Consider the following 142,726-nt stretch of genomic DNA (forward strand, 5'->3'; position numbering starts at 1 on the left):
TTAACACACATATAATATATACAAGCAAGGGTGCACAAGTAGTTCACATAGTCACAACATGATGAGTTTGCAACCTAACCATGGCTCTAGTTCTCTAAAGTTCGAGGATATGGGTTAAGTCAAAAAGGTCCATGGTTAAGAATCCATATGCATTGCACACAAGCCTACCGTGAGGGTTGGAGCGAATGGACAGGATTCCGCGAGTTCGTGATGAAATCGAACTCAACTCCATGGTTTGGTGGATTCACAAACATTACACGTACCCAAATCTGAACTTTGCACATGATAGTGGAATATTCCATTGGGCAGGTGAAGCAGGAACCCTCAGAGGGTTATATCCATATGTAGAACACATATGGGTTCAGAAAAGTGAGAAAATGACTCAATCAATAAGCAAAATCAAGCCAACAACGCTAGAAATGGTCAAAGCAAGAAGGCAGACCCCTGGCTCGGTATTGGAAGAACTTGGCGCCAGACTAAAGGGACTGTCGCCGCAAAAAAGCTCCTGTCGCCAAGCGACAGAACTGTCGCCAGGCGACAGAAACTTTTTACGGGCGACAAGCCTTGTTTTCTAGACGCTAGTTCCTACATGCCTTTCTTCGAATTTTCAGATTTCGCATCATCTTTTCGATTCTAGTCATGAAAGATATTTATCAAATTTCCTACATGTAAAATTCCTATGGATTGACTCATGGGGTACTCCCATGAGGACCTTTTAATGCATATGACAATTATGTTAATCAAATCACGCACATGAAATACTTAGAATTTTTCGAGTCTCATCCGCTCATTCTAAATAATTGCCAAAATTAAATAAATTTCAGGAATATAAATAGAAATCCTCCCCAGCGGAGTCGCCAAAAACTGTAGGGAATATTTCAAGCATTATGATAACCCCAAACTTGAACCCCACTGTGATCATACACTAAAGTACGGTGGCGTTCCAAAGGGAAAGACAAAGAGCAAAAAGAGTCGCCAACAAGTTTTAAGGAACTTGTAAACCCAAAAGACAATCCAAAAGGACCATCAACTACTCCATAAGGTCTTGAATCAAACAGGGTCCGGGGATGAGGGTACGAATCCAATCTACAAAAGAAAGGACCCGCCCTATAAAATAGGCCTCTACTTTGTTCTGCTCGTATTCATGCGCGCTTTTCGAATAACATACAAACATTATATTAAACCTACCCTGTTTATCTATGTTGGTTGAATATTAATGCACAAATAAATCTATTATTGGCGATCACTTGAGTTAAAATCACATTATCCTAAACCAAATTATTAATTATCTTATTAAGCGTGATTTCAAGTACAAATTTCCTTTAACCTGCATAAAAGGCGTGATCAAGCAATAACAATAAAAAATATCAAGCAACATGATAATAAACAATAAATAACAATAATGATGATAATAGCATGATAAGGCATAATAAAGCTTAATAATAATAGCAAGATCCTAGGCATGATACTAACAAGATTAATAACAAATCCTAGCATGTCACTAAACCATAAAGATCAAAGCTTTAACCTAACATGGTACTAACATGATATTAGAAAGGATTAAAGGCACCCTAAACATGATACTAGAAAGCATTAAAAACATCCTAACATGATACTAGAAAGCATTAAAAACATCCTAACATGATACTAGAAAGCATTAAAAGAATCCTAACATGATACTAGGAATTAAACATTAATAAACATGCTTTCTACATTGTGAAAGAAATAGGAAGTAAGCTAATCTACTTACTTTGAAGCCTCGTACCTCTTTCTAATAACAAAATACACAAGTTAGTAAACTTCAATGAAAATAATAAGTAACAATTAAAGAATTAAATTGAAATCAAATTAAATAAAGTTTTGACTAGTTTTGGACCAAACCCTCAGAAATTATCAAACCTTACACGTCTAGGGCGAATGCAACTTTGAACTTGGCTAAGAGTTTCTAGATCTTGTGAATGCGGAATATTGTATGTAAAAAGCTAGTTTAGAGAAAGAGGGAGAAAGAAAGCATATATTGCTCAAGAGAGAAAAGAGATAATTAAGGAAGAATTGATTGTGAATTGATGATTCTGAAAACAGGGATTCGGACGCTATTTATAATGAAAATAGTCCGGAAAAATCATAGAATTTGATAAAGAATAAAACTCCACGCTGTCGCCAGGAATCAACTCTGTCGCGCGGCGACAGATTTGTCGTTTGGCGACAACCTGTATTAGCGCGTTTTTCTTCACGCGGAATCCGATCTTTAATCAACTTGATCTACGGAATCCGTACAGAAGATAAAATATATATTTTTAAGATAACAAAACAATATTTTACTCCAAATAAAAATCTGTTAAAGATAATTAATTATTAAATCTAATAATATTAGAATTAAAAAGAACTTTCTAGAAACTTCTAGAAAACTATAATTAATCCTAATAATTTTAGGAATAATAATTAATATTGGGCCCTCCTCTAGATCATTGGGCCGTATTTATATAATTAACCAGGCCCACTTTAGTATTTTGGCCATAACTTCCTCAATATTCATCGGATCGGAATTGGTCTTATAATATATCGTTGGAAAGGTCTCTTCGAGCCCCATCCATCTACACTATTATTGGACCTTAATTATGGACCAAACTAAACTGGTTCGGCTATTTTTAAATAAATAAAGTCATTTTCAAAAACAGAGAGAAGAGAACTTTGATTAAATCTAAACCGCAACACTTGACTTTCAATCACTTTCACCTAATTCGATAATAATACAACGTGAAAGGCGTTCATCACTGGGTTTGGTTTTTGGGGAGACACAAATGGGTGTCTACACTCCCCAATAGAATGAACTTATTATCTCCATAATAGTGATCCTTGATATATCTAGTAATTGCACTTATCGAAGACACAATTCCTTCAGTGAGGTGTGTAATGGAGGAATTAAGTCGATAATGGGAGATTGAGTAATACGTTTGATAATGGGCTATTGAGGAATTAGTTTGATAATTGGTAATTTTGGAATTGGTTTGATAATGGGTAATTGAGGAATTAGCTTGATGATAAGTAATTGTGGAGCTAGTTTGATGATGGGTAACTGGGGAACTAATTTAATAATGGTTAATTATTAATTAATTGTTGTTATTAGGTTTTTGATTTTATACAATGAGTTATGTAATCAATGGAATTTGATAAGAATGTTATAGTGTGTATTGAGTATGTACCAAGGGCCAAATACACACGCCCCTCCTTCGTAGCAAGGGCCTTAGCACCATCAGGAAGTCCAACAGGGCAAGGTTGAATAAAGTGTACATCAAATAAGCAAGAATCATCACCGGTGACATGATGTGATGCGCCGGTGTCGATAATCCAAGACAAAGAAATATACTTACCACTCATCTTATCTTGGTTTTGATTATTAACCATAGTCACTAAAGCACGAACATGTTCAGGTTGTAAAGCAAACAAAGCAGAGAGAGTATTTGACAGGCTAAAGTCATATCACCTAATCAAAAGTAATTACCTAAGTCCTCTAACTAATGTAGATAGGGAAGTAGGGTCGAATCCACAGGGAAACAAGTCTTTCTATTCCTAATTAATTATTATAATCTAAATTATTAAAGTAACCAAGAGTTGTTGTTTAAGGGACTATACTACGAAGAATATGAATAGGGAGAAATAAAAGTAGGAGGAAAAACAATGAATAAAAGACCTAGGGCATAGGTTCACCAATAAATAATATTCCAGGGTAAAACATAATAATCAATCATCAATGTATCAAGTAATCAGATCATAAAGGGCTTTCGCTACGTATAACAATCACAGAGTTAATTTACCAGTATTAAATCTCATCTCTCGAATCTCGACTTAACCATTTATAAATTAACCTGCCTATTGAAACTAAGCCTAAACATCAATTCTCATCTCTTGAATCTCGAATCAATATTGCAAAACTCATACATAAAAGACCAACGCTAATCTAGTTGCAGAGTATAAATCAATCAATAGGAAATTAATCTAGCATTGACAATTAACAACAATAATTACCCCTTCATATTATTTATGGATCCCCACAAACCCTAGATTGAAAACTACTCGTGCATAATTAAAACTAAACTAATCAAAACAATTAAAGAAAGCATGATTAAAAGCAAGAATTAAGAGTAGAGAATAATAGTATTAAATTAATAAGAAAACAAAATAATAAATCTTGAAGTGAACAAAGAAAAGTCGGAAAGAAAACAAAACAAAACTAAAACTAGAACTAAACTACGTAAAAGTTGAAACTAAGAAAAGAAATTAACAAACTTAAAACTAAACTAATAAAACTTGCCTCACTAACCAACGTAACTACTCCTCCTTTTATAAGGAAAGTAAGAAGAAAAGGAAGTTTAATTAAAAACAACTAGGAAAAATAATCCTAACTTAATTAGAACTAGGATAAATATAAAGCTGCCAACTAATATCTAGTAATCTTCAAAGGCCAAAGCCACATCATCATCCCACCAAAGCAGCAGCTACACACGCATTCTCGCGGCCCAAATTGATGCTCACTTAATTGGGCCCGGCAAACATCACGCTTAGCAGGATCGTGGCTTGGGCTGCTCTTTTGGGATTGGAAGCTTGGAACCAAATCCCTTCCTTGGTTGGTCTTCAATAATAACTTGTAATACCTTGGACCTTGTAGACACCTAAAAATGTCTCCCCAAAACCAAACCCGATGATGAATAACCTTTCACCGCCATTATTGGTCGGGTTGAGTATTTAATCTTTGGAGTTCTTAAATCCATGTTCAATCTCAATACATTTCATAAACCAACCCGATTTCTAACCCATTTCACCAAACCATAACTTATGTTCCTCTTTTTCGTGCCTTTAAACCCAAAATAATTCATTTCGTGTCCATTAAAATCATTCATTTCGTGTTCTTTTCATAAAAACGTTTAATCTAGTTTATTTTGGTCCATAATCTGGGTCCAATTGTTAAATGGTTGGATGGGGCTTTAAAATAGCTTTCCAACGATGTATTATAAGCCCAAATCCGAGTTATAACGAATAAGTCATGGCTAAAATACTAAACTGAATCTAAACCGAACTTAAGCCCACCTTACCTACGACCCAATGATCATGTGGAGGGTCCAAAGGATTTAATCTCATTCCTAATCCAATTAGGATTAATTATAAGCTTCTATAAGTTTCTAAAAGATCTTAATTATCCTTTTTGAAAAGATATGATTAAAGCATTTGAAATTGATTAAAACTTTTCTTTTTGAAAGTCCTAATTCTATTCGAATTGAAAGACGTTCAAAGATAGTCAGATATTGTTTTCGTTCCTTACTGTTTTTATCTGATTCTTATATGGTTGGATAGCTCTTGAAATTATCTTTCCAATGATATATTATAATATTAATTCCGAGGTATAACGAAAAAGATATAAAAGAAATACGAAACTCTATCCAAAACTGACACCGTCCCACTATTTCGGCTATATCTTTTATTCTAAAACATATTTTAATCTGATTCTAATTGGGTTAGAAAGTAGACTTCAAGATCTTTCCAACGACATCTTATTCATCTTATTCCAATTTCTGGATCAAAAGATATGATAAAAACAAAAACCGTAAAAACTGTTGTCTATCGCAAAGTTTTATCCGGTTCGAATTCTTATCTTTTCTTGATTCGACCCCTCTTTTTTCCCTATAAATAGAGGTCATATCTCCCCTTTTTCAATCATCAACAAGCTTGATCACCTATCCTTCTCTCTTTCTCTCTTCTACACCAAAAATTATTCTCTCTCCCTACACCAAAAATCATTCTCTTGCTCTAGCCTAAATTCTAGCCACCCTACTCTCTCATTTTATATCCCTAAAGCACTCTAAGGAGTCCATACAATACCCGAAGTTCTATACTTAAACCAAGGCGTGAAAGGTAGAATTAACTGAGGGTTTGGACCTGTAGGGAATATTTCAAGCATTATGATAACCCCAAACTTGAACCCCACTGTGATCATACACTAAAGTACGGTGGCGTTCCAAAGGGAAAGACAAAGAGCAAAAAGAGTCGCCAACAAGTTTTAAGGAACTTGTACCCAAAAGACAATCCAAAAGGACCATCAACTACTCCATAAGGTCTTGAACCAAACAGGGTCTGGGGATGAGGGTACGAATCCAATCTACAAAAGAAAGGACCCGCCCTATAAAATAGGCCTCTACTTTGTTCTGCTCGTATTCATGCGCGCTTTTCGAATAACATACAAACATTATATTAATCCTACCCTGTTTATCTATGTTGGTTGAATATTAATGCACAAATAATACTATTATTGGCGATCACTTGAGTTAAAATCACATTAGCCTAAACCAAATTATTAATTATCTTATTAAGCGTGATTTCAAGTACAAATTCCCTTTAAACCTGCATAAAAGGTGTGATCAAGCAATAACAATATAAGTATATCAAGCAACATAATAATAAACAATAAATAATAATAACGATGATAGCATGATAAGGCATAATAAAGCTTAAATATAATAGCAAGACCCTAGGCATGATACTAACAAGATTAATAACAAATCCTAGCATGTCACTAAACAATAAAGATCAAATCTTTAACCCTAACATGGTACTAACATGATATTAGAAAGGATAAAGGCACTCTAAACATGATTCTAGAAAGCATAAAATAACATCCTAACATGATACTAGGAATTGAACACATCCTAACATGATACTAGGAATCATAAAACAATAATAAACGTGCTTTCTACATTGAAAGAGAGTAATAAGATTACATACTTTGAAGCCTCGTACCTCTTTCTAATAACAAAATACACAAGTTAGTAAACTTCAATGAAAATAAATAAAGAACGATAATAATTAAATAATTAAATTGGAATCAAATTAAACAAAGTTTAGACTAGTTTTGGACCAAACCCTCAGAAATATCGAACCTTGCACGTCTAGGACGAAGGCAACTTCGAACTTGGCTAGATGACTCTAAGTCTAATGTATGCGGAATATTGTATGAAAAAACTAGCTTAGAAAAAAGAGAGAGAAAGCATATATTGCTCAAGAGAGAAAAGAATAAGAATTGATAGTGATTGATGATGAGAGTTGATTCTGAAAACAGGAGTTCGGACGCTATTTATAATGAAAATAATCCGGAAAATCACGGAATTTGATAAGGAATAAAACTCCACGCTGTCGCCAGAAATTAACTCTGTCGCGACGCCTGTCGCGAGGCGACAGACTTGTCGTTTGGCGACAGCCTGTATTAGCGCGTTTTTCTTCACGCGGAATCCGATCTTTAATCAACTTGATCTACGGAATCCGTACAGAAGATAAAATACATATTTTTAAGATAACAAAACAATATTTTATTCCAACTAAAAAAACCTTTAAAAGATAATTAATTATTAAACCTATCAATATTAGAATTAAAAAGAACTTTCTAGAAACTTCTAGAAAACTATAATTAATCCTAATAATTTTAGGAATAATAATTAATATTGGGCCCTCCTCTAGATCATTGGGCCGTATTAAAATAAAACACCGGGCCCAGTTTAGTATTTTGGCCATAACTTCCTCAATATTCATCGGAATTGGGCTTATAATATATCGTTGGAAAGGTCTCTTCGAGCCCCATCCCACTACACCATTATTGGACCCTTATCATGGACCAAAATAAACTGAAATGGGCATTTTCAAATAAATAAAGTCATTTTCAAAAACAGAGAGAAAAGAAATTAATTAAAACTAAACCACAACATTTGACCTTCGAATCACTTTCACCTCATTCGATAATAACACAACGCGCAAGGCATTTATCACTGGGTTTGGTTTTGGGGAGACACGAATGGGTGTCTACAGAAGCCCCCACTTTGACTGAGTTTGAAGAAACTTATGTTTCGAAAAACGAGAGTCAAAGTATCGATAGGGACGGAGAATGATTCAAGATGTTCTGCAATTCCAAATCATTCTTATAACGCCGATACCTGCAAACTAATCATTAGTTAAAACAGATAAAAGAGTTAAGAAACGCGTATCTTGCACCGTCGAGCACACGTCTCTAGAGTAACCGTTTTATTGTTGCTTCTTATATTGTTTATGACAACCTCCACTGTGCCTCGTGAACGCCATCGTTGAAGATAACCATATGTCGTCGCCTTCAGTATTCTTGGTGATAATCCTCCACAGTATTTCGGGAACATCATCGAAAATAACTGTATGTCGTCATCTCCTGGGTGTGGCCATATGTCGCCACAGCAGTATGTCGCCGCTATAGACAATCTCTTCTTTACCTTGAGGGACCGCCGAAGGTGGCCTTGCTTCGCCATCTCCATCATTTGTGACACTACCTCGTCACGACCGTACTTCGCCGCTAAACAATTTCTCTTTATGTTGAGACATTGCCAAAGAATCACTTTACCTATTGACCCTTAATATCATCATCATTTATCATTGTTTTTATATTTGTGCCGGTACTTTGGTGCTTTTGCCTTTGTGAACCATTACTTCGGTGCGTTTATTGAACCAATATTTCGGTGCCTTATTTGTTGAACCATTATTTCAGTGCCTTATTATGAGCCAATACTTAGGCGCTTTAAGCTAAAGTGAGACGATCTTTTATCAAGTCGATCACTCAGTGCATTTTGATCAAGCTGACTAAATCATGTTAATTACTTAAAGGGCTAACTAGCGTACCAAGGAACCCAAATTACTACACTGGACCCACAAAACCATAAGGAAAGGCCCAACACTCTATCGCCGCTCCAGCGCTGGCCAGAAGTGCCTGTCGCGAGTTTTGGCCTCTGTCGCCGTGCGACAGAGTCTGTTGCCTCGCGACAATTCTGTCGTTTGGCGACAGAATCGGGGTTTTAAAAACCCGTCATCTTCTTCATTTTCGCTGCTGCTCTGCTTCTCATTTTTTCACAAAAAACTCAATTCACTCGTTCTTGCTCGTTTCTCAACCAAATTCGCTCAAACTTGTTGCAAATCGAAGCTTTTCTCATCTATTTTCCAAATCTATGTAAGTTTTGCTCAAACTCTACTCGGTTTTTGACGAATTATCCATTCTTGTTCGCGTATTTTTCGAAAATTCGAAGATGCTTTTGCTTAATTTGCTTTGTTCGTTGAATTTTATGCCTTGAATTTGTTTAATTATGCTTGTACATTACTTTGGGAGTATTTTGAGACTTGTTTGACTCAATTTGGTGAAGAAATGAACAATTCACCATTGTTGGACCTCTTAAGGTCGTGAAGAACAATGTGGGTCGTTCTTGGTATTTTGACTGCTTTACTTGTACAATTTGTCACAAATATTCATCATATGTTTGCAAGAAATTGTTTATTTGCTCAAAGAATACTTCCATGCTTGTTTGAGATTTTTGCCCTGTTTTAGTACTACGTACTCTGTTTTTTTTTTTTTTTTTTTTGAACATAGTATCATGTGGCTTAGGCAAACTTTAGATACTGTAGAAACTTAAGTTTAATTACTTTTACATACTTTAGCATGGCTAGACGACGTGGTTCCAGTTCTCGGTCGAGGGACACACGTCGAGAGGACGAGCCCACCAGTGAGGGTGAGGACGTACCTTCTACTTCCGGGCTGGGCGTCATGCCTGATTGGGACGAGCGCACCCTGTTTCACGCGCCGGTTCATCATCTGTCGGAGAGAATCCGACGAGGTCTAGCGAGTGGGAGGACCCGTAGCCATGGCTCGGGTAATTCTACTATCATCTCTTTGTACGACAACTTCATCTGTCGCGATGAGGGGCTTCGTCGTCTTTGGGAGTCATGTGGGTTGACTCCTCTGCTGCAGGCGACTCGGGCCATGTTTTCATACGATGGGGGTAACCTCGTCGTTCGGTCTTTGGTGGAGTTCTTTTGGGACACCACCAACACTTTTCACTTTCCCTGGGGTGAGATGACAGTCACTCCAGCTGACTTTAGTCTCATTACGGGGCTAGAGTTCCAGTCTACTCCGCTGCCTTTCGATGCTGGCGTTACTGTTTATTCGCCGGAGGTTTTAGAGTTATTGGGGCCGATCGTCATTCGGGCCCAGGCTGAGGCTCAGTCGGGACAGCTGAGTTCCCGATGTATCCGTCGCTGCACGTTGGCTGCAGCTTTCGAGGATGATGCGACTACCCGAGAGCAGCGGGTGCGCATCTTTGTGCTGATTCTGTTATCAGGGACGTTTTCCCCTGATCAAGGTAGTAGAGTACTACTGTACTACCTGTCTGCCGTTCGCGACCTCCAGTTGGTCGGGACATATGACTGGGCCAGCATGGCCTATGCTGATTTTCTACTGGGCTTACGGCGCTCCTGTCGTCACAAGGCCCTGTCTGGAGAGGTTGCCCTTTCCAGTTTCTGGAGGGTCGTAGAGGTATATCTCTTTTTCGTTATTCAGATTTTAACTCTAGATTTTAGGAACACAATTTTTACTGATTTTTGCTTTTGTATAGATTTGGTTCTACGAGTATTTCCCCTCTCTTGCGCCTGCGAGGCCTTCTCCTCGCGTGCTCCCCATTGCTGCTAGTTGGGGAGGCCGCAGAGGTCCGCCGGAGGTGTTACGCCTTCGAGAGATGATCCTCACGGTGGGTTTTTCTTTAATTCTTACTTCCTCTTTTATCACCTTTAGCATTAGTATCTTACTTAGTGATGTTTCAGGAGCCTAGCCCGGTATATCGACCTTGGGCTGCTTTCCTTATCCCTGCGCTGGCGGCGCAGTATACAGCTGAGCGTCGCTACTTTCTAGGGACGTATGACTCGGTGGTCTACCTAGGGGAGAGGGTAGCCATCCAGCACTCCTTAGATTCCTTCGTTGTTCCTGCTCCCCCGCCTCGGCATATGTTCCACGATGCCTTGCAGCGGGATCGTGCTGGTGGGCCTTCGCGAGGTACTCCCTGGAGGTCCTACATTCACCTTGAGCAGAGCTATGAGGAGGACCTGCTACCGTTGCTGGCGCCGGCTCCTGTCCCTTCAGAGGAGGCAGCGGTATGCTTTTATTTGTTTAGTTTTATTTGCCTTAGGTAGCCCCCAAGTATCTTTCTAACTTTTACTTTTGGCAGGCTGGTCCTAGGGAGTTCATTCCTCCGAGGATGTCTATACGCTACCAGGGTACGTATGGACCGATCGAGGAGCTCATTCTGCCCGCTCCAGATGGAGAGCAGTTTGTGGAGCGGTCTATTCCTCGTCACTAGACTCGAGTAAGTAGTTTGGCTATTTTACATCATCCTCATATTGGCTTTATATTCGTTATTGACTCTGATTATTTTGGCAGTTCTCTCGTGAGGTGGTGACGGCTATGGCCAGGTGCATCGACGCCTTTCGCAGCCAGCTTGTGAGGTTGCGGAACCGTGCTACCTGTCGTAGCAACGACGCTGAGAAGGTACTATTTTACTTTTACTGCTTTTGGCCTTATTTTCGTTGTATTTGCTAACTTTGATTTACTTTTGCAGGGGCAGCCTATTCCTTCTCCACGCACTCGATCGAGGCCCGAGCCTAGGAGGGAGACTACTAGGTCCGACTCGAGGCGTCGCCGGACTACTTCTAGTGGCCGAGGTGGTCGTTCTGAGGCCGCCGCTGTAGAGGATTCGGCGTCATCACTTGAGGATGTTCCGACCGGGCCGACCGTTCGAGGTGGGATGGGTGGTGGGACATACGAGTTTGGCTCGTCGTCGCAGCAGCCTTTGCAGCCCCAGCCTCTTTCTGTCGGGTTTCAGGGTGAGGTTAGGTGGCCTGGTCCTGAGCTGCAGTTTGCGCCGCCTGGTGGTCCAGGGGACGATGATGGACATACTCCGTGGATTAGGGCATTTTTCGATACATTTGGCATTCCTCGCGACCTGCGACCTCCGGCGCCATAGTTGTACCTGTGTTTGTTTTATGTTTGACTTTTGTAGGACTTTGCCTATTGTATTTATGTGACTCATGTACCAGACACTTGTATATATGCACTTTATTTTATTATTTATTGAACATTTTACTTAGTTTGTTATTTTATAATGTATGCATTGTGTATGTAAGTGTGTGGAAAAGTGTAATTTTTGCGCAAAATTTTTCCGTCATTTCTAATATTAATGGAGGGTACCGACTCTCTCCCCCAAAAAAAGAAAAAAGAAAATGATGGCAAGCTTAATAATTAATTAAGCTTTATTATGATAATAATAATAATAACAATAATAATAATAATAATAATAATAGTAATATTGAGGTTATGAGAAAAGGAATAGAACAGTAAGTCAAGTCAAATTCGAAATCAGATACGTAAAAACACGGTTTCCTACGCGCAATAGGTGACGCTATTAAGGAAAGTACTGGCGCTGCGTAAACCATTCTGTCGCCACGCGACAATTTTGTCGCCAGGCGACAGACGCGCTTTCCTGTTTCCTACAGGAATTGAAGTCTGTCGTGCAAAAAAGTTATAAATAGCCCCCGAATAATCCGTTTACTGCATAATTCGATCAGCTTATCAAATAGTTAATTAACTAGTAATTATGTCTCTAGCTAAAAGAACCTTTTGTGGGTACATGGATGAATGGTGTCGTCACTTAACTGCTAAAGATAAAAAAAGCATTAGATCTTTCTCATATGGGGGGTATGTTTGGAGTCAAGGGGATGATTCTTGATATTGATTTTATATATTCTGCCATAGATTATTGGAACATTGATACTCATTGTTTTAGATTTTTTCATGATGAAATATGTCCTTTACCGGAAGAATTTGGAGCCATCATAGGTTATTATTCCACAGACCTTGCGGTAATGCCTAGAGTCAATGAATATTACTATAAGGATTTTGAGCACTTCTTTGATTTGAGGGGGACGGCTTTAAAACACATAGTGCATGGGAATATAGTTAATTTGACAGAATTTGCACATTATTTTTACGATAATCCCAATCCCGATTTCCGTATCTATAAAAGAAGGGCTTTCCTTTATTGTTTATTTAATCAATTGCTCTTAGTGAGTGGTAAAGACAATGAAGGGCAATCAATAATTGTATCTGTTATAGAACAAGTTGAATCTGGGAGAAATCCAATGCCATTAATTGTTGGAGAGACCATGCTATGGTTGGATGCACTAAGAAAGAATTCAAGAGCACCTTTTAGAGGTTCTCCAATTTTATTACAGGTATAAAATAATATTATTATTAATTATCAAGAACTAAAGCATATTATTTTTACACTGTAATATTAATTTAAACATATATTTTGCAGATATGGCTCATGGAGAGATTGAAGCTTATTAATCCCCCTGATGACATTCATACATATGTTTCAAATTGCATAATCCGCCGAAAGAAGCGATTTTTGAAAATCGGTCGCCGTGAGTGGAGCAAGGTGTTCGCTGCCGGTGACTTTACCATAAACTGGGTTGTTCCTTGGTGGAAGATCGAGGCGATGATTGGTTGTAGTAACCAAGCATATTGTCGTCTCCCGAGCTTGTCAAGACTAACCTTTTATTTCCCTTGTAGAGTCATGAGACAATATGGTCTTGCACAAACCATCCCTACAGGAGATCTTCGCCGCCCTTGTGAATTTCCTGTGTCACAAGAGATTGAGCGTTTTGATGGATACTGGAGTGGTAGGCCCTTATGGGAGGTGATTACCCAAAAGGAACCACCTTGTTTATCAAATAAAGTGAAGCAGTGGCTTGATGGAAGATTTCAAAAGCCTCAAGTTACAGTTGAAAAGACCAACGTGAAGGACCGTCTAGGTGACAAGAAGGTTCCTGCTAAAGATCGCCTAGGGGAAAGAATTGAATTCAAGACTCCTATTATGCCTAGAAAGAAGAGTACCGAGAAGAATCAAGGAAAAAGAAAAGTCGATTTTACTAAGAAGGAAATTTTGGTAGAGAAGAAACATGGGGTCCTAGCGGAAGGAGAAACTATCCATACTAAAATAGAGTGTAGATCTTCTAACGGTTGTCTCCTAGCGAAGGTTATGGATCAAGAGGAAGAGAATGAAGAGACAAATTGGAAAAGAATGAAGAAAGAGAAAAAAGATTAGAACATTGCTTTTCTTTTGATTTATTAGACAAAGTTAATTTGTTTTAGTTAATTTTTCAGCTTTTATTTTATCAATAATGTACTTTCTTTATTAATCAATAAAATTTTAGCTTTTATTTTAATTAACTTTCAAATAGAGCAATGAAAACAATTACAACATTTATTTTTCGGAGAATTAATTCGAGTGCGAGAGTCGAAAAAATTTCCAGAATACATGAAACTTGTCTAGACACTCGCAGAAGACTGGCGCTGCTATCTGAGGCACTGTCGCTGACGATTTAGCTCTGTCGCCTGGCGACAAAATTGTCGTCTGGCGACAGAGTCTGTTTTCTGGCGCCAGTCTTGAAACTTTGCAGACGTGCTTTTTTACTTCGGGGATACAGAATTTGAAGGAATTAAAGTGGCCGCACCCTATACGGGTTGCCTACGTATCCTTTATTTCAGGAATCAGGCCAAACGTAGCTCTCTTGAGTGTTTCACTCAAGTATTTATGGGTAGTATTTCTTAAGTTGGTCAAGGTTTGTCATGTTTGAAAATTCATTGCCATCCATATCAGTTAATTTAGCTGCGCCTCCTGACAGGATTGTTTTGACAATATATGGTCCAGACCAATTAGGCCGGAATTTGCCTCTTGGGTCTAAAACATTTTTCCTTAACGCTTTTAATACCAAGTCCCCAACCTTGATATTTCTAGTCTTGACCTTTTTGTTGAAATGCCTAGCCATGCGGGTTTGATAACATTGGGTATGATGTAGAGCTTCTAGTCGTTTTTCATCGAGTAGGATTAGCTCTTCATATCGTGCTCTAGTCCACTCAACTTCATCAAGTTTACTTTCTAACGTAATGCGTAAAGAAGGTATTTCTAATTCTACAGGTTGTACGGCATCCATCCCGTATACTAAATTGAATGGCGTATTTCCTGTTGATGTTCGGATTGACGTGCGATAACCCCACAGTGCGAAGTGGAGTTTGTCAGGCCAATCTTTATAATTTTCAGTCATTTTCTCAATGATTGTTTTCAGATTCTTATTAGCGGCCTCAACTGCTCCATTTGCTTGAGGTCTATACGGGGAAGAATGGTGATGTTGAATACCATACTTTTGTAGCAATTCTTCGCATTCTGCTTGAAAGTGAGTTCCATTGTCACTTATCATTTCATGTGGGACTCCGTATCGACAAATTATGTTTCTTTCGATAAAGAGTGCTACATGTTTGGCGGTGAGTTTAGCATATGATTGTGCTTCCACCCACTTTGTGAAGTAATCTATTGTAACCAAGATGTATTCGTGACCTCCTATTCCTGGGGGTGTAATCTTTCCAATTATGTCTATTCCCCATGTAGAGAAAGGCCATGGTGAAGTGTAGGTGTAGAGAAGAGATGGCGGGATATGTTGCAAATTTGCGTAAATTTGACACTTTGGGCATCTCTTTACATATTGATGACAATCTTTGTTCATGGTAGTCCAGTAATATCCTTCTCGCATTATCTTTTGGACTAGCATTTTGCCGTTAACATGTGTTCCGCATATACCCTCATGGATAACTCTCATAGCCCTTTGAGCATCTTTTTTACCTACACATAATAGAGCTCGTCCCTTAGGTACCCTTTTGTGTAGTTCATTTCCTATGAGTACAAACTGGGAAGCTAAGAGTCTTAAGGCTCTTTTCGCTCTTTTGTCAGCATGAGGAGGATATTCTCCTTTGGTGACATAATTCAATATATCTACGAAGCATGGTTCCTCCTCTGGTTCTTCTTCTTGAATTACTTCATCATCCTCTATGGCTTGGATGTACGCTGGTTTATGCCTTTTTTCTATGGTTAAAGGCATTTGCTCAATTTCTTTAGGTATTCTAACCATTGAGGCTAACCTTGCCAAGGCGTCGGCGAATTGGTTTTCCTCTCTAGGTAGGTAAGTGTATTCTACCTTTTCCAATTGATCGGTGAGAGTTTCCAAATATGTCTGGTAAGGAGCTAAACTTTCACTCCTAACCTTCCATCTTTTGGTAATTTGATTAATGATTAGGGATGAATCTCCAAATATCCAGAGTTTCTTTACGCCCAGGGCTAGAGCGGTTTCGAGGCCTACCACGCATGCTTCATATTCAACTGCGTTGTTGGTGACGCCGAAATCTAATTTGATGGATATAGGGACATGTTCTTCCTTAGGTGATACTAATAAGACTCCTACGCCGCACCCCTTTTGGTTTGAGGCTCCATCAAAATATAGAGTCCATGTGTCATCCTCTGTCATCATTAAATTTTCGTCCGGGAATTCATTCTCTTCTAAAGGTGTTGAATCTTCTATTGGGAAATCTGCTAGAAAATCCGAGACCACTGATCCTTTAATTGCTTTTTGAGGCATAAACCTTATGTCAAATTGAGCCAAATTTACTATCCATCTTGAGATTCGTCCATTAAGTGTAGATCTTTCGAATAGGTATTTTAAGGGATCCATTCGTGAGACTACATAGACGGTATGCACGAGCATGTAATGTCTTAATTTAGTTGTGGCCCACACCAATGCGAGGCACAGCTTTTCCAACGGTGTGTAGCGTGTTTCATACTCGAGCATTTTCTTACTTAGGTAGTAAATAGCATTTTCTTTGCTTTCTACCTCTTGTGCGAGCATAGCCCCCATTGTTTCCTTTGTGACGGTTAAGTATAGTCTTAAGGGTATTTCGGGGAGTGCTGGGGCTAATACGGGAGGATTCGCGAGATAGGCTTTGATCTTCTCAAAGGCTTTTTGACACTCATCGTCCCATATGATTGGTACATTTTTCTTAAGCTTTTTGAATTTTGGCTCGCATATCGTGGTTAACTTGGATATGAACCTACTTATATATTGTAACCGACCAATAAATCCTCGAATTTGTTTTTCGGTTTTGGGCGGTGGCATAGACATGATTGCTTTAATTTTTGTGGGATCTATTTCTATTACTCTAGAACTTATGACATAACCCAAAAGTTTCCCTGAAGTAACCCCAAAAGCACATTTAGAGGGGTTTAACCTCATGTTGTATTTTCTTAATCTTTCAAAGAATTTCTTTAAAGCTATTGGGTGTCCTTGGCGGTCTTTTGATTTTACAATCATGTCATCCACATAGACTTCCACTTCTTTATGCATCATATCATGGAGTAGGGCAGTCGCTGCTCGTTGGTAAGTGGCACCTGCGTTTTTCAACCCGAATGGCATTACCGTATAGCAATAAGTACCCCAAGGTGTTATGAATGTTGTTTTCTCCATATCTTCTTCGGCCATGAGGATTTGATTGTATCCTGCGTATCCATCCATAAACGAGAGAAGTGCATGGTTTGCTGTGTTATCTACCAAAATATCAATGTGTGGCAAAGAAGTCGTCATTTGGACTTGCCTTGTTTAAATCTCGATAGTCGACACACATTCGAACTCTACCATCTTTTTTCGGAACCGGGACAACATTGGCGACCCATTCGGGGTATTTGGATACCCGGATAAAACCTGCAGTTATTTGTTTTTGTACTTCTTCTTTTATTTTAAGGGCTACGTCGGGTTTCATTCGACGTAACTTTTGTTTTACAGGTTTCATTCCTGGAATTAATGGTATAGTGTGTTGAGCTATTTCTCTATTAATGCCTGGCATATCTTCGTATGACCAAGCAAATACATCGATAAATTCTTTAAGTAGATTTATTAAATCGGTTCTTTCTTCTTTGTTTAGTGTTAGTCCGATTTTAACTTCTCTCTTAATGGTTGGATCTTTTGAGATATCAACCGTTTCTGTATCCTCAATTACTGGTGTCTTATTTTCAAGTGTTTCCATTGCTTTAATAATTTCTTTGTCATTTTCATCATTAGTTAAGCAATGTTCGTCATCTTTAGATAAAGAAAAACAAGAGGAATAAGGGGAAGAAGACATATTATTAAACTCGGAAATCATTACATCGAATAAGGAAATGTCCGTCGGGACTTGATTGCTAACTATCCTATGAGTAGAAAAAGAAGATGAGGATGCCACAACTAAAGACTTGGAAGACTCGATAGGGGAAGACTCTAACTCGGATTCTGACTCAGACGACTCTTCAAATATTGGTCCTTGACCTGTAGTTATTGAAATCTTCTTTCCACTTGTAGTAATTATCTTCACTGTTTTGCGCCATCCACGCTCTTGATCTTCTATTGGAGTGATAAGTTCGGAAGGATCGAAATTTTTGCTTTGGAGGACTGCTTGGATGAGTGAAGAATTATCTTCCACATGTTTTGGTTCATTCTTTTCCCTTCCAAAGAGGAGTCCCATGACATTAAAGTCGAAACAAGGAGGTGCCTTTTCCTTATATGTTGGAGCTGGGATCTCGTCTAGGAAACAACAATCCAAAAAGATTTCGAATCCAGGCTGCCTTATACCATTCACAACAAAGGGTTCGGGAAATTCATGACAAGGGTAATCCTCTCCTTCTCTTATAAATTGCCCATTTAAAGTAAGAGGATATTGATCCATGGGTATTTCCCTTTTTTGTATGCGGGCATTTCTTCGTGCTTTTGATTTTTCCTGGGCTCGTTTAAGGTCTTCGCGAGTTGGTTCGAAACCAAGTCCGAAAGTATCCAATTTAGGAAGGCCAGGTAAACCCATATGTTTAGCTATTCCTTTCTTCTTTCCTAGAGTCATTCCGGGAAAGTGTCCTTGTTTTCTTAGGATAGCATTTGTTACCATGTTCGAGTGGAGGTCATAATGAAGAGGGGTCCTTTCATCTTCCTCTATTAAGGAGACCTCTTCGCTAAAGCCCCACAAATCTTTGTCGTTTTCATCGTGTTCCACATTAATTAGTGGATTTTCTACTGTTTTAATCCGCATAGATGAAGCATCAATGGTGATTGGAATGCCTCCAACTATAGCTTTTACTTGTTGATGGAGAGACGACGGGACGGCCCTTAGATCATGAAGCCAAGGACGTCCTAATAGCAGGTTGAAAGAGGCTTTGATATCTACTACTTGAAATGTAGTGGCATGTTCAATTGCGCCTGCTGTTACATTCATAGTGATTGTCCCTAATGCTTGTCGACGTGAATTATCATAGGCTCTTATTCCTTGGGTTGACGGGGATAAATCCTCATCTCTTATTCCCAACATTCTTGCAGTTCTAAGTGGGCATACGTTAATTGCTGAACTGTTATCAACAAGAGTCATAGGGATATTCATTCTTTTGCATATGACTGTGAGGTTTAGAGCTTTATTGTGTTTGTCACCTTCCGGGGGTAGATCTTTATCCGAAAAAGTGACTAAATTAATTGGACTTGGGAGATCACTCGTGAGGAAGTTTGCAAGTCCCTCAGGAGTGGTGTCCGAATCTATGCCTACCTTAGCCAGTGCATCCATAACTGCAATTCTATGTTCTCGAGACGTGGCTAAGAGTTTCCATACATTCATTTTTACTTTAGTCTTTTTTAGCTGTTTAACGACATCGTTGTCTTCTATAATAGGCATATGAATTTGCAGGATAGAAGGTATGGGTTGTGTTGAAATGGGAGGTTGTATTCTCCCGGACCTAGTGAGGACATCTATGGGCAAATCCTCCTCATCCCAAATGTCACTTACTGGGTATATTGTTGATAGAGGAGTTTCTTCAATGTCTTTAAGGTAAACATCCTCATCGTCACTGTCCCATACTCCATTGATCATGGCATCTTGTGGAAGTTGAACTAACTTTTTCTCATCAATCAAACGTTGAACCAAGTCCTTAAAATTGAAGCATTTCTCTATTGTATGTCCTCCTGATTGATGATATGCACAATAATATTTGTCTGTCCTTTTCAGCGATTCAAATGGTCTTGGCTCGAGGGGTTGGATTTTTCCATTCTCGAAGAGCATTTTGAATATGTTTGTGTATGACGTCCCAATTGGAGTATATTTCCTATTGTTCTTTTTGGGAGTGTCAATTACTTGGAAAGAAAATGGTTTCTTTTGCTTAAGTGGAGGTTTATTTTTAAGCAACTCATTTTTCTCCTTTATAGCTTCGAAGGTTTGTGAAATTAATTCTTTCAGTTCCGAAAGCATTAATGTTAATGCCAATACTTCTTGCTTAGTCGCGGGTTCCTGACCGGAGAATTCGAGAGCATCTTCAAAGATTTCTTCTTCAATGGTCTCGATAGGCTCTATGAGACTAGATGGATCCTCTTGGTTTTCTTCGTCGGAAATAACCAAAGAATCCGATAGCGGTGCAGTATTAATACTTGGCTTCTTACTTGCAGGAGGTAATGGGAGCTTGTTACTATCAATCAAATCTTGAATGGCTTCCTTTAATATCCAACAATTTTCTGTAGGATGACCTCTACCTTGGTGATATTTGCAATGTGCATTTGGGTTCCAGTTAGCCGTTCTCCTTTCGACAGGTGGATCTCCAAATGGTCCAATGGGAGTTATAAGACCTTTTGCATGTAAACGATCAAACGCGGTGTCATAACTCATACCAATAGGAGTATAGTTCTTCCTAAATGGTTTCTTTTGTCCTTGATTATTATTCATTGCTAATACCTCATTAAGAGGAAAAGTGCTAACATTATTTGAGTGGGTAGATTTGGATGAAGAAGGATTGTCGTTCTTCTTATTTTTCCAGCCACTATTTGAGTTGTTACTAGCAATTTTCTGTTTAGTGAGGTCATCCTCAATGTTAATTCCAATATCATATACTGCTTTGAAAGTATTTAGGTTGCTTTGGTATTTGAGATGCTTGGAATATTTTTCTTGGAGGTTCTTAATGAACATCCTAAAGGATTCCTTTTCACTAGGCACTTCAACCATTTTTGCAGTGGTTTCCCTCCATTTATTGAAGAAGGAGGTGAAACCCTCGTTTTCTTTTTGTTTCAGCATTTCTAATTCTCTGTGATCGGTTTTAACTTGTATATTGCATTTATACCTTTCAATGAAAGCGCTCACAATAGATTCCCAACTAGAGGTCTTTTCTTTATCAAGTGAAAAGTACCACTGTTGACATACAGCTTCTAAGGATAATGAAAATACAGAATGAAAAGCTTTTCTATCTATCCCCTTAATGCTCATTACAGTTTCAAAAGCTCTTAAATGAAAATAGGGGTTATCCATAGCCTTGAACTTAGGGATGTCGTTGGGATTGAATTTTTGTGGAAGAAGATCCTTATCCACCGAGACCCCTTGGGAGCTAATCTCTTGAAATCTGAAATCGTTGGACAGCTTGCCCAAGCTTTCCTGGATTAGGTCCATTTGTTTTTGTTTTTCCGGGTTACTTATTTGCAGTGATAAGTTTTGCAACATCTCAGCCAAGTTGGCTACCTGTCCCTTGACTTCATTAAGTTCTTCTTGACTAGCCATTGCCTTCTTAGCTTTCCTTTTCCTACCGATTGGTTTGTCGAAAAGTAAAACTTGAACAAAAGTGTTTTCTTTGATTAAACGCCCTTCCTTTCTTGACCACGCGCTGTAATTTAAACCATATTTGTTTTAATATTTGACTCTAATTGACTTGACTTTATGCTTAAAAGATTAAAAGCAAAAATAAAAAAAACGATGGGGTATATATTGTATATATATTAAGGGAAGTTAAATTGGAGGATTAATATCCGACTTACCCCCCCCCCCCCAAAAAAAAATGACGGAAAACACGCATTCAAGACTCTCTAGACATGGTTATAATGTGACAAACATGTTATGTGTGTGCTTTATGTGTATGTGAGTGACATGCTTTGACTACTAGTGTGTGACCATGGGACTTTTAAATGCTCAAACTCAATTAAAGACTTGAACATGATTTGAGATATTAACAAACTGATTAATCCGATTAGTAGACTGTTAATTAGACTCGTCGTGGTGACTCAAGTAAGAAAACTGGACTGTCGCTAAAACAACAGAACTGTTGCCACTGTTTAGAGCCTGTCGCTAGACGACAAAATTGTCGCTAGGCGACAGACACTAGACTGCAGCGCCACAATCCAAATTCCTGCGCCATTGCTGGAACATTAATCTGGACTGTTTCCAGTAATTTTACTCTAAATGGACATGCCTAAAGTCGTACTAAGTCGAATTGATTAAATTATTAGCCTTTAATTAATTCAAAATTAATTAATTGATTGATTAGACAAAGTCCTTTTAGTCATTAGTCAATTTATTAGTCTTTAACACAAGTCAAACAAACAGTTAACATACATATAATATATACAAACAAAGGCACAAGTAGTTCACATAGTCACAACATGATGAGTTTGCAACCTAACCATGGCTCTAGTTCTCTAAAGTTCGAGGATATGGGTTAAGTCAAAAAGGTCCATGGTTAAGAATCCATATGCATTGCACACAAGCCTACCGGGAGGGTTGGAGCGAATGGACAAGATTCCGCGAGTTCGTGATGAAATCGAACTCGACGCCATGGTTTGGTGGATTCACAAAACTTACACATCCCCAAATCTGAACTTTGCACAAGATAGTGGAATATTCCATTGGGCAGGCGAAGCAGGAACCCCCAGAGGGTTATATCCATATGTAGAACACATATGGGTTCAGAAAAGTGAGAAAATGACTCAATCAATAAGCAAAATCAAGCCAACAACACTAGAAATGGTCAAAGCAAGAAGACAGACCCCTGGCTCGGTATTGGAAGAACTTGGCGCCAGACTACAGGGACTGTCGCCGCAAAAAATCTCCTGTCGCTGAACTGTCGCCAGGCGACAGAAACTTTTTACGGGCGACAAGCCCTGTTTTCTAGACGCTAGTTCCTACATGCCTTGGCAAGTTTCTGTGTTCTTCGAATTTTCCAGACTTCGTATTATCTTTTCGATTCTAGTCATGAAAGATATTTCTCAAATTTCCTACGTGTAAAATTCCTATGGATTGACTCATGGGGTACTCCCATGAGGACCTTTTAATGCATATGACAATAATGTTAATCAAATCACGCACATGAAATACTTAGAATTTTTCGAGTCTCATTCGCTCATTCTAAATAATTGCCAAAATTTAATAAATTTCAGGAATATAAATAGAAATCGTCCCCAGTGGAGTCGCCAAAAACTGTAGGGAATATTTCAAGCATTATGATAACCCCAAACTTGAACCCCACTGTGATCATACACTAAAGTACGGTGGCGTTCCAAAGGGAAAGACAAAGAGCAAAAAGAGTCGCCAACAAGTTTTAAGGAACTTGTACCCAAAAGACAATCCAAAAGGACCATCAACTACTCCATAAGGTCTTAAACCAAACAGGGTCCGGGGATGAGGGTACGAATCCAATCTACAAAAGAAAGGACCCGCCCTATAAAATAGGCCTCTACTTTGTTCTGCTCGTATTCATGCGCGCTTTTCAAATAACATACAAACATTATATTAATCCTACCCTGTTTATCTATGTTGGTTGAATATTAATGCACAAATAATACTATTATTGGCGATCACTTGAGTTAAAATCACATTAGCCTAAACTAAATTATTAATTATCTTATTAAGCGTGATTTCAAGTACAAATTCCCTTTAAACCTGCATAAAAGGTGTGATCAAGCAATAACAATATAAGTATATCAAGCAACATAATAATAAACAATAAATAATAATAACGATGATAGCATGATAAGGCATAATAAAGCTTAAATATAATAGCAAGACCCTAGGCATGATACTAACAAGATTAATAACAAATCCTAGCATGTCACTAAACAATAAAGATCAAAGCTTTAACCCTAACATGGTACTAACATGATATTAGAAAGGATAAAGGCACTCTAAACATGATTCTAGAAAGCATAAAATAACATCCTAACATGATACTAGGAATTGAACACATCCTAACATGATACTAGGAATCATAAAACAATAATAAACGTGCTTTCTACATTGAAAGAGAGTAATAAGATTACATACTTTGAAGCCTCGTACCTCTTTCTAATAACAAAATACACAAGTTAGTAAACTTCAATGAAAATAAATAAAGAACGATAATAATTAAATAATTAAATTGGAATCAAATTAAACAAAGTTTAGACTAGTTTTGGACCAAACCCTCAGAAATATCGAACCTTGCACGTCTAGGACGAAGGCAACTTCGAACTTGGCTAGATGACTCTAAGTCTAATGTATGCGGAATATTGTATAAAAAAACTAGCTTAGAAAAAAGAGAGAGAAAGCATATATTGCTCAAGAGAGAAAAGAATAAGAATTGATAGTGATTGATGATGAGAGTTGATTCTGAAAACAGGAGTTCGGACGCTATTTATAATGAAAATAATCCGGAAAATCACGGAATTTGATAAGGAATAAAACTCACGCTGTCGCCAGAAATTAACTCTGTCGCGACGCGACAATGTCTGTCGCGAGGCGACAGGGTCTGTCGCGCGGCAACAGAGTTTGTCGCGTGGCGACAGACTTGTCGTTTGGCGACAGCCTGTATTAGCGCGTTTTTCTTCACGCGGAATCCGATCTTTAATCAACTTGATCTACGGAATCCGTACAGAAGATAAAATACATATTTTTAAGATAACAAAACAATATTTTATTCCAACTAAAAAAACCTTTAAAAGATAATTAATTATTAAACCTATCAATATTAGAATTAAAAAGAACTTTCTAGAAACTTCTAGAAAACTATAATTAATCCTAATAATTTTAGGAATAATAATTAATATTGGGCCCTCCTCTAGATCATTGGGCCGTATTAAAATAAAACACCGGGCCCAGTTTAGTATTTTGGCCATAACTTCCTCAATATTCATCGGAATTGGGCTTATAATATATCGTTGGAAAGGTCTCTTCGAGCCCCATCCCACTACACCATTATTGGACCCTTATCATGGACCAAAATAAACTGAAATGGGCATTTTCAAATAAATAAAGTCATTTTCAAAAACAGAGAGAAAAGAAATTAATTAAAACTAAACCACAACATTTGACCTTCGAATCACTTTCACCTCATTCGATAATAACACAACGCGCAAGGCATTCATCACTGGGTTTGGTTTTGGGGAGACACAAATGGGTGTCTACAGGACCAAATCAACTCAACCTTTTATTTAATTTAATTTCCATTTGATTTATTATTTATTGAAGTTACTAACAGTTTATTCATGATGTAGCAATTCAAGGAAACGTGGAAAGTGAGTAATTAATCACTTAATTACTCTTGTTATTATTTCTTGTTGCTATTATCATGATTAGGGTTTATTATTATTTGATTTGATTAACGATATTATTGTTAGATTGCTTCCAATATTAATGTTTGTTCTTTTATTATTATGATCACCATATTGCATGTTAAAGAGAATATGTAATTGAAAATCACGACTTATAAGATAATTTGGACAACCGGTTTAGGTTCCTTTTTAATCTTGTTGTTTAATTAAGTGGTCACGATATTTTAGAATTATATGTTGCATTAATATTAAACCAATTTAGCATAATAATAGTTTGGAGCAAATTGAATATTTTGTTTGTATGCCTTTGAGATCACAGGAATACTTTTTAATATAAGAATCGAGTAGAGGCCAATACGGGCGAATGTGACTCCATGACTCACTTCGTACCATCATCCCCGATCCTCCTTTCGTGGTTCCGAACCATATGGAGTTAGTAATCTCATGGATTATGAATGGGGTGTAACCTTCACGGGTCAATCGTTGATGCCTATCGTTGTCCCTTAATCGTGGTTGCCTTTTATGATCCGTGAACGGTTTACAAGTTCCTTAAAAACTTGTTGGCGGCTCCCTACTTTCCTTGTCCCTAATCGTGTCCCTAATCGTATATGTCAATTCCCACTTCCTATGAGTGCCAAGCATATTCACAACATGCTTACGTAGGCGCACTTCGAACGACGCCTACAGACCTCTTCATATATCGAGCCCTTAATTACCGAACCAAATTTCTTTAGCTCGGTCTTGGGCTTAAAATAATTGGTCATAAAATACGATCAAACTCCACAATCTTTGTAGTGGTTCAATAAGCTCGGGAATCGTCATAATTCTTCAAATTCCTACAAAATAATACCAACTCTACAAAAACACTAGAAAACGTATATTAGTAATAAAAATAGCTCCGTAGAGCTCAAATAAGCACAAATATGACCGTGGGACAGGTATATATATATATATATATATATATATATATATATATATATATATATATATATATATATATATATATATATATATATATATATATATATATATATATATATATATATATATATATATATATATATATATAATAGACTTATTAAACTCCCCCAAGCCAAACCTTTGCTTGTCCCTAAGCAAAGCAATGAATAAATAAATCAATACTTCACCCCAAATACAATTAAAATCAATAATATAATTCAAGGTAAATCTGACAAACAAGTATCAAAGTCAACCAATCAAATCCATCTAACTACCAATCTTCCCTAACAATTGTCAAATAATGCAAACTATAAGAGCATATAGAATTCAAGACTAGTGCTCACACAATCAACTCTCATTTATGTGGCGAGTAAAAGATGTACTCGTTCGCTCTCCAACCCAACCCCTTTATGTGAACAATGCTCTCCAAACTCACACATTCGTGTGTTTAAAAAAACATACACTCAACCTAATAGTCGACTCGGAATATGTCAAGTCATAACTTGCATTGATAAACAACATTTTCATATCTACACAACTCTATGCACAAGGTCGGAAGTTCTTAAAGCTTGTAATGTAAGGTTAAGGAAAAGGGTAGGATAAATTTGGGAATATGTGATAGAAAAGCTATGCTTAAAGGGAGCCAAATCCTAATAAACCCATGATAAAAAATAATTGATGATCATACATCTCCAACATAACCAACTCCAACAAGAATCCACCAAATACTACTTCAAACAATATAAACAATCCCAATACTTACAAAATTCACTCATAAGAATATAATAATATGGAACTCGAGTGAATAACAAACTTTGAACTCATAACTTGAAATTTCTCATTGAAACTCAACTTTTTTTTTTCTTTTGATCAACCTTCACTTAGAACATTTGAACATCAAACACTTTTTTTCTTTTGCTCTTTTTTCTTTTTTTTCATTAGAAGTTCACTTTCTTTTTTTTTCAACAAATTTCTCACAAATATATACAACTTTTAAACTCATCCAAACAAAAATATGATCAAGAACAAATTACTTCTCAAAACCCACCCAAATTGTGCAAATAATAAGCACACCACAAACTCCCTCACCTCACTAATAGCTCCCCAAGCCAAGCTTTTTGGGACTAGTAACCAATGGGGCGAAATAAGGCTTGTAATGTGGCTAATAAACAACAAAAAGTCAAGGCAACAACATGGGTAGCAAGAAGGGAACAAATGTATCTAAATAAATCTGAAGGCTACCTAAAAGAATAAATGCTTTCATCCTCCACATGTGCATAATAGTGAGTCATGAAACACTACTCATAGTTGCAAACCAATACTCAAATTCATTGACATACCAAGAACTAATCACATATTTCTAACCAAATCAACTAGTCAAGCACTATATTCACAAGTAGTTAGACAAAATTGACGCATGTTAAGGAATCCAAGCAATCAAACTTCAAATCATGACCAACAAATCTACAATACTTATCATCAATAACCAAGAATCAAAATAATTTTGAAAAATTTTAATCAAGGGGCACAGGGAAGCATGATTCATAATTCATTGGAACGTTTTTTTTGTAGTTTTTTATTTTTCCATTTTTTTTGAATTTTTTCATATAGGAAAGCAATAAAACTATACTAGAAAGAAATAAATATATGCTAAGAAAGCATTAAAATCTAAACTAAGCACACCAAAGAAAATAAAAAGAAAGAGTACCTATATATACAAGAAATCCCCTCCCCCCCCCCCCAAGCTAAATTGGACAATGTCCTCATTGGCTCAAAGGGAAGCTAGTAATCCAAGTGAGTACCCCTCATCATCAAACTCGTATCCACCACCATCCCAAACATTTCAATGCATCACCTTGGTACAATTTTGGACAAAAAAGAAACAAAGTGTTAGTAAGAGAAGAGGCAAAAACGAGTCAGGTTCACTATTTTGCTCATAACTTTTTTTATACAAATGATAATGAAGTGATTCCACTTGGAAAGTAGACTTGAAGATCTTTCCAATGATATAGGTCACATGAAAAATTTCGTTAAGAAACGTAAAAGTTATAGCGTTTTGAAGTTGGCCAGTTTTGCTGCCGTGATCTCGCGCTCGATCGGGCCTGCCTCCCAAGTCCGATCAGCTGGTGTTTTACGACTTGCTGCACGAGAATTCTTCTTGGCCTTAAATTTTCTTCATATTTTTCCTTGTTTGAGCAAATGCCACCCGATCGGGTGGGACTTTCACTACGGCCTCAAACTCTACAACTTGCTTCTCTTTCTCCACTTGTTCATCCTCAAACCCAGGTCCTACACAATTTAGAGCTCTTTCTATAGCATCCACATCATCTTTCCAAGTATTAGTTTTTCCTGCGGAAGATGCAACACAAATACCGCCTCCAAGGGATCTCTAACAAGAGCTTGGGGCTTATTAGAAAAATTATTTACATCAGCCACATCAATACTATAGCACTTTTCCTCTAAAAATGGGCTTTTAGGGACATTATTCAGATTAAAAGTAATATTATCATCCCCTACACATAATGTAAGTTTACCACTTTTCACATCTATTATTGCCCCTGCAGTATGAAGGAATGGTCTATCCAAAATAATCGAAATTTGCAAATCTTCCTTCATATCAAGAACAACAAAATCAACAGGTATATAAAATTTACCTACTCTAACAGGAACATCCTCTAAAATACCTAAAAGGTATTTAAATTAACAGAACGGTCGGCCATTTGCAGAATAATATTGGTAGATTTTAATTTACCTATATTTAATTTAGAACTCATAGATAATGGCATAACACTTACACTAGCACCCAAATCACATAAAGCTTTATCAATCATCAGATTACCAATATGACATGGAATAGAAAAACTACCCGGATATTTTACTTTAGGTGGAGATTTATTCTGTAATATAGCACTACATTCTGCAGTAAAAGCAACTGTCTCTACCTCACTAATTAATAGATCTTTTTCTAGTTAAAATTTCTTTCATAAATTTAGAATATGCAGTAACTTGAGTAATTAATTCTGTAAAAGGAACCGTTACCTGCAAAATCTTCACAATCTCCAGAAACTTAATAAATTGCTTATCCAACTTACTCTTTAAATGCCTATTAGGGGATGGAAGTTTGATAACTGGTTTCTGTACATCTCCTCTCTTGTCCTGGAGTTTACCCTGCAAAGAATTATCAGAAATATTAGTACTACCCTGGAGCCCTGCATCCGATTTTGATAAAAAAAAAAAAAGGTAGTATTTTCCATGTGGAAACGATGTTTTAAGAAAGACGGTAGTGAGCACCACCCTTTCGTGGCCAAATTCAGCCTCTAAATATGATTTTCGGGCAGTTTTTGATTTTTAACGAAGTTTTTTTATGCTTAAAATTTTATTCTTGAGTTTGGTTAATAAAATTAATTATGTTTTAAGTTAATTAATCATAAAAATATGTTTTGTTGAAGTTTTAAGAGGTTTTTCATCATATTATATTGTTGGAAATTACTTGGGTTAGTAATATTAATTGTTGGTTGTTTTTTTAAGAAGTGATTATTTCCTTAGAAACTTTTGATTGAGTATTAAAGTGATGTTTTGATAAAGTTTTGAAGGGTTTTTATTTAATCTAAAGTGCTGAAAATAGTTTATAAGTACTACTTTTAATGTTTTATAAAAAGGGTTTAATCACCCATTAAAAAGGGAGATTATTAGGGGTTTTTAAATAATTTTCAGATTTTTATAAAACTTTAAACTTGCTGTAATTTCATGTATACGAGTGTATTTTAAGGTTTTTATGAAGAAAATTGAAAGAACTATATATAAGCCTTTAATTTTAATTAAAGGGAAGGTTTTAAAGTGTTGTTTAATTGGATTTTGAAGGTTTAAAAGTAAGTTAGTATTGCTGTAAATTTGGTTGTTTGAGTATTGATTGAAACCTTATTGTTTGGTTTAGGAGAGGTCTTTATAGGAGGTGATTTCTAGTTGGTTAATTAAGTGGCCATCCAATTCGTTTACTCAAGGTACGTATGAGTTACAAAACCTTGCCTTTAGAAGCATGTTTAGGAACGAAACGAGAACCAAGTCTAAACCTGTAAATCACGTAAAGTGCAAGATGGATGAGCAATAAAACTCTGGATTGGTGCACTTATGGAGTAATGACAATCAGGGTTGGGTACATGGGGTATTAGCCGTGTACTTTTTCGAGGCCGTCTGATCTACGAGTCTCTTATTTCTAATATATTTTCTTAAAATTAAGAGTTAGGTGAGATCTCATACTAACTACGGTCACGGAGTCGCGCCCGTGGTCGTTGGATGTTTATTGATGTTTCCGAAAGGAGGCATGGGGTTTTTCTTGTATTGATGTTCCAAATGGAACATGGGTTGGACAGCCTTGTCTATTGCTAAATCTAATGAAATAAATAAATGAATTAGTTAATATCAACTAGTGAAGTCTTAATAAATTTGATAGTTGAGTCATGTGTTGAGTCTATAATTTAATGATGCTTATGTTTGATTATTAGTAGCATGTTAGGGATTTCTTAATTTATTTCGCAGCTTGTATGTACTCAGCTTTGCTGATTGCGTGCTTTTGTGTGTGTCTTTCTTTAATCATGGCCATCGCCTTTCAATGACCCTGTGACACTTGTAATATTGGGGAGCAGATTAACTACAGGTTCTTACACATTCAGCAATCGCATCAAGGTTGTGGGATTTTGAGTGGAGTGTTGATTACTTTTCACTACTTATTTTGCTACTTACTTTTAAATTCATTAAACTCAATTTCATTTTACAATATTTTAACTAATTTGGGTTTTGAATAAGGGCCTTAAAGGTTCCAAGTTGTAAGATTTAATTTGTTTTGGTTATTGGTTTTGAAACTTATTTTTAAATGAGTTAGTTTTTCCGCTGCTAATTTCTGATATAGCCTTAACGTTTGAACACGTAGTGGTAGCACGTCAGTAATTCTCTTGGATTTTGTTCAGGGTACTCACAAGTTTAAAGAGAGAATTATTGGGGTGTTACAATGTGGAAGGTGATTCTGGTTCATCCATAGGACGTGCTTGATTAGCTTGTTTAACAGCTATATTTCTTCTCCTAAACTCAGACACTAAGTCATTCATGTAACTAGATCTCAATGGGTTTGTTTCAACTATAATCTCAAACACATTAGCAGTAGGAAATGTCCTAAACATCCTCTATATACCCCCATCATCATCAATAGGCCAATGCTTACCCCTATATGCATATGCAAAAATAGGGTTCACTATCACTACACCTTTCTTTTGCAGCCTATCTTCAAACTCAATGATTAAATCCATCAAATTACAAAGACCAGGATCAACTTCAATATCAATAATATGAACCTTATACCTAAATTTAAACACAACCTTGTCATCCATTCTGCAAAATTAGGTCAAAACACCACATTTCAATACTCCAACTTTAATTCAACAAGCCATGCAACAACAAATAACAAAGAATCTGACTTAGGGTTACCTATCACACACAAAAATACATATATGTACTCAAAACACACCCAAATCGAATTATTTGTGCAAAAAATTCAACAATAAAACAACTAATAATAATCAGAGGAATTTTGTGCATAATTTAAACCATAATTCGCAAACAATTGTACATGAAAACCATAATTCAACCATTTAACCAAAACATTCATACACTACCAAAACAAAGCGAGATTCATAAAATCAAAGGCTAAAATAAAAACTAACCTTAAGATTTCAACAATGCAGTGCAGATTATGCTGCAATTTTCTTCAAATCGCCCGTCGTTTACCCACCTCAGAAATACCAAAAACAGGGGAGAGGGTGAGAGGAAGAAGATGAACGAGTTTCAGAATTGGGAGTGTTTAATATTAGGTAGTTGTGATTTGAAAGGGGGGATTTAATGTATGTGGGGTAGGGGGGCAAATTAGACATTTTATTTTCAGTGGGTTAACCTAAAAATAACCCTTAATTAACGTTTAGTTAACGTTTTAGTTACTATAGTAATTACTTGTTAATTATGAGTGTACCGATGATAATGAAAATTTAATGAGGTGTACCAAAGATAAAAGCCAAAACCTTGAGTGTACCAGTGATAATTTCCCTTTTTAATATTTCATATTTACTTTGCTTTTTGTTTTTTTAATGTATTTAATCGAACAATTTCAGAAATATTATTATTAATCATGCCTACTACATAGATTAAATCGTCACAAAACACATCAATTCCTAACTAATTTTGTATCAAAAAATATTTTAAAATTTAACCTATAGTTTTGTATCAAAAAATATTTTAAAAATTTATCATAAAATTCAATAAACTACCCGGATATCGTACGAGGTGGAGTTTTTTCTAGAGTTATTAGAGAGCCACTGATTTAATTTTCTTAACGCGACATGTAAGATTATAAATTTTAGTGGTAGACAATTAAATAAGATATTACTAATTTCTTTTAGAATTATTAATTCAAATGTCACGCAAGCAAATTGGCGATTGATATTTTTAAGTTTAAATTAATTAAATATAAATATTATCTTTGATATTAGGAATTTTTATCTAAATATGCAATAAATTTTTAGCATATAACTACAAAAAAAAATATTTTAAAAAATTCAAATATTGCACGGACTTCATCTAGTGAAGTTTAGTTTTGGTAGGAGAAACGGCTAAGATTTATTGCAAACATCAATAATCTAGATTTAATAATGTTACTAGTGTGTATCTCGGGCGATGCCCTGAGTTGTTAATTTGTGTACTTCTTGCTATTTAACAATTATGTTGGACAATTTGTGTAATTAGTGTATGTAATGGTTTGGGCATTGCCTTGTATGTCACTTTTTTTTTTTACATCATACGAAGGATGTATTTATATTTTAATCTTGTGAAAAATAAATAAATTATATTACCTTTAATTTAATTAATAAATGAAAGGAATGTCATAATATTATGTGAAACATGAAACATTAATAATAGTTGGTTGAATTGGTAAAAGTATTACCTATATATATTGGAGGTTATGGGTTCGAATCTTGTAGAAAGTATATTTTATTTTGTTAAATGAAATGGTTAACTTACATTGCGCACATACGTTGGATGATGACGTGGCATTGTGACATAGGCACACATACTTTGAAAAGTGCCACGTGGTACCTTAAATGATCGTTTTTTAATATATAGTATAGATTACCGAAGATTATAGGCTCGCTTCAATTTTGTTGTTATGGCATGAGTGAATGAGTGATGTAACGCATGTAAGTAAGCGGTAATTGACTGTTTTGTACTGATAGGGCCCAAATTTGTTGTTATGGCATGAGTGAATGAGTGATGTAACGCATGTAAGTAAGCGGTAATTAACTGTTTTGTACTGATAGGGCCCAAAATGGAGAAAGGTAGTTGTGCAGTGTGCATTAGATTAACATGGTCGTAATTGTAGGATTGCCCTTCATGTGGATACCTCAAAAATAAAGGAAACAAATAGGCGAATCTCTATTTATAACACAAAATCATTTACTAAATTTAGGATTCCGTTAATAGAGGGTTGGCTCTCCTTGTAACTCTCCCTCCATATCTTTCCAATGTTTTTCCATTCCTTGCAAAAAAAAAAAAGATAAATAAATAAAAAAACAAAGGAAAAAAAAAACAATTATCAACATATTCATTAATTGAATTCAATTCAAAACAAAATATTAAGGAGCCAATCAAAATTTGATTTACAAGCCCGGGTAAGTAGCAAGGGGGATTAAATGAAGATAATGTCTAAAGCTATAGCGCCATGGATGGCAATATTGGTGGCGTTGGTTTGTGGGTTAAACAAGAAGGCGGTAGGACAAGGAGGATTCAACTACAAAGAAGCATTAAGCAAGTCCATCATTTTCTTAGAATGTCAAAGATCAGGAAAGCTGCCTCCTACTAACAGGGTCCCCTGGCGCGGTGATTCTGGCCTCGAAGATGGCAAGCTTGCCAATGTCTGTATATCATTATCCTCATATGTTCTCTTTCTAACCGTCCTCCTCCCCTAGCCCTTAAACAATAGCATTCACGCGCTCAAAATATCAACTCTTGAATCATGAGACTCTCATAAACAATGAAAGATATATGCAAATGCAACAATTTAAAATATAAGCAACAATGAAATTCAATAGCTATGTATACTTCCCTAAAAATGACGGAGTAAAAGGATGGGTTTATCAAGAAGATGGTTTTCATAATTTCATTAGACTATAATTTTCTTAAGTTATTCTTTTTTCATACTAAATTCAGTGATTTATGTTTAACATTACATCAATAAATGTAGGTGGACCTGGCAGGGGGATACTATGATGCAGGAGACAATGTAAAGTATGGGTTACCAATGGCATTCACAGTGACAACACTGGCATGGGGAGCCATCTTTTATGAATCTCAGCTGCAGGCTGCAGGGGAGCTCCAACATGTCCGAGATGCCATCAGATGGGGAACTGATTATTTCCTGAAATGTAGCTCCAGACGCAACCGCTTGTACGTGCAAGTTGGAGATCCCCTGGTGGATCACCAGTGTTGGATTCGCCCTGAGAATATGCAATCTGAACGTCCAGTATTGCAGATTGACGAACATAAACCTGGCACTGAGATTGCTGCTGAAACTGCTGCTGCCATGGCTGCTGCTTCCATTGTCTTTTGCAAAACCGATCAGCCATATTCTCACCGACTCCTCAACAAGGCCAAATCAGTAATTTTCCTGCTTCTCTGATGCATAGCAATATGGCATGAAAATGTCACATATTCCCTAAGTCACCAAAATCATCAATTCCTACCCCATGATAATATAGCGAGTAATGCATGCATGATATCAAATATTAATAATCAACCCAGTGTATCAATGTCTCATACACCACTGGTCCCTGTGTGCAGCTCTTTAGATTTGCCGGAAGCTATAAAGGAACCTTCGATGGAGAATGCCCCTTCTATTGCTCGTTCTCCGGCTCTAATGTAAATTCTTATCTCTCTTACTAGACTACGCATTTCTCTATTCTAGATAATCAGGCTATGTAAAGCAGCCAACTTTGTACATGCAGGACGAGATGCAATGGGCAGCAACATGGCTGTACAAGGCCACCAAGAACCAAACCTACTACCATTATATTGAGGATCAGTCTATTGATGCTACCATAAGCGAATTTAATTGGGACCTCAAATATGCCGGAAGCCAGATTCTTCTCACAGAAGTAAGTTCTCACTGCAGATAAAAGGCTGTCTGGCAATTTTCCTAAGCTTTATAGGACACAAAGCAACATACATCTATATAGAATCATTAATTGCATTATAATTAAAATATCAGCTTGACTGTTTTTCAATAAAATCATCGTCATGTTGATCCTCTGTTGGCAGCTGTATTTTCAAGGGCAGCAGACCTTGGATGAGTACAAGAAGATGGCTGATAGTTACATATGTTCAGTACTCCCCGGAAGTCCTTATGCCCAAGCTCCCTTCACTCCTGGTACCCATAATTACTACTATATTCACTAATACATAGCTCATATCCTGTCAATCCTTGCATAACAACATATGTATCATGTAATGTACCCAACATTAATCAGCATTCTCATGTTAGTCCTTGCTGCTGTTTTTCATAATTGGTGGTGACGATGATCATCAGGAGGACTGCTTTACATGAGAGATGGAGCCAACTTGCAATATGCTACAGCTGCCGCTTTCGCATTCAGTGTCTATGGTGACTTGCTTGCAAGATACAACCAACAGGTTATCTGTGGTAGCAAGCAATTTGGTTCTGCTGACCTCCTCGCTTTTGCTAAGAAACAGGTACTCAACAATTATCTCGTGTCTAAAATTGACTACCTTTCATTATAAGCCCAAGAGTTACTGTCATACTAACATATCAAGTGATGGGTGGAGCATGCAGATGGATTATATACTGGGAGCAAATCCACAGCAGAGGTCATATATGGTGGGATTTGGAAAGAATTTTCCACAACAGCCACATCACAGGGGAGCATCAAATCCTATTCTGTCAAAGTCTGATGTGGTTACTTGTGCTAAAACTTTTATGGACTATTTCACCAAAAATGCTCCAAACCCAAATGAGCTCACTGGTGCCATTGTCGGTGGTCCAGACAAGAGTGATAATTTTGAAGACCGGCGTCACATTGGGAACATGGAAGAACCCTGTACCTATATTAACTCTCTTGCTATTGGCGCCTTGGCTAGATTAACATCCTCATCCTAAGATAACAAGTACATTACCTAGCTCACATTTCTCATTACATAATGCATTTCTATCAGTCTGTTGATATCTAACTTAGTCGACACGTGTGATCTGTGCAGCACTTACATGGTCCAGTAGAACTTAATGGCATGCAACACAGTCTCCACATCATATGAAGACCAGGGATAAGATGATTCCGTGATGTCATCTCTTAGGTGGATGTTAAGTAATTATGGTTATGACTAATAAGCACAGAGTTCTATTTTGCATGTAAACAAACTCTGCAAAAGACTATAACCAGCTCAAATATCTATATACAGAGAGTAATATATTTATATGTATATGCGGACATGCCAAACAATTGTGTGCAATTAACTTGATTCAATTTTTGTCACTTGACCTTACTCCTCTATTCAGTGGATTTGTAAAACCTCAAGAAATGTGATTTATAAATCTTAATAAGCCAAGCAATTGTTTGCAATAAGCCAAGTACTCATACTCGTAGCTAGAAATTGTATGAGTCAAAGTTAAGCCCAGAAGACGTAACCATATCCTATAAGATTAACAACAATCACTTACAAAGTTTTAACTTTCTAAAAAAAGGCAATACCAAGGATTTAGGATATGGCTTAGTGGCTAGGCATGTTGGATAATTCTCAGGCTGCTCGATCCATAGTTTGTGTAAAATCCCAGCAGTCTTGAGCTTTTCTGAAAGATTGACAATTTGAGTCTCCCCTTTAACTTCCAGTGTAACCTGTTCTCCAAGTATGCCATTCATTAATATTCCCTCCTCGTAAATCTTATTACACCAACACTAAGCTAATGTAAACATTAACCAAAAAAAAGACCCTACACGATAGATCATAGATTCAAATCTCCTTATGTTGATCTTAAGTTTTGATGATGACTCGAGGAACCTAAGCAAACCCATAAGAGCTTTAACCTTTGTCTATTAGCTTTGATGTACTTGACAGGTTCTTATATGCAACGAGATTCTAGAGTAAGAATGGAGCATGGAACAAGGTCTAAGGAAGAGCTTTGGATGAGCATATAAGACAATCAGAAGTCAAGAGGAACTGAAGCTTCACTGAGTTCCAAGGAGTCTATTGTATATCTTTAATGTTTAATTTAGGCTTCTTGTATTTTTGCTAAGTACATTGTTAGTTGATAGGATTTAAGTGGATTAAATTTTATAAAAGATCATATTTTCCATACTTTAACTGATTTTAGTTTTATTTCGGAAAATTATCTTTTTTAATCAAAAATATCTTATTTATTAAAAGGATTTTCTGTTTTGATTTTATCCTATTATTTTGGAAAATCTGACTTGGTAAAAACTCTTTTGAAAACTCTTTTAAACGGATCTTTTACTTGGTCAAGGAGGTTGAGAAATTTAAGGGAGCAGTAAACCACTTCCTTTTGTATACTTCAGCTTGTTGCCCAAGCATCCACGAACTGCACTTCCTTATTTCATGGAAGTTGTGGTGTAGTGGGAGTTAAGGCAGACGTGAGGTTCTTCAACTGATTCTCTCTTATATAAATAGGATTAGTTTTCTGTTTTGAAAAGTACACTTGAGCATTACAATCCTCTAAGCTTTTCGTAAAGAGTCAAAAATCCACTTAAGTCCTTGAGTGTCTTTGTACTTAGCATCTTAGAGTTTTAATTCGAGTTGTATTGGGGTAGAGTTTGGGTAAACTCTAGAGTGTTTAGATTGCTTTGAGTGAAGCAAAGAGAAAGAAAGGGATTTGAGAGCTGAAGTGATTGAGGGATCACTTGAAGGGGAACTGAAGTTCGTAGAGGAACTTGAGTTTAGAGTCTTAATTTGTAATAGGTTGTTTGCCCTATTATTATTAAGAATTGTGTTTAAAATTCCTTGTGGTCGTGGTTTTTCTTCTTGATTAGGGCCAAGAAGTTTTCCACGTAAAATCTCTCTTGCACTTTAAAGTTTTTGTTTAAGTTTTATTACGAATTCCGCAAAAATTACCCTACTTCCTCAACAATACAATTCACCCCCCTGTTGTATTGTTCATTCGAATCAACACCTTACCTCGTTTGTAATTTGTATTGCCCTTGCGACTCATTCGGACCAAAACATTTTAATATAAAATATGATGAAGCAATTCGTAATAAAGTAGTGATAATTGAGAAATACCTTGTGCATAGAATCGATACAAGGAGGGGAGCAATAGAGGAGAGTAGAAGAGTCGTCTTTGTGCTCCCAAATAGCAGCAACAGAAGCATGGCATCCTTGGGTAACCACACTCCCAAGAGGCCACGTGTCAATCAGGTCTCTCCTTAACACCACGTATTGGACCACCACATCTTCCGCCGCCGCCGTCCCCGACGAATCTACAGTTGCATCGGCGCTCATCCTCCGCCGTCTTGCGGTGCCGGTCAATTGACTGTTTTGTAAACCAGATTTGCAGAACCACTGAGCTTTTTCTCCCTCGGACAAATCCAATCGTGCTGGTAATGGTATTGATGCCTTTAACCTTACCAACGAGGCCAATGTCAATATTCCCATTTTTCTTTTTTTCTTTTCTTTGATGCTTTTTTTTTTTTTTTTTTTTGACAATTTTATCCTCAAGGCTTGTGGTTTTTCATTAGTTGGGTTCGGTTCATATGTTGGGCCTTTGCTTTGATCCACTCAAATTGTAAATGATTTGCCATAGGACAAATAGTATATCATACAAGTAGTTTGTGGACTATCATCAATATCAATCAATCAATATACCTATACTAAAGGCGAAACCAAAAAACCTAGTTAAAAATTTTCCCTCCAAAAGGTTTTTTTTTTTTTTTTTTCAAAACTTCTTAGAGAAGTATTTAATTTAATACTTACTTTACAATATTACTTCTTTTGTAATCCATGGTTATTTTTGTTAGTCGTGCATGCATTTTTTCCTCTGTTTTCTTTAAAGATTCAAAAAAATGGTAATTACAGAACTTTAATTTCATCCTATTTTGCAATTTGATATTATTTTTTATAGTAAAATAATTATATTAAACTAATGATAAATATTGAAATTACCGTGCATGGCACGAGATCTGACCTAGTTTATACAAAACAAAACAATCAAAAAATTTTATAATTGTGATAAGAATCTTAGGATAATTGATAATAGTGTATAACAATAGGATAATTTGAGGAATATGTCATTATAGTTATAGTTTAAGAGTTCACAACATCTTATATGTGGCCGGCCACACGGTGTGGCAAACCATAATAAGGGTTCCTTCATTACTGTCATAGGGGTTACCCAGTTAGTGTGTTCAGGGTTACTTCGTCGGTGTAATAAGTATTAATTTACCAAAGTTTTCAAAAAAAAATAAAAAAATTACTTTAACAGTGTCATAGGGGTTACTTGGTCAATGTTACAAAGGTTACACGAATAATGTTTTAGGGGTTACTTTATTCTTTTACAAGCGGCCACATGGTGTGGTCAGCCGCACACAAGACACTCTATTATGGGTTTATAAGTTACTTAAGTATTAAAATTTGAATAACTGTATAATGTTTCTAAAATTATTGTTTTAGAATTTCAATAACAATAAACTAATATCAGTATATCACAATAAACAACCAACATTAATATTGGTGACCTGGTGGGCGCAACAATATTATAAATCATCAATAGCGACAATGGTGGATTGGTGAGAATCATGAAACCGGACAACTTATTGAAACCTTAGAATGTCTATAATGAAAAGAGCTAACGAACACCCTGAGGACAAGAAAATTGAAAATAAAATATTGAATTGAAATGAACATTAAGTATACATATCAGACTGACACATGATTTTGCCCATTTTGGCATATATTTTCAACTTAATTCTTCCTCCATTTAAAATTAGACAACAAGTTTAAACTTTTGATACTATTTACACACTAGAGGTGATCATTGGGCGGCCCGGGGTGGGCCAAAGCCAAAAAAATAAGCCAACTTCTCGAGTCGTGCCAAGCTTCGAGCTGAAAATTTTGTTCCCAAACCCATCCAAAATGGTCCGGGTGTGTAGGCTTTTCGGCCATTTTCGGGTCGGGCCTATGCATAAAAATGCATTCCTAAACCCACTCAAAAGTAATAAATTTTCGGGCGGGGCCAAACCTGACCCGATTTCAGGTCGAAAAATTCTATCCAAAACCCATACAAAATTGGGTCGCGCTAACTTTGATCACCTCTATTACTAACTCTACATAATTTAAGAAATAATTTAACTAGCTTTTACAATTTATAAAAAAATAAAACAGTTACGTGAAACCTTTTTGGAATCTTCTAAATCTATATTTCTAAAATATTAACGCTTTATAATTTGAACTTACTGATGATTAGAGATATTTACGATTGAATTTACGCATTGGAAAATATGATTAAAGAAACGTGTCATCTCATTTGAAACATAAAAACCTTTTTTAGAAAATATTTTAAATGGTTATTTAACGCTTCGAGTTAGTCTATGTTATGGAGTATATTTGTTAATTTGTATATGTAGTAAAACTTTTGTTTTATTGTAGTACTCCATCCATATGTAAATAAGTGAAATGTTTTGATTGTTTACATTATTTATCTAATTTAGTTTGACTAATGATTGTGATTCATTAATATAATCTTATGAGTACTTGTTGGAATTGTCTCGGTAAATTATTTATCAATATTCAATTGTTATAATTTTTGTTTACTGATAATTAAAGATATTATTAGTAGTTTTAAATTGGCATATGAATACGAGAGTAACATTTTACTAATTTCATTTGTTTTGTCTTTTTTAATTGCATCGCTATCCAAATTGTAGACTCCTAGGTTATTTTTGGAGTGAGAGAAATAAAGAGAATAAAAAAGAACTCGTTTGATAACAGAGAAATAGAGAAATTGTACTTCCTCCGTTTTCTTTTACTTGCAACACTTCCCTAAAAAGGAAATGTCACAATAGTTGCAACACACTATAAAAGGACAATTACTTTAGGGGAAAACTATACTATGGGCCTGTTCTCATTGACTGGACTCAACTGAACTGAACTAAACTGAACTGAACTGAAATGAATATTTTATAAAAGAAGGAAATTATGAGCTGAAGTGAACTGAATTGAATTTAATTGAACCGAACTGAACTGAATTGAGCTGAACTGAACTCAGCTGAACTGAATAGAATTTCAACGTAAGAGAACAGGCCATATATCCCTTATTTAAAGCACATGACCCACTAAATTACACTCCTAACAACCACCCATCTTATTTTAAAGTTTATTATATCATGTAAACCCACATTTCTTAATTACCGCGTTAAAGGATGTGTTGCATCTAAAAGAAAAACGGAGAAAGTATAAACTAAAGAAAAGTGATACAATTAATTTAAAACTTAGGGCTTGTTTGGTATTATTTTTGGTTTTTAGTTTTTTGTTTTTTTCAAAACTAAAAACCAAAAACATGAAACAAGAAAAAGGTGTTTCCACTTTTTTGTTGCCAGTTTTCAAAAATATTATGATTTTAATAAGTTTATATAATTTTTGATTCATTATGTGGCATATATCATGTATTTTCATATAACAAAAAACCAAAAAACTGAAAACCACAGTAATGCCAAACGAAGCCTTAAAAGTTCTGTTTTAAATACAAGGGAGTACAACATTGCGAATTTGCAATAATGGTTGGAAAATAGTTTAGGTCTACCCTTTGAAGTCATCAACCACCACATGTGATATTGACTTTGCAAAAGGCCAATAAATATCAATATCATTAGAGTTGAGTCGAAGGATTGATGTCCATTCATTTCGTGAATTGGCGTATTCCACGGGCTACGAATCTTGTCTTTATATCAAAGAAAAATCCACCCCCATTATAAATAATATCTACCATCTCAAAATAAAAAAAATTACTCATTTAATTTTAAAATATGAAAATAATTAATTATTTTTTATTAATTTTTTACTACCTCCGTTTCACATTTTTTACAACTTTGAAGAGTGCATGGACTTTTAGGCAAAATTTGTTTGTGAGTGTAAGATAGAGAGAGAAAATTAAGAATGCATGTGATGAGGAGAGAGAAAGAGAGAAATGACAACCTAAAAAGGAAAGAAAAGATTAGTTGCAAATAATGTGTAGCATCCATTTTTGGCAAAAGTTGCAAAAAGTATAAAACGGAGGTAGTATATTAAATTGTTACAAATAATATAGTTGATATTTAGAAAAATTAAGCACATATTCAAAGATATCAATAATTTAAGACACAAATTAAAGAAGGTGAAAAGTCAAATGGACTAGTTGATTCCATAAGTGGACGAAGGTTATAAAAATAAAAAACAGTGACAATTCAACGCATATGGCACATGGAATAATGAGATGGAGATGAGAACAAAAAAGTCAAACTTAGCATTTAATAACATCCCCCACCATTACAATTACAATTACTGAGAATCAATTGACCAATTTCCACCTACTAACCTAACCCCACCACACTCCTCATTTCACGTCTCTTTTTTTTGTCTTTAACCAAATTTACATCGATACCCTCACTTTGCCCTTTTCCCATTTTACCCCTACACTAAGTCTATCACAGAAACCTAACGTCATTGAGTCATTGGTCATAGCAGTAATTTACACATCCACCACTACAACAAATTTAAAATGAATAAAATTCCTTTTTAATCAGACAAAGTCAAAATAGGGTGATGAGCCTGAAACCATGCCGGTGCAGCGGTGGTGGGGACCACTTGCAAGTTGTGATGATGTGAGCTATTATCTTGTGTTGCGGGTGCAGGAGAATGACGGTGTTCTCCTTCGTAAGTTACAATCAACATCGTCGGATCATCTGTTGCCCTTTCTACATGCTTCCTCGCCGGACATCCTCTTACTGTACTGCACTTGTAATATCCCCTGTTCATAAATTTCCCATTAGTAACTAATAATTTGACATCAAATTAAAATAAAAAATCTAAAATTTGATTATTTAATTAATCAATAGCATTGATTAAGAAATAATACCGTGGGTAAGGAGATCCTTTGATGGGTTTCTGGCCGTATTTTCTCCAAGAGTAATCATCGGAAGGAATATCGGCGGTTTTAGAACTGATCGCCGGAACTCTCATTGTCTTCTTGACCCTCAACTTCTTACGCTTAGACGAGCAGTGACAGCGAGTTGACCCGCATGCTTTACCGGAAATATCATCGGAAAATTCATTTTGTTGGTGGCGATGATGATTGCAGCTCTTGTTATGGTGAGAAGACGATGACGTCGAAAGCGGAGGTTTTCCAGATGACGAAGGTGGTACAAACATAGATCGAGCACCGCTTCCGAACTGCTTACCATTAGACACAGTTTCTTCTCCGGTTATAGAAGACAAAAACGACGACGAATTCGCCGATGATGATATGCTAAACGATCCAGACTGTTTGGGGTTGGGGTTGGGGTTAGGGTTAGGTTTGGAGAAATCTAGAGTGACAGGGTGGTGACGAATGACCCTCAAGGGAATGGGTTTTTCTGGTTGCTGTTGTTGTTGTAGTTGACAAACAGGTGGTGTAGGAGTAGGAGTAGGAGCAGGAGTAGGTGTTGGAGTAGAAGGTTTGGTGAATTGGAAGGTAGAAGGAGAAGGAGAGTCAGAGGAGTTGGAAGAGTCAGAGGAGAGAGAAAGAGTAGGAGCGCGGCGAAAACGAGCATGACCAGTGCGATTAAGGACAGAGATGAGTCTCTTAAACTTACCAACGGTGGCTTCGGTAGCTTCTCTACACTCCAATTCCTGTTGTTGTTGTTGTTGTTGTTGAGGTTGTGATAAGAGGCGCAAGAAATGCTCCATGGATTTGACCCCAGCTGATGCCGCCTCTTCGATTGCTACTTCTTCTTCCATCTTCCTAGATCTATAATTGTAGCCTTCCATTTTTTGATGATTTACTAGTACAACCAATTTGGGGTTTTCGTATCTAATTTCAAGGAAGGAAATTTAGGAGCGAGAGTAAGGAATGAAGAAGAAGGGGAAAGGAGGAGAAATTACAGATATAGAGGGAGGAACAAAGGGTGTGACCGGGTGACCCGGTAATACACACACCCCGACATATGATAAAAAGCCGTGTACTGGGTGGGACCCACATTGCTATTACTCTACTTTATTTCTTTTCTAAGTCAAATTGTTGAGATTGCTATTTTGATTTTTTTCTCTTTTTTTAAAGTAGATGCCACTCTGCTTCGCCATTTTCACTTATTGACTATTCTATATTTTTTAAATTCCACTATTTTTCAATATGCTTATTTAGTCCAACAGTTAATTTGACAAATTACACCGTCTTCTCGAACCTTTATTTTTTCCTTAATCAAAGTGCTTTCCAAAAAAAAAATATTTTCCTTAATCAAAGTCTTCTCCGAGTTTTGATGCATTTGTTCCATTCAATTTGTTTTTATTTTTATTCAATTACTGAACTGTTACGAAATTTGAGTTTAAAGGTAGTGTTTAATCATGTAGAATAGTGTAATTCTCCTTGGAGGAGGCTTTCTCATTAAATCAATATATATAGGGTTTACAACCTAGTCATGAGAATAACCTAAAATACACAAGATATATTTTACAGAATATTTACGGGATAATATTGACATATTATCTAACACACCCCCGCAGTCGAAGCGGGAGGAGGTCGAATGCTGAGACTGTCTCTGAAATCCAGGAATAGTTGGCGAGGTAACCCCTTTGTGAAAATATCCGCATATTGAGATGAGGACGGAACATGTAACACCTTGATCTCACCAAGGGCAACTTTATCACGCACAAAATGAATGTCCATCTCAATGTGTTTGGTACGTTGGTGTTGTACCGGATTAGAAGATAAGTAGACGGCGGATATATTGTCACAATAAACCAAGGATGCCCGTCGAATAGGGCAATGTAACTCAAGAAGTAGATTCCGGAGCCAATATAATTCAGAAACAACATTAGCGACACCTCTATATTCTGCTTCGGCACTTGATTTGGACAATGTAGCTTGTCGTTTTGCGGACCAAGAGACCAGATTATCACCCAAATAAACACAATACCCTGAAGTGGACCGTCGAGTGTCCGGGCAGCCTGCCCAATCGACATCTGTGTATGCAACAAGTCTCGTAGGTGCAGAACGGTACAAATGAAGGCCATGATCAAAAGTGCCTTTAATATATCTAATAATACGCTTAAGAGTGTTGAAATGCGGTTCCCTGGGAGCATGCATAAAAAGACAGATCTGCTGAACAGCATAAGCAATATCAGGTCTAGTAAAAGTAAGGTACTGAAGAGCACCTACAAGACTCCTGTAAAGAGAGGGATCCTTCATTGGCTCACCATCATGAGCACTAAGTTTCGACTTAGTGTCGACTGGAGTGACAACCGGTTTGCAATTATCCATATGTGCCCTGTGAATAATTTCCTCTGCATACTTACTCTGACAAAGGATCATGGAGTCCTTCGTTCTAGTGACAGATACCCCCAAAAAATAACTCAACTTCCCCAGATCAGTCATGGAGAATTCGGACTTGAGAAGAGCAATAATATCACACTTGAGTTGTTCGGAGGAAGCTGTAAGAACAATGTCATCAACATATAGCAAGAGATATGCAACATTAGCACCATGTCGCAAAATAAAGAGGGAATTATCACTTTTGCTGCAAACAAAACCAATCTGCAAGAGATAATTAGCAAAACGTTGATACCAAGCCCGAGGGGCTTGTTTGAGTCCATAGAGAGATCTGTTAAGCCGACAAACGTGTGTTGGAGCTTTGGGATCTACAAATCCCGGTGGTTGATGCATATAAACGGTCTCTTTTAAATCACCATGAAGAAACGCATTTTTAACATCCAATTGATGAATAGGCCAGTCCCTACCCAAAGCAATGCTCAAAACAGTACGAATAGTCGACGGTTTTACCACAGGACTGAAAGTCTCATCACAATCCACACCAACCTGTTGAGACTTGCCATTCACTACAAGTCTTGCTTTATGTCTCTCCAAGTCACCATTTTCCCTGTATTTATGTTTAAATAACCACATACAACGAATAACATTGACCCCTTCCGATCTTGGAACAAGGTCCCAAGTATGCTGTTTAGTAAGAGCATTAAATTCCTCATTCATGGCGGCATTCCAATTATGGTCAAGCATGGCTATTTTCGGGTTTTTAGGCAGTGGGGAAATAGCGGGAAGAGTAATATTTGCTTGATATTTTGGATTAGGCTTAAAGATACCACTCTTGGCACGAGTATCCATGGTGTGAGTGGGTTGATTAATTTGCCGTGAGGGAGGAACTTGAACGGGGCTAGGATGTGGCAGTGACCCGAATTGGATCGTGGGAGAAGAGTGCAAGGGAGTTGAGGGAGATTGGGCTGGAATTTGTGGACTTGGCAGCCTAGTCCGCAATGGGGTTGCGGCTTGGCCAAGAGTTCCGCGGCCCACCTGCGGACTCTCCTGGTTTGGCGTGTTTGTGGCTGGAGTAAGAGGAGGGGCGTGTGTTTGGGTTGGGCCGGCAGTTTGTGGTGTTGGGCCAGCTGGTAAGTAAGGTTGGGTAAGCATGGGGTTAATAATGGTAGTGTTAATTGAATCAAAAAATTCATAATCTTGTTTTTGAAATTGTCGAAGGTTGGAGAAAGGGAAAATGTCTTCAACAAAGGACACATGGCGTGAGATTAGAATTTTATTTGATGATAAGTCATAACACAAATAACCCCTATGATTTGATGGAAAACCCAAAAAGACACACGGCTTTGATCTAGGTGCAAGCTTGTTGGGAGCAATGGCACTAAGATTTGGGTAACAAAGACATCCAAAAGTACGAAGGTGATCATAAGTGGGTACTCTACGAAATAAAATTTCGGTTGGTGTCTTGTTTTGTATGGTTGTAGAAGGCAAGATGTTGAGAATGTAAGCAACCATAGTTATGGAGTAAACCCAAAATGAAGGGGGAAGAGAAGCATGAAAGAGAATAGTACGAGACATATTATTAATGGTGCGAATTATCCTTTCGGCTTTGCCATTTTGTGAAGATGTGTTTGGGCAAGAGAGACGGAAAACAATACCCTTAGTAGCACAAAGATTGCGGAAAGGAGTGTTATCAAATTCACGACCATTATCACTTTGAAAAGTTTTAATATCTTTTTCAAATTGTGTTTTAACATATGCTCGAAAATTGACTAGGATATCGAAGACTTGAGACTTATATTTGATAGGAAAAACCCAAACAAAGTGAGAGAAATCATCAAGCAACACAAGATAGTATTTGTGACCCATTTTGCTAGCAATAAGAGAAGTCCAAAGATCCGCATGAATAATATCGAAAGCTGAAAAAGTAATAGAAGTGGATGGCTTAAAAGGAAGCCGTACATGTTTACCCAATGGACAAGAATATCAAAAATGAGAACTATTTCTCTTATTACAACGAATTAAATTGTTTTTCCTAAGAAAATCAAAAACAGGTTCGCCGGGGTGCCCAAGTCTATGATGCCAAGTTGAAGGAGAAATTGCAGCTAAAGAGAGATGACTATTGCCATAAGTAGCGGAAGAAGTAGAGAAAGGATAGAGGTCCCCCACACTATTGCACCTCGCTAGAGTTGTCCCCGAATGAAGGTCCTTCACAGAAAAACCGAGAGGGTCAAACTCAACAGACACAGAATTATCACAAGCAAATTGTCTAACAGAAATTAAATTTTTAATTATGTTAGGCACATAAAGGACATTCTTGAGATGGAAAGGTGGGTTAGGTGAGGGGGTGGTGGAATTGTCATAGCCATTAATAGGAATACGTTTGCCATCACCAACTAAAATAAATTGAGGAATGCTCAAATTAAACAGTTTAGATAATTTACCCGAATCACGAGTCATGTGAGAGGTGGCCCCGGTGTCCATGTACCATCCGTTGTCGGGAGGTTGTAAACTCATGGAGCTATATGCTTGGCCCAAATCCGTTGGAGACATAAGTTGACCATAACCGGACTGCTGAGGAGTGGCATAGTATGCTTGTTGAGGTGGACGGCCCAAGATAGAAGGAGCAGGGCCCCGTTGTTGTTACTGTTGGGCTGTAGGAAACGGGCAGGGTGGTGAGGCCCACTGCCCGTTTTGCTGTCACTGAGGTTGGGCTCCCCATTGTGGGGCTTGCTACCACTGTTGGGCCGACCATTGCTGAGGCCCAGAACCACTTTGTTGTTGTTGCTGATTGTTGTTGTTCGCTCCCCGGCCTTTACCACGGCCCTTAGGTTTGGTGCTGCCACGACCCCGTCCACGGCCACGGCTGCCAGTACCGCCACCGCGCTGGTCCCCCGCCGGCGGCTGGTTCGACGGTGGTGCAGTTTGGGCTTGAGAAGACTGAGCCACCAAGGCTTGTTGACCCGATTCTTCTTGTTTCTTTTGGCGAGTTTCCTCGAGGAGAAACATGGATCGTGCTTTGTTGAAGCTTGGAGTGGGTTCAGTTTGGGAGATGATGGCTGCCACGGTGTCGTATTCGCCTTTGGTGAGACCCGAAATAAGTTGCATAACCATCTTTCGATCGGAGACCGGGCAATCAACGTTAGCAAGTTGATCCGCAAGAACTTTAATTTGTTGACAATACTCCGACATGTTAGCAAATTGTTCAAGCTTTGTGGTTGAAAGTTGTTCCTCCAAATATACTGCCCTAGTATGCTTATTGTCATGAAACAATTCCTCGAGTCGGGTCCATAATTCTAGAGCCGTGGCACCCGGTTTCATGATAGTGTTAACAAGGTCTTTGGAAATAGTACTATAGATCCATTGTTTAACAATTGCATCCAATCTCTTCCACGTTGTATCATCAACATCCGAAGGACGCGTAACCGTTGCATCAATATGATCAGTAACATTGTAGGCACAAGCATGGATTTGAAAAAGTTCAACCCACGTAGCATATTGGGCGTCTGCGTGATCAAGAGTCACGGGCATAAGAGCTTTGATGTTGTTGACTGCGAACGCTGGATGGAGGGGGCTGGTTTTGGGAGGTGGAGGAGAAGGGGGAGGAGGAGTGAGATCGTCATTAGCCATGAGGGGCAGGAGATACGGGAAGGTGAAAAGGGACGGCTATGGAGGTCCGAGAGATCGATTAGGGTGTTGGAAAGAAAACCCTAAGAGGAATCTGATACCATGTAGAATAGTGTAATTCTCCTTGGAGGAGGCATTCTCATTAAATCAATATATATAGGGTTTACAACCTAGTCATGAGAATAACCTAAAATACACAGGATATATTTTACAGAATATTTACGGGATAATATTGACATATTATCTAACAAATCATGTAAAAAGTTAGAAACTACACATTAAATATTTTGAGAGCAAGGGATAACTTAAATGGTTAGAGTTTCCCTTTCGATTTCAGGAGATCCCGAGATCGATTCTCATACCCGTCCTTATTGCTCTCTTAACACCCCCAAAAAAAACACATTAATTAGTTTATATTTATCTACTACTATAGTAACACACTCCGATGAATGTAAAGAGTAATGGAGTACTTGACACACACATTGGGTATTAGGCATAACTTTAACCATTAATATTTGCTTTTATCTATTGACTATTGTAATAAAGATGTAATAGAAAATTAACTTATGAAAATTGACATTATAACCAATTCAATGTCATATTACATAATATGAGTAACATTTATTTATTTCATAATAGTAAAAAAACTAATTCAACAAAAGTATGTAAATATATAAATTTTCCCGCAGGTTAGAAATGTAAATAAAAAAATAATGCATGTTAGAGTGTTAGACTAGTGCAAATTTTAAAACGGAGAAATTACTAAAATTTAAGGTTTAAGGGTTAACACAATTCTTACTTTCTTAGGGCTTGCTTTTTCGGCTTAAGTTAAGTTAAGTTTCTAATTTTTTCCTCTCATAAAATATTCAGTTCAGTTTAATTTATTTCAACTTAATTTAGTAAATTAGAACAGGCCGTAGGGCTAGACCTTGAAAGATCTTTCACTCACCGAAACTATTAAACTATATGCACAAAATTAAAATACTCCGGAGTAAAATAAATAAAAGGCTAAATGAATAAAGTCAGTAAATAAATAAAGTAAGCTGACCAGAAAAAAGTGGCGTTCACGTTGAGTCATTAATTTTCTATTCTCCAAAACTGTTGACCAACTTTAAAAAACTTTGGGTCATGGCTTCAGGAAACCTGTATAATCGGTAGCTCTTCATTCAATCGTTGGATCACCCCAATATAATCCTACGGTGATTATGTAGTGGACATGGTTGACTATGCTTTTTATTTTTTATGCAGAATCTCAATGTGGTAGGGCCCACGTATTCGCTGCCACTCTTGGCATGACCTGGTTCCCAATATTAATTAGCCATTAATTAATAAGTAATCAATCACTAACTCTTCTCTCTTTGGGAACTTTATAAAAAGACAGTATTAACAAGATGATTCTTATAATTTTAAAATACGAAGCGAAATATACACAATAGTAGTATGAGTTAGTATTATCTCTTGTTTTATTTTTTTAAATTTTTTTTATACCACCTTTATTTTGTAAGTTGACATCATATTATTATAATGCTTGTCAATGTACTATTTTAACGATTAATATATCTAATTATCGATATTGTAAAGTCATACAAAGTTGATATTAATAAAATATGCATTGAAACGATTCAAACAAGATAACACATGATTATATTTTATTATAATTATAAATCACAAAAACTAATCAAAATCGAAACCAAACCAAACAAACCAAACCATATTACACAAAACTAGTATTACACAAGATTTAAAAGTCAACTAGTGCTAACTAAAAAAAAGAAAGGGAGTATTACACAAGATTTCGCATGATGAGGTCAAATGCTTGACCCTTCTCCGTGCCTATTGTCTAAACTGTGTTATACGAAGTATTGAATAATGTTATTGGGCCTTCAGCATTCATCCATTACTCAAACTTTTGCATACTTTAATGGACTTAAAAGTGTTAAGATCTTATTTCAAATTCATGTTAAAAACTTATGTAGGTCCACAGTATATAAAGCTAGTTGCTTTCATTGTTATGAGTAAAGCATTTAGCAACATGTGAAATCTAGTGATAAGGTTTGCATTTTACAATGTTGAGGTTGTAGGATCAAACCTTAATAGAGGTATTTTAGGGTGGGAATTCTCTTATCTTTCCCGGCTATTCCCAAAGTGCTTAGCCCATTAACTTGTGACGAGAAAATTTGTGGGATGTTTCGGTCCGATAAGACAATTCTCCTCAACAAAAAAAAAACATGTAAAATTATAATTATCGGTAAATTTACATGTGTTATCTTCACTTTATAAGTGAAAACTAAATGGATACTCTTAAAGCTGCCCTTTGAGAAATAGATTTAGAAATCTAGATGGACAAATTCATTAAAATGATTTGCACACATAGTACCTAACTCTTCCTATTTTTTCAATTTTAAAATTATTTTCATAAAGTTAAGTGTGTATGTTCTTCAAGCACATTCTAAAATTACATGCCTAGAAGGTTTTCAAAACCCGAATATATTAATTTTAATTAGTTACCTAGCGTCCATTAAAAAAATAATTTTGTAAGGTTTGGAAAAATAGAATATGGTAGAGTAAACCATATTAGTATAATCAGGGTAAAATATACATTAATAATTAACCATACAATATTTACAATAATAATAAAGATTTGTAACCCACATATTTAGAAACTAGTACACTACTTTCACAATAAAAAACAATTACTGCCTTTTTGCATTCTCGACCCAACTTATTATTGTGAAACTAGTTTTAGGCCCGGCAATGCCCAAGTTACTGAATTAATTCAATAATTGAAATTCTTTTAATAAATTATATAGAATTAGTTAAAATGACATGCAATATGGTGATAGCTTAGTGGCCAATACTTTAGTTTTTAAACTTAAGGTTATGCAATATGGTAATGGCTTAGTGACTAATACTGTAACTTAAGATTATGGGTCTAAATCTTGTACAATCACATATTCACATGACATCTAAGCTTGTTTAAAGACACTTTTTAATATATCCCTACCTTATAAAAAGGTAGAAAATAACTCTTAGGAATAGTGTGCTACCAATTATACCCTCAAAAATGTGTACCAAATTGTGTGCAAAATGTGTATTTACTTTTTTACCCTCATTAATATGTTTACTATCATTAATATATTTAATGCTTTTTTTCTTTATTCATATATCATCAATTAATACAGTTTTTTTAAACAAAAAACATGTAATGTTTTTTTTTAAATAAAAAAATTCTAATGTTTTACACTTCATATGATATTAATATTATTTAAAAAGAAAAAAAATTGTATATACAAAGAGACGATTTATAATTAACCAAGATACTGTTTATTTTTACTCATTTGTAATTGCTCTTCTTATTTACTATCTTGTTATCCTTTAATTACAACTAACGTTAAGGCTTATTAGCTTTTGAATTGTACATATAAAAAACATAATAGAATTTGAATGCGATTCATATTAAATAGTACAGTGATATTAGAGCAGACGAATGTTATCAAGAGGTATAAAGAACTTAAAATTTCTAAAATCAAGGGAAATCAATCGATAGTAGGAAAAAAAAAAATAGCTAGTATTAATTATTGAGAGAATTTAAGATAGAGGAAAAATTATATATTATTAAGTTTTTAGCTGCAACATTTTACATACTATTACTCCATAGTCCATATGACCACAGGTCCACAGCTCACAAAAAAACCATTTGAAGAAAAACACGCTAAAAGTATTACACTAAAGGCCTGTTCATATTTACTAAACTGAGCTGAACTGAACTGATTGGAGCTGAGCTGAACTGAACTGAACTGAATTGAGCTGAAATGAATTTTTTATGAGAGAAGGAAATTAGGAGCTGAACTGAACTAAACTAATTGAAGCTGAACTGAACTGAACTGAAATTAAGTAAATGTGAACGAACCCTAAGTATTATTGAAACATGCACATCAATTAAGCTAAGAGTTCTAAACTAACACTCGACGCTTAAAATATGAAGGGATGCAAATCAATTAAATATTATTTAATAATAATTTTGAAATAACACTATCAAACTTTTTAGGGTTCTAAAAAATAATTGTCTTAAAATATTTTTGTGGCTTTCTTATACTATTCTACAAATATACCACATAGACACATAAACTAGATGGTGAACGTATTAAAATTACCAGGTCTACCACCTAAACCAACGGTATAAATACATGTCAATAAAAATTATCCGCAAGAGCTAGCCGCTCCGCGCGCACGTAGGATACCCTAGTAGTATAATTAAATAGATTGAACATCGATATATTTGTACTCTTGCACACGGTAGAAAATGAACATCTTAAAACGGTTGACATGGAGTTGGGCTAGTGTTGCATATATCCCCATAAATAATGTTGTGATTTTACATTAGTATTAGCCCAATACATGTGGGCCAAAACAAGCAAGTAATCCAAACTCGTTTTTCATGTTGAGCAACCAACAACATAATTTTATACTCCGTACGTAATTTTGGTTGCATCTTTCGTCTTCGTCTTGTTGTTTGTTGGTTGTGGATGTATTCCAGAATTTCTTCATTTGCGTCAGATCTAAGACACTCACCATAAGCAACCGACATCCAGCACCAACCTTACAACTCATTCATCTTTAGATCTCCTTTTGGTTTCCTTCAATTCAATCCAGGTTTTTTTCTACTTTCTCTGTCTTCGATTTCCTTGCAATTTTAGGTTTTCAATCTTCAAAATTTTCACTTTCCCCAATTCAATTACTTACTATGTACATTTCGTTTATAGTTCGATTAATTTGTTGAATTAGATTGCAAGGAATTATTCAACGATTAATTACGTTTGAATTTGACTATTCAATTGAAATTGATTTTGAATTTGTGATTGCTAGTGATTGGATGTTGCTGATTGAGCCCTGTTCTTAGACCTAAGCCCGGTTCGGAATGGACAAAAAGCCGAACCGGACCGATCTTCTTACTGCTGGCCGCAAAAAGGTTCCATTTCCTTTGCTTTCTCTCTTTTTACTTGAGCTTATTTAAGCAATTTGGCTGGGAATGGGATTTCTATGTAATTTTCGAATCTCAATATTTGTTGTTTCTAATATTTGATAGCATAGCCCTAGAATTAAATCAACTATACTGCTTAAACCAAATCAAACAACTTGGAAGACCAGATGCGAAATCGAGAACCAACTACCTCAGCTCATGGAATTCTACGATTTAAGAAAATATCAATATCGAAAATGTTAGCATTTGAAGCTTAATCACCATAATAAGCTTGTCTAAGAATGTGATTATATGCTAATTGATTCTAGTTATGGGAGGGAGATCTCGTTCTATTTTTAGGACTCTATTTTTTTTTTAAGAAAATAATTGTTATCTTTGAAATTCATCCAACTATTAGAGATATTTATTCTTAGACAATGGTTGAATTAATGTCCAATTCCAAGGATCATGAGTTAACCATCATATTGACTGTTATATCAAAAACTATACAGGAATTTCTGACTTTTATTTATTTTTAATGAATTTCAATAATATCAACAGAAACAGAATAATATGGTTATCTTGGATATTTTATTCCTTAATTATTTTTAATATACATCAGCTAAGCTGTTTGATAACAAAATTTGGCACGTAGCTGAGTTTACCGGTGTGAGAACACATAAATTGAGGATGACTTGAACGTTTATTTCTCTCTGCGTAGTTTCTTAAATTTGATTCGTGACATCCCTTAAACGATCTAAGGTGTTGTTTGGTTGCACATAAAAAATAGAGGAATTGAATATTCTCATGAATTTGGAAATAGGAGGCTTGTTTGGTAGACCACAAAAAGTGATAATGTGGAAAGTGCAAAATTATGGGAATTTCCAATTCCCACAATATATGGGAATTTAATTACCAAGGTCCATATAACAACCAAACTAGTTTTGTAAATTCCTAGGAAATTAGATGTGGGATTTTAATTCCCATGAAATACAAATGCCTATAGGAAATAAATTCCTTTGTCAACCAAACAAGCCCTAAGTGTATATTCTTATTACTCAGTAGTGGTATTTTAGGTTTACTTCCTCTGCACTTTCCTGGAAACCTAACAGTTTTCTATTTTTTGTGGAAACTAATGCTCCTGTCATCTTAACAAGTATACTTAAGCACGTGCTACTTAACTTTTGTCTTGGGGATATTAATTGGATTTAAATTTTGTATGTATTTTTCCAGCTACAACAATATCGTCAGAAAAAGGATAATAAAGGGAAGGATGGGAAAGGAAAAGATGGAAAAACCAGTAGTATGTCCACCAGTAAAGCTGATAAATCTGATCAAAATGATGTTGATGCCAACTTGAACTCTGTTGCTAATACGACAGAAGCAGAATCATCACAAGTTCCTGGAGCGGAAGTGGAATCTTCAGCACGTTCTTTAGATTCTACCATTGATACGCAGAAGCCTTTGGAGAATTCACAGGGTACATCTACTGATTCCCAGAATTATGCAGACTCACCAGGCTTGTTGTCAGCAGAGACTGCATTAAATCATGAACTTGGATTTAATACTCCAAATGAAGGAGAGGTAGAGATAGCTTGTGGGGCTGAAGGGTCTGGGACATCAGTTTCTTCTGAATCCAACACTGTGCATGTTGATGTTTTGGCTCCCAGTTCTGATTCTGCCATTGAAGCAGCATCTGATGCTAAAATGGTTGCTGTAGGTTCTGTTGAAGTGAAGGACATGCATGAGGGAGATCAGGTATCAGTTTTAGGTTGTGCCTTCTCTCTTATTTTTCCTGTTGGATTTCATTATTCCCATCTTCATTATTCTATCATAGTTTTATTATGATCATTGCTGTCATCATCATTATCATTGTGCCCCTTCACTTTTCTGATAATTTATTAACACATTGATATCTTCCAAATTTGATATATAATTTTATGCTCGTTTGTTCCTGGGCAGGGGCAATGCAGGATGCTGAGAATTTTGATCTGAAGTATTCTGATAGAAATGTTGAGCTGAAGCCAGATGAGTTTCCACCAGCATCAAATGCCATCACAGAAAAGTTGATTACTCCAAATCCCGAAGCGGAGCTTGGTATTTCTACTGCTGCAATCATCGGGTTCAGAGGAGATCATGAAACTGTTAAAGTTTCTGTTCCTGCTGAGGCAAGTCCTACGCATGCTGAAATAGCAAGTCTGAAGGAACTCAATTCACTTGATGTGCAATCTGCAAATGATTCAAGACATTTTGAAGGCCAAGAAAATCAAGCTCATTTTGATCAGATATCTGTCGAAGGGTGCGATGAGTCCAACTCACTGGAAGGATGTAGTGTGATTGATGGTAAAAGTCATAAAGACGCTGTTGAGAACAACCTTGTAGACTCTTCTGGGGACCGATCTTTGTGCTCAGGTGTACAAGGCAACTTCTTGGACCTGGTTCAACTTGCTGAGGTGCTGAAGGGGCTTTCTGAAGGTGATTTTAGGTACTTGATCAAGTCAAGAGAAATAACACATCTTGACAATCTAGCCGTGCCCAAAAATAAGATGGTTGCTCTTTCTGAGACAATCCAGGAGCAGCTTTACCTAGCAAACATTTCAAAAGACTTATTATATTTGCAATTTCTAGAGCAGAATGAACAACAAACTGATCGTGATCATGAAGCACCTGCTCTTACTGCATTGCTTACAGATGTTCAAGATTGCAATAAAAGCCTCAGTGTGGAGCTTTCTCAGTGTAGATCTGAACTGGAGGTCGCTATCAGCGAGAAACTGAGCTTTCAGAACATGTATCATCATGCCAAAGAGGAGAGTGTGAAATTTTCTGCCAAAGTTGATGAGCTGGAGATTAAATTGGACGAGTCTATCACGCAAATCTCCAGTCTTTCTGCAGACTTGGCCAACTCTAAGGTTTTATTAGAAGCTTCGCAGGTAGAGAATGAAAGGCTATTGAAAAGTTTAGAATTGGTGTCTGAGCAACGTAGTAAATTTGAGGAGGTGATGGAACAATATTCTTATGAAAATCAAAAGCTCTCACTGGATATTTCTAGTAGTAGCACTCAATTGGATGTACTGGAGCAGGAAATTACCAACTTGAAAATCACCCTTGCTTCTGTGACTGATGAGAGGAAGAAGTTTGCGGAAGAAAATGAAGTTCTTTTTCATGAGAAGGAAACGCTTTTAGTAGATTTGGCAGATTGTAGGGGAGTGATTGCGACTTTGCAGCATGAAAATTCTGGTTTGAATTCAAGCCTTGCAGTCTTGATTGAAGAGAAGAAGGAGCTAAAAGACCAAGACGGTTTTCTTTTCCAGGAGTTTGGAAAACTCTCTATTGAACTTGTTGTTTACCAAGAAAAGGTGTCAATGCAACATCAGGAACATGTGCAGCTTGAGGCTGAACTGAGAGAAGCAGTTTCACGTCTCGAACTAATGGCTGAAGAAAACATTGCTCTCCATAGCAGCTTGAACATTCATAAAGCAAGAATAGATGAGACTGATACCAGGGAAATTCAGCTTTTTTCTGTGGGGATTGGATCCAGGACTCATTACCAAACAGCTGATACTGATAGTTCTGCTGAAAATTTTGCAAAGGTAGACCCTGAAGCTGCATCACCGTCAGTTGCTCCTGCAGCTGGAGACGTGTCTGATGCATCTCTTTGTAATATGCTGTCTGGTTCCTGTGAGGGGGCTTTAACTATAAAGGGATATCTGGAGGAGGCTGAGAAAATGATGCAAAAGCTTGAAAAGGAAGTTGATAGCATGCATTCTCACTCAGTATCCCTTAGTCGATCATCTGGTAAAAATACAGCTCCTGGAGTTTCAAAATTGATTCAAGCTTTTGAGACCAAAGCTAGTGTTGATGACCAAGGGCCTGAGGAAATCTCCTCAACTGAAAGTATAGGGCTTCTTGATCCCTATTATGCTGCAAAGAAGCAAATTAGTTCCTTGGCAGGTATACTTCAAGTCCTTGCTCAGAATGTTGAACATGTGGATGCTCTGTTCATGGAAGAAAGTAGTCGATGTAAAGCTGCTGTCCTAGCCTGTGGTGAGCTTGAGGATGAAGTTGAAGCTCTGAAGGGTGTCAGTATTAATCTTGAAGCAAGAAACATTGAGCTGGAAGTATTTTGTGAAGTTATGAATCAACATGCACATGATACTGAAGCAAAGAAAACTCAGCTTGAAGATTTATGTGAAGTTCTGGAAAGACAGTATGCAGATTCCCAGTTGCAGAATGTTGGACTTGATAAGAAGTTGTCCGACACTCAATCTACAATCAATGTATTGCAGGTTCAACTTAAGGAGCTGCGAAAAAGCTCAGTTGAGGTGACTTCTATGGTTCTCAATGAAGTTGAAGCCATGAAGAGGGAAATGAGAGAGAACATATTATCAGTTGAGAGGGAATGGAATTCTGCCTTTGCTGAGCTTGTTCCGATGGTTCAGAAGCTAGACACAGTTGTTAGATCTGCAGCTGCTTACCCTCTTCTATGTGAGGTGAGCCATGACATGAGCGTTTTTGACCGATTCTCTATCTCTCTAAACGCTGCCTGTGAAGTGATTGAGAACTGCAAGTCGAGGCTTGATGCTCATGATAAACTTTCTATCTCATACACAGAAGTAGAGGAAAAGTTGCGTGCTGTTAATGAAGAACGCAGTGTGGCCATTGGTCTATTACAGAAATTTTCTGCTGATGTGGCTAATTTGCTAAATATCAGTGTTGAACAATTTGAAGATAGTAAAATACTTCACAATGAGAACAACCAACAGGGTCTGTTGGATGTTAGTTATTATGAGGCCCTTGTAGCTAAATTGGGAAATTTGCTTGGTGACGTACTGCAGCTTAAGGAGTCAAACAACAAATTGTCCTCGGACCTGTTGCAGAAAGTGCATGACGTTGAGGAACTGAACAAAAGGTGTTTGGACACAGATGCAATACCAAAGCTTATTTTGGATGTCAAAGAATTGCTAAAGGTTCATGATACAGAGGTGAACTTAGATGAATCACCTGTTTTAAGCCTGCAGTCTTTAGTTTTGTTGCTTATTCAGAAATATAAGGAGCTAGAAAAGCAGGCCAGCTTATCAGTTAATGAAGCCAACTTTAGGGCAGTGGAGCTTGATGAGCTGCAGAGCTATGTAGAGTCGTTAAATTCTTTGATTATTCAGCAGCAGAATGACGTCCTTGTCCTCAGGGCAAGCTTGGTTCAGGCAAAAGACGGCTTTGATGTTATGCAAGCTGAGTTACAGCAGAAAGTGAAGGAGCTTGAGCAATCAGAGCAGCGGGTTGCTTCTGTTAGAGAAAAGCTTAGCATTGCTGTTGCAAAGGGAAAAGGCTTGGTTGTGCAGCGTGACAGTCTTAAACAGTCTCTGGCACAGATGTCAAGTGAACTTGATAAGTACTCGCAGGAGTTGCAGTTGAAAGATTCTAGGATTCTTGAGGTCGAAGAGAAATTGAAGGACTATTCAGAGGCTGGTGAACGTATGGAAGCTCTGGAATCTGAGCTGACATACATTCGTAACTCGGCAACGGCACTGAGAGAGTCTTTTCTTCTAAAAGATTCTACCCTTCAGAGGATCGAGGAGATTTTGGAAGATCTTGAGCTGCCAGACCATTTTCACTCTAAAGACATCTTAGAGAAGGTTGAATGGCTGGCTAAGACAGTTGCTGGCAATTCATTGCCACCGGCTGAGTGGGACCAACGGAGCTCTGTTGGAGGAGCGTCATACTCAGATACTGGCTTTGTTGTTACAGATGGAAGCAAGGATGATGTGCAACCTACCTCAAATCTGGATGATGATTCGAGAAGGAAATATGAAGAGTTGCAGGCAAAGTATTATGAATTGGCTGAACAAAATGACATGCTGGAGCAATCATTGATGGAAAGAAATATTTTGGTGCAAAGATGGGAGGAGGTTTTGGATAGGATAAATACGCCCACTCAGATAAGATCTATGGAACCTGAAGAAAGGATTCACTGGTTAGGGACTGCTCTGTCAGAGGCTGACCACTACATGAGGTCTCTTCAGCAGAAAATTGATAACCTTGAGAATCATTGTGAGTCACTGTCATCTGATCTTGAAGAATCACAGAGAAGAGCATATGAACTTGAAACGATTCTTCATGAGAAGGAAAGTGCATTGTCTGAAGCTGATGTCCACACAAAATCTCTTCAGCAGAAGATTGATAAGTTTGAAAGTTATCGTGTTTCACTGTCAACTGACCTAGAAGAATCTCAAAGAAGAATATCTGAGCTTGAATTCTCTCTGCAATCAGTAATTCAAGACAAGGATACTCTTTCAAGTAGCTTGGTGGCTTCGACTTCTGATCGTGAAATAGCTTTGCATAACATTGAGCAATATGAGCTTGAGCTGGATAGTTTAAGGAAAGAAGTTAGCATTTTGCAGGGGAACTTGGCAAAGAACCTTGAAAATGTGGATCAGATGAATCAGATTGAGAGTGCCTTAAAGAGATTACAGGACTTGATTCTTGATGCGCTTCAGGATTCTGGAACTGAAGACGAGTCTTCTGATGTCAGTAATATTCAGGTCTTGGAAAGATTGATTGTAAAACTTTTGAATCATGATAGAGAAGTTGATGTAGAAGGTCACGATCATAAAGTAGGGGTACAGGAGCACACTTTGGCGCATAATGCAAAAGCATTAATGGTGTCAGATATGGAGAATGAGCATCTCTATGAAAAGGATGTCATTGATTTGGATGATTCCATGTCCAGGAGCAGAGTCCATGAGGGGCAGAATGTTGCAGATCTGAATCGAGAGCTTGCTGAGGCTTTAGATGAAATTGTAAGGCTCAGGGAGGAGAGTAATTTATACATGCAGAAGAGTCAATCTGTGGTGAGTGAACTGGAAGAAGTAAACAAGAGACAGAAGGAACTTCTAGAGCTTGTTAATCAGGAAGAGCAGAAGTCAGCCTCGCTTCGTGAGAAGCTAAATCTTGCTGTTAGAAAAGGCAAGTCACTAGTCCAGCAAAGAGATGGTCTGAAACAGAACATTGAGGAGATGACTGCCGAAATAAATCGATTGAAATCTACAATAAACAGCCATGAATCTTCTCTCGCAGAGTCCAGTCAGAAGATAAGTGACTTGTGTCTCCAAATAGAAACTTACAAAGCATTTGAAGCTGAAAATTTATCTTTGAAAGACCGTCTGTTAGAAGCTGAGCAACATTTACAGCAAAATAGCAATACTTTAAGCTTGCTGCTTAGCAAACTAGGTGAGATCAGTGCTTTTGAAGGAAATAGTTTTGATGATCCACTACAAAAGTTGGAAGAAATTGTAAAATCGTACTCTGATCTACAAAACTCCACTGCTTCTTTTGAGCTGGAGGCAAAGAAATCCAAAAGATCAGCTGAGCTTCTGTTGGCTGAGTTGAATGAAGTTCAGGAAAGGAATGATGGTCTGCAAGAAGAATTGGAAAAAGCTCAGGTTGAGATTATAAATCTCTCAAAGGAAAGGGATCTTGCAAATTCGGCCAAAGTTGAAGCTCTTTCTCATGTAGATAAATTGTCCGATGAGAGAGAGAAGCAACTTGCTGAACTGGAGAGGTTAAAGGCCAGTGTCAATGGAGTGAAGAAAGTCTTCTTTGATATATCTACTCTCAGTGATGATGTGTTTGCAAAGGATTTAGAGCTTTTGCACAATGTGAGGGCTCAAATGGAGTCTAACATGGATGCTGGCACAAATCCAGTATCTGCTTAAGATCATGCTGGCCTGGTCTCTGTTAATTCTAGATTCAAGGTACTACATTTCAAGAATTTATTGTTGTCTACTGATGTAAATTATAGGCATTTGTTCTTGTTTATTATTTCTTTCCTCAGATAATAACTTGTGTTATAGTAGCTTTTATTTTTAGAAAAAAAAGTAAGGTTTGCGTTCATATTCCCTTTTTCTCTCTCTGCATATCCTGCTTGATTGGTGATTGGAATGTTGACATAGGTTAATGCAACTTTGCTGAAATCTGTATTTCTGCTATTTCATGTCATATGATCTTATATTGTTAATTATCTAGAATTTCAGTATTTATATAGCTGCATTGCATGTTTCAACCAAGATTTAGGAAGCAAAATTTTTTTAAGAGTAGAGTATAGGAAGATACCTTATTTTTTAGAGTCTGTATCATTACATATTGCTGTGACTCTTTCTGGCAGTAGACGAATTATTTAATTCACTTAAGTTGTCATTTGTTATTTGCTGGTAACGATAATCGATTGAGCAAAGACTGGTACTTGTGGTGTTGGTATTGTTGTGTCCATCTCTTTTCGTTTCTAAGTTGAGGCTTTCCTGTTACAGGATTTCTGGTCAAGAACTTCGTGGGGCAATAAGATCCCTGATTCTTTGGATGAGAGTGCTGGCTTTGAAGTCTGTGAGGTTATTGAACAGCACCTTCAGCAGCTAACAGAAACTATTGGTGATTTTAAGGAGAGATTACAAAGTCATTCAATGTCATTGAGAACAGAGGCTGAGTGGTTATCTGCTGTCGTTGGCACCATGCTAAGAGAAATTGCTTCTCAAAGAAACTCCTTGGAATCCATCAAGGGTGACAACATCCGTTTAGAATCAGTCGGGAAAGAAAAAGACATGGAGGGAGTTGTATTCCGTAGAATCTTATTTCTTCTATATGAAGCATGCATTAGCTCCATTATGGAGATTGAAAATAGAAAAGCCCAATTGATTGGAGAAAATTTTTCTGCTGAGGATCTGAGAATCAACTTGCCGGCTTTGCCTACAGCTAATGGCGTAAACTTTAGCGGGGTTTCTGTTTCGTCTTCTGAGGAATCTGTAAAACTTCTGGCTGATAAGCTTTTGGAGTCAGTAAAAGATTTTGTTGATTTTGGAATCAAGGGTATTGAAGGTCAAAGCAAAGAGATGAAAACTACAATATTTGATTTGCAAAAGGAGCTTCAAGAGAAGGATGTCCAAAGGGAACGGATATGCATGGAGCTTGTAAGCCAAATTAAGGAAGCCGAAGCTACTGCTGCACATTGTTCCCGGGATCTGCAATCAATGACGAATTATGCTCATGATTTGGAGAACAAGTTGGATGCTTTAGGTAAAGACAGGAGCTTGTTGGAACAAAGGGTGGCTGAACTACAGGAGGACTGTCTCAGTTCAACTGAGTTAGGGGAAAAGGTTAAGTCACTGACTGGTGTGGTAGCTGCCAAAGAACAAGGTTTAGCATTTTATCATTCAATCTTGATTTATTTTCTGTAATTTAAAACTCTGCCGAATTTGATCAAGAGTTTCCCCTGTAAATGTGTTGTTTTTTTTTGGCAGAAATTGAGGCTCTGATGCAAGCACTAGAGGAGGAAGAGAATCAGATGGAAGCCCTGAGAAGTGAGATTGAAAAGCTGGAAAAAGCATTAGAACAGAAGAATATAGATTTGGAGAATGTAGAAGCTTCTCGTGCTAAGGCCCTTAAAAAGCTCTCTGTTACTGTGAACAAGTTTGATGAGCTGCACCATATGTCTGAAGGTCTTCTCTCTGAAATTGAAAATCTTCAAGCACAGTTGCAGGATCGAGATGCAGAAATTTCCTTCTTAAGGCAAGAGGTCACTAGATGCACTAATGACGTCTTAGAAGTGACAAAGATGACAAAAGAACGATCTTCTAGCGAGCTTCATGATTTTCTAACGTGGTTGAATTCTAGCTTTTCTGTTGTTCTGAAGCACAACATCCATGCTGTTGATGGCAATGTTAGTCTTAGTCCTCAGGATGAGTACAAGGAACACGTTCAGAGGGATATAACATCCATTATATCCGAATTGGAAGACTTGAGGCTTGCAGCACAAAGTAAGGATACACTTCTACAAGCAGAACGAAATAAGATTGAAGAATTGTTACACACAAAAGCAGCTCTTGAAGCTTCACTGCATGAGAAGGAGCTACACCTAAAATCACTCCAGGGTGTTGGGGTCTCTGGTTTAGGAACCTCTGAAATCGTTGAGGTTGAACCAGCTGTATGTGTCTTCTATTTTTATTTATGTCAATATCTTTTAGTTTTGCAACAGAGCAACTAGTATGCTGTGTCTCTCTGTTTAAGTTTTTCTGTGATACTTGTCTTGCAGGTAAACAAATGGACATCACCAGCTCCCTCTCAAGTTCGGAGTTTACGCAAAGTGAACAATGACCAAGTTTCTATAGCTATTGATACAGATGCTGAAAATTCTGGTAGAATTGAGGATGAAGATGATGATAAAGGTAATATTTCTCCTTTTTTGTGCTTCTTATATCTGAAGTATTGGATTGCCTCTTCCCCTTGCTGAGCACATTCGTTTTTCTTCTTTGCTGATTCTTTTCTTCAGTCCATGGCTTCAAATCACTTACAACGTCGAGATTCGTCCCAAGGTTCACAAGGCCTGTTAGCGATATGATTGATGGTCTATGGTAGGTTGCTTGGTATTTTCTCCAGCAATGTTATTTCACCAATTTGTATTCTCTTAATGTATGATTGTTTTCCTCTTTGCTTCTTGCCAGGGTATCTTGTGACCGAACACTAATGCGTCAACCTGCGTTTCGCCTTGGCATCATGATTTATTGGGCTGTATTGCATGCATTATTAGCCTCACTCATAGTTTGAAAAGGTAGCTTCTTTATGTATGGTAATTACTCTTTGGTTTTGAATACTTTTTAGATTTCATAAAAATTTGCTAGAGATAGTATGACACCATTGCCATCATCTGGATTGTTTCACTGTGAGTTTGCCTTTTGTTAACTTGCATTCCTTATTGGGGAGTATAATATTCTGTATCCAAGAGTATGCCACAATGGGAGTTCTGATTGGCAAGGGAGATATAGTGTTAGCTACAGGTTAATATATTGTTTGGAGTAAATTGAGTACTGTTGATGAACTCAATTCAATTTGTGATGTCATTCTCTTAATATGGCTCTTAAGTGGCCTGCGTTCATTTGGTTCTTTTAGCTTTGTTCATCGTTGTTAGATCTTTAATGTAAGGCAAACTAAATATCCTTTTTTACTTTTACATGAATATTGGCATTGTTGATGTGCATTTGCCAGCTCCATCTTGATGTATGTAGTTTTTAAAATTTTGTTTTTTAAACTTTAGTAAATCACTGAGCTGTGCTTATGCTTGTCTTGTTGATGAAATGCAGTATCAGAATTAATGTGAAGTGAACAAGTTAAGGGGTGCTCTAGCTGGTAATGATGATTCTTATTAGACTGCAGCCTAACTTCATAATGCTCGTTAAGATTTCTTCCAGCATACTGAGGTTATACTGCTTCAATATTTTAACTCAATGCTGGGGAAACTGAGATTTGCTGCTGTTTTTAGTTCTGGTGAATCTCAGTGAGCTTCACATTCATTAAGGAGCCAGAGGTTTACTGTAGAATGGATATGATGATGGTTAAAGATATAGGGCATTTTTGTTGTATGGAGTACAGCTAAAAATTTGTGGGTTTTGCACACTTACACCTAAAAAAGGGTTTCTGTAGGCTTGGAGCCGTGTACAATGTACAAATGTATTTAGTTAGCGGATGCGGTTCATGTTTCTTTTTGGGGAATTTTAATTGTTTGATACAACAATTACATTTGGAATAGAAAAATACTGACATTTATATTTGTCAGGGTCTCTTCTAGTCCTGAATACTAGTTTGTAGCGACAATGTATGTCGGGAAGTCCTTCCGAATCCTCAATACTGAATTTGTTTTGTATAGGAAATGGGAATGTTTTGGAGTACCTCCTTACGACCTTCTGCCCATAATTTTATGTCATCACTTTGAAATTAGAACTAAAAAGAGCTTGAAATTTATGTTAACAGTTTAAACTGATCGTTTTCCAGACTCAAATTTTATCTATCTGTAGGACTCTTTCATATTATTGATCGAAAAGATACTTCATATGCCCACAAAGCCACAACAAATAGACAAGTACCCAAAGGCTAAGACAATACATTCAAGCAACCGTTTGCCTTGTAGTATTAGTAACAAATACCACAAACACAATCACTAAATGGCCTAAGCCTATCTGGTACTACTAAGGTCTAAAGGACATGAAATCAAATACATCATAAAGTTATAGCTTGGAAGTGCCCACTTGTACTGCAAACTCTTTGATGTTACCTTTAGGATTCTTATCGTACCTGGCTAGCTTGAAGTGCTCCATCTCTACCCCTTTGGCTTCTCCTTAGAGCACCAAGTCTGCCACCACCCTCCCTATCACCAGACCCATCTTGAATCCATGTCCGGAAACCCCCCCCCCCACCCCCCCGCAATGACCACATTTTTCCCAAACTCGCCTCCTAAGAAATCTATCACATAATCTTCGTCTGGGGTCATCAAGTACATGCAGGATTGTGATGAGACTGGACAATCATGCTCAACCCGACCCCCGAATCTCTCTTTGACCCACAACTTCAGAAGGTCCATTAACTCTGGATCTGGGATCCATGTTCGTTTATCTGGGTCGCAGTATCGTCCTCCGTGTACCCCGACCTTGATTAAACCAGGATATTCCAAAGAAGGGGTGCCATGATATAAGGGCTCCTATATCCAGCAAAGGAAGGAAATCTCCCATCTACTGAAAAGTCCCTTTCATACTCTTCCTTAATCCTCCAGTAGCATATAGTAGTTTCCAAAGGCTGAATGGGAACCTCACGCCTTGTAACTGCCTTCACTAACTTGCTCATCCATGCACCAGCAGCGACCACACATTTTTTGCCATAAAATTTCTCCCCTGTGGCTGTGGAAACCACTATGCAATTATGACTCGTGTCTCTGCTTATGTCAACGACCGTCATGTTGTCTTTGAGAATGGCGCCGTTTAGGAGGGCAAGGCCGGGTTTAAAACATACACACAGCTTTGGTAGGCTTGATCACACCCGCCACTCTACTACCAACCCCAATCCAATCCTCAGGCACAGTCACCACTCCAGAGAACTCCTGAGTGACCTGGTTGTGGTCAAGCACCCGAAAATCAACTGAGTTGGACTGACAACTACGAATGACAGCCTGAAGAGAGCGGTCATTTGGCTTTACCGATGTCAAGCTGATTAGTAGGGTAAAGGACCCTGTATCCAACCTGTGATTGAGCCTCCTGCCAGAGCTTGGAAGACTCGAGAACCATGGAAGAGTAATAAGGTTCAGGGTAGGTGACCCGAATGGCTCGGGACTCACCATGGGAGGAACCCCTGTTGTGTAGAAAGTCGAACTGGTCTAGCAGTAGTGTGGAGTAGCCCCTCATTGAAGTTTGGTATGCAGTGCAACTCCCCATAATCCCTCCTCCCACAACAATCACGTCCAGTTGATGCTCGTGCTACCCATCTTACTGTCTACAATAGGCAAATTGATCACCAGTTGATTGAAATGCAATTAACAAGACAAATTTATATCATAAGGTACTCGAACAAGACAAAAATTAATTTGTATCCCAATTTCAAATAAAAATATCACCTTGATTAAGTAATGGTAATTTTGGGATTAAAATAACGATAATACGTGTAAAATGAAATCAACTCGAAATATTAGTAGCAAAATTAAAAACTAAAGCATGATTATTAGTCTATTCAATAGAAAAACATGACAAATACAGACCAAACCATCATACAATAATGGGAATGTTGAACTTGTCAATTATACCAACTAATTGTGTATATCCTAACAGAATTGTGTATATCCTAACAGAGCAATAGAAATGTAGTTTATCATAAGTTCCACAAAAAACCTATATGGGCTATATCCCAACAAAATCTTTATCAGTATAACATGGTCTGATCATTCAGCTTTTCTTTTCTTGACGACCTCGCTCTTGACTCTGCCAAAAACTGTAGTCTGCACTGTTGCACTTGTCTCATCCTCTACAGATGCTCCAGAACTTGCTTCTGTATTTCCAACTGCTGCGAGGTCATTGCATCTCTCATTCTGTACTGTTGCTTGGCCTGTTGCTCCACAAATGGAATTCTGCACTGTTGCACTTCTTTCATCACTTACAGATGCTCCATAGCTGTCTCCTGTACACACTGTAGCTCGGCCCTTCTTACGACCTGCTCCAAAACTACATTCTGTATTTCCAGCAGATGATCCGATATTGTCTTGTGTATCCCCTGTTGCTTGGCTTGTACCATTGTCCTGTACTTCTGTATTTCCAGCAGATGATCCGATATTGTCTTGTGTATCCCCTGTTGCTTGGCTTGTACCATTGTCCTGTACTTCTGTATTTCCAGCAGATGATCCGATATTGTCTTGTGTATCCCCTGTTGCTTGGCTTGTACCATTGTCCTGTACTTCTGTATTTCCAGCAGATGATCCGATATTGTCTTGTGTATCCCCTGTTGCTTGGCTTGTACCATTGTCCTGTACTTCTGTTTCTGCTTGGTTGGCAATATGTATTAGAGCATTAACCACTTCTTTAATAGAAGGGCGATGTAATGCATCAGGCTGTAGAGATAGGAGAGCAATATCCAAAACTTGGTGTAGGCCAGGAGTTTGTTGTAATTCAGGATCCGCCAACCTAAAATAGTTGCCTTTTCGGAGAAGAGAGAGAGACTGCAAAACAGAAGTTAAAGTTCAGTAAATGCTTCAAAGTCCAATGACAACTTACCCAAGAGATAGCCACTAACCCAAGAAAGCTGTCGACGTCTTGTTATCAGCTCGATCAAAACAGCTCCAAAACAGTAGACATTGGCCTTAGCTGTGAGAACATCAAAACATGTGAATTCAGGATCACAGTATCCAAAGCTTCCATCACTTTCAGTAGGGCTAAGAATCTGATTGCAAAAATCACTTAAGTATGGATTCATGTTCCCGTCCAATAAAATTCCTGATGGGTGGAACGAACTGTAGCAGAAATGTGGTTCAGCAATGAGTTCAAGGTACTCCAATCCTTTAGCAATACCAGTTGCTATTTTCAATCTGGTTAGCCAGTCAAGTGGCTGATAAGCACCTACAAGTAAATACAAACAATCACTCGCATCTTACAAGAAGTGAATTCGAAAGTGTACAATATAAGAGCTGTACAAAGTCTATACATACCGTGTACCACTTCATCAAAGGTTTTCATGTGTGTACTAGGCATCTGATACACCAGTGTGCTGCGACCCTCCATACAATATCCAACAAACTTGACTAAATTTCTGTGTGCTATGGTGCTTAGTTTAATGGTCATTAGAAGAAAGTCGCCATCTCTTTCATAAAAATCTCGCACAATGTACTTTGGAGGGAGAGATTTAACTTTCTTCTGAGAAAAAACAGAGCCTGCAGTTTTCAGATTTAGAGTAGTTCCCTTCTCTAGAACTATGGACTCCCAGCAACCTGCAGATTTAATAAATTGGCTGAGCAAACATTGAACCATATATACTTACTAGTTAACTATGCATTAATGAATAAAAAGAGATTCTTTCCAAAGGGAGATAAAGTAGTATCACTTACAAATTCAATAAGGAAAGGAAAGGGAGGGAAGGGGTTGGGAGGGGGAAAAGAGAAGTGAACAGACAGGAGAAGAAATGCGATGAACTAATGGTTATGTTGACTTTTTCTGAGTGTCATGCAGAATGCAGAAATAGCAAGAAATACAAAAAACTATAGGGTTTTGTCAATGTAACCAAGATATGCAACATGTTTCTACTCATCAAATATTTATCAATCATAAAAATGAGAAATTGCACACAATTAAAAAAACACTATACCTAATTCTATATATCAACCAAAAATCAGAAAAACAAGATGGGTTTTGTCAGCATCCTCTAATGATCAAATTCGGATGAGAAAATTATAAATCCCCACATCATAATTTATAAATTAATACAACCACAATAAAGAAAAATTATAAAAACCAATCAGCAGAAATTAATCAAGAATCTACAAAAAGCAAGAATAAAGTATATAAATCACATATACATATATCCAATAAATCATACAATTAACTCAAATAAAACCCAGAAAATTGTTGAAATATATTACAGTAACAAGAAAAATTAATACAACCACATCATAATTTATAAATTAATACAACCACAATACAGAAAAATTACAAAAACCAATCAGCAGAAATTAATCAAGAATCTACAAAAAAAAGCAAGAATAAATTATAAAAATCACATATACATATATCCAATAAATCATACTATTAACTCAAACAAAACCCAGAAAATCGTTGAAATAAATAACAGTAACAAGAATATTACGAAATAATTGTGAAAGAATCATGAAAAAGAAACATACGGTGCATTCGTTCACCAGACTGTTGATATACTTCCGCAATAATCCACTGTATAGGATAAAAACAATTAAAATTGTATTAATATTTTTAAAATGAAAAAAGAATTAATAAAAGAGAGTAACCCAGATTAATTAATCACCTGCATTTTGAAAGAATGTTGATAAGCTTCGAATTTCAATCGGTTTACAGAGTTACTAAACAGTAGAAACAGCCTTCTTCTGCATCTCCGGATCTTCTTATTCAACTTTGTTTCTTCAACTTTCTCCTTCTCTTTTTCAGCCTTGATGATTTCCAGTAACTGTTTTTTGTCAGCCATAATTGATGAAGTAAGAAATTAAGGATTTCTTGATTCTAAGTGGAATTTTGGAAAGGTGAGTGAGTTTTATTCGAGAAAATCAGCTTCAAAGTATTTTTTCTTGTTTTAAATGAAATTTTAAGTAACAGTGAGTGTTACTTATCTTATAAAGGGGAAAGGGCCCGTCAAAAAAGGGAAAAGGGGGTTTTGGGCGGGGGGTGTGACCGTGTGAGGAGGTATTCTAAAAAGCCGCTTAGAAGTTATATAGTTGATTTATTTTACGGCTATTTCACCAAATGCCACTGACAAATTTAAAAATTCATCAAATGTCATCGCACTTTTCAGAATACACTAAATATCACTCAGTTTTTTAAAAATTCACCGAGTGCCATTAATGACCAACGGCCGTTAACTCCGTTAATCATTAGGGGTTAATCATGACACATGTCATGATATAATTGGTCCATTATCTTAATTCATAAAAAAAAAATTGAAAATATATATATATATATATATATATATAAAAATCAGAAAATTAAAAAAAAAAAAACCCCAAAATTATTTCAAAAACCCCGACCAGCCAAAACTTCCATCAGCCACAACCACCCTCCCCGCCGCCGTTCCCGCCGTCCCAGCTACCGGATTCTGTTGTCCCACAGCACCAACGCCGCCCAAGAAGCTCTCCCGCAGCGCCGACCACCTAGAGTCTCCCTCGCAGCGCCGACGCCGTTCCTCCCCCTCCCACGAAACTCCCTCCCCACCGCCACGAAACCCAGTCCTCAACCCTCAAAATCCTTTCTCTGTCCCGATCCCAGCCCCCTTCCCTTCCCCAATCCCTTTTCCGGCTACCTCCCCTTCCCCACGCTCCGATTTCGACCCTTATCCCCTTCTAACTTGGCAATTTTGGCCCTCCTCCTCTTCACAACCTTGATTTCGTTAATGGTTGTGGTGGGTAAAAGGGTAGGGGAGGGTTGGAAAGCAGCTCCGAGTTGGAGAACACGGCGCGGAAAATTTGGCTGCTCTGGGCCTCGTCTTGCTGGTGGTAGGGGTGGCGAGGTGGTTGAGGTCGCGGTGGGGCTAGGGTTTGGGGTTAATTTTAGGTTTTATAGGGTCGGGGAAGTTTGTGTGGGTGGATTTTGGAACCGACGGTGGGTCAGGTGGGGCGCAAAAGGGCCGGCCGATCGATTTTCGGTGGTTAAGGTGGTGGCCGGCCGTTTTCCGGCGATATAAGGGGAGGGGCTAGGGTTTGGCGGTGGTAGGGGTGGCTGGGAAAATTTTGGGGTTTTTTTTTTTTAAATTTTAATTTTCTGTTTTTTTATAATTATTTTCTAGTAATTTTCAGCTTTTTTTAATTTTTATTAATAAAGATAAATGGACCAATAATATCATGACATGTGTCATGATTAACCCCTAATGACTAACGGAGTTAACGGCCGTTGGTCATTAATGGCACTCGGTGAATTTTTAAAAAACTGAGTGACATTTGGTGAATTCTGAAAAGTGCGATTGCATTTGATGAATTTTTAAATTTGTCAGTGGCATTTGGTGAAATAGCCATTTATTTTATCTATAACTAGGTAGAAGCCTGTACGATGCACGGGTCTTATTAACAATCAAATTAACATTAAATATTTATCGTCACTAGGTGTAAGCAAATGCTCGAAGATCCTAAATGGCAGACTGAAGTTCTTCATATTTATCGAGAGGCAAATAGAGCTGCGGATTGGCTAGCTAATCATGGTGTTTCTCAGAACAACCCGATCGAGTTGATTCAATTCCCCCTTATAGCTTTAGGGCGTATTTTACATGATGATGTTGTAGGGGTGGCTTTGCCACGGTTTGTTCCGACTTAGTTTTTGCTTTGTTTGTTTTTTATTTCCCGAGGCTTTGCCTCTCTCATTTGCACCAAAAAAAAAATTAACATTAAATATTTTATAATTATTATTTGTAATAGTTAAAGTAAAAAAAATAACTAAAAAAAAAAAAAAGAAGCAACATACTTCCTCCGTTTCTTTTTACTTGTAACACAGACTTGTGGCACGTGTTTTGAGGTTGGGTTTATGTAATGTAAACGGATAAATTATTCATTATAATTTTTACAAATGATACTTAACCCTATTCTAATCTTCATGTAAAAATTATATTGATAAAATCGTTCGTTTACCCTCACTAATCATTTCCTAAAGCTGCGTGCCTAAAAGGTATGTTGCAAGTAAAAGAAAACAGAGGAAGTATCTACTAACAAATGAAATATATCAGCCAACTAAAGATATATATCAGCCAACATTAAGAACATATAAGCCAACAAAATAAACATATTAGCCAACAAAATAATACATATAAGCCAACTAAAGAAACATATCAGTCAACTGGTGTCTAATAGCAGCCAATAAAAAGAACATATCAAATATTAAAAAATAAAATAAAATAAAATAAAAAACATATTAGCTAATAAAAGAAATATATCAGTCAATAAAAAAGAAACATATCAGCCAAGCCTGTCGCACCATAATTATTCGTACAACAGTCCACACCCAATACCTTCTCAAAAATATTTTAAGGCCAACGAAAATTTATTAACGATTAACTATGAAAAAGGTCTGCTTATCAATATTGATCGAGTTACTTGAAAAAAAAGTTCGCAAATTTAATTTAAAGAATGTCAAAACATATTCCTTAGGCCAACAATTGAATTTTCCTTATCCATAATTGACAGAGCAAAAGAAAACACAAGGAGTAACAAATATTGTATGTGATGATCGGGTCATGATATATTTATCTATATATTAGTGAAAGATATTATGATAAAAAAATAAATAAATAAAAATAGAAACTTCAACCATGAATATGGAATAAAGTAATTAAGTAGGTATGAAGATTATTAACAACAATCCAACTCTGGCTTCTAAAAAGAATGCCAACTGAAAAATCAATTGATTACAAGTCAAACAATGGAGAATGAATCAGGCGAGCAACATTCAAAATCCAAACAGATAAAAATGATAGTGAATTAAGGGGTTATCTCAGTCCACCCATCACTTACATTAACACTAAGACATACACACAGGACAGATCTGCTGAGTACAGCAATTCCATTGGATTGGATGTGATTTACCTTCTATCAACCGAAACCTGCCCAAAAAGAAGATATATACATATTCCTTTGATGTCCCTGGATCCCTGAAATCACAGGCTAAGCATGTCCAAAAATCATTAATCCCGGCATGTCCAAAAAGCTTTTCTGTCTCTCTTTGATCAACAAGGAGCTCTTCTGTTGCTTGAAAGAATCATTGATATTTCATGTCATTTCAACTATGAAAGAATATAGCACGCCAACAAGCCCAACACAAGAGTCGCAGCCGCATGTTGGAACTTGGAAGTCATAGCAGCGAAGGATTCTTCTAATCATTAAATGAGGCAAAAGAATACTGTAACCTTTAAGAAATGACATTGCAATCATTTAAAAATTGATCCTCTGGGTTCAAAAACTTAAACCATAAACTTCTGTATTTAGGAATGCCTAGCTCAAGCCAAGGTTTCCTGTTCCCATTGTAATGCAACACTGCAAAATCTTTGATAAATTGTAGATTGAGGCCATAATCATGACCCAAACCTGACAAAACCCACGTATCATCAAGCGCATAAACCAGGTCCTGAAATGTAAGCAAGCTAGCCTTGGATGCAGTAGCTTCATGCTGTCTACTTTTCATTGTAAGCTGTAAATCGGAAAGAGTCAGTAAGTAATTACCGGCTCACAAACACATTAACACAAGTATATAGCTGCAGATACAATGCTACCTCTTTCTTTTAATAAAGCTTTCCTACTATAGAACATGGAAGCCAAAAAGGTTGAACAAAAACAATGGAAGCGTGGAAATATTTCCAGGCATAGAGAGGAAAACTAGAAAAAGAACTCAACCCAATCCAGATTCCAGTGCACTACAAAGGAGCCTACTGCCTACCCCATGGAAATATGGAATGGCAAGTAGAAAAAATCATACATTAATAAAGGAAAGTAGAATTTTTTCAGTTAAACAAGGATGATAAGACAAGAAAGATGATTAGATAAAATGTCTCACAATAGGGAGACTCAAAATGAAAACCTAAAATCCCCCTCATTTCGAACCCACACAAAAAAGGAAGAGGGGCAAGCACACCAGCACACATGCTTCTTTTCATGCTCATATACATACAAATGTCAATTTCAGATCAGAAGACCCCTATCCCAACAATGCTCAAACATCACAAAAGAAAGTGTTCAGGTAAAAGAAAATAAACTCACCTCTTCTACCATTCTTCTGAATGTTCCAGTAAGATTAAGGTCCCTCCACCTAGCCAAGTCAATCACGTTCAATCCAGACATCCAGGCACAAGAATTTTTGTTGAAATTGTTTCTACCTAGATAATTCTCCAGCTGACCCAACCTTACTGCACAATTCTCAGCAGCACCATTGACCATCCCTCCCATATTGATTCTCCATAATGCTGACAAGTCTTGCTGAACAACAACATCATCATCAAGAACAACAATTTTGTCCAAAATTTTGAATATTTCGGGAAGGAAATAGTGTGCATGAGAAAATAGGGAAACACATTGTGTCTCATAATGCATCTTTGGAAACTTGTGAGAATGAAAGGTAATACGAGATTCCTCGGGCAACGAGGAACTGGGTATTATATTGTACTCTTCAATATTCAATACTTGAATTGAGGCTTTCTTGAACATATTTCTGACGAACCATAGCTTCATAGCATAAAAATTCTGTCTGTCTGTCAGGACATGAAATACCAGCTTCTTACTCTCCTGAAAAGAAGTCCATTGTAAACATCAAAACAAATAAAAAAGATACTACAATTTGAAATGAAAAAAATAAACATATGAGAAGAGAAATTACTTTAGCATGTAAAACTGTGGAATTAATTGCAACAGAAGATGCTAATATGTTGTTGGAGAAGATAACATAATGATACAATTTTGGATCTATATATTTCTCTGTCACTGAATCTTCCAGAACCTCAGAGGAAGTGTGGAAATACTCAACAGTTAATCTCATGGACAGGCAATGTAGAGATTTTGGCATTGTCTGGACAGCAAGTTGATAAAGAAAGGCACTTTGCTTCGTGTGGAAATTAGCTTCATCTTCAGTCAGATCAACAAGTTGCCTAAATTTCTTGTCCACATTGTTGCAATCCACAGGAACTGATTTGGCTCTAGCTATCGCAGTTTCCATTTTTCGCAGCTTATCCTCAACACTGATTGACACATACAGCAAAATTAAATGTATTTCGTACATTTAATCTTATAAAGATGCTATCATAAGGATACAAAAGAGAAGAAAAAATATTTTGAACAATCATTGCAGGCAACAGCGGAAGGGGGGCTGTGTGAAGGGAACTAAAGGTAATTTTAGATGGTCAAATACTCACTGTAGGGGAAGATCAGCATCCGTAGAAGCTTCACTAAATATACGCTCAAAATCTTGTATATTTTGCTTCAACTCCCTTGACAAGTTCTCATGCACAGGAAGCTTGGCAACGCTCGGGAAGTATGCACGAGCAACAAATAGCCGATCCTTTAACTTTCTCACCATAGAGTCCATCATATCTTCCTTATGTTCACGACGCCAAATGCAATAGCTCCCAAACCTCAATTCACATGGAATTTCACTTTCATCACCTTTTGCTAGCTTATGCACTTCAATGGGTTTGCTGATGTTGACATTCTGCTAAGATTTTTTTAATAAATATTGATGGCATCTGGGTGACTACAATTAACCATTGAAAAATTCTACAAGGAAAACAAACACTAACTAAATTAATACAAATTATGGAAAGTATATAGAGATATTGGCATACTTTTCTTTCAGGAGAGGCTTCACGGACATCAGTCTCCACACGATGCCCTGTAGATAAACAAAAGGGTACATAATCTTTTTTCAAAAGAATTAAGGACTTTGAAATCATATTAAAATATTTATATACCAGGGCTCCCTTTAGGTTGATAAACATGCATAGGAGCTTTGGTGATGGATCGATTTAATCCATCTTGGGCAGATATTTCATGATCTTGTTTTCCAACACGCTCCTGATACTCGAAAAGTATATTGTAAGTGACATAGATTAAACACTAACCACAGACACAACATGAAATTTATATCTTAGACTGGTACATTGCTTCACGTTAAGATCCACACGGAAACCCACATCCAGATCAAGAATTCACATATTGGCAAATAAAAGCACCTAATTCAAGTCAGCCATTCATACAAGACTGATTCACTTTGACCAACAAGTAGCATTTGCAATTAGATTCTCTTAGACAAGCTTCATTGATATTAGCCCACAGCCCATTAAAAAAAGCACCTAGATCAAGTTGATTGATTAAATGCAGGATAGTAGTATTTCAACTAACAAGTGGACTTTTGTAGTTTCAGACAAGCTACATTAGCATTCTCAGACAAATTTCATTTGAATTTCGCCCAGAGACTTGCATCACTCAGACCAAGGACCCAGCAGAGGCAATGAAAAGTTCAGCTTGACAAAAGATAAACAAGGAGCCCTAGGCAAAGAGTATAATGAGTTCAAGTCCAAACAAACGATGTCCACAGAGCACATTCTTGAAGAAAGATGCTGATACTTACAAATGAAGTAGATAAGAGTCCTCCAAAATAATCAAAGATCAGCAATGTGCCAATTTTTGAAAATGTAACAAAGTGACATATCCTTGAGCAACTGTGGCGCATTCCCAGCACCAGGTAAACCACTTGACTTAAAAACGAGACTTAACTTTGAGATTATCGTTTGGATAAAGTAAATTCCTAAGATTTACCTACCACCCTCTGACTTCAACCAGAGCTTTTGAGCAAACGTAATTCCTCTTATGAGATGGCTATACACTGATACACATTTACGATGGACAAGTTACTCCAATCCCTACAAAAACCACCCTACATCCCGACAAATACTTCTCTACCCAAAAAGGCCACCAGTAAAAGTCGCTGTACATCCCACCAAATATAACAATACATTCTGGGATCAAAGCTACCAAAGTTACTGAATTCCCTAACCCCTCCACCCCCATTGGGAGAACCACGGACCAAAAAGGCATATTAAAACTGAAAGTAGTACGTTTGTGGGTTGGCAAAGAGCCCTATTGCACATGCCCCGAAAGAACAAGGGCCCAAAATAGGAAAGAGCCAATTTTTAAAACGAAATATTTCAAATTATGCTTGATTATCATACATCATTAACAACCAAGTGCAGTTGGTACTCATATTTGCATTCTATGAACGAGGTAGTAATTTGAATCCCACCACAAGCTTCTTTATTATTTCAATAGAAATAAATTATGACGTTCAAATTAAGTTAAAAATTACTTTTTTGGCCATTAAAAAAAATTACTTCCTCTATTTTTTCTTAAGTGGTTCAGTTTCGATTTGCAAAAACCAAAAACCGAAATTATATGGTTCAATTTCGGTTTTGGAAAATAAGAAACCGAAAAACCAAAACCGAACCGAAATTTTGGCCCAACCCCAACAAAACCCTAGCCCAATTCTACACAGTATATAAAGAAAAAAAAAACCTAATCATTTACTCTCTCTGCCCCTCTCTCTCCGCCCTCTCACTCCCCCTCACTCTCAATTCCCAATTAGTCATACACTCATACTCCATTCCACCGGCGACCGTCCACCGACCACCGACCATCGACCACCTATCACCTTCCACCATCCAAAGGTCAATTGCAATTTCGCCTATTTGCGAAGCTCAATTGCTCAATTGCTTCTTCTCCTTACTGCTGCAGTGCTGCTCCTTCCTCTCCTAACTCACGCTGATGTTGTGTTCATGAAAGCTGACTGCTGCTGGCCTACAGTTCTGCCATTCTGTTGCTGTTATTTTTTTTTTTTTTTTTTTGGAAAAATTCTGCTGCTGTTATGTTAAAAATTGTTTAATTATGTTAAAACTTGTTTTGTATGGATTAGTTTGGTTTGGTTTTGATTTGTAACTTTGATGTTTAAACTTGTTTAATTATGTTTGTATGGTTTGGTTTGGTTTGGTTTTGTTTGGATAGGTTTTGATTGGTGTCGTTTGGTTCGGTTTTTTGCAATATTTGATGTGTACGATAAAAATTCGGTGTGGTTCGGTTTTTTTAAGGAAAACCGAAATTTAAGGCCTTGTTTGGCATCATTTTTGGTTTTCAGTTTTCTGTTTTTTGAAAACCAAAAACCAAAAACAAGAAACAAGAAAAAGGTGTTTCCACTTTTTTGTTGTCAGTTTTCAAAATTATCATGATTTTAATAAGTCTATATATTTTTTGATTCATTATGTGACATATATAATATACTTTTAAAAAACAAAAAACCAAAAAACAGAAAACCACAACGATGCCAAACGAACCCTAACGAACCCTAAGTGGTTTGGTTTCTTTTCTTAAGTGGTGCGGTGTGGTTTGCAAAATCATGAAACCGAAATAGGGTGGTTCGGTTTCGGTTTGGCCTATAAACCAAACCGAAAACCGAACTTTCACCCCTAGTTGCATCACTTTGCAAATTGCGAATTCCTAGGCAATTTTTAGAGATGAGGGAGATAGAGAGAATAAAATAAATGGACACATGTGATAGGAGAGAGAAAGAGAGAGATGCAACTAATTTAACACTTCCGTTTTAGGAAAGTGATGCAGCTAAAAAGAAACAGAGGAAGTAGTAGGTTATATTTTCCCATACTTCACATCCTCAATTTTTTTTTTTTTTGGAAAATTTATTGCAAATATTAAATATAATCAGTTACTTCTTTCAAATATTAGGGGCCAATAAAATAATTAGCTTAGGCACCCCATAATTTTAGAACAGCACTGTTTTGTCTAATCTAACAAACTATACATATTCAACTTAAGAAGAGGTTGCCTTTATCAAGAGAGCTGGCAATGAAGATTAGTATGCTTGATCCACACTAATCAGATAAAATTAGATACAGGAAAGGTATGTAAGAACAGAAGCAGTAGGCGAAGACCTGACATCTATCTGATTAAGAAACCCTCCATTCTCATGACATTTGCAACCTACATTTACTATTTATTAAAATCGGATTAATTTTGCTTCTTGTACACATGTATTTCTATTTCCGAGTAACAAATTATTAAGAAATATTAGTTTAATTAATTATAAGAAAATTAAAAGACCCAAACAGCATTGAGCACTCAAAATCCTCAAAGTGAAGAGGAATTACACTACCCACAAATGGTAAGAAAAAGAGAAAGAAGTATACAGATAAACAGTGCCCAATTCTCTTGAGGAAGTATACAGACATTATTAATCTCCTTCCCTTTACAATCCTCTTAATTCCATTTATCATCACATCCCTTATCCCATTACATACAACAGCCACAAACCACTACATTGCCTGTGAAAGTGGTTCCACCCTTACACAATTAAATCAAAGCTAAAATCATGAGCTGGGTAGTAGAATTTTAGAATCCAACTTGTTTTGTATACAGATGTTAACATTCCCTCATATGATTGCTAAAATGCACAATTGAAGTAGCCTTTTAAGCCAAAACTCACTGCTTAGTAATTGATATCCCCCCTCCGGACTCCCCACCCCGGGCTTCAAACCAAAGAAAAAAAAACAAAGCTTGTCCACAAGGAAATATCGTTAATTTACAAAAAACCATCACGAGCTCTCAAAAAAGGCTTTTCTAAAGCTTTATTTACCTACCCTGAATACCCTCTTTCACTCCCACTCCCCTCAAATATAATACTGCCAAACAATTTTCATAGATCCAATGTCAAAGGATTTTCTTAGAGGTTCACTTAAGTATCAGAGTAGTATAATTTTATATCAAAATAATTGATTAAAACACAACACCAGTCCAAATACGTAGAAGTGTAGACTTCGTCTACATATTTAGAACATTAGAGGCATTTTCACTTGACTTCAAAATAAACACATTTAATTTCTTCAATCAATTTCACATGGCAAGCCTTACAAACTTTACTTGTCAAATGATACACGCCAACTTTAAGCAGTCTACTTGCTTGATATTCAAGATCAGCACATAGACAAAAGAAACACAGCAGATGACTGACCCTAATAATTGTCTTTCTCAAGCGCTAAAGGAAATTTGCCATGGGTATCTAATAGTATCTCTTCTTCAGTCCTATGAGGAAGAGCTTCCCATTTATATAGCGAGATTCTGTGCTTGCAGAGTTGCAGCTATCTCTCACTGCCCTAACCTAAAGTCAGATTCACAAAGGTGCACTTGCTTTTCAGGGGTGATCAAATTGATTTCTTTCCTTCTCTCTAGAGTTGGCTCACTTCCGTAGTCTCTCACTCCATTTCTCCCTCTGACCCTATCCTATTGCAGTCATATTGGAAGCCAGCATCTACTTAACTTGAATAGGTTATGTCCAATTATCATCCATTGCCTATGAGCCATTGATTCATTCTTCAAAGGTGTACAACACAAGCATGTGTTTCTCCCGCCTCTTAATATCTTATAATTTACTGCTTCAAATTCACCTCCAGATGAAGACTCCAAAATAAATCACTTCAAAGGTCTTCAATAATTAACAGTTTAAAGAACATGTAATGTAAGAAAGTCTGATCCAAAACTTAACAGTAAAACCCCTAAAAAAGAATCTAGGAGTTCCATTCTCATAACATCTCAAGATCCACGTGTAGACCTCTTAAGCACCTTAATTAATCATATAGCAGAAATAACTCCCTTTTTTATTCATTGTTCAGGTAGCGAGGTGACTGGAATAAAAGAAGTAGCAACTATGGTGATCACATCACACATCCCCTCTCCCCCCCTCACCCCACAACAAAACAAGAAAAAGACGAGGAACACATTGAACATATGACAAGTAAAGACAATAAAAATATGAAGCAACTTAGCCATTGCAAAGCATTTCGCTTAAAGAATCACTATGTTGATGCACATTGTAATGGAAACCAAAAGGTATTAGTTCTATCTCTATTTAAAACGCAAGATGAGTCTTAACCATTAAAAAATTATGTAATGTAAGTGATGAACCTTTGGAAGTGCAGGTGCCAATCTCTCTATAAGATCTTCGATATGTCTTGTCTGATCATGCTGCAAAAAAGTAATACCAAATACTACATAAATTATTAAAATTATAAATCCGGTGTTCATATATATATTGAGGAGCATAATATTATAAATGATCAGAAATTTAGTACGGCAAAAGAGCTACAGGCAAAATAATAATGTCATACAGTAGGGTAGTAAACTTCAATTGGAAGATTCCACAAAGGACAAGCCTTAGACTAAGATCTATATATATTACTAGAATTATAAAATTAGAAAAAAAGAAATTAAAATAAGGCTCTCCTTGATAATTGCAAATTGTAAAGGTTATCAAACTTCATCAAGCAACCTATCTAAATCAGAGGTAAAATAAAATTGGAGATGATATGGTGCACCTTAAATAGTTTTTTTTTTTTTTTTTTATAAAAAAAAAAAAAAAAAAAAAAAAAAAAGTTATACAAGTAGGGCCCTCCTTGATAAATAGTGTGACTAACCAAACTAGCTGTAAGGGTTAATTTGTACTCAGCTTGATTCAATAGAAATGTATGGTATAATTGACTTGTAGATACTAGCTATTGATGTTAAAAAGCGTAAAATTTGAGAGCATATGCCATCTGATTTGTTCCAAAGTCAACTTATTGAACCTAAGAAGCTCTTCCAATAAATACATTACCAGATAACTCAAAAGAGTTAATTAGGTTGATCAAACAACTAGCTTCCAAGTGAGCCATAAACCCTGTCATTTTGTCAAAAAATCTGAACTCCAAAGTGCAAACATAACTACAAGAATGGATGTTTATAGTGTTCAATACTCCTTAGGGCCTAGAGGTTGTTGAGAGTACTGAGTACAAACAAACTAGAAGTAAATTTAATTTAAGAAAAAAAAAAAAAAAAAAAAAAAAGACCAAAACTTGCAGTTTACAAGAGTCGAAAAGTTATATAATTCAATTTGACATGACATTGAATGTAGAGATACATATATTTTTGGTATTGTAATATAGTATGATACCTTTAGGGAAAGTGAGTAGTAGCTTAGTGATAATAAATAAATAAATAAAAAGATTGACATTGATCCTGAATTTGAAAGAATGCATGATTAAAAAGCTTAGGTTAGGTGTTATTAATGGTGTATGTAAGTAAACAAGTACCTGATCGATGGTGTGGTTGGGGTTGTGGGATTGATAAGCTCCAAGAGCAACACCATCACCATCATGCTGCAAACAACAATTAATTGATTAATTATACTCAATTTATAAAATTAAAACTAGTTTGTTCGTTGGTTGTTGTTACCTGAGAAGAAGAAGATTGTTGTTGAGACGGAAATTCTGCAAATAGAAAGATGAATCAAAGGTAGGATCTAAAAAAAAAAAAAAGTGATTGAAGGCAGATCTGAGTTCCGAAAACAAACCGGATCCAGAAAGAGAAGCAGAAGAAGAAGAAGAAGAAGAGTGGAAAGCATTGTGAAAACCGAGGAGAAAGACGAGAGGAACGAGCATTGATAGAATGACAAGCCCCATCACTGCTATTACGAACCCTTTCCATCTTCGCTTTGTCGAATGCGACGCCGCTACTCCATTTGCGCCACCGCTTTTCATCGGAAAATCTACTTGTGTTGTTAGTTGATATCAGAACAAGCCCATTCCCACCGTCACCGCCGTCGCACTCGCCACTTTCGTGTAATCTGGGCCTCCTATCTAATTTTAATTTACTATGAATAAATAAAACCCACTCTTTTATATTTCACTTACTAAATACAGTGAGTGGTTAATGAAAATAACCCGGATTTCTTCTTATGTTCTACCGACTGCAGGCTATAGGAAGGAATATCGTATGGGTATGGGTATGGGTATGGGTATGGGTATGGGATCACCCTTCCTCACGTTTCTACTTCCACTATATACTACACTACCCTATTGCAGTATTGCCTATTTCTTCCTTTTCCTTTTCCTTTTCCTTTTCCTTTTCCTTTTTACGGACTTAACTAACTCACTCTCTCATTTCCTAAGATTCCTGAACTACTACTATTACTATTACGGAGTACTTAATTACGTAGTACTTATGTTTTCAGATCGGACAGATTTTGGGTTGTTTGATTTTTCGTTCTTCATTAACTACTCCCTCGATCCTTCAGGCCACCCCATAATATTCGAAATTTAAGTTATTCCTTTTTATTATTCATAATTTTTTAATTGTATTTAAGTTATTCCTTTTTATTATTCGTACTTTTTTAATTGTCAAGTGAATGCGTTTAATTGGTATTTATACGTTTAATCTTGAATTATTTGATCATGTATGGCTTACTAGTTTCCTCATTAATGTGTCAAGAAAAAAAATACATAGGTCACTTCTTTCTCTACAGACATGAGGCACATGAAATGAAATGATCCTAACTTGTCATAGTCGTAAAATAAATACGAAGTAAAATAACAACAGCACATAATTAACCGTAAAATTTATAGAGATATGCGCACACTTAAAATAACAACAGCACATAATTAACCTTTTTCTAACTGCTTAACAGAATGAAAAGTTGGGGTACATTTGTTCAATCAAAGAATCACAAAATAACATACATCTTCTTTCAAAAAAAAATAAAAATCACATTCACACAAAGCTCATTCTAGTTTAATTTCAGCCTCATTGAATTGGAACTATCCTAAAATTAGAAAATGATACAGAGCCTACTTAATGATCAGGAACCTTTCCAATAAAACATGGTGACATCCACAAACTGCAATACCATAAAATTGTATAGATTGCATGTATATAAACAACTAAGGACCCTCTGGCTTCCTCTTTGCCTGTTGTGCAAGTCGAACATCTCTCTCCCTTTCAAATTCCCGGTAATCTGCCCTACTTAGGAAGGAGACCTTGTCTAAATATTGATTTGAACTTTTCTTGTAGGCATCTAATTCTTCCTCATAATCCTTATTTTCTCCTTTGAATTCTCCCCAGTCCTTTTTGGTCTTATCAAGAAGACTAAGCTTTGGTTTCTTCTTTATTTGTTCCAGTACAGAGTCCACAACAGAAGATGGCCCTGCTCGTGCCTTAGCTCTTTCAGCTGCTTCTTTTGAGCTGGGGTCAACCATCTTCTTCACCTCAATCTCTTCACCAGCAAAGTCTCGAATCTCACTGACCTGAAATAGAACGAAATGTTCACAGCTCAAGATTCAACAACCCTTAAATGTTCAATAAAATATGCTCCAAACATTTAACTGCAATGTAAATTTCCCATCAACGACCAACTGAGGAAATAAAAGTGCTCTAAGAAGCTGAAAAAATCATGCGTAAAGCACAAATAGTCTGCATTTTCTGAAAATAATACACAATAGCCAGAAAGATTCCATCTGTCATGCTCTCCCCCCCCCCCCCCCCCCCCAAAAAAAAAAAAAAGAAAAAAAAGAAAAGAAAAGAAAAGGGCCTAGTAGAACTTATACAGTACAATAGAAATGATGACACAAAATACTGAATCAAACATGAGAAAAAGAAAAGATAATCAGCTATCATGTAATTAGTAATTACCTCAATTTTTCCCCGGTTTGATGCAGAGGCAGCAGCAGCATCTCTGGCAGCTGCAAGAGCAGTAGCAGCAAGCTTCTTGGCCTCATCACTGATTCCATTGGGTGCACTCTGTACAGTAGCGGAGCGCTTCCTTTCTGAGGATGCCCCATTAGCCTCTTCTGGTTTTTTTGGTCCCAAACCCAATAATGACATCCAATTCTACAAAGAAGACCAAAACAATAAGGAATTAATCACTTTATCACTGAAGATATAAGATCAGCACTTCCAAAAACACCATACATTGGAAGCTTTATCTGTCTGTGGAGTTTTATTTCCATTTGGAGTACGTTTGTTTACAATGAAGTTCAGTGTATTCGCAGATACTCCTTTATTCATCTTCTGCCACACAGCATCCACTCGAGCTTTGATTTCTAGCAAAATGATAGAGATTTATCAAGATCTCTAGTAAATAAACAAACAAATCTAAGGAGTGCAGGCATATAGTCTTACCATGATCAGCTTGTGGAGCAGAAACTGAAGGCGTTTCGTTTTTTGATTCAACGGGAATTGGTTCCATTTCCTGCATCATCTAAAGGACATAATGAATCTGAACAGCGGCATAGTTGTTCAAATGCAAGCAACAAATTTGCACACAACAATGGTTTGCTAGGCCAGGCCAATACAATACATTTCAAGAATCAACAAAATCATAATCATGTTTGGTATCTGTGACTAAGAAGAAAGCCACATTATTTACAAACAAAAATACATGAAATGCACATAGCTCTACTAAATGTAACCCAAATCCTTAGACCTACCCGAAATACAACCATTACAACAAAGCGCAGTGATTATGCATCACAACAGGAAAAAGAAAAGCAATAAAAGATCAAAATCCATGAATTCAGAATTTCCTCAAAGAAAACAACAAAGTTCCTTTTTTTACCTCTCAAAATATCAACTATCATCACAAATTCAGATTTTTTTCTTTATCCCCAGGCTCATTCTGTCCTAACATTCAAGGGTTTTGCAGCCAAACTTGACTCAATTATTAAATTAAATTCTTCGAGTAGTAATGAAATTATAGTTAATACATAGTTCTATAATCAATCCAACTTATAAGAACCCTAAATTGAGAAAACTGAACGATTAACACTAGAGTGCGAAAGTGGTATACGATGAATAAGAAAATTGTAATACCTGGAAAGCTGCTTCAATGGAAGAGAGAAACCTCACAACCACTTTAATGGAGGAGAGAGAAACGGAGGAACCACTTCAAAAGCTCCGATATATAGTAATTTTTTTTCGTCAATACTCCGTTTCAACGTCAACTCGTCAAGTAATACTCCGTTTATTTTTTTAAGCAATCGTATATTCGTATACTCTATTTTAATTACTTTTTTTTTCCCTTTTTTTTCCTTTTTTTTTTTTTTTTTTTTTAATGATCTATTTTAGTTACTTGATATATTGAAAATTCTAATTATCCCTGAATATCAACTAACTACTATAGCAAAAATAAATACTAGTAAAATACGTAGTAATTACGTTGCGTTTATCTAACACCCATTCCGTAAATACTAGATTTAAAAAACCGTAAAGGTTAAGATTTGGTTAGAATCCTACTCTATCACATTGCAAATTTCAAGTTACTACACGCTTTGAATACTTTGAGTTTGAGACTTATTCTTTTTACATTGCGTCACTTGAAATCATGATTATCTATGTTAGTGGGCTATTATGCCTAGTAATTGATCAATATATAATTTTGGTCTACTAACCATACTTGGATTTGTAATAACACCTAGAAGTTCAGTTATAACGGAGTAGGTGCTGCCAATGTTTATCATGCATGATTAAGCATGAACTGAACAATTTGTTTGGATTTTAAGACGGAGGAAAAGAGAGGGCAAGGGGAAGGGGGGGAAGGTGGAGACATGGAGCTCATTTCCCCTGCAAGCATAGTGTATAACTAGAGTACTAGACAGACAAATATCTTCATTTCTTTGTACTTTTGGAAGAAAAATAACAGCCGCTGTCCAAGTGTCCAATAACTTCCACCAGCTCAGGCAACACCGGAAGAGGAAACAAAACACACACAATCTTATCCCTATCAAATAACTTAAGAGCAAATATGGAATTTGTGATCTTAAAACTAGATTTTAAAAGTTTTCCTAATACTGTATACATCATTAGCTTCATCATGTTTCCCCTCTACGTAAATAACTGAAAACTAAGAAAAAATAAATAATCCACTATACAACACAAGTTTGGCACTTGGCACAGCTGACTAATTGACCACACGCCAAACATGGAAGCCAGAAGCCTCATGAACTGGAGGATTAACTCTGGTAGACTGATAACATAATATCAATATAAAGACAAGCCACTTAAAAACCCCTTGTAATAGGCAGGGTCAAGCAGCACAGGAAACCCTTGGCTTAGGCTGCCTTAGGCTCCTAATAATCCAGAAGAGTAATCAGCTTAGCACCTTCTCATAAGAGTAGCAACATTTCTTCCAATCTCTTCTTTTGTTTGCTCTGAGACAGGAACTTCTCCAATGTACATGTCAAAAAATGCCCCTGCACAGAAAATCTCCACGTAAGAACCTCAAACATGATTGCCACACTTTCTGATTTGGGGGAACAAAACGAGGGGTGATGCCTAATAGATGGAATATTGCACCAGTTCTAGTTCAGTCAAAGCAAGCACCAAGCCACCAAGTACTGGTAATCATCTTTCATGGTCTGACCCAAACCCCGCATACTGGGCTTAAGAGGCACAAACCTAGTATTTTTTTAGCTTTGTTCCCATTCTTTTAAACAAATGTGAGCAGGATGAAACGTTCACAGAAGACTTGCATGATTGACAGAGGTAAGCACCCCCCAACACTTCAACTCACATGTAATATGTATATAATTTTATTTGCACTTAACAAAAAAGAAAGGCTGGGAATACAGAAGAAACTACTTACTACACAACTCCCTACTTTGCACTGCACCAACTTGGTTGCCTCCAACTGCATAACAAGATTGCCAGTATTAGTAATAAAATATTTTGCAACATAGCTGGATCCAACACGATTACTCACTTTCAGTAATCAGATGCCCGTCAGCAGTTCTTCTGAAGTCAATTATAGTACCCTGAGGAATAAACTGGAAAAATAAGACGTGAAGAAATCTAAACATACAAAATCTCAATCCTTTATGGCTACTTACTGCTGGCAATGGAATATCTTTTGTGAAACAAGAACCAAATGTTGAGAGGCATTTGAAATCAGTCTCCGGATTTGTCTGTAAAGCATGGACAGAAAAAAAAAGCAGAAATCAACACAGGCAGTTAAGTATAAAGGGTAGTTAAAACTTAAAAGGAATACGCATAAGGAATGATGAATTCATTACCTTAGCTAAACGAGCCCGAAGAGATTTCTCAATAGCACTGCAAGGCAGAGGATATAGAAGTAAAATGAGAACAGGTAAGATTAAACAAACAGCTAATTCACCTCATCGGTAAGCATGTGACAGACTAAGCAAGTTGGATTAAAGCGTCAAACAGAATGGGCTGGGTGAGGGTTAGGACAGGTTAAGATGATTGCTTCAAGATAAAGAAATAAAGTGATGGACTTGAGCAGCCAAGCGTAGCCTAATTTAAGGTCAGGCAAATTTGACCATGGGCGGATTGAATTAGCAACAAGCTACCAATGAGATAAATGGGCCACTCAGTGATAGAGAAAAGGTCATTTTTTTCATCTGATAAGTAGACCATGATGACAAATAAAAGTCTGGGACAATGACCAGGCATTATGATCTTTAAAAAGCATATCTTGAGTATACTTGTTTTTCATTGCGGAGGTTATATGGGAAGAAGAATGTATAGCAACTAGATGTGCAAATTAACCCCCCACCCATTATTTTATTTTGCTAATGCAAGGTTCAAGGAAATCTAGATGTATGCAACCTTTTCTATCAGTCAGACTTTGTTAATAAAAATATATATAATATTTCAATCAACAAATGACAAATGATGTAAAGTAAATGGCAGATATTCCATCATAAATTAAGGGAAAAATAATGACTCAATGCATCAAGAATAAACAGTATGTAAAAATCCATGAAGATGAGTCCAAAGAGAAAGCCATATAAATCACTCTGTTTCATAAGATAACCAAAGAAGAATCCTGTACACGAAGAAAATTAGATCTTACCTATCCACCTAAAAAAGGGGAAAAAAAAAAGAGAGAGAAAAAAAGGAACCTGCCACAAAATCTTATGCCCTTTTCCCTACCAAAGTTCATTATTGCCAAAGAATTCTTATTTGCTGCTGACCAGGGAGGCCCTAAGAGTAAAAGGGGCAATCCAGTGTATCCCAATGAAACCATATTACCTCATCCAATCCAAACTGTAATGGACTGGCCAGACACAACCAATAACAGAGAAGAAAGCTATAGGATGGTAGAATAAAGAAGAAAGATTGAGGCTTTAATTAACATAAATAACGGTTAACACAATCGATAGGTTTATCAAGCTCTATAGTGAGTTTAGCTCACAACTCTCTAATGAGTGACTTGAGGTCACAACTCTCCTAAGAAATCACTCCAAAATTCTGCCTACCTTCCCTCTATTTATACTAAAGCTAATGACCATAACCTAATAATAATACTAGACTTCCCAAATTACCCCTCCTAAAGCCAGTCTATTACACAACACAAACTATTGGGTCAGTCAAGCCTGACCAAATAGTTTGTGCAACGGAGGAGATGACGATGACAATATAGACAACAATGACGATGATGACAACAATGGTGGATCTCCTTCCACCCCTGTAGGTGACGATGACGATGACGACATCAATGGCGAAGGAGAGAAGCGGGATCATTCATGGTGGAAGAGAGAGAAAGTTTAATTCTCGGATTTTTCGAAAAATGCCCAAAAAATCGAATTGGGGCCTTCTTATATGATGTATAATTGTTGAGATTGATTGTCTCATATGATTGTATGTTGAATTGTGAGCATTTTGATAACATATGCATGGTTGGGAAATGAGCAATTTATGCTATACCCATGACCTTAGTACGAGATCTTCAATGGAGGTTCCACCATTGTTATACATACTATCAAACAAATTATACATATCTCCAAACAAGGTATACATATCCTTTATTGCATGGATGATATCCTCTATTGGCTATATGATATCATGGTTAGATGATATCCTCTATATGCTATATGATATCATTTATGATTTTGTCTATGATATCCTTTATTGGCTAGATGATATCCTCTATTGGTTGGCTATATGGATATCATCCTGCCAATAGAGGATATCATCTATCTAATAGAAATATCATTCGGCCAATAAATGATATCATATAGTGTCAATAGAGGATATCATCCAACCAATGAAGGATATCATCAGCTAATAAAGGATATTATATAGCCAATAAATGATATCATCCAGTTAGTAGAGGATATCATCCAACCAATAGAGGATATCATTCGACTAGTAGAAATATCATCCAGTGAATAAATGAAATCACCCAGTTAGTAGAGGATATCATCTAGCCAATAGAGGATATCATCCAGCCAATAGAAGATATCATCCCGCCAATTGAGGATATTAAAAATCCGCATTTTGTTGGTCCGGGACAAAACATTCCGTCCGGACAATTACACAAACACATATAATTCCATGTCTTCTCGTGATTGCAGGAAGGAAATCTTAACTTCAATACTTTCGTTAGTCATACTATCGTGTTTCCTTTTTTGTTTTTGCTCTTCTTTTCGAAAGATGTCACGTAGCAAAGGGGATAAGATGGAAGAAATCAAAAATATTATCCAGCTCTCAATTCTTAAGTAGGTTAGCACCATCCAATTCAAGTTCAAACTCATTTCTTCAGCAGTAAGTCACAAAAAAGACCTGTTCAAACTAAAATATGATAAAGTGAAAGACCCTAGCTACCAACAAGTTCTCTTTTTGCTAGGTAATTTAGGTCCCATTCTTAGTGCAAGTCTCACCTATCCTCATAATGCAGAGCCCATGATTAACGTGAACTAGGCAAAAGACACATACTTACATGGTCCCAACCTCATCCTAGGGTTAAACATCCAAATTAAACTGAATTATCTGCATGGAAAGGAGGTAAATGCCAACTGATAGCTTCTATAAAACATACCCTATCCTCCAACTGATGTACTAGAGCAACCCATGGACAGCTTCAATCACTAAGTAAAGAAGGCCCCATCTATCTTTTCGTTTCTTATAGACACTTAGGCTTTATAAATAGTGCAAATAAAGAAATGTCAAAGGTCATGATTAGTAAGTGTAAAACACAAAAAAGTGAGACTCATGAACATTAATATATGAGCACCTCAATCTTAGATTTTGCTGTCTTGTCCAACGATTTCAACATTATTCCACCATAGCATTTATTCCCAAGTTCAAGTTGTTCACAATCATACTAGCTCAGTCCATATCAAAAACCCATACGACAAGAAGTTCACAACTTTTGTTTCAAACATAACTCTAGCTTTCTCTTCAGAACTACATTTATTCTTTGCCAGCCAAATACACTAAATAATAAAAGCTGCATGAAATCCTCAAGCAATATGACATCCTACTAACAAGTCTAACACCTATGACCCTTTACAAAAACCAATAATCTTATGAATAGAAACTCAAAAAATGTTTGGAAAGAAAACTGAGTTTCAGTCTACATAAACAAATAAGGGGAAAAACAAAAAAGATACCCAATTACCCACAGTCTCCCACCCACCTGGGCCCAATAATATTGGGAGAGTTTGCACTATGAGAGACCCACTAAAGTGGCTCAATTCACGATCATGTATTGAGCAACCATCACATGATAGATCAACCCATTATAGTTTGTTTAATTCATTTACAAATTTCATAACTGCAATTAACAAATCCTGACCTGAACAATCATAAGAAGCTCCCATCTGCCACAACTAAACCCATGAGAGTTTGCTCAGAGCTATTCAAGACCAACTCAATTGGCTAAAGAGTGTTGATCATCTAGCTAGGATCCAGTGTTAACTTCAACTAGCTCATATAGGTAACACCTGTCAACCAACACTCAGCTCACCAAGCATGATCAAGCTCTTTTGACTTTTTGAATTCATGTTTTAGGCAAGCTACATATCCTTAAGTAGTAAGTCACTAGATAAATACATTTAAGACAAATCAATTTAGCACTAACTTGACCCAGGTATTAAGACCCACAAAGTTTAATAGGCCACATTCATATCATGATGTAGCCTGGCTCCTTAGCAATGATAGCATTTCCTGTCGTGACACCTGCGATAAAATCTAAATGCAGGCATTTATGGCTACCTTACAAAGAACTATCTACATGACCGCTAGTATGTTATTCTACTTATGGTCCCCAATAGACAACAACGTGAAACAAATCTCTACATACCCAACAAAGCCTCAACATCCCTTGTGCATCAATGATGCCAAACCCCAATTCAACAACAAAAACAAAGAAACAGACCAGACCTCAAACACATTTGAATTTTATACATAAATAATATGAGAAGATAAGTTCTAGAAGCTAAGACATTAAATAATCTTACTCTTTGACTGTATTAACTTTCATGCCACTGTAGTTAACTACAAATCGAACAGTCATTCCAATATCTTCCCTGCATCATACAGATAAATTATGTTAGCATAAATTGATTATTTGAGTGCCATTAAAGAGAAAGAGACAAATTATAATGACAATAAAGTTATGATCATCAACTAAGAATGGGAGTGAGTAAATAATGTACAAGCCAATCAACAGAACAAGTAAAATGGGGAGTAAAGAATGTGTTACCCAACTGTAATGGAGCCATTGCTTCCATATATACTCTATAGTAACTGCTCTAAATTATCGGTGTACATTAAATACATGTATTCAGTCTTTGCTTCATCTTATTAGTCATATACAATTACAGTGCTCATAGAGCCCCTCTTACTTCTAGATTGGAAAACTTAAATCAGTAGAGCGGCTAGAGCCTAATCAAGAAAATGTCTTCTCATAAAAGGAAAAATGTTAATGGTAAATAATATGAAAAATTAACATTATACTTCCTGGACATAATTCACACCGTTCAATAAAATACCTCTCATGAAGTTCCCACCCACAACTGGGTTTTTTACAGGAAAAGCATTAACCCATTACATTCCATAATTGAAAACTTGCCTACTAAAACTCTTTCATTCAAAATACAAATTTTTTAAAATAAAAAAATTTAAAAATTTAAAAAAAAATTAATCCAAGGTTATACAGTGCTACTACGACTCTATCCTCATGCACTAAAGTGTAGGACAAAAAAGGGTGAAGTATTGATTACACAAATAAAGATAAGAAGTACACCAACAAGTCAGCACACAAACATAGAGGCAGTAATCCCGAGTTTTAGAAAAATAAGCAAACAACTCAGGATTATAACATAAGAGCAAAAGCTTGCATGCACATATGGATTAACCAAACAATACTTATACCTAAGAAGGTCTGCATAGAAATCATCACGTTCTTTGAGTTCTACTTCAGGAACAGAACCATATTTCGAACCCAATTTCTGACAGAGAGAAGAAGGATGTACATCTAAAAAGAAAGAGAAAAGGAAATTATGGAGCTTGATCATAGCAGACAATCATTTTTTATAAAAAAAAAAATAAAATAAAAAAACAGTACTATAAACAAAGCAGCATTAGATGCGAGAGTACTTACAAAAACCAAAAGCATAGACCTTCAGCGATTTAATTCTGATGAGAGTCATGATCCTAGATCCCATTCCAACAAGCACCTATCAGGCATAGCAGGATAGTGAGTTCCAAGAGGTCCAAAGTTATTTACAAAGCTGTCATATGGTTCCTATGTCAAGTCTTATTTCTGGTTACAATCACAGAATGAGCCAACTAGGCAAAAGAGCAGAAGAAAAGAAACAAATATGAGATTGGCAAAGCAAACCCTTCTAGATGATCCTGTATACAGTTGCTAACACTTCAACCTCCCCAGACCCTGCCGATATTTACAGCCCCTATTGAATCATCATAGTTATCATTGCACACAAAAGTGGAGACAAAGAAAGCCATACTTCTTGCATAACTTGACATGATCATGTCAAAGGAAGAATCAAACATGTTTTGCTTTTGGAAGACACATAATTTGCACATGATAGCAAGTGTAACTGCCTATTCCATTGTCTGTTTGGGCAAGACACACGATTTGAATAGTGTGGCTCATGGGTACAGGTATATTTGAAAAAAATAACTAAATAAGTTCAATGCCAAACACCCAGATTCTTCTTTTGCTCTTAAAAAATAAACAATCAAAGCAATGTGTTATAATCCAAGATAACCAAAGCATGATTACCACAAGTCCAAGATAACCAAACCATGATTACCACAAGTCCAAGATTACCAAACCATGATATCACAAGCGACACGATCCCTCTTCAAAATACTGAAAATTTTTGTTAAACCCTTGTTTTAGTCCATATCTCACCTCAGCAAAAAAAGACAATAAACACACACACGAAGGATTCTAAAGTGCAGGCTTATAAAGGATACACTAGATAAGCCTTAAAGGGGTGAAAAGGATGCATCAGAAATTCCTGAGGCCTAAAATATACTGAAATAATGTGATTTTTTTCCTAAATTAATCTAGTGTAGGAGCTAAAAGGGAGCAAAAATTACTTCAAAGCACTCAAGAAAAAGACATCATCAGCTTTGTTTATTATTAACAAAGGTGTTTCAATCCTGCTATTTACACAAATAAATAGATAAAAAGATAAAACCTTGTGTTCAAGCAAGTAATTTTCCCATAATCAATCAATAAAAGCCTTAATCCCATAAGCGGGGTCGGCTACATGAACCAAAATTTATTATTCCGTGCAGTCAAGTTTTCCCATACTATGGTAAAAAATAGAACTTCATGTTAAATCTACAGTCTATTTCAAAGTAGAGACTAAAAGTAGAAGTACCTCTGATGATAAATTGGACTGAGTATCCTTGGCTATTATGCTATTTAAAACACCAGGAAACTGAATGCCAGTTTTGGGTTCAACTGTATTTCTCAACCACTTAAATTCAGGAAATGCATGACCAACACAATCTCGATGATGCTGAACATTGCAGGGGCTTTTGTCCATGGATCCCAACATTTGTGCATCAGCATCCTTAGGTGGTATAGTTAACATGCTAGGAGTGCTGAAAACAGGACGCAAGTAACAAGTGAAAAAGAAGTGGGAAACTTAACATCAAGCAAATGCAATAATTTGATATATAAAGGCAGACAATGAATGAATTACTTACAAGTGATCAAGTGGGGGTATGAGTGCAGCAGCTAGTGAGAGCACAGGAAATGGTTTAACATCATCAGCTGCTGCTCTAAACAAATGTCTGAGAGAAAAGGCTGAAATCTTATGGCCAAATAGCGCGGCAAAAGATTCATGTGGGAATCTGAAGCAGGATGAAGCAACAGGCAGACGGCGATAAGGCTTAGTAGAGGGGGCATTGTGTTTGGGTTGTCCAAAAGACGAAGTTGAATTTGAAGGTTTGGGAAGATTAGTATCAGAACTAAATTTGGTTTGAATTTGTGAAGAGCCGGAAAAGAAAAGGACAAAAGCACCAGCAAACTTAGAGAAGCAGGTGAAGGCTTCACTGAGTGCAACAGAAGCAGGAGCCAAAAGGTATTTAGAGTGATGAAGAGAGTTGTCAACAATTGATAGAAGGGGATCATTCAGTAGCATGTTATAAGGGTCACCACCTCCATCAAGATCCATCATCATTACCAATCAAATTAAAAAGGGTGTTTAGATTAAATTCCAAGCAATGGCAACATATTAATTGATTTATGTTCAATCTCAAACCTGGGAATCAAATGCATAATCAAACACATATTATAACCATCATAAAATACATGAATGGAACAAGATTGATTAAGACAGAATGAATTGAAAGCATGAAACCATATAAGAAGTAGTCATGATATAATGTTGAAAATGGGAAAATAAAAGAAACCCAGAAAGTGCATTTCTTTGAAAGGAATAGTATGAATAATCGTAAACTAAGCACGGCAAGTAAAGTAATGGGTAATGAGATACAGAGCAAATGAAAAGAAAACCCTGAAAAAACAAAGAGTGAGATGTGAAAAAAGAAACCTTGAGGAAGAAAATGCGAAATGAGAATATGCCTAAGAGTAATATCAATCGCTGTCGCTTCTCCCGGAGGCCAGGCATTTAGACCAAATACAATTTACAATATCAATTCAACAACTTTCTTCGTCTCTTTCTCGACGGAACTTTTGTTTTCTTTTCCCGATTTGGCGCTTTTTGCAATGCCCACAAATAACATAACCTTTTTTTTTTACCCACCCCCACCACCTCCTTGCTATATTGATCCGGTGTTAACCAATTACTATTTGAATCGACCCAACTTACAATTAACCCTAACATATAAAGAATTAGCCATATACAATTTGACTTATAATAAACCTGATTCGATGTCAACACATACCCGATCACATCTAAAAGTAAAAGACAATATGACATGTAATAAACATGAATTAAACTAAATTCAACCTAAGAAATAACCAATTATGACCTAACTTATTTAGCTTCATAAACCATTTTCACCTTACTTGCTTATTTGTTTTTTTTACCCTAATTAGTTATTATACTACTATTATGATCTAATTATATGACTTGTTTAAATCTAACTCGAGATTAGCTTGAGATCAAAATATTTTATCTATTTGAAGAATTTGCCTTCTTATTGGGCTGAAATCAACATTTTTACAAGAATTTTTTAAAAATTTCAACTTTGATTGTTGCAATTAATTTTTTTACAAATTATTATGACTATTTCAAATTTGAAGTCTTATTTTTTATTATTACGGAGTATTATCAGTATATACAAATATACAATTAAGTTTATTAAAAAGTGTTATCTAACCTTAATTCTACACTTTTATACTTTTAGTATTAAGCAATTAATATTAATTTTGACTAATTTAAACTTCTCTTGTTTTACGAGCGATTTTCCTCAATAATGTTAAAACAAAAACAAATTCCCACCATACACCCATTTAAAAACAAATTCCCAAAATACCGTCCATGTAGGGTTGGTATTTGGTTTGGCTTAAACCGCTAGCAACATTAGCCATTTTGTTTTTTTTTTTTTTCTTAAAAGCAAAAAGATCCGTTATTAATGAAATCGGGTCTCTTTGAACTTAACAGTAATAATGCGGGCGCTCTTTTTCCTGTTATTGGCAAAGACATGGTTTTAGAAAAGAGACCTTTTTAATTGACATGACTCTTTGCCTCCTTACTTTAAAAAAAAAAAAAAAAAAAGGGGTTAGAAGAAAAGAGACCTGCTTATTGAAATAGGCGGTCTCTTTTTTGAAACTGCTAATGGCAGTAGTGGTTTTAAAGCTATAACCGCTATTGTCATTAGCTGTTTTAAGGTGAAAAAAATTATAAAAAAAAAAAAATCACACCCAACACCTGACCTACATGAACGGTATGTAGGGAATTAGTTTTTAAATCGACACACAAAGGGAATTTATTTTTATTCTAGCATTATTGTGGTAAATTGCTCTAATTTTAGAGAGAGAAAAACAAAATTATTATAGAAAGTTGAATTTTTGGAGAGAGAGAAAACTATTTTTGGGGAAATGAAATTTTTGGTAAAGAGTTTTTCTTTAATGCGTAATTTTTCATGAAATTTAAATAAAGTTTTTATCATGTTCTTTTTGTAATGTCTTTATATTCTTTAGTAATACATGTTCTTTGTTAAAAACAAACATGTTTTTTTTCAAACAACTAACTATTCTTTTTCAAACATCTAATGTTCTTTCCGCCTTTTTTTTTATTTATCCGGGTGCACCAACCATACATTAACCACTAATTTGGGGCATGCAAGAATGAAATCGTAATGTATTTAGACTTATTTCAAGTAGTAACGTAAGTGGACATTTTATCAAGATGTAATGTATGTGGATGACTTTCGAGGCATATTAAGCTGGCCTCCAGTAGTCACTATCATTTGATATTTCTCCAGACTCCAGTAGCACTATTGACTATACGTAGTTGTTGTTTTTCATCATACTCGATCTCTTTCATATTCTAAGTTCTAACTATAACTAAATATCAGCAGCACGCAGTAATGGCGGCATCACACCCAAGTACCCAACACTAACAACGAGAAAGAGTATCCAGTTTAATCAATGACACTTTGCTAATTAAGCTAGTTACGTATCACAAATTCACAATGTTGGTACTTTTTAATTATTAATTGGTCAGGCAGTGCTAGGCTGCTAGCTCCCTTGTTATATATGGCATCTTTGTTTTAAGGGTATATCATAACTATCAAAGGCTTACAGCTTGGACCTCGTATACGTACAATTTGTGCATTTCCATTTTGTTGTGTTTATCCAAAGAGTGGTGCATTATATTCTTGTTTAACATTTATTTGTTTTTCCCAATTGGAGTACGTGTTAGTGTCCAATAGATTAACATGTACTCCCGATGACTATCCTTGTTAGGAGATTATTAAAGCTGACATTATTATAGATCAATCCTTTACATTGATTTTGCTTTCTTCTTGTTGTGGCCCATGTTCAGTCCAACAACAACTGCACACATACAAGTAAAATGTACAGGATACAAGTTTTAAATGCTTCACTTGGGAAGTGCAAGTTTGCGTATACAACCTTAATAGCTAGACCGGTATGCTAGATTGTCAAGCCCAAGCCCAAGCCCAAGCCCAAGCGCGGCTGGAGATGGTCAAAAGAGTTAATTGGAAGAATGGAACAGAGGATTACCTCTGAGATGAGTCTCGATTGTTGTTGTTTATACTTTATTGTGACCTTGCTCAGGAAAGGCCGCAGGGTCTTGTATCATATTTTATGTGAGTTGAGTTTGAATGGCTCTGATAATTTTGATTTTTGAATGGACCAGTAGTCTTGTTTACTTGGTTTACATTCTATGCTTCACTTGCACGGATGAAACTGCTAAGGTTTTTAGTGTGTTGGTTCAACTTATTCATCCATCAACATCCACCTTTGGCAACAATATATCGCAACTACTCCGTAATGTCTTTCAACAAACACTCTATGTTGTGTCATGTGTGTAAATACCTTGACTCCAGTCTCGTTGTGCTATGTTTCATGTTGTATTGTACGGAATACATAGCAGTACGTAGTGGATAAGAGGGTTCATTAGATAGCGCACAATAAAAAGCTTTGGGCTAATGTTTGTTTATGACTAATACAGAGGCTTACTAGTTACTTTTAACTAAAGAAACTAGTTTGAAGATTCTGGAGACCTCTAAACTTATCCAAGAGGATTTTTAATTCAACTCATGCTTAAGAGTTAGTTATCTTAGTTGCTGTTCATGTTGTCTTGTTGCTCTAGATAGGTAGTATCATTCTAAGGATAAGTATCACCAATGATAATTTAATTATTATATTGTTTTGTTTGTTTTCCTAATCGTGATGTTGACACCATTAACAAGTTGTATCCCATAGTGACTGGAAATAAATCTTGTAAATTGACATAATTTTTTTCCCAACAAGTATTTTTAGAGAAAAAGAAGTATATTTATTATGGCAACACTCAATTTTTCAAAAGATTATTTTTTTACTAAAAGATTAAAAAAAAAAAAACATATTTTATAAGCCAAAACTTTATACGAGTTAATTCAATTCATATTAAGAAGCTACATAAAAGTTGAATAAGTATAACAGAACATCACTCTCAATAAACAACTCAAATTATCATGTGCAACAAAGAACACATTGCACTATACCGTAAGAAGTAAGAATACACATTTATGTAACGTTACTTTGGGTATGGTCCACAATCCTTCACAATATACAAGTATATAGAAGCTGTAGTTATCGTATAAAAAATTGTAACAAGGAAGTTCATATTCATTTACCCTTTATATTATATTGCTGCAAACTTAGTTGTATGAACTGACAAATTGGTAAAAGAATTGAAGTAGAAAGATGAAGATTGGTTGCATTTATGACGGAAGAGAAATTGGAATGGTAATTGTTTAGTGTACAAGAGTTGACCAAAGCATTCGTAGCTTAAGAGGAATGAATGAGTAAAGTCGTCGACTAAATACTAAAAACTCATTTATTTGAATATTGACCAATTAAGTATTATTTGGTCTGTGGGTTGGTGTCGTTTTCTGGTCTCGAAGAATATGTAAAATCTATTCTTTTATCAAGACGCCCCACAAGACACGCTCTTCCTCCTTCGAGGGGTCCGACTTCAATACTAATCTACATTATTATTTTTATTCACACCATAATCTTGGATTAGGAGCAACAACTATTTAAGCACTATCCCATAATTATAATTTCAATTATTGACATTGACATTATTATTTTACCCCTTTTCCCATCTTCTTTTGGCAATTGTTCACAGGTTTATATGTCTTATTATTTAGTCGTATAACTCAATCTACTCAATGTTGATTTTGACCACTGTTATACTCAAGATTTTCTAATTATTATGAAAGCTCATTAAAAAAAAAATGAATAAGCACATCTCATTTAAAAGTAATTAATTAAGATGGTCTTATTTTTCTATATGTTTATCCATTAAACATTACCTCATTAAGTCATTTTCATCAATATTATTCCTTGATCATTCTCTACTTTAAATTCAACCCTATTACAATAAGAAAAAGGATAAAATCACAGACTTACTCGATACAACTCTTATTATTTAAGTAGAGACGAAGCTTATCTTAAACAAACGAATGAAGTACTCATAATAATTTCCCTCAATTAAGAAGTAACAACAAGTGTAATAAAGACAAGAAAATGAAAGCAAAAAACAGATTATAGCCTTGCTTAGAAGGCAAAAGTCGAAACAGATTTAACTAATGAGCAAGTAATTTTTTGGTTTTGACTGTATGAGAGAGGAGAGGAAAGGAAAGGCGGCTAGAACGTGGAAAAAGGTAAGAGGTTGGTGCAGTATCGCAGGCGCAGCAAACAAACACTAAACTAATTAAGCTACGGATTACAGACTTACCCAACCACTCCTATTTTCATCATTTTTGAATTTGTCTAATTCTTTCCTCTGCTCTTCCCTACCAAACAAACACCTTTTCTTTCAAATTCACAAAACAGATTTCTGGCTTCATATCACTATCTATCTATCTATCTTTCTAATTTCTTCATTTTATAAATAACAAAAAAACAGTGGTGATCTATCTATCGCTCCCCAGATCGGCAATTCCTGTGATTAATAGGAGAGAAGAAATGGTCCCAAAAGACATTGTTACCTTCAACGTTGGCGGTAAAATCTTCCAAACTACTTCTACCACGCTTGCTAATGCCGGCCGCAACTCCTTTTTCGGGGCTCTCTTTGATGATCATTGGAATCTCAATTTCAATTCCCAATCCAAACCCGAAATCTTCATTGATCGGAACCCCCAATGCTTCCGTGTCCTCCTCGACCTTCTCCGTACTGGTGAGCTCTACATCCCCCCTAATCTCCCTGAGAAGCTTCTTTTCAGGGAGGCCCAATTCTACGGCCTCTCTGACCATGTCCGCGCCGCTAAGTGGGGCCCCTTTGATGGTAACTGCCTCCGCCTCACCACTTCTGTCACCGGCCGTGCTCCCGGTGATGGCACTGCCATTCGCGCTGGTCCTGACGGTGGCTGCTGTGTCGCTCATGGCTGCATGGTCCATGTCTATGATTGGATGCTTCAGGAGCACCCTCCCCTGCATTTGGACTACCAGATTGTCAACGACGTTGGCTGGTTGGATGCTAACCATGTTGTCGTCAGCGCTTGTGAGAGGCTCGGCCGTGGAGACGGTGGTATGGGCCTCTTCAACGCGTCTAACGGAGAGCTACGTCATAAATTTCAGGTCCAACATGATAATCAAGTCAAGAGCTTTACTGCAGGTGCCTTGGCTTTCAGCACCTCTGACTCTAACACCAAAATGATTTACTCCAGCTGCAAGGGCAGAAGCAATGAGTACGGCATTGGGGTGTGGGACCAGGAGACGGGCCAGCAGGTCGATTTCTTCTACGAGCCTTTAGGGTGGTCTCTTGGGGATGCAGACAGGCTGCAGTGGCTCCCGGCATCCAATTGCCTACTGGTGGCCACCCTTTTTCCTAGGAAGGACAACTGTTATATCAGCTTGTTGGATTTCAGAGCCAAGTCCATGGTTTGGTCCTGGTCCGACATTGGAGCTTCTGGCCCAAATCCAATTTTGGTCGATGACAAGCGTGTCAGGGATGCCATCGCCATGGAGGATGCAAGCTCCATATGTGTTGTCAACGAGTTCGAGGACTTGGGCTTTATAGACCTCAGAAGCTCTGCTTCCAGTGTAAGGTGGAGCTCTAGGAGTCGCTTGGTTAATGTTATGAAAGCTAATAAGAGGATGCAAATTGCAGAGGATGAGCCTTGCTACCCTAAGCTCGCCTTTCACAACTCCCAGCTTTTCTCTTCCATGAATGATTCCATTTCTGTATTCTCAGGCCCTGATTGGGTTTTAACCTCCAGGCTCAGGCGTGGATATGGGGGTCCTATTTGTGACTTCTCCATCGCTGGGGATCGACTCTTTGCTCTACACAGTGAAGAAAATGTCTTTGATGTCTGGGAGGCCCCTCCTTCCCCTCCCACTTTCTAATACAGAGTACTCCATGATTATTATACTAACATACAATTGTAAGTGATTTGTGTCTGTATATAAAAGTATGGATCTATAGTGCCTTTCTGTTTGTCCTCCCAAACATCTGTAACTTGATTGAGCAGCTCGTTGCTGAGTCTATACAGCCGCTGCTTGTAGTTTTAAGGTAAGCTAGAAGATATGACACAAGGCCTGTTTCTACAAATTCTATGACTTTTTATAGGGAGATTTCAATAGCAATTCATACTATAATTTCAGAGTTCTGTTAGCAAACACATACTGCTTATGAGCTACTATTGAACGTAATTTGTTCATGAAATACGAGCCTATTTTTTAACATTTGTTCAACCATTCATGAGCAGTGTATGTTTATTGATTAAGCTCCTGTTAAGTTTCTACCTAATGGGGAAAAGACTGAAAACAGCATATTAGATTATTAGGTGCTTCAAATCAAGTTCGTTGCCGAGCTGTCGTTATCTGCAGTAGCAAATATACAGTAATTACAACTGATAATTGCCTTTAAGATAAGCAAACAATGGTAAACTTCTGGCTATTTCGGCAAGGGACCTTAGATTACAATTCCTAATGATGTTCTAATTTTGCTTCCATTCAAAGCGAACACCTTAGTTTGTCTCACCAAATCATTGCGGATATTAAGGGGGTAGTTAACGTCAGCCAAGTTTACGTTAACTATTAGGACTAATGTAAAGTGAGAAAATGGACCTGGTGGTTAATGCGACAAAAGATGGACCCCTCCCGAGTCCTGATTCCACAATTTAGATAACTCATTTCTATTTGTAAATATTCATCTGCTTGTTATTTTTATGCCTAATAATGCTATGTTATTTAGACAAGGTGAAAGTTAATAAACTAGTTCTATTCTAGTTGAAGACATGAATGAGTTGAAACATAACACAGATCACTAAGATGAGTGGGTTTTTAGACTACTCAGGTTGTTTTTTTACTCTTAAAAAAAAAAAACCCAATCAATCAACTAAAGCTTTAATCTCTTAAGTGGGTTCACCTACATGAATCAAAAGTAATTATTCCATATAGTCATCCACCAAAAAAAGAAAAAAAAAAAAACCTATACAAGGTATTTATATTTTGGGTAGTTTCAGGCCAAATGGAGGCATCTTGAGGTCTTTTTTCATTGAATTTTCGCAGCGGTGCATTAAAATGTGGGTGCCTTAAACCTTAAGGATTGTTCCTTATGTATAACAAGACAGCATTAACCTTAAATAAGACATCAGATATAGAGTTGTGAAATCAGGTGTACAGGCTGTCAGGTCATATCAAATTGGGTCGCTCTAGGCTCTAGCATTCTAGGTCAGCTTTTCCGTGCCAGTTCGAATTCAAGTTCAGGTCACTTCGGGTTTGTTGGATTGTTCTTGGGTCAGGTCATTCTATCCCAGTCAGCTAAAGGGCCTTTAAATACTCCCACACATCTCTTTCTGCAGAGATGAATGCAAGCTTGTGGGTAGAGGATACTGATGTCTGCTCAAGCACTATACTGCTTGGTTCAGTTTGTTAACTAGGAATTCATGATGTAGTCATGAGCTCATGGAGACAATGCAGAAAACATCTTGTGCTCCTTGCTTTTGATAAGCACTTACCTATATATAACCACATGAATACATGAAGCTACAGAATAGAACAAATCACCCTCTTCCTTCCAATCTACTAACCTCATTCAGCAAATGCAGCGGTTGTACCTCACATGATGCTAGCAAAATTGGAAATTTAATACGTTTTTAACTCAGCACGAATGCATGCAGAAGTAATCTATGGTCATTTACTTCAAAATAGTAACTTTTGGCAACAAAGGAATACAGGAACATATGATTTTACTTCAGTAAGATTCCTAGCTGTCAGTAAATAATCTTCTGATTGAAATATTTAGCTACAAGGTATTCTGGCGCTCCGACAGAGTGGAGGAAAGCCAATATTAATATGGAACAGATAATTCAATTTGTGGCAGTGTAATCTAAAGAAGAAATGTGGTGTACAGACAATACACAGTAGTCAAATTTGGTGTCAAAATTTTCTGCTCCCTCTTTTAATTAATTGAATTTGACACTTAAAATATGATCCCCGCCCCCAAAACCACATACTACGTATATTAACAAACTCACACCGAAATGCCATTTTGTATCACAACAAACCTGCCTCAACAAGGTTTCTCCTTCTCAGAGTCTCATCTAGCAGTTTGAAAGTCTTCTTCACAAGCTTCTGGTCTAGAGCAGTTGTTCTGTAAATCTTGAAAACTCGATCAACACGATCAGGGGCAGTGCACTGGTAATAGAGCTCCTCGAATTTCTTCTTAACAAACCTGACAGTATAATACAGTGATCAAAATATTGAATCTAATCATGAAGTTGCCTGCTTTGCATTGTGGATGTAAGCCAACAAAATTTACAAAAGCAGGTACCATAGATCCAAGGTTGAGACTACTGCCTATAATATATCTCAAATAATTCACAGATCTACAAAGCTAACTTATTGTAAATAGCTTAAAGCACCAAACATCAAACAAGAGCTTTTACAAACATATATTCTGCCAATCACTGAAATTCTCTACAGAATTCCAAAAACAAATATGAGTTGGAAAAAACAAAGAAAAAAAAAAAAAAGGGATGAGCAACTTCAAAAAATTCCACCAACCAAAACAGCTAAAGCAGACAGTAGCCAACAAGCCATGAAGTGCTTACTCATAGGCATGCTCAATCTCTTGTTTTCCAGATGTAACTGATTGATAATCCTTGAACCATTCACATGTACTCAGTGGAACCTGTTGATCAAAGAACGACATTCAATATACTGAGTTAATTCAACAAATTCTCAAGGCCAAAGAGCTTATTGGCCTTACTTTCTGAACTTTCTTCTCAAATATATCGAACTTGTTCAGGAACAACATGATGGACGTTCTCTGCAAAAAAAAGGGCAAGGATTTAAACAGTTAAATCTTGTCAGGAAAACACTATGTACCCCATAATTTCAGAATAGTAGAGGAACACCTCAAAGCATTGCTGCTTCAAGACCCACTCAAAGAGCTCCTTAGTTTCAACCATTCGATTCTTATTCTCATCCTCATAGAGCATTTGATCATAACTGATTCATAGAGTAAGCAAAAACTCAGTACATAATTTGCCAACAAAAAAAAATTCTCAGATAGCAGTTGAAAATGTTAAAATTTAAAAAGTAAAGGTCATGTCTTAGTATTTAACATCTATCAAGAAAATGAAATAGCATATGAAGTTTAAACCACTCAGAGAGTCGAAATAGCATGAAATGATAATTAGAGTATCGTAGGTAAATCAATCAACAGTCAAACTCCACCATCACTGATCTATTTCTCCAATTCATAGTATAGTGTCATAGCTCATAGGTAAATCAATCTCTAAAGGTCAAACTCCACCATCGTTAATCCGTCAATCCAATCCATAGTTCTTTCCTCTCCAGCACTGATCTATCTCCACACCACCATTCCTCTCTTTTCACCTCCATCCACCAAAAATCTCCCTCTTCTCCGTCCACACAAAGGGGGGGGTAGGTTGTTCGGGGTCAAATTTGACCACTAAAGTTCCAAATCAATATTGGCCAAAAACAATCACTATGTCCACTGATGATCTAGATCAAAGAAAATAAGGTAAGTTATTTTTTCTGTTCATTTTCTGTACTTCAATTTTAGTTTACTTTTCTGGTAACCGGAGAAGGGGGGGGGGGGGGGGGGGGGAGGTTAAGATGAACTTACGCTTCAACTTAGTTATAATTAGTGGGTTATTGGTTTCCTTATTTTTAGTCATTAGTCAAATCTGTTTTTATTAAGTCATTAAGCATGTGTTCAATTAAATGTATTTTCTTCTGTTCATTCTCTGTACTTCACTTTCCACATTTTTTAATTTTTTATTGGGAGAAGGAGGGGGGGGGGGGGGGGCGTCAGGAATTTTGGTAGTGGTAGTTGTGGACTCATTGCAATGGTGGTGGAGTGAGGGACGGAGGCACCAGGGAGATGAATGACTGCACTTACAGCAGAGGGGAGAGGAGGCAGTAGGTGCTTGTAGATGAGGTAATAGTGATGGTGCTTCGGCTAATGAAGTTGTGCATCAGATAGTGATGCAAGAAAGGGTCATGTTGCTAAAGGCAGGCAGTGACTTCTTAGCAAAAACACAGGTGTAACAAAAGTGAATTAGAGAATTCATGATTTGCTAAATCCTGGAGTAAAAAAGGCAGGGAAGGATTTTACTAAGGGTCTAGATTTATGATCAATAGGGTTAAATCTTAAAAGGAGATATCATAGGGACTATGAAGAACTGGAATGCACCCAACAGATAGACAGATCTTAAGGTTTTCACCTTCATTAAGAAAATGGATGATCTGAATAATTGCATGACAAGCCAAAAAAAAACAACAAATAACTACAGCATCATGGTTGCCAGGAAGAAGCCTGTCTTCTATATCAGAGTTTATTGTAAAGAATTTGAACAATTACATGACCACAAATAATTTAATCTTTTAAAATTAAACATGACCTCAGATAAAAATTCCGCACATAACAAGCTGGACTGAATCATGGAGATTAATTTTGACTTCAGGATTTGAAGTTTATTTATATTGCTGCATGCATTTTCAGTTTGAAGAGTAGAAAATTACAGAGGAGATACATGTTGAGTTGCATTTTGGATGAATTCTATGCTATTATAATGAGCACCAATAAAGCAAGAATTGGCCTAATTATTTATTGCTTGGAAACCACAGGTAATTATTTATGATTCATCAAAATCCAAAACAAGCAGCACAGCACAGATTTGGGCCAAGTTGAAAATCTGAGGTGAATATGGTGCACGTGATGAATGAGAGAGTTTTTCTCACATTGGTGATTTTGTACTTCAGTGCAAGCATTAGGATTCCAGCAGGGTTAATTTTCCTCGTGGAATTCATGTATCTAAAGAAAACTAATTCTAGTTTCAGTAACTTAAGGCTGTGGTTTACTGTATCCTTTTTTTTGGACAGGGTGATCTTCCTAATCCTTCAATCCTACCCAACATAAGTTCATATTAGTTTCACTTTCATTTCACTAATTAATTAGTCTCTTCATCAATCAAGAATCACCAAAGAAACAGAGAGTTCAACTGAAAGGAAACTTGGTTAAATGGTAAGATCTCTGAAACCTTCAAGTCCTAAAAATTTAAATTACAATGTCATCACGATAGGTGATATTAACATCTAAATTACGGGACACACATCTTAAGTAAAATAACATCAAAAACATACAATAATATACTAACAAGCCAAGAAAAGAACATCTTACTCGCTTATAGCAGCACAAAAGATTACAGCTGTGACACCTTCAAAAAGATGGATCCACTTCCTTCGCTCATTTCTTTGGCCTCCAACATCAAATAGTCTGTATACCTCACCACTTTTCTTATTCTCTCCAACTGGGCTGTAATTTAAAATTTTTAATAAAAATGGAGAGAAGAAAAAGGTGTTATAAATTGTGAATTTCTGGACAGATAAAAAAACTGTGAATTTTTGGACAGATAAAAAAATAAATAGTTAAGACACAAGCTAGTGCAGTACCAGAGATAACCTCCATATCACTAAAGTTCAGAACTACCTAAAAGCAATTTCTTGAGTTTTTATCATACTCGAAGAAAGATAACAGAGACAAGTCACAAGGAGAAAGAAGCAGTACTACTGTGTTTAACTGAACTGAAAATGCATAAAAACCTAGAGATAATTCATTTCAGCACAATGTTTACCTGAACTGGATCTCAACAACCCCTGTTGTGCGGACACGGGCATAAAGAACGTCTTCCTGGATATACAATGCCATTGGCAAGGACATAGAATGCAGTCATAATGATGTACTAAAAATGCTATGGATGAATTATACATGAATCAAAAGGTGCAGTAAAAAGTATAAAACCAGATAAATGATGTAAAATAAACAGTTACTAGGGAACATTACAAGTATAAGGGGTAAAGAGCAAAAATTCAGAACTAGCAATATCCCTCATATGCTTCTCCCAGTTGTTCTATTGTCAGCTACTTTTATTGGTTGCTAGATTACACATATGGGGGTAGATCATAAAAGTGCTCTAAATTCGAAGATATAAGTTTAAATATGTTTTCTGCATAAATCAACCACCAAAAGAAAAATGAAAGGTGATGAAATGAAATATAAAAGCATCACGCACCTTTGTAGGGATATAATCTACATCAGAAAGTCTATTTAGGTGTTCCATAAAATAATCGGTACAGTCTGGAAGTTGGAGTTCACTGCTGCGGGCATGAGTTTCCTACAGAGAATATGCGAGTGAGTAGAAGTTGTTGAAGAATACAATCATATCTATTGAAAATATGGTAAACAAACAAATGCCACCAGATCCAGCATCTTGAAATAACCAAATGCAATAACAACCTGAATAGCCGGATCTTTCCATAATTTTTCAATTTCCTCAGAGAGCTCTTTAGTGAGTTGTGGATAGTCCAACCTGCCACCAATTTCTGAAAGCTTGTCTCCGATTTCCTAACAGGAGAAAATATTCCCTCAGAAAGTGAGAAGGACAAAAATCGATCCATGAAATGTCTAGCAAATGAGAGAAATGAAAAAACAAGTTTAGCATAAAAGCCAAACCTGTAACTTATGGAAGAGTAAAGTCTAACCTTGTTATCGGTGGACAAGGTATACTTTGAAGAGTCGGTTTCATTAAGAGCCAATTCCTTGGAGCCATCAATCAATAACTAAGGAAAAAAACAAGCATAAGATGATTAGAAATGCAGCAATTGTAGTGAAATGAAAATGAAGACGGAGAAAGTAAAAAGGAAGGCATGTCAAAAAGGGAAACAACTGACACACCCTTGATCAAGTATTGCATACTTTGATAGTCTGATAGACATTGGCATGAATAACGGGGGTATAGGTGTTCAATTCAGCATGATCAAATCCCATCTGAAATAGAAGTTTAATCTGCAAGCGCGTAACTAGTGTAAGACATTACTACTAGTAGTACAAGTAAAAGTAATGAATGAAGACAGAAGCAACTGAAATAATGAATAATGGTACCTGCTTGAAAATAGTTGATTTACCGGATTCTCCAGCACCTTGAAAAGGAAATTAATACTCCACCAAATGAGTAATTAAATTAATAATCAAAAAAGCAATTAGAAGAGAGAGATAGAGAGAAGCATACCAAGTAGAAGGAGCTTCTGTATATGCTTTTCAGCAATAGTTTCTCTCTCAATCCTTCTTTCGATCTCAGTAGCCTGGAATTGGAATTGGAAGATCAAAAGTGAGGGAATTGTAATTGCAGTAGTAATTAAATACAAGTAATGAAAAAAGAACCTGGGCATTTTCAGGATCAGGTTGAGTGGAATGTTGATGTCTGCTGCAAAGTAAACCCATGGTGCTCACTGCTGCTTTGCAAATCCAGGAAGAATGAATGACTATCTAATCTAGTGTAGTACGGAGAAGTAGTAATGATTGAAAAGAGAGTGATGAGTAAATACCCAATTATTCAAACTGTTGATGTTAAATTAGGGTTCAGCTGCTGCTGCTGCCGGTGATCTTTGGTGTAGGTTGTTTGGGTGACAGTGGAATTAACAACAGAAGAGAAGACACCCCCAATTCCAATTGTTTGAATTATGTTGCCAATTTGCCCACTCTTCTTTATAACATCGTAAGGTCTTCGTTTCTGCTTTTTTATTATTTTTGGAAATTCAAGCCTCGTGCTTACTTCCTTCCAACACATCCAACTCCATATCTCACCAAACCCATTACCACCGCCTACTACCGTCTTCACACTTCATAACTCCAAATTTCTCATTTCTTTTTTTACTACTACCGACTTTTTTCCCCTTCACTTTGCATCAAATTATCTACTACGTAAATTACTTTAATCAGCTTCTAAATTCCTTCTCTAATAAACAGTTCTGTTCAGTTCAGCTTTAATTTAGTTCAATTCAGCTTAGTTCAATAAATCAAAACAGGCTCTTAGTATGCAATTAAAATTCTTTAATACTTCCTCCGTTTCTATTTAGTTGACGCGTTTGATTTAGGCACATATATTAATGAGAGGAGAGAGAGTGAGAGAGAATGAAAAAGCAAGTGGGGTAGCTTTTAAATGCAAGATAAAAAAGTTATCCCAAATGGAAACGTATCAACTAAAAAAAACTTCCTAAAAAGGAATACGTGTCAACTAAAAAGAAACGGATGTAGTAAAACCAAATGAAAAATATCAAGAAAAATCTAATTAGATCTCACTTTACAATAGATTTTTTTTCTCCGATTTTGTAAGCTAGTGTCTCGAGTTTTCATTCATTCACTAGCTAATGAGTAGGCGAGTAGCCTAGGCGTTGCCCATGCTGCTACTATTGCACACATGCAATCGATAGTTTTTTTGAAAATGCTTTTCAAAACTAATATTGTAATTGTCAAACTAATATTGTAATTGTCAAAAAAAATTGAACCTTGTAGTTTGTGGATATAAAAAGTTTTTGCATATCTATAACCATCTTTGTTATAAAAGGTTGAGGGCTTGAATCTCCTAATCCTTATGTTTTTATATGGAGTAATATTAGTTGCTTGAGTGATGTGGCGCATTATATGAAATAATATTGATTGCTTGAGTGGCGTGGCGTAATGATTAACATTGTTTGAGTGAATATGTGGCATCATTAGATGTTGACAGGGTGACGTGGTGCAATACAAAAGAAATTACGTGGCATATTGACGCTCTTAGGAACGCCTTTTAATAGATTAGTATAGATAGATAGATTGTCAACTAGTACCTTGATTTAAAAATCAAAAAATAAAAATCCAAACCAATAAAGCAACTTATTTCCATTTCATTTCGCTATACACTCACATGTTTAACTATTAGCAAGGGCCTGTTCTCATTGACTGAACTCAGCTGAACTGAACTGAACTCAGCTGAACTGAACTGAACTGAACTGAACTGAAATGAATATTTTATAAGAGAAGGAAATTAGGAGCTGAAGTGAACTGAAGTGAATTAAACTGAACTGAACTGAACTCAGCTGAACTGAACTGAACTGAATTGAACTGAACTGAACTGAACTGAATTTCAACGTAAGAGAACAGGCCCTAACTATTTCGTTACCCTTGCAAGATATTTCCTCCATTTTTTTAGTTGACACATTTTAATTACCACGCTTGCCAACGTATGTTTTTAACGATTAATATCTCTTATTATCAACATTGTAAGATTATAAAAAGTGGATATTGATAAAATACTAGGTTAATTTCCAATAACTATTTTTAAAATTAACACTATATATATTTAAAAAAAAAACTTTACTTTTGTATGTTATATTCATATCAATTGAATGGAACAACAAAATTTGGCAAGAAAAATTACACTAATAATAATGAACATGTGCCGGTCTTGACAAGTTTTATTGAAGTATCCATAGTTAATTATAGTATAGTTTTAATTAATTAATATGCTAGTCATAAATAATTCAAGGAAATAGCAAAAGTTTCATTAGTTGATTTGATATGGGCATTTCATTGTTGAAGCTTGTAGCTTAGCTTCTATTAAGAAATATATAATCTTATTGTAATAAACGTGGTACATAGCACGTACGCCATATATAATACGTACATATATAATGTATGTCTTTCCTAAAACAAATACTCCATATATCACAAATATGATAAAAAATATTATTTTTTATTTTATTTTTTGCTTAATTTAAGTTCATAGCTCTCAATATTTTTTTTTTGGAAAGATGCCTCAAATCTTCCATTATACTTTATATATGTAAAGGATTTGATTCTTAAATAATTTTTTTTCAAAAAAAATAAAACTAAGGACACACTAGTAGATTACACGTGTCATTGTTGGTGTGTCTTTTAGTATATACTAGGTTAGTTCCCGTGTCATGCACGGTACTTTTCAATAATTGATTTTAAAAACATGACAAAATCAAAAAATGATAAAAAATATTATTTGTTGATTTAATATTCACATTTTATTATTTAAGCCCGTAACTTCTATTACATGGTTAAAAAATTAAGAAATTAATATATAATTTTTTTTGTTATAAACGTATATAATTTATAATATGTCTTTCATTCCTTAAATAAATTGTCCACATTCACATGTCACAAATTACTTGTATGTTAAGAATATTATTTTTAATTTATTTGCTTAACTTATTAGTTGTCAATATCTTTTTTGGAAAGCTAAATCAAATGTTCTACTGTTGTATATTTCATATGTAATTATTACTTATATGTAGAAAGATTTTTTCCTTATATAACTTTTTTTTCAAAAAAATAAATAAATAAAATAAAAAGACAAGGGACACACCAGGAAATGACACGTGTCATTGCTGGTGTGTCTTTTAGTATATAGTATTGATATATCGAGATGATTCAAACTAGATCCCGCGTGACTATGTTTTATTGTATCCATAAATCACAAAAACAAGTCAAAGTGCAATATGTGAATAGTGTAAAAGTCAAATGTTAAAAAAAAAGGAGAAAAGATACTTACATGTGTTGTTTTTTAAAGGTAAAAGAAACAATAGAAAAAACCCTTCTTTGTAAGGGAAATTCTCTGCGCAGGCATCTTCTGGAAAAATGAGAATTAAACTTGATACTTAGTATATGACAAGAAATAATATCCATATCGCTAACAAAATGACCCGCATTTCCTATATAGTCTTGTACTCTATTTGTTTCTCGATATATGGTGAATGATCCAACTTATGAAACTGAAAAGAGAAAGTGTTCTAATTATATTGAATGAAGATGATGTGCTTAATCTCTCATGAAATGGAGCAGATACCTTAGATAAGTTTGGTAGCTAAAAGGTTGTCATTCTCAATTTCAACTCTGTGAATACCGTATTCGAGAGCTATGAGAATGCTTTAGTGGAGATTTAGCTTATGCAATGAAGACTTTGATAACACCAAGGTCATATGAGTTTTCCTTGGTGATGAACTCATGTCGCTGCTAAGTTGTGATAGACTAACCCATTAAAGCCATGTTTGTTGATTAGAGTTTTGACCAAAAATGAGCCTATTTGACCAAGATAGAGGTTTGACTACAAAAATCATCTAAATTGATTGTTTGGTAAAGGAGCTTATTTAAAGAGCTGATTGGGGCAAATAAGTTAATTTGTAAAAAGCTAAAAAAATAGAGTCTTTTCATATTTACTTAATTTCAGTTCAGTTTCAATCAGTTCATCTCTTAATTTCCCTCTCACATAAAATTTTCATTTCAGCTCAATAAATATGAATGAAAGAATGAATTAAAAACGTCGCCTGAGAGATTCGAACTCTCGCGGGGAAACCCCATGTACTTAGCAGGCACACGCCTTAACCACTCGGCCAAAGCGACTATTTGGTGCTTACTTTTTGAAAATAGAAATATTAAAATAAAATATTAAGAAGGCAATAACTGGTGTTATAGCAAAGAAGAAAATCAGACAAGGCAAGTGGTGGCGTTGGAAGAAGATCAAAAGAAGAGGCGAAAATGGCGGCGGCGGGAGGTAGTGGTGGTGGTAATGTTGGGAGTTTGTCCGGCGGAGATCGAGAAATACTTGCGACGGTGAACATGGTTGCTTCAACATTGTCATTGATTGGATCTAGCTTCATTGTCCTTTGTTACATTCTTTTCAAGGACCTTCGCAAGTTCTCTTTCAAGCTCGTCTTTTATCTCGCTCTCTCTGTAACTCTCTTTCTCTCTCCTAACAATCATTCTATCAATTTCTTCTTCTTCTTCTTCTTCCTTTTATTTTAATTTACAATCACTGCTATGTATCTCTCTATTGCATTTTTAGGTCATTTTTACAATTGGATTCAATATTCATTATTTTCTCATATTATTAAGTATGTTTGGATCACATTGTCGTTTGGTTTGTTATTGCAGGACATGCTTTGCAGTTTTTTCAATATTATTGGGTATGTTTGTATGTATGTCATGTCTAATTGTCCATCGCATCATTCATTATACTGCTTATTCATTTACTTTAATTCTATGATTACTTGTGATATACGAGTATATACTCAGTGTTAATCAGTGTTTCCCATTCTATGTAGAGATCCATCTACAGGGTTCTTCTGCTATGCTCAGGGTTATAGCACTCATTTCTTCTGCGTCGCGTCCTTTTTATGGACAACCACTATAGCTTTTACCCTTCATCGTACTGTTGTGCAACACAAGACTGATGTTGAAGATTTAGAGCCTGTTTTCCACCTCTATGTATGGGGTATGCGTGTTTTCCATGTCTCAGGATCTATCTTTTGTTATCATGCCCTCTCCATTTCTACATTCATGACCTTGGTCTGTTCGCCTTATCTCGTTTTTCTTACAGGCATGGCAACGAGTCATGCTGCTTATCTTATTTTCCTCGTCTTTAATTGAATTGAGTGCTTTTGTATTCATTCAGGAACTTCTCTGGTCATGACTATCATGCGCTCCATCGGTAATCATCATAGTCATATACGTGCTTGGTGTTGGTCCCAAACAGGCCGTGCAGGAAAGGCAAGAACAAAATCATATACCTCTAGTTATCCTGTGATATATTTTGAATAGATCTTGTTAAGTTCTAAGATTCCTGACCTTAAATGCAATTTGGTTTAATTAATTTATGAATATTTGCTTCCACATTTCTTTTCACAAGTATCATAATTAATGTGTTTACTTAAAAAGAAATTGAACTCCCTTTACTTTTGACATGTGAATGGGGAATAGCTAATGAGAAAGAAGATAAGTCTAGTGTTAATTTGACAGACATTCATTCCTTAAAATTGCCATGGTCTTCTCCCTTTCTCGTCCTTATTTGTAAGGATTCGGGGGATTCTTTTAAATTATTTGTATTCGTCTTAATGTGTTTTCAAATCAGAATATTGGCTACTATAAAATGAAGTTGATGGCTCATTTCTTTCATGCTTGTGTTTGATGTTAATCCGACTGCCTTCATCCTTAGGTTGTCCACTTCGGAACATTCTATGCTCCGCTTTGGGGTGCGATTCTCTACAATGGTTTTACATATCTTCAAGTGATCCGCATGCTGAAAAACGCAACTCGTGTATGTACTGACTCATGCATAAAAATGTTTTTTCATTGCACAGTCCAATTAATTCACTCATACTGATCAGTCTTAGGCTGAATATTGAAATGCCCTCTATCCCTCATAATTTCAGATGGCAGCTGGCATGTCGGACCGGGCACACCAATCTGATGCTAGGCCAGACATGAGAGTATGTTTAAGTTTGATGTATCTTCTTTGCCAATTGCCTAAATCTCTGATGCATTGCATTATTCATGTCATTAGCTGCTCTTCCATGTTTATCACATCTGCTTCATGCTTCTATTTATACTTCAATTTTTTTTTTTTTCTCTTTGCAGATTTTTGAATCAAATTTTAGTTTTTATTATTTGTAGCCTCACCTGTCTTATACCTTAGCACTTTGTTTGGATAGAAAGAAATGGAAGGAAAAGAAGAGAAGAGAAAGGGAGAGAGACAAATTCTCTTGTTTGGGTAAAAGATTGGGGGAAGGAAGGGGAAGAAGAGGGAGGGATCCATTTTCCCTTTCTCTTTAATAAGCTTAATCCCTCTAAATTTGGAGAGATTTGGAGGGAAAATGTAGCTCACCTCCCCCTCCCTTTCTTTTCCCTTCCCTCCCTCCTTTTTCCATACCCTTCCTTTCCTTCCTTCTTTGCTATCCAAACAAAGCGTAAGTGTCATGGTTTCTGTATGAGATTTTTTTGCTGTCTTACACATCTTCTTATGGGCCTGTAGCTCATTACTACAAAAGGAAGCTTTAGGCCCATATTACACGAAGAATTAGATGGTTACATGAACGTACTTACCAATGACCATTGACTGATTGCTTTATTATTTTTGGAATTTTTTTTTAAGATCTTGCTAACCCTGGCTGAAATCTCTATCTTCTTTGTTTTTAGGCCTTAAACCGATGGGGTTATTATCCTCTTATACTTATTGGCTCATGGGCTTTTGGCACAATAAATCGGATTCATGATCTGATTGAACCAGGGCATAAAATCTTTTGGCTTTCTTTTCTTGATGTGGGGACTGCTGCACTGATGGTAATTTCAAGTTCTTTTTGATAAATTTACTGGATGGAAAGAAAGGGGTTGATTCTTCTGTCTTTGTTATTTTTGTGCAAATTACATTGATCCTATGTTGTACCAGGCAATAAAGCTGATTCTTCAAGTGTCTTGATCATGTGATTCATATCCAGCATTCTTTTGTCTTTTTATTTCATGATTATTTTGTTTTCAGCCAGATTTAGTTGCCTAGGTTGATCCTCAATTTACTAGATGCTACACTATGAGGTTGTAGGATCCAAAACAGATCAAAATTTGGTGGGCCCTCACTTTAAAGAATGCTACACTCTGAGGTTGTAGACTCAGTTTATACTTTTAGGAGGCTCATGTCCAGAAATAATAGTTTAAAGTTTACTTATAAATTTTGGGATGTCCGGATAAAGTTATCACCTTCTCTAATATAGTAATGGATTATGATTGAATTTACTACTATGCCATTATTATAAACAAAACTTTTTGAAAAACCATGTTATATTCTTATATAAAAAGAATTGGGACAATGTAACCACTGTTCCTGGATGGAGAGATTATCTGTTCTCTTTTTAGCGTATATGCTCCATTTTATTGCATTTTATTCATATTTGAAATCAGGTTCATCTTCTGTTGTTTGGTTGTTTGTCAGGGCCTTTTCAACTCAATAGCGTATGGTCTCAATTCTTCCGTGAGGCGGGCTATTTATGAGAGATTGGATCTGTAAGTAAAGGAAACTTACAAATATATTCTGCTTAGAGAAACAGTTTACATGTTGAATGCAGATTGCTAAATAGTCCAGGAGAATATTTTAGCTGATCTTAGTCATATAACCTGTGAATATTCGTTTGTTTGTTATTGGAGATTTGGATCAATAAACATAGTTGCTGCAAGAAATAAATATGTTAGAATTTTAGCTAGCGAGTTTGAGTGTATGTTTGGTGCTGTCCTCTGTATGTTTTTTAACCATTCCAATCACGTAGTGCCACTATCCTATTTTGGCTCTTAAAAACTCCTTCACTGTTTTTGTTGCATGCTTCATTGTGCGCCGAACTGGACTTAAGTATAGACAGCTATTTGATACTCAGATAGTCGGATGCCCTAAAACTCACTTGTGGACTTCTAATTGCACCAAGTTTACAAAAACATCTGGGTGTAGTCATATTCACCACTTAGGCACTTTTATCTTCTTGCTAGGTGGGGAGACTCAGAGACTTAGTGCTTAAAACAATGTAACATAACATCCTCATCAATGTCACCATATGTCCATATGTGGATTTTTAAGTAGCACAGCTGCAACTTGTGACAGCAATTCAGTCTGTCCCCATCCCCCTGGATTTTTGTTTTCAGAATACAATTTCTGGATTTAGCTGATACCTATTATTGCTTTTGTGGTCTGATTTGTTATGCCTCTATTACTCAACAGAATTTGGCCTGAGAGACTGAGAAGATTGGATTTGCCACTTCGGATTTCAAAAGTCAGAGGGAAACAAGAAGAAAGTGAAATGGCCCCCCTAAAAATTCAAGAACAGCAACAGTAGTTTGATGTCTCTGGGATATGGTGTATGATTCCTTGGGATTTGGATCATTTAAAGAATGGTGTTGACATGTGCATTTCTAGGACATAGAGTAACGGGAAGTTTTAAGGCACAAACAAAGGGAGTTTTCTCTTGTATACATCCCGGTGTGATCTCCAGCTTGTGGGAGCAGATGTTGACCTGGTGTAGCAGACAATCATTTGAAGGTATCTTAAATTAAAGAGCTTCTGAGACTTGAACATTGTCAAGATATACCTTCCAATTTGCTAACAGTAGGTCAGTATTGATTGACTTTCAAGGGGAGAGTATCGCTTAATTTTGGGTTATGCAAGGATGTAAGATGATGATGGTGGTATTAAGATTTGTGCAATTGTGTCATTGGGTTTTAAGATTTGTGCCGCTATTCTGTAAGTCAACCATTTGGTAGAGCTTTGTGATGATGATGGTGGTGCTGAGAAAATGAGGATAGCTGCTCCAGTGACTAGTCATTGCTAGTGTAGTGTCTGCAATTCTGCAGTATTATTTTGTGGTAAAAGAATATGATTATAGTTTTTGATTTTTATAGAAACAACAATATGACTTATGTATTATCCGTACCTTGATTGTGATCATATAGTCTAACAGGTAGAGTAATATATAAAGTTAAAACCTAACTGTGTAATACTTCGTATATTGTTGATATCTACTTCGTCCAAGTATTACATTATTATAAGTTTTACTAAAATATAATTGCATATACTAATTTTGGTCAAACTTAAAAAATAAGAAAGTGACCTTAGTAGGTAATGTTTATAGTATGAATACAAAATTTATCAAAACATCATTGTTTTAGGTGGGACATGACTCAAGAGAAAAAAAAAAAAGAGAGAGAGAGAATTCAATGGGATTACATACTCCATATAAAGTTTTGTATATTTGTATTGGATCTAATAAAGCTCTATTCCTATAACATCACTAATAACCCTTTGAGGCTTTGACTAATGTTAGTGACTTATCAAAAAAAAATTTAAAAAAAAATTTCTCGTTGATGGATACTTATTGGAATTGTCTTAGTGAATAACGTATAAAGTTTAGGTATTATATATTTATTTACTCTATTACTATAGTACTTAATCATGTAACTAATCTGTTGTTTTAGTTGACATCGTTTGACTTTTACACTTTTCACACACTATACTTTGATTTACTTTTGTGATGTAGGGGATACGATAAAATATAGTCACGTGGGATCTTGTTTGAATCGTGTTGATTTTTATTTTATTAATATTTACTATTTATAATTTTAAAATATAGATAATTAGAGATATTAACCGTTAAAAACATGCGTCAACAAGCTTAGGCCCTGTTCATATTTACTGAACTGAGCTGAACTGATTGAAGCTGAACTGAACTGAATTGAACTGATTGGAGCTGAACTGAACTAAACTGAATTGAATTGAGCTGAAATGAATATTTTATGAGAGAAAGAAATTAAGAGCTGAACTGAACTGACTGAACTGATTAGAGCTGAACTGAACTGAACTGAAATTAAGTTGAAGTGAACAGGCCCTTAATGCAGAGTATTTCATAATAGAAATTTGTGAAAAGAAAAAAAAAACAGAGGATATAAATAATAAATGTTAAATTAGACATGTATAAAAAGTTAGATTTGAGGGATGCGGAGAGTAGAGTTAACACATAAAAGAGGTGCGAGTGGGTGATAGGAAAGCTATCTCTCTCTCTCTCTCTCTCTCTCTCTCTCTCTCCTGTCCGTCCAGCTGTGAAATGACAATATTTATCCCTGTTGTGCGATTAATTATACAAGAATTAATATTAATAATAATAAAAAAATAAAAAAAAAAGATAATGATGAAGTGTTGGCGTAGCAACGATGAAAACTGAAGATTACGGAGGAAGGGAAGAGAGAGAAAAGGGAAAAAAAAAAAAGAGTGAGTAGTGGTACTCGTAAAACCAAGAGAGAGAGAGAGAGAGAGAGAGAGAGAGTTGTGATATAATCGAGTGGCAAACATTGAAGGGTTTGCAGGCTGAGCTTAGAGCCTTTCTTCCTCCCTTGAAGTTGATAAGAATTAGAGATTTGTGGTATTTGAAGATTGAAGATTGAAGATGCTTGTAATTTCTTAATTGCTACTCAGATAACACACCTTTAATACTCTGAATTTTGGAATGGATCCCTTCCATCTCTTATCTTTCATCATCGACTTTCGTAAAGGTATTCTCCGATTTCATCGCCTTCTTTCTTTTTAAACTACTACTCTTTTTCTAATTTTTTATTATTAGCATGTGTCATGTGATTTCATCGATTTTGTTGTCAAATTTCTCCAGATCTCCTTTTTCGCCTGCTCCTCTTTTTTCTTTATTTTCATCGATTCAAGTTGCTATTTTTGATTCATCAGCATAGCTTTTTCATTTGATTCAATTTCTAGGGTTTTGAGATTTTTATTCAATTTCTAATTCTGCTTTTGAATGTCAACAATTGATATTGATCATGTTCCTCGCACAGGTTTTGGGTAGTCTCTGACAAAGCCCCCCCTTGATTTTCTTTTTTGTTTTCGGAATTACGCTACTTTCAGCAACTCTACTACTACTCAAGTCTTTTTTTACTCCATATTCGTCAAGAATGAGCTTTTCCAAACAAGTTTCTCCAACCACTCAAACCACCCTCACTTCGCCGACCAAGCCTACCTCTCTTAATCCAAATGCTGCCGAATTTGTTCCCTTTTCCCTTCGAACGCCTTCCTCTGCTACTACTAGCAACATCGACGTAGCTGCCAAATTCCCTGCTTCTGGATCCTCTGGGAAACAGGTACTCGATCGATCTGAGTCCTCTATTTCAACTAATTCTGATGAAGAGGCCCGCCAGTACTGGCAGCAGCAGCTGCCTGATGACATCACTCCAGACTTTGGAGGAGAGGACGACCACCGTGGACTTGGTACCCTTTCACTTGCTGCCTTGTCATTGCATGCTGGTGCCACCGCAACTGATGCAATTAGGTTTTCTGCTTCCTTGGGTACCCCCTACAAGATCAATGAACCTCTCGACTTTACTGCTCATCATACAAACGGTGCTGCACTTACTGATAAGATGGGGTATCCTATTTCTGTATACGGAGATGATCCATCTTCAACTAGTTATCTTCAGAGAACCAGTAAGCCTTGGGAAATGCAGCTTCTCAGCGCTGACCATCACTTTGGGAACTCTTTTGATGAAACTACAAGACGCACCAATCCTAATGATATAGCTACTGAAACTTCCATGCTAGAGAACAATGACATGAATCCTGTTGAGTTCCTTGTGTCACAGTTTCCAGGTTTTGCTGCTGAAAGCCTGGCCGAGGTATATTTTGCCAATGGCTGTGACCTCAATTTGACAGTTGAGATGCTAACTCAACTTGAGGTATGCTTGATTCTTCACCTCAGACTAAACATTACCTTTAGTTATCGTTACTCGGTTGTTTTTATCAAGCATTACCAAGTACAGTAATTGGGGGTCGTTTTGGCCTTACTTGGATGTTTTTATCAAGCATTACCAAATACAATACTTGGATGTGTATGTTATTACATATTTGTGATAAATCAAATGAAGTGGGAATTGTAAAATGATGTGAATCATATTGGGATTATGTGCCCTTAATTCAGTGATCTTGTGTGAAATTTGAATTTCTTTTCAACAGCTATGTCCTATCTAAATTACTGCTGGCCTTTAATGGTTAAAGTCAGATCTAGAAATAATTTCTATATCTGCCTGTTTTGATGTATCAAAATCGTTGGCCGTTTTTGTAGTTAGAAAAATGTGATGTACAACAGTCATATCAGACTTTTTTTCTTTTTTCTTTTTTTTATTATTTTTTTTATCAGATCTAAAATGAATTCTCAATTTGCGTGTTTTGAGGTACCAAAATCGTTGGCCCTTTTACTGGTTATAACTTAATAGTTTGGTTAGATTTGGCTCATACTTTTACTATGTTTTGTGGTGAAAGTGGTATTAATATGCGTGATTGCTACATTATTTTCTTTTTGGGTATTGTTTGACCAATGTCCAATGACCAAAGTTCCTGTTTGCAATTTGCCTTGAATATTACATCCAAAATGCAATGACAATATTGCAATATTCAGTAAGAATGAAGCAAAACAAAGAATAAGCATATGCAAGAATAATTTAGCTTTTGGCCTGATTGGAAATAGAGCATAATCTTCATGTGAATCACACCACTCACCACAAGGAATCTGCTTTACTACTGTTATTCAGCTGTAAATATTTTGATTTAGTAGTTGCTTTCTATTCCATTATGTTTTGTGCCATCCTATTGCTTGATATCTAGTGATATTTTCCTACATTTATGATGCACTTTTTACCTATCATTGTAGCTTCAAGTTGATGGAGCTTTTAATCAAAATATGAATTCGAAGACCTTATCAGCTCCAAATCTGACATCAATGGATTTCCCTGCACTTCCTGTTCCAGACAATAAGACCAATCTGCAGAAATACACTGGAGATGAACTCCAGCAAAATGTTAATTCTTATGGATCCTCTGAAAAGGACAATAATATGCTCTTGTTTAGATCCAATTCCTCCTTAAGTGCTAAAGGCGCCACTGATTTTGCTTCAGCCGTTCGTAAATTATCACCCCAGGATCCTTGCCTGTGGAAGTACGACAGAAGTGGCTCAGCTGATATTGCTGTTGGTTCAAGTAGAAACTCCCATGCTCTTTCAGGCTCTTATCATAGTGGTGCGGGAAGAAGTGCCTATAGTGATAGGATGCAGGGCCGTAGCTCTGCTCGAGATGCTCCTGTTTGGCTTGAGACTGGAGAAGCAGTTGGTATTTCCTTCTACTCTTTTATGTCTCTTGGGTCCAATGTAAATTTCTAATATTAACACTGATCAATGTTACAGCCAACTTATATACTGAAGTTCGTGAAGAAGCTCGTGATCATGCACGTATACGAAACGTGTATTTTGAACAGGTAAGCTTATGCGTAGGCAGTTTTTCTTTGCCATTGCCTCTTGTTTCTTGGAGACCTTATTTGGTGCTCCGAATCTCTCATCTCTGAACTTTGGCATATCGAGAATCTTTGACAATCTATCTTGTGTTTAGCTGGAAATTTAGCAATTGTATATATGAATGGGTAAAGTTATGTGAATTTGATTTTTCTACCTGCCCTTAGATTAGCGTCTCTTGAGATGCATAGTGATGTAAGGTAGTGGAATTTTGCATGGAGATTGTGCTTAATGTGGCAACTGCTACAGAGTTAAAAAAATACTTCCTCTGTTCCAAATAAGTGGACACGTTTTAACTTTTAACCTTATTCATAAACTTTACATTGACTACCATTAATGAGTCATAGATATGAATATATATAATCACGTGGGATTTTGTTGGATCCATTTCAATGTGTATTTAATTAAAATTTAATTTTTAGTATTTTACAATAGTATAATTAAAGATAATTTCGGTTGATGCATTGGCAAATGTGATAAAGAAACATGTCAACTAATTTGGGACGGAGGAAGTAGAATTTTTCAGCCTTTAATTGTGTAATGAGATGTCGTGAGGTAAATGCAATACATGTTTACTGTAAAATTATGTAATGCAATGATTATTGGCATATGCGGTTGGATGTGGAGTGATAATTGTCCATATGGTGCGACTTGTAAGTAAAATTAATGTTCTTATGCTGTTCACATTTCTGCCACATGCGTCCGATGTGGTTTTGGCACTTGTCAAAGATCTGCATCCGTGAATATAGATGGATGAATATATTTTATTTTATTTTGTTGGAATTATCCCTTGTAAATTTCCGTGCTAACTTTGGGCAGTCCTTGTGTGAATTTCAACGTCGTAATGGGCATATGGGAGGCTGGCAGTTGTTGGGAATGGAAACATTTGGCTAAATTATTGGTTAGTTGTCGGATCAACAGCGCTGGAGTAAGCTAAAACTAGGTGGCCATTTTGTTTTCAAATTATCATTCTAGGGTGAAAAACTATGATGTTAGAGCTTCTCCAATTATAAACAGATTGTTTGCAGTTGTCCTGACTTGCGTTTAGGCTAGATTTAGAAAGCTTTTTCGTCTGTCATTATTAGAGGATTCGATCTACAACAAAATATGTAAAAAAAAAGTTTATTGCCTCTCCCTTGTTTTCAAGTTGATAAATAAACATTTTTTTACGTTCCTCTTGCACTATATTTTTATTTCTGAAGCGGGTGGGGAATAGGACCTTTGTGGCGGGGCAGGTTGTTTGAGGGCCTTGTGTTAGCTGAAACCTAATAACACTAAAATTTTGCACATTGTTTTCACTAATCTTCTTTTAACACTTTTCTTGATTATTGTCATGATACACTATCTTTATTGATCAAGGTTTGTGTGTCAATCTAACGTGTGTATTCAGGCTCGTCAGGCTTACCTAATGGGAAACAAAGCATTAGCCAAGGAATTGAGTGTCAACGGGCAGCTACACAATATGAAAATGAAAGCAGCTCACAGCAAAGCACAGGAATCTATATATCGTCAGAGGTTTGTTGTGATGCATTCTTTTCAACTGGCTGTTGAATGGATTGATTTCTCTGCTAATCTAGCGTGAGATTTTTTGTGGAAGTACTCGGTGATGCAGTAATCTTGCAGAAATTGGTTAAAATTGGAGCTGTGACAAGGCTATGATATAGCTATTTAAAGAAAGTTTATATGAAGGATACCTTGTCTAAATATTGTTTCACTGCTAATACAGAATGAAAAATTTTCAGTTGCTGGCAAATTGGTCTTTAACTTAGTCGTTAACAAATGCCCAACTGGCTTGGTAGATACCTTCCCAGTTCTTTTCTTTGAAATTTATTTATTTGAGATATGCAACAGTGCTGCAGTTTTTAATTTTGTGCTGTGAGCCTGAGAGTTGCCAGTATCTATTTATGATTCTTTTTCAGCCTTCTTTGGGCAGGGGAATAGATGTGCCTTTTGATTTTGTGTACCATGGTCATTTCACTTTTATGCTTTTGTTTGATCTTACTATGTTTTCTGACCTCAGTAAGGTATTTTGCAGAAACCCGATTAGCCCAGATCAGCAGGGTGGTAACAGATGCCAGGGAAAGGTAATAGATCTGCATGGACTCCATGTGAGTGAAGCTATTCACGTGCTGAAGCAGGAGTTGAGCGTGTTGAGGAATGCAGCAAGGCTGGCCGAGCAGCGGTTACATGTTTACATATGTGTTGGAACTGGACACCATACCAGAGGAAGTCGTACTCCTGCCAGACTTCCTATTGCTGTCCAGCGCTACCTGCTTGAAGATGAGGGTCTAGAGTTCAGTGAACCGCAGCAAGGGATGCTTCGTGTTGTGCTATACTGAATTAGGGTAAAGACTTGTGTATGATTAGGAATTTTGTTGTTGACACACAAGAAGTCATCCGTCACTCTTTAAAGTCATCATTTTTGTGCATCTGTACATGGGAAGAAAAAGATTTAGTGCATATTCAGGAGAAAACAAAGGGAAAAAAAAAAGGAGGGGGGGGGCAAAAACATAAGATATGAAAATGTTGATAGGTAAAGAGAGGAGAAAATGGGGGCAGGCATGTATCATTTTGGTTAGTGGCAGCAACATTTTGGATGATATGGACTGTATTATCTGTTGCCCAATATATTGTAACACCCCCCAAACCGCCTGCCAAAAAGAAGTGCTCCAAACCCCTCTCCCAGTAGGTCTCTCACATGTATCAAATAGAACTCATTCAAATTAGTTGAAATTGTTATAGTATATGCTCAATCCTTGTCTTCGCGTAGTTTTACTTAAATGTGGCATGCATTTTTTATTCCCATTCCTGTCGTACAGTGTAGTTTCCTTGGTTTCATAGTACAGAGTAAAAATAAATTGGAGTCTCATTACTTATTAGTATGGATTGTGACGAATCTAATTCAAACACAATCTCCAAATGCAACAACAGCATGAACAATTGAACACAGCCATACATTGACCTCACTTACAGTTCAATAGATCACTATGGAGATTACATCATATATGTATATCATATTGCTCTTACTAAAGAGTTGTGATCATAATTATAGAGATTCTCTCTGAAACCAAGGTTGTTATAAATTAAGAGGCGGTAGGATGAACTATCATGTTTGTAATCGAATTAACTCTCTTTATCAAAGCTTATTATACCTGCTCAGTTGCCAATTTGTTGTACCAACTGTATAAATGTACATGTACTGTATGTCTGTACATCAAAAATATGAACTTCCTAGCCTTTGCTTATTTCCGTTCATAAAATCGTGTAGTTCAATTCTATTTTTTTCCCCTTCTTTTGGGGGATGGGGGTATTGGAAATGAATACAATCACTTTCAAGTCCCTTCAAACTACTCCGTCCCAACATGCACTATAATACACATATACTTGTATGTCCTATTCTCTTATTAGAAGCTCATAGACATTGCTGTTGTTATCCCCACTTACACGCTTCAACATTTCAAAACTTTTCCGGCTTCCTAGAAATTCAATGCGCTTGTACATCATGCAACCAAGTTCTGCTGTTCTCTCACTGCTATAAATTGATCGGAGCTGGTCAGCATGCCTTGAGTCAGTATGAATTGCAACCTCTATTTCACGATCTGACATATTTTCCTACAGAAAATGTCACAAGTCCCCATTCAAAAAAGGTAATATACAAGGTTAAGGCTGATATTCAACCACCGCCACCCAAAATTTTGTATGTACGGAGAATTTAAGGTAGCTATAAAAACTATGCAATAAATAATACTGAAGGGCCAAAGCATAATAAAAGATGAGGATTACTTAGGAAACAAGAATAAAAAGAAAAAAGAGTTGAACTCCACCATACGGTAAATGAATACATGATCAAAGCTTCTAGGTATGATTTATTGAGGAGCTGCTATAATCCTATCACGACTAGAATCTACTGACGAAAAAGGCACATCAATACTTGCCTGGTAGAAGGCATATATAAATTCCAGCAACTGCAGACAAGTAAATCCTGTATCACTAAAATATGTTCTTGAGGAAGGGCCCAACTCAGCAAACCTATCAACTGGATACAGTATGGTGAGGAAGTGATTTTTAAACACTAACTCATTTTCCTCACTGCAAAAGGGCACATGACAAAAGCTGTTAAAAGTAAATAAAAAGCAACCTTGGCCAGTAATATTCTAACTAAAGAACATTTCATATCAAAATGACGTATGAAAACATACTATGTTACATGATAATTTTCAGTAATTGCTACTATAACTTGCATACATCTTGCTAACATACATTTACGTATACCAGTAACTATTGCAGCACAACTTTAACATCATTTTGCTACAATCAAAATTAGAGAATTCCTTGGCCTTTTTGTTAGAGTAAATGTGTATTGTGCGTCCTTGCTTGCTTGCACGAGTGTGTGTGTGTGTGTGTGTGTGTGAGAGAGAGAGAGAGAGAGAGAGAGGACCTACTCTCAACACACCAGTAGGGACCCAATTAGACATTTGATTTTAGTCCAAAATAAGCTAACTAACAAAGCAACTAGAGTATCACTAGAAAATAATTCATGCAGTTTGGGAAATGCTGGCATGGAGTGGTACAACAACAACAACAACAACAACAAAGCCTTAGTCCCAAAATGATTTAGGGAAGTTGACTGATATCATCCAAAATAAAATCGAAAGGGCTAGTTTAAATAACCTTTCGGTAAGTGGTCGTAATAAATTTGAAAATGAAGCTTCAGATTCAACATGATCTCCTCCAACAGAAAGCCCATGCTTGTGCATCTCAAAGTTATTTTTGGATGTAAGAGAGGCTGCATATACAGAAGCCCTAGAAGTTGGCTCAGAGATAGACCAGCAGATTGAGTCTAGAAGGCAGCTGGGGTTGATTGGACGCAAGGGTACTTGACACGACTGCAACCAAAAACAAAGTCTTTTCAGGTCACCTCAAAAAATAATATCCTGTATTCCTGTAATTTGATACCTAAATCCATGCTTTTGTGGAAGACTAAAAAAAAACACATTGTTACCAAAAATACTACTAAAAAGCCTAGCATTGTTTTCTTCATATACAAGGAGTTTTGAATGTCAAACAGATCTCCAAATCATGGCCTTGAAAAAGAAGAGAGTAAAAAACACACGCAATTAGGAATTTCGTGTTAAGGCCCACCTTTTGAATAGAGCTTTTTCAAGAAATCACTTTTATTATTGTTCACACAAAGTCCACCCTTCATAATACTTTTCCTTGCCATTCACCACCTTCCTGCTAAAAATGTTTTAGAATGGAATGAAAAAGGCATAAGTCGAAGAGAATGAATACTGGTATTTTGTTTTCACAACAAAAAAATACCTTGAGGCCAAAACATCACTTTGAGAGAAGTATCATGCTAATTACATATTTACATGTACTGAAGAAAAACAATCAAAAAAAAATTGGGTATACCAACCAAGAGGACAGGTTATAATCAATAAAAAGAGCTACATAAATAGTCCCAATTCCTTTGAAATTCAAGATTGAGAATCTCTTAAAAGCCCCCGTCAGTTACTCTATCCCAAAGCAGATTGCATGGTAATATGGGTCTTGAATAGAAAACTATGGCTCCTTAGAAGTGAGATGATACATGAAGCCTTTCCTAAAAATGCACCACACGCCACAAAACCCCAACCACAACTTCTTGTTTGCAATAACCCCCAAAAAGCACATCTGCAGTATCTCTAATATAATAAAGGGGTGAACTATAAACCTATGAACCCTGATGCGAAGCAAAACACTTTCTCCAGAGATAAAAAGCCATGAGTGTGATGGGATGCAAAAGGAAGGCATATGAGCCACAAAAGCTCTTCGCCTTTCTACAATTATAAAGGCATTATATTTTTAACAAATCATGTATCTACACTATGATATCATTAGCCTGAGATAAGACATAAAACTGGACATTAGAACCTTACCATCATGGTATGCTCCTAACTTTTCCTAACTTGAGAGGCATCCAAAAATGAAAACTTAAAGAATTATTGATATAAAAAGCAAAAAAAAGAAGAATCATGAAGTGTAGAAATTTGGAGATAACAAGAGAAGCAGATACAAAATTTGATAAACTGACAATCTAAGATTTTGGTTGATGCAAAGGAATTTCAATTTTGTGGGTTGGAGGCCTTGGAGCCTTATTGAACCAAATTTTGGATTCAAAGATGGATTGTCATACATTTGGATTTTGGACTAATTAGAGGTGGCTGTGGCTGGATACCTCTGGACCTAACCAAACCTTACATACAACTTCAATAGATTTTGTTGGGGGAAAGACATCAACTGAAAAACACTCAATTATTGCTACTCAAAACCAATTATACATCCTATAGGACCTATACGGCTCCCATATGTACCGCCACCCTCGGGATACTGAAAGACCTTAAATAGAAACTTAGCAACCTCAGAGTAATAGGGAAATGAGGTCAATATATGTAACATTAAGAGAGAATAAGACTGGATGAATGGGAAAGAGTTTGAAACTAGAACTGTTATCAACAAGGATCTTTTATGTCTATATCCCTCATACTATTTTTGTAGGGCTAAACCAAACTCCTCTTCGATTTAAAAATGCCTTAAACACAATTAGACTTTAAACATTCAGAAAGATAGAAACAAATGTATTCACTCCCACTCTTTGTATCAGACATTATAACTATGGGAACCAAAAAATTTTATGCTTCGAGCTCCTTTGCTACATCACCTGACAACTCCCCTTGAATAAGAATTATAAGCCAAACACCAACCCCACCCCCCTCCTCCCCCCCTCCTCAATCTAAGTCAAATAGCCACAAATGCACAATAATAATATCTCACAATAGGAATTGTGATAAACACCAAAAATACAATAGGTTTGAGACTCTACACACCTGCAGACGGCGGGCACGCCGATTTCTTATACCGCATTTTGCAAGGTTCGCAGCCTGCAGCCTTTCTTCTTGGCTTAGTTTACTTCTATCACATATAGGAATGTGCTCATTGCACTTTTCCTTACAAGCTTCCTATATAAAATTCAGGCCAACAATCTGTCAAATAAGCCAAGTGGCAAAAATTGTAACAAATAAACTACAAGAACACAGTTTAACTGACAAGTTAGCACAGATATGGATACTGCCATTTATAACATGAAAAAGTTTGATCACAGAAATTCACATTGCCATTTACTTTTTGGGACACGAAAAAGACACTTACAGGGACCAACCTAGGTCTGAGAGCTTGCTGGATATTTTATTGTGATAATTTTTAATAAAGCAATCTTTGCTTTCCGTGCTCCAATTTTAGGGTTTTTTTCAAAAAATAAAAGCATTATTTATGATTATGCAATTATGAAAGACAGCATCTAATAGCTTTTTCCCATACAAGTTAGGATGTGATCAAAGATAATTGCTGGCTTTTTTGGCCGTGTTCTAAAGACTGGGATTGGAAAGAGCATGAATCCATATATTACTGTTACAATTCCTAAGGAGGATTGCTCGGTCATGATAACGGATTTCTAGTCAATTAGTTTATTGATCAATGCATACAAAATCATCACAAAAGCATTGGCGAGTATGGAGACTCGTTCAGGCGAGTTCTTCCTGTCTCATTTCTGCGCCCCATTCACCACTGCTGGAAATAAAGTGTTGCACAAATACCTTTTCTCTTCACTTCGGTGATTAATATTCTTGGGAGATTGCTGAAGAGGGGCTTGGGGGGGGGGGGTGGGGTATGGCAGGGAGATCGATTTCAGGTGTCACATTTGCAATATATTGATGACACTATCCTTTTCTTGGAAGGCAGTTTGGGACTTGGGTGACTGCAATCTAATAGGTGTTCATGTAAAGTGAGCTTTGCATTTGTGCCTATTATAAAGTTTGAAAAAAATTCAGAATTCAATGTGGAACTGAAAATTGGATTCAGGTGTGTATTTATGTTTAGAGTTTTGTTTCCCTTTTAATTTACCCCTACTTATCCACTTGAATACACTCCATCATAGTGAATACATTAGAATTCCTACATTCAAACCATTAATCACATAAAAAGTCAAAGACAGCTTTCAAGATTCGATCGTAATCTGTAGGTGGTTGAATATTTGCAAAGCTTGACTAGTTCTTGTCAAAACAGATACCCTAATGGATAAAGAAAGCACTTTTATTTTCACCCTACTGTTTCTTTCCCACCAATGTTACTTAAACTCGACTATCAGTGTCACACAATGTGTGTGTGTGTGTCCAAATGTCAGAAATAAGAATAAGTCATTTATGAAAGTTTACAGTTGGGTCCAGAATAAGGTGTGAGTACTACATACTCATGTCACAGCTTTTATATGATAGGAACTAGCACATCCTGCTTTCACCACAATCCCCCCCTCCCCCAACACTAACTATGCTAATTGCTAACAGCCTGGTTCACCATCCGTTCATACAATGCAGTAACAAACAATATAAACCCAACACCTATGGCTTCTTAAGAATGAATGGTTCACATCAAAATTCCATCAATATGTTAATCAGCTATAAGGTATAAAATACCTGTCTTGCAGTTACATGTTGCAGGTTTTCAAGCATCGTTCCCATGTATCTAGCCAGATCAGCAGACAATCCAACAAATCGTTGCATAGATCTCTCTTTAGATGTCTTCAGGACCCACATGGGCTGTAACATATTTTGCATGAAATCAAATTAGCACAGGAGTCTATACCTAGATTTCAAGAAATGTGTAGCACACACATAGCCTTAAAACAAAAAATACACAATTTAAAGTGCAACAACACATACACTAACAATGTTATCACAGTGTCCAAGATATATTTGTATGGATGAGCCCTCACAAACAACATAGGTTGCGCCACAACCAACGAACCATTGATCAACAAGCACGGCACCTTCTTGAGTAGCCACGTCAGCCACCTAAAATAGGTCAGCATAAGTTGATCAACATCGATAACTAGGTAAGTGAATGATAAACCCATATTGAAGGGCAGTCCATACTGTGAGGCAAATGTAATCCAATAGTATCTACATAATAATAAAGGATCAAGATACCTTAGAGCGGAGTTGAGCAGAAACATCCAAGTCAATGTATATAGAGTGGCCAAATAATTTGTTGATATCTCCAGAACCAGAACCAGAACCAGAATGGAATTGGTTTTGTTGGAAATTGTTTGGGTTCTGATTCTGGTTGATAGAAACACAAGCATCCCTTTCCCTGGGAATACTCCCAACAGTATAGGGTAATTCATCTAACCTGACTGAAACCAAACAAAATATGAGTATAGTTGTATATAATTAAGTAGAAAAAGAGCAGAGAAATGAAGGAATAACCATGATTGTTGACGGAATCAATAAACCATCCAAGAGTGACAACAAAAAGATGAGTATGGTTCAACGCATGTTCAAATTTGTGTCCCCCAAGACTGTGAAGAAAGAGTCAAGAAGAAGCAACAGTATGTAGAGTATAATCAAATCAAGTGAATTCCCATTTCCCATTAATAAAAAAGGATATCTGGACGAGCAAGTGGGTGCAATTGGGGTGGAGATTAGGGCTGTAATTACCGCCTAATCTAAGAGTGCCTTCCATAACTTGCTTCCTTGCTTCTGTCAATTCAACATTATCATTATCATTATCATTATCTGAGGCCATTAACAGAACAGCAATCAATGGAGAAACAGAACAAAAGAAAGGACCTTTAGAAACACCAGAGACGCAAATCACAAGCCCGGAAAAGGGACCATCACTCACTGATGCGGATGCGGATGCGGATGTATCTCCTGCCATACCAATGCACCCAATACCCAAGCCACAATGCCTCTCTATTCTTAAATTTCAAACTCACCGGGGGCCGGAGAGGAGAGTGGGCCAATTTACCTTTTATCAAGATGACTACTAACCGGACTCTTTTATGGTTCATTAACGGTTTTATTGGACGGGTTTGGGAATATGCATTTTTAGTTGGTTTTTTTAGGCCCGATCTAAAATTGTCCGGAAAATCCCGTACGTCCTGAACTCCTGACCATTTTGGGTGGGTTTGGGCAGGTTTGGGCATAAAAATTCCGGGCCAAAGCTTTGCCCAGCCCGGCTCGAGAAGTGGGCTTAATTTTTAGCTTCAACCCGGCTCGTTAAACAATCACCTCTAAGTTTTACCAACTATGAGTAACTAATACTAAAGTGGAAACCGCTACATCATTAATTTATCCACAATGTACACATGTCAGCTTCTCCTTTAATTTTTTCCCGCCTAAACTTTTATTCTCTTTCACATTTTTTTTTATGGGAAAACTAAATATTAACTACAAAATACCTTACTTTTTTTTTTTTGAGAAAAAGCAGGGGATGCAAATATCATTCATGAGATGACAAATTGTCCATAAGTACATAAGGAGTTATGCCACTTAGACAACAATTAGCCCAAAGTTGTTCTACACCATATGGAATAATACGAGCTGTGCGCTACAAAATTCCCTTCCCGCTTAACATGAGACCATGAAATATAATACTGTACATTAAACTCTTCACAATTTTTTTAATAAACCTTTTGGCAACCATTTACCTACCCAATGAAACATTAGTGTTTTAATATTGTTTTCTATAGCTCTTTTTTTTTTTTTGTTATATCCGTGTATCACACGGGAGCTAATCTAGTTTTAAGTGAAAATGTGACCCTAAAAAAAGATTGAAACTCTTGTAGCACATTCCTTGATTCAAAAAAGAAAATCTGAAAAGTAGTGACATTTAGATTTAGCACAGGACTGATAGAAATTGGTCCGCAGCGTTTGTGATAATCATAAACCCTATACCCAGCATTTAAGCCCTATTTTCATTTTCATTGTTGTTCTTCTCTTTCTCTTGTTAAACCCAGAAATGGTGAAGCTTAATGCAGATTTGATTTGGAAGAGTCCTCATTTCTTTAACGCTATCAAAGAGCGCGAATTAGATCTTCGAGGTTTGTCTTCTCAATCTTTTTTGCTGTAATTCTCTGAATCATTGAGAAACTTAGGGTTCTATAGATTATGTATTTGAATCCCGAATTAATGTCATTTAGGCAGGGAATTCTCCGTTGTACCGTAACTTAGCTATTAGGTTAAGCAATTTTAATCATCAACAATACTTCTGTTTGATGAATATCAATTACTGTTATTTGTTAGAGTTAATTGGAGCATAACAATGGATGCTGGTGTCTTTTGGCTACTGTTTTGTGTCCTCTTGTTGCCTTGAATGCTAGTCTCCTGTTATTTGTTAGAGTTAATTTGTTAGATTATGTGTCCTCTTTTTGCCTTGAATGCTAGTCTCCTGTTATTTGTTAGAGTTAATTTGTTAGATTATGTGTCCTCTTGTTGCCTTCAATGCTAGTCTCCATTTATTTGTTAGATTATGTGTCCTCTTTTTGCCTTCAATGCTAGTCTCCTGTTGCAATCTTTGGTCCTCTACCCTCTTGTTGCCTTCCATTCTTGTCTTTTTGGTCCTCCACCATCTTGTTGCCTTTGATGCTAGTCTGTTGTTATTATCTTTTTATTACTTTGCTCCAGAACTTGTATCGTATTGTGGACGTTTTTCAGGTTTCAATTATCTACTTATCTTTCCCCTTTTTTTCCGCAGGAAACAAGATTGCATTTATAGAGAACTTGGGTGCAACTGAGGTACTTACTGTTCAGAGTGAATGTGTAACTAAGATTTTATCCATGCGTTATGCTCCCCTTCATGTTCTTGCAAACTTGATTATACATTTGTTTTACTAGTAGGTTTTTTGATGAACCAATTGCTTTGGGAGTTGGGACAGCAAAATTTACTGTTTGAACCTTGTTTCTGCCACGGAGTAGTCTAGCTACTATTAAACTATTGTAAAATTCCAGATGCAATATTGTAGTGATTAGTGAAGCTTTCACGGAGTAGTCTAGCTACTGTTAGTCTGTTACATTATTTTAAATGTTCCAGATGTGATATAATAGTAAAGCTTATGTTATGCTCACATAAGTTATAGCTGGTAAATAAAAACTGTCCAGTTTTTTAACGGCTGATTTTTTTTGAATGTGTCAGCTATGTCCTCACATTTTTAGTCATATGTTGTTGCTTAATTGAGAATACTTTGGACAATAATTATTTGGTTTTCATTTATTAACACTGATGTGCAGGATCAATTTGACACAATTGATTTGTCAGACAATGAGATTGTAAAGCTCGAGAACTTCCCTTATTTAAACCGATTGGGAACTTTGTTATTGAACAACAATAGGATTACGCGCATAAATCCGAACATAGGAGGTTAGATGATTCATTCACTCTCACCCTTCTCTTATATTCTGCTTGCTTGAAAAAGAGGTGGGAGCTCAGGTGACAGAGTTCCTTACATCTTCATTTTGGAGGTTGGGTGTTCAAATCTTATGTATGCCAACTGCCATTATCTTGCTTGAATCTTTGACAAATTTAACTGTTTGAATTTGCAGAATATCTGCCAAAACTGCATACACTTGTTCTTACAAATAATCGACTAGTGAATTTGGTTGAGATTGATCCACTTGCATCAATTTCAAAGCTGAAATTTCTTAGCCTGCTGGACAATAATATTACTAAGAAGGCAAATTACCGCTTGTACGTGATATACAAATTGAAATCACTGCGTGTGCTGGACTTCAAGAAGGTGAAGCAAAAGGTGAGTTATATGCATTTTCTCACATTTTTCCATTCAATTATGATCTAGCATATTAGTTTTGAAGATTTATGTGCTGGCGGATTTGTTCAAAGTTTTGCAGCATACATATAGAATTCTACTTTCTAAACCCCATGGTGTTTAGGAGCAGAAAACAATCGCTACCACTTTATCGGCATAGGGTTCTTTCTCTTATTGCATATCTTTGAGATTGTGTGTTTGATTACGAGTCGTGGACTCATGGTTGGTACTTGAAATGGATGTAGTTTTGCACGAAAGTGTGCACTGGTTATGCCAAACTAGCTTACATATCAATTAGTTAGACAAAAGACATGCAATTTCTTATCTAAATGCTACTATGGCATGCGAAAGCCCTATGACTACAAGTTTATATGCAAGAATTAAATAAAGGTGTAGTTCTTGATTTTACCATGTCTTCAAGAACTAATCAAGAACAAAGGAGAGAATTAGAGTTGAGGATTTCCGGTTTCAATTAACTAAGTTATGGCATAAATGACGATAGAGTTTGAAGAGAGAATGTTTGGTGTTAGTTAATTTGGTTTGGTGTTAGGATTTTTACTATTGAAGCCATAAAAAGTTTCACCATCCTTTATGAATCACACTATATACTAACTATGGGAAATAGATGCATCATGGTACTTTTTAAGATATGGGAAAAGTATATTAATTGGTGTCTAGTAAGTTTATTCGAGGTTTTAAGGAATATGCTTTAAGCCTAGTTTGAGAACATCAAGAGGCTAAAAAAAGCAATATATTACAAGTATTTTGTTATTGGGTTGCATTTAGGGTAATTCTTGCCACTCCCCTTACTCCCCTCCCATTTTTTTCCGGTATGGAGATGGATTCTTACTGAAGATAGTCAAAGAGAATTTTCCTTTTTGTTTGTTATTTGTAGAAATTATCTTTTTAGTGGGTAGTACAAGTAAGGGTACCAACAATTAATTAGAAATCTTAGAATTTGAAGTAAAAAGTGTTTCAAGTTGGGTGAGGCATGACAGAATGTACACTAAATATTTGGGTGATTGTAGGTGACAGAGAATTCAACCAGGATTGGGATTTGGGACAATTGCCATAGTGGGATTCAGTGAAGCTATTGATCTCTATCAACCAATTTCACAATGAAATCAAAGGAAACATGATAAATCATGGTATAAGCTTGGTGATTGAGGTGAAGGAACACATTTGGGGTCCTATGTGACAAGAGAATACCATGTTAAGAAATTAAAATTATCGAGTTCTTGACACTTTGTTATGCTGCATAGCAGTGAACTGAAGTTTTTGAGTTTGTGGGAAGATATGAGAAGAGGTAAATCTATAATGAGGTGGTTAGAGACAGTTGGAGACCTTGGGTTAACCTTTGCATTGCAAGTAGCACAACTATAAAGATCAAGCTAAGGAGTAGTGAGAAAATAAAGAAAGAGAGTGAGGTAGCCTAATAAGAATTTGAAAGAGAGGGAGCACATATTAAGATAAATCAGGACATATCTTTTGATAATGTTTACATAACCTTTAAAAAATTAAAACCAGCTCTAAGTAGGTTAGCTTTTCTTTTCTTGTGTTTCTAGGCACTTTTGCCCCATAAAGTTGTGTTGCTGGGGCGCTTTTGTCCTTATGATATTTTCTTCTCCCTGCTTACTTCTCTTTATTCTGCTAGCTCCTTTTCCTTGCATGGTCGTTACTTCAGTATGATACTTGCATTGCTACATAATTTTGTTCCCATTCATATGTGACAAAATTGCTTGTGTGTGTGTGTGTGTGTACAAATCTTTTTAATAAATCTCTTACCCGTTTTTGGTGTGATAAATCGCTTGCGTGCTTGTTTATGGGAGTGCGTGTGTCTTAAGGACTTAAGGTTTAAGATGTCTTAAACATGATTGATTTTTAGTACAACGCTTCCACTGCTTCCTTTTTCATGTGTAAGTGTGTAAATAGTCTGGACATCTGTTTCAATCACACTTCTTTTTGAAGCTCTGTACTCCCTCCGTTTCGCATTAGTTGTAACACTTTCCATTTTCGGCTGTTTCATATTAGTTGCAACACTACTATATTTGGAAAGGACCCACGATTATTTAGGGGCCGTTTGGTTTGCACAAGAGAATCGGAATGGAATGAACAAAGGGAATAAAGGAGAAAGGAATGGTTTGACCCTGATTTAGCTTGATTGTTTGGTTGTGTGTAGCAAACGGAATGACCTACTCATGATTCCCTTTGTGACTGTTTGGTTCAACAGGGAATCAAATTATGATTTTTTAACATCATTTTTTATTTTTTCCAACACAATCATGAAAAAAATATAGTATCTAACAGTAATCAAGTCTCCCAAAAAAACTGATCATTGGTATATACAGTATAAAATTGGAAAAAATTGAACGTTGGTAATTTTTTTGGTAATTGATAGTCTGTCAACATTAAAGATAATAAAAAAAAAGGTAAATTCATGAACTATTCGTCCTTCCTCCCCCCCCCCCCCCCCCCCCAAAAAAAAAAAAAAAAAAAACCAAACCCTTGAACAAATAAACGTACAACAATGAGGCCAATGACTATCAATTACACACAATAATTCAACAAAAATAGGAATTAAGTGTGGGCTTATTTTGTTGATGAGAATGGGTGTTGGAAGTGGGATAAATTTCAGCATCGGGTTTCCTTAACAATTCATGAAAAAAGAATAAAAAAAGGGTTGATTAAGGTATAAAACATGAATTCTAATGAACAAGAACATGAAGAATGGTCGGATATTGTCGCCGGTGGTAGTACCTCGTTGGAGATCTTCGCTGGTGCACGTAGTCCGGTGGCTGCTGTGGTGGCCGGAGCTTCAGTGACGGTGACTGCTATTATTGGGTATTTTTAGGGTTTGAGAGGAGAGAGAGAGAGAGTGATGGGTAATGAAGTGGGGAATGGGAATGGGAAAGTCTAAGGGGGGTGGGGTGGGGAATGGGTGTAGAACATATTTGGGTAAACTCAAAAATAAAAGTGGGTAAAGGGAATAATAGAAAGTGACAAACAAACAACAACAAAGGGAATGAGCATTGTTCATTCCCTTTCCCTTTGATTATTACCCCCAACCAAACGCCCCCTTAATACTTTCTCTCTCCCACAGTCCCACTAACCCCACTTTCACAATTATTTTATTATTTCTCTCTCCTACCAACCCCACCCACACTACTTGTTTTAATTTCTTACTAACAATACTTTATATTGTAAGCCTATAAGCCTAGTCTACAATTTTCTTAAACTATGAGCCAAGCCTAATGTTGCAACTAATGCGAAATGGAGGGAGTAGTATTTTATAGATCCTTAACTTGATGTTTTTATCATCTATATAGGAACGAGAAGAGGCAGATAAGCTCTTTTCATCCAAGGAAGCTGAAGAAGAGGCCAAAAAAGTAGTGAAGACAGTCACATCTGAGGAGGCACCCATTGTTGAGGAGGTTTCAAAAGAAGAACAAGCACCCAAAGCACCTACTCCAGAGCAAATCATAGCTATCAAGGTATATTAAGGGGCTTGACCTTTATTGTCCTCTCCTTAATGAGATTTCTGTCTTTCTCTATGATGCTGAATTTCCTGCTTTAGTATACTATGATGTTTTACTACATTTTCATGGCATTAGAGATGAGTGTGTGAGAGTGGTGTATGAGTCATACTTGCATGGAAAACCGTCTTGATTATCTAGCCACTTCAAGCTGGGAACAAAATGTTGGCTACTCACAATATTTAAACTAAGATAGGCCATATTGACAACATTGTATTTATAGCATACATAATACATGGCATATATACTTCGTTGTAGATTGCTAAGTTGCTAATAATGTTTAACGTAAATGTACTGGTAGATTTATCTTAAGACATACTAACAAAATAATCTTTTATGGATTTGATTGTTATGTAGTAAAAATATGCTTAGTGTAGGTCTTACTAAAATGGGCACAAATTCTTGAAAAATCATGATGTGGACACAAAAAAAAGGGATTATAAAGAAAAGAAATGAAGCATTTAAGTATTTTTAAGTCATATGGGTTTCTATGTTTCGGATACAGGATATAGTGATATACACCTTCTGTTTTACATTTCTTTCTAAAGATATTAAAGAATGTAATAAAGGTAGAAGCAAATGAAGAAGATTATGTAAGAAATAGGAAAATTTGGCTAGAACAGCATTCTTTATGTCATAATTTGGAAATAACTACTACTACTGTATCTAATATGTTCTAAATAAGGTTTTTGGTACTGCTTAATAGAATGTATAAAACTCATTTAAGAGGCACATGCCCATTTTAATTGACCAGTCTATTATTATCAATATTTTGATTTTTTTTTCCTGCTTATTTTTTCATTACTTTCTCCCTCTTTGTTTTTGTATAAAAGAAACTTACAAAAACCTAATCCTCCGGTGACCTTTCTCACCCATTTTCTTATACCCCCCCCCCCCTCTTTTCATAACAAAGTTTGTTGGGCCGGAATTCCGTTGTTGAAGGTAGGGAGTTTAAAACTGCTTAATTATTTTAAATTGCTACATGATTGGAATTTGGTACTTGGGAAGGAGCAATGTACTAAAAAGCTCAACGCGCACCAAGGCAATGGGGTTTAGGGGTCTTGCTAAGCTCTGATATGCCTGATTGAAGTGGTGCTCTTTTAAAAATAATTTTTTTTAAAAAAAAGTTAAGAGTGAATTATATTGACGTGAGCTTGTGAGTGAGGGATGGCTCAAGTGGTTAGATTTTCCCTCCAGGATCGATTCTCATCACCCGCCCTTGTGGCTCTCTTAAAAAAATACTGATGTGAGCTTCAAACTCTTCTCTTAGATTGCCTCACGTAGGTAAATATTGGTGTGTCACCCCTAGTACTTTAACTTACCTTTATACACTGGAAAAGAGAGATAGAGAAGCCATGAGAATTGTACAAGGAGGATAAAGAGTGAGAATGTACCAGTGAGGGTAATAAAATACCATGGGAATTGGGCAAGAAGAGAGAGCGAAAAAGATCTAGGTTGATGAAGAGTGTGGGGCAGGTGAAGTTGGTAATAGCTGAGATGAGGGAAGATGGTGCTTTGGTAGTGTGTGAAGCGAATGAAAATAAGAAGATGGGCAGGCTACTTAAGTTTGGCTGGCGTGTGATGGGGGCTATAGAATGCCTTAAAGGAGTAGGTAGGGAGTGGTGTAATTAATTCAAGTCGAGCTCCTCGCAAGCTTGTGCGACTTGAATATTCGTACCAGAGGAGGATTTTTGGCTGCCACTAGTCACGTGGCATTCCTTAATTTCCTTTTACTTTCTGTCACCTAAAAGTTTGACAATACAAACCCTACTTTGATCCCAAGTCAGCTAGCATCAATCCTGTAGGAGCATGGCTAAGGATCACTCCTTTGGCCGGACGTGTATTGCTTTGTAATGAACTGACTTTTACAAGAATAAGAATTGAAAAAAAAAAAGACAAAAAATAGCAGAAAGGTTTAAGCTTTCATTGATTTCAGCCTAAAGGTTAACAAGATACTTTTGGGTTATCACTTTCAACTTCTCAAGGGGTAACTTCAGGACTTCAGGTTATCAATCTCTTTCTATCATTTCAACGCTCAACATCACATTAAGGCCCTGCCTGAATTGATGGTAATTGGCTGGAATAATTCATGGCTTAATAATTTCTGACCATGGTACAACGCCTGGAATAGGGGAAAATAATTTGGGCCGAATATTTTACTCCCAAAATGAGGGTAATACATTACCCAGGGCCTCCCTAGGGTAACAATTCAGGGGTTAAAATCTTTAACCCAAACTTTATCCCTTTTACATTGTACTATTGTAGCCGCTCACTCATTTTCTCTCCACTAATTATTTTCTCTCTTTGAAAAAACTTTGTATTTTTGTAAATCAAATTTTCTCTGTATTTTTTTACGGGAATTTCCTCTGTATTTGGTTGAAATTTCTTCTTGATCATCGAATTCAAAGTTTGACAAATTCGTGAATTGTTATTTGATACTTGATTTGCTTCAAACGAATAATTTAGTTTCAAATTTTGCTTCAAATTTAGTTTAGTTTCAAATTTATAAAATAATTTGGTTTTTGCTCTTTTTATTTTTGGATTATTAGATGTAGCTTTTTTTTTTTTTTTAAAAAAAAAAAAAAAAAATTTGATGATAAATTATTATATACTTCTTAACATTTTGATATGATTTGTGAAGTTGTGCCGCACTATCCAGTTATATATGTCCAGAATTTCAATACTACTAGTATTAACTTGATATCAAAGTATATTTAAAGTTAATTAATTAAAAAAAAAAAAAATGTTCATATGAATCTTGTCTTGAGTGTCTGAAAGAATTCATCCGTTTCCCATAATTTTTTCACTCAAACCAACCTTGTCTGATTTTACTTCCTTGAAATCTTCTCCCTTAATTAGTCCTCTAGTATCAATTGCCCCCATACAATCTACCCTTGTAATGAGTACCCCAAATCCAGGCAAGGCCTAAGGCTAAGCCCTTCTTCTTTATATAGAGTATAAGCTTACGACAAAAAGTACTGCAATCTTAATTACTATTTGACTTCAATTGCTGACCACAGTCACATCACC

General features: G+C 36.4%; 12 protein-coding genes, 1 non-coding gene and 1 pseudogene across 16 annotated transcripts in view; 7 read left to right on the plus strand and 7 right to left on the minus strand.

Moving 5' to 3' along the window:
* The first annotated feature begins 33,803 nt into the window (after window positions 1–33,803).
* Window positions 33,804–36,299, plus strand: LOC145594452 (endoglucanase 16-like). The gene is made up of 7 exons (XM_081650759.1): window positions 33,804–34,016; window positions 34,346–34,759; window positions 34,942–35,019; window positions 35,106–35,255; window positions 35,419–35,527; window positions 35,687–35,850; window positions 35,951–36,299. The coding sequence occupies exons 1-7, from the start codon at window positions 33,804–33,806 to the stop codon at window positions 36,272–36,274; spliced, it is 1,452 nt and encodes a 483-aa protein (XP_081506885.1). The 3' UTR covers window positions 36,275–36,299.
* Window positions 36,300–42,596: 6,297 nt separating this feature from the next.
* Window positions 42,597–44,212, minus strand: LOC145593789 (WRKY transcription factor WRKY51-like). Its single transcript, XM_081650153.1, has 2 exons — window positions 43,232–44,212; window positions 42,597–43,123 (listed from the first exon to the last, which is right to left on the minus strand). Exons 1-2 carry the CDS (start codon window positions 44,119–44,121, stop codon window positions 42,892–42,894), a joined length of 1,122 nt encoding a protein of 373 aa, XP_081506279.1. The 5' UTR covers window positions 44,122–44,212; the 3' UTR covers window positions 42,597–42,891.
* A 16,643-nt stretch (window positions 44,213–60,855) lies between these two features.
* Window positions 60,856–62,629, plus strand: LOC145593790 (uncharacterized). The gene is made up of 2 exons (XM_081650154.1): window positions 60,856–61,954; window positions 62,507–62,629. The coding sequence occupies exon 1, from the start codon at window positions 60,860–60,862 to the stop codon at window positions 61,913–61,915; it is 1,056 nt and encodes a 351-aa protein (XP_081506280.1). The 5' UTR covers window positions 60,856–60,859; the 3' UTR covers window positions 61,916–61,954; window positions 62,507–62,629.
* LOC145594453 (uncharacterized) lies at window positions 61,920–65,793 on the plus strand. Its single transcript, XM_081650761.1, has 8 exons — window positions 61,920–61,954; window positions 62,226–62,232; window positions 62,507–63,386; window positions 63,491–64,173; window positions 64,282–64,414; window positions 64,519–64,600; window positions 64,691–64,797; window positions 65,327–65,793. Exons 1-7 carry the CDS (start codon window positions 61,920–61,922, stop codon window positions 64,791–64,793), a joined length of 1,923 nt encoding a protein of 640 aa, XP_081506887.1. The 3' UTR covers window positions 64,794–64,797; window positions 65,327–65,793.
* Window positions 65,794–73,597: 7,804 nt separating this feature from the next.
* Window positions 73,598–83,379, minus strand: LOC145593791 (putative galacturonosyltransferase 7). Its single transcript, XM_081650155.1, has 10 exons — window positions 83,138–83,379; window positions 83,020–83,054; window positions 82,878–82,943; window positions 81,715–81,774; window positions 76,665–76,767; window positions 76,539–76,585; window positions 76,110–76,405; window positions 75,578–75,935; window positions 74,965–75,486; window positions 73,598–74,398 (listed from the first exon to the last, which is right to left on the minus strand). The coding sequence occupies exons 1-10, from the start codon at window positions 83,322–83,324 to the stop codon at window positions 74,120–74,122; spliced, it is 1,953 nt and encodes a 650-aa protein (XP_081506281.1). The 5' UTR covers window positions 83,325–83,379; the 3' UTR covers window positions 73,598–74,119.
* Window positions 83,380–84,202: 823 nt separating this feature from the next.
* Window positions 84,203–85,689, minus strand: LOC145595812 (uncharacterized). The gene is made up of 3 exons (XM_081652237.1): window positions 85,531–85,689; window positions 85,252–85,449; window positions 84,203–84,866 (listed from the first exon to the last, which is right to left on the minus strand). The coding sequence occupies exons 1-3, from the start codon at window positions 85,624–85,626 to the stop codon at window positions 84,504–84,506; spliced, it is 657 nt and encodes a 218-aa protein (XP_081508363.1). The 5' UTR covers window positions 85,627–85,689; the 3' UTR covers window positions 84,203–84,503.
* Window positions 85,690–87,381: 1,692 nt separating this feature from the next.
* On the minus strand, window positions 87,382–96,522 carry LOC145595814 (fatty-acid-binding protein 2-like). Of its 2 annotated transcripts, XM_081652239.1 has the most exons (11): window positions 96,402–96,522; window positions 95,554–96,110; window positions 95,223–95,448; window positions 93,968–94,043; window positions 93,739–93,841; window positions 92,823–92,891; window positions 88,629–88,665; window positions 88,446–88,520; window positions 88,319–88,370; window positions 88,202–88,246; window positions 87,382–87,809 (listed from the first exon to the last, which is right to left on the minus strand). In XM_081652239.1, exons 2-11 carry the CDS (start codon window positions 96,027–96,029, stop codon window positions 87,712–87,714), a joined length of 1,257 nt encoding a protein of 418 aa, XP_081508365.1. In that variant the 5' UTR covers window positions 96,030–96,110; window positions 96,402–96,522; the 3' UTR covers window positions 87,382–87,711. The 2 variants fall into 2 exon arrangements, with proteins under 2 accessions (XP_081508365.1, XP_081508366.1); XM_081652240.1 differs by lacking the exon at window positions 96,402–96,522 and having other exon boundaries at window positions 95,554–96,389.
* Window positions 96,523–101,338: 4,816 nt separating this feature from the next.
* Window positions 101,339–103,222, plus strand: LOC145595816 (BTB/POZ domain-containing protein At2g24240-like). Its single transcript, XM_081652242.1, has one exon. It carries the CDS (start codon window positions 101,522–101,524, stop codon window positions 102,899–102,901), a length of 1,380 nt encoding a protein of 459 aa, XP_081508368.1. The 5' UTR covers window positions 101,339–101,521; the 3' UTR covers window positions 102,902–103,222.
* A 1,448-nt stretch (window positions 103,223–104,670) lies between these two features.
* Window positions 104,671–110,693, minus strand: LOC145595818 (guanine nucleotide-binding protein alpha-2 subunit-like). Of its 2 annotated transcripts, none has more exons than XM_081652246.1 (14): window positions 110,417–110,693; window positions 110,253–110,320; window positions 110,101–110,173; window positions 109,974–110,011; window positions 109,788–109,877; window positions 109,574–109,651; window positions 109,329–109,436; window positions 109,105–109,206; window positions 108,667–108,722; window positions 108,213–108,347; window positions 105,919–106,012; window positions 105,771–105,830; window positions 105,613–105,692; window positions 104,671–105,233 (listed from the first exon to the last, which is right to left on the minus strand). In XM_081652246.1, exons 2-14 carry the CDS (start codon window positions 110,310–110,312, stop codon window positions 105,056–105,058), a joined length of 1,152 nt encoding a protein of 383 aa, XP_081508372.1. In that variant the 5' UTR covers window positions 110,313–110,320; window positions 110,417–110,693; the 3' UTR covers window positions 104,671–105,055. The 2 variants fall into 2 exon arrangements, with proteins under 2 accessions (XP_081508372.1, XP_081508371.1); XM_081652245.1 differs by having other exon boundaries at window positions 110,253–110,323.
* A 3,503-nt stretch (window positions 110,694–114,196) lies between these two features.
* Window positions 114,197–114,278, minus strand: TRNAS-GCU (transfer RNA serine (anticodon GCU)). The gene has a single exon. It is a non-coding gene; the product is annotated as a tRNA-Ser (tRNA).
* An 87-nt stretch (window positions 114,279–114,365) lies between these two features.
* Window positions 114,366–119,183, plus strand: LOC145595819 (G-protein coupled receptor 1-like). The gene is made up of 9 exons (XM_081652247.1): window positions 114,366–114,608; window positions 114,810–114,841; window positions 114,980–115,149; window positions 115,330–115,424; window positions 115,870–115,971; window positions 116,087–116,143; window positions 116,850–116,993; window positions 117,637–117,707; window positions 118,411–119,183. The coding sequence occupies exons 1-9, from the start codon at window positions 114,414–114,416 to the stop codon at window positions 118,523–118,525; spliced, it is 981 nt and encodes a 326-aa protein (XP_081508373.1). The 5' UTR covers window positions 114,366–114,413; the 3' UTR covers window positions 118,526–119,183.
* A 1,120-nt stretch (window positions 119,184–120,303) lies between these two features.
* On the plus strand, window positions 120,304–126,273 carry LOC145593792 (polyadenylate-binding protein-interacting protein 7-like). Its single transcript, XM_081650156.1, has 6 exons — window positions 120,304–120,731; window positions 121,023–121,916; window positions 122,888–123,341; window positions 123,416–123,486; window positions 124,911–125,035; window positions 125,556–126,273. Exons 2-6 carry the CDS (start codon window positions 121,140–121,142, stop codon window positions 125,857–125,859), a joined length of 1,731 nt encoding a protein of 576 aa, XP_081506282.1. The 5' UTR covers window positions 120,304–120,731; window positions 121,023–121,139; the 3' UTR covers window positions 125,860–126,273.
* Window positions 126,274–126,631: 358 nt separating this feature from the next.
* On the minus strand, window positions 126,632–133,350 carry LOC145595821 (uncharacterized; annotated as a pseudogene). The gene is made up of 9 exons (XR_014103015.1): window positions 133,186–133,350; window positions 133,003–133,095; window positions 132,544–132,915; window positions 132,277–132,408; window positions 132,031–132,153; window positions 130,390–130,521; window positions 128,192–128,406; window positions 127,456–127,609; window positions 126,632–127,132 (listed from the first exon to the last, which is right to left on the minus strand). The product of XR_014103015.1 is annotated as an uncharacterized LOC145595821 (transcript).
* An 868-nt stretch (window positions 133,351–134,218) lies between these two features.
* Window positions 134,219–142,726, plus strand: part of LOC145595824 (U2 small nuclear ribonucleoprotein A'-like) — a 12,833-nt gene continuing 4,325 nt past the window's right edge. The window contains exons 1-5 of the mRNA XM_081652250.1: window positions 134,219–134,441; window positions 135,095–135,135; window positions 135,628–135,757; window positions 135,940–136,145; window positions 139,490–139,654. Coding sequence (XP_081508376.1) covers window positions 134,360–134,441; window positions 135,095–135,135; window positions 135,628–135,757; window positions 135,940–136,145; window positions 139,490–139,654 — 624 coding nt within the window. The 5' untranslated portion in view covers window positions 134,219–134,359. The remainder of the gene's footprint in view (window positions 134,442–135,094; window positions 135,136–135,627; window positions 135,758–135,939; window positions 136,146–139,489; window positions 139,655–142,726) is intronic.

The sequence above is a fragment of the Chenopodium album genome, chromosome 19 (genome assembly GCF_948465745.1).
Source record: "Chenopodium album chromosome 19, dcCheAlbu1.1, whole genome shotgun sequence".
NCBI lineage: Eukaryota > Viridiplantae > Streptophyta > Magnoliopsida > Caryophyllales > Amaranthaceae > Chenopodium > Chenopodium album.

Coding starts and splice junctions, on each gene's coding strand:
- LOC145595816 (XM_081652242.1), top strand. CDS start 101,522: ATGGTCCCAAAAGACATTGTTACCTTCAACGTTGGCGGTAAAATCTTC.
- LOC145593791 (XM_081650155.1), bottom strand. CDS start 83,324: ATGAAAAGCGGTGGCGCAAATGGAGTAGCGGCGTCGCATTCGACAAAG. Junction 83,055..83,137: donor TGCTTCTCTTTCTGGATCCG/GTTTGTTTTCGG, acceptor TTCTATTTGCAG/AATTTCCGTCTCAACAACAA. Junction 82,944..83,019: donor AACAATCTTCTTCTTCTCAG/GTAACAACAACC, acceptor TGTTGTTTGCAG/CATGATGGTGATGGTGTTGC.
- LOC145593789 (XM_081650153.1), bottom strand. CDS start 44,121: ATGGAAGGCTACAATTATAGATCTAGGAAGATGGAAGAAGAAGTAGCA. Junction 43,124..43,231: donor AAAGGATCTCCTTACCCACG/GTATTATTTCTT, acceptor ATTTATGAACAG/GGGATATTACAAGTGCAGTA.
- LOC145595814 (XM_081652239.1), bottom strand. CDS start 96,029: ATGATGATGGATCTTGATGGAGGTGGTGACCCTTATAACATGCTACTG. Junction 95,449..95,553: donor ATACCCCCACTTGATCACTT/GTAAGTAATTCA, acceptor TCCTGTTTTCAG/CACTCCTAGCATGTTAACTA. Junction 92,892..93,738: donor TTCTATGCAGACCTTCTTAG/GTATAAGTATTG, acceptor TGTATGATGCAG/GGAAGATATTGGAATGACTG.
- LOC145593790 (XM_081650154.1), top strand. CDS start 60,860: ATGGTGTCAGATATGGAGAATGAGCATCTCTATGAAAAGGATGTCATT.
- LOC145594453 (XM_081650761.1), top strand. CDS start 61,920: ATGCTGGCCTGGTCTCTGTTAATTCTAGATTCAAG. Junction 64,174..64,281: donor TCGTTGAGGTTGAACCAGCT/GTATGTGTCTTC, acceptor CTTGTCTTGCAG/GTAAACAAATGGACATCACC. Junction 64,415..64,518: donor GGATGAAGATGATGATAAAG/GTAATATTTCTC, acceptor TCTTTTCTTCAG/TCCATGGCTTCAAATCACTT.
- LOC145595819 (XM_081652247.1), top strand. CDS start 114,414: ATGGCGGCGGCGGGAGGTAGTGGTGGTGGTAATGTTGGGAGTTTGTCC. Junction 115,150..115,329: donor TTTCCACCTCTATGTATGGG/GTATGCGTGTTT, acceptor GTATTCATTCAG/GAACTTCTCTGGTCATGACT. Junction 116,144..116,849: donor ATGCTAGGCCAGACATGAGA/GTATGTTTAAGT, acceptor CTTTGTTTTTAG/GCCTTAAACCGATGGGGTTA.
- LOC145595812 (XM_081652237.1), bottom strand. CDS start 85,626: ATGAATAAAGGAGTATCTGCGAATACACTGAACTTCATTGTAAACAAA. Junction 85,450..85,530: donor AGACAGATAAAGCTTCCAAT/GTATGGTGTTTT, acceptor TCTTCTTTGTAG/AATTGGATGTCATTATTGGG. Junction 84,867..85,251: donor CAAACCGGGGAAAAATTGAG/GTAATTACTAAT, acceptor GTTCTATTTCAG/GTCAGTGAGATTCGAGACTT.
- LOC145593792 (XM_081650156.1), top strand. CDS start 121,140: ATGAGCTTTTCCAAACAAGTTTCTCCAACCACTCAAACCACCCTCACT. Junction 123,487..124,910: donor GAAACGTGTATTTTGAACAG/GTAAGCTTATGC, acceptor GTGTGTATTCAG/GCTCGTCAGGCTTACCTAAT. Junction 125,036..125,555: donor GAATCTATATATCGTCAGAG/GTTTGTTGTGAT, acceptor GGTATTTTGCAG/AAACCCGATTAGCCCAGATC.
- LOC145594452 (XM_081650759.1), top strand. CDS start 33,804: ATGTCTAAAGCTATAGCGCCATGGATGGCAATATTGGTGGCGTTGGTT. Junction 34,017..34,345: donor AAGATGGCAAGCTTGCCAAT/GTCTGTATATCA, acceptor CAATAAATGTAG/GTGGACCTGGCAGGGGGATA. Junction 35,256..35,418: donor GCCAGATTCTTCTCACAGAA/GTAAGTTCTCAC, acceptor CTCTGTTGGCAG/CTGTATTTTCAAGGGCAGCA.
- LOC145595818 (XM_081652246.1), bottom strand. CDS start 110,312: ATGGGTTTACTTTGCAGCAGACATCAACATTCCACTCAACCTGATCCT. Junction 109,652..109,787: donor ATGTCTATCAGACTATCAAA/GTATGCAATACT, acceptor TTTTTTCCTTAG/TTATTGATTGATGGCTCCAA. Junction 109,437..109,573: donor CCTTGTCCACCGATAACAAG/GTTAGACTTTAC, acceptor TTCTCCTGTTAG/GAAATCGGAGACAAGCTTTC.